Raw genomic sequence first — 144,179 nt, 5'->3', positions numbered from 1 at the left:
ATTCAAATCATTTTCCTTTATTATTGAAGTTTGCTTTTGGATATCCATAGGAAAATGATATAGGCACAACCATGATTTAATAATTGCACAAACTCAGTTTGTGTTTCTTTTTAAATTGCCTGGTCAGAGTGTTATGGGAACGCTAATATCCTTTGGCAGCCCCTTTACATAAAAAGACAAGATGAGTTAGTGCAATTAATAAAACATGATTGCGATGAATCATTTCCTTATCCATATCATTATATATGTTATTACAAATATAATGTGGTCATGCTAATTTAATCACAAGAGTGAAGAATTGAAAGAAAAGTCCTCAACGTTGAGGAGTTAGACTTAGAGAAGTTTTTGGTCGTTTCTTTTCGTACTTCTAGTCGAACTTGGAAACCCAAGTTGAGTAGGTTTAGAAATTGCCAAAGTCTACATTATAGACAACAAGATGTAAACGATTGAGGCTTTGAATAATAGAAATTTGATTTGGGTTTTGGTGGAGAAAATCTCCTCTTTTATCTATCTTTTAGGTAGAAAAAGAAGTAAGTTTTCTCATTGAAAATCATGTTTTTCTTATTTATCAAATCTGTTTTATGCAGGTTTTTTTTACTTGTTTTAATGCCCACCCCCCCACCCCCTTATGCTTTTTACTTGTTTTAATGCCCCACCTTATTTATCAAACCTTCCCTTATCCCAAAGCTTCCGCACTGTCATTTCTGAGCATTAGTTGTATTAGAGATTCCGCAATCCACAACCTGTGTCATTTGGCTAAGCTTAATTGTGCTTTCTACAATTTGGATTGTGGCCATGTGCTGAAGAAACTTACTTCTAACTATTCATTTTAATTGGATTAGTCACAATTCTAGGTTTCGAGAATGATTTTTATGGGACTCAAAATTGTTGTTGACAATGATGCATGTTTATTTGGGGGATTTCCTAGGGACTATGGCACTAACGGTTGGGTTGTTGCATCTGAGGGCAGGGACAGGCTCGTGGGATGGTCCCTAGGAAATCCCTTACTTGGGTTAGAGAATCTATGGAGTCCAAAGTCATTTCTTAACCAAATGTCACTACTGGTGCTTTTCCTTTAGTTCGCATGCTATGCCTTTAGTTTACTGGAGAATATTTGAATAGCGAAAAATCAGTGTATTGTCGTACTCTCCCCCTAATATCGAACCTCACAAATTTAATCTTTAAAACGATTTGATTTTCAACTTTAGCCTAATAGGTTTTAAACCTATTCAGGGCCCCACTGCCTAGCTACTATTCTCCACTGCCCACTCCAATTTTCAAATCAGAGAAATCAAATCCTCACAAAGTCTCTGTGCATTAAGATGATTCAACGATAAAAACCTTCAAAAAGAATGCTCCAAAGTTTTGACCCCGTACAAAACCCCCAAAAAGGGCAAAAGAAACCTTAGGACATGTTCGGCAGCACTTCTCATTCTCACCTAAAGAATCGGGCAGAGTGATGAGAAATTTTAGAAACAGTTATTTATCGCTCCGTGGAATCCTATTTTTCAGTCGACGAAGTAGCAGAAATTTTGGAAACGGACCTTAGCGGGTCACGCAGCCAAACATGATTTTTGAGGATTTTTTGGGTTTCGTCATTCTCCGCCCTAAAAAGGGGGGAAATCCCGTAAAAGAATACTTAACGAACACACCCTTAGTTTCTCTCTTTTTGTTTCTTAATTTTAAGATTATCGTGTTCAACTAAGTTCTAGATTCTATTTTTAAATTTAAAAAATAGGAGAAATATCATGTTCTATTCCAAAAGCAACTAAACAAAAAAATAAGGGCAGCCAGTGCAGAGGCTCCCATCATTGCGGGGTCTAGGGAGTGCTAGATGTATGCAGCCTTACTCCTGCTTTGCAGAGAGGCTGTTTCCGTGACTCGAACCCGTGACCACCATGTCATTCTGGAGCAACCTTACCATTAGGCCAAGGCTCGCCCTCTAAATAAAACAAAACAAAAAAAGTTGTCTACAGTGGAAAGAAATCACATAAAGTTGATTTTTTGAAGCATAACTTTTAAGAGAAATGTGACATGGAATCAGTAGACAAGCAGCATTGATAAGAGCCGTTCATCTGTGGATCCATGCCTACGGTTGTCTGGCCGCTGCCGTTCTAATAAATTAAAAGAAACGGCTTTTACTTTCTGCATTGTTGTTCAAGAAAGGCCCATATCACACAGGGACCTCCTTTTATCACACCAACAAATGCAAATACATGTACAAAAAGAACTTAAAAATAATAATAATAACGGCGCATGTTAGATTTCAAATACCAACTACTCTATCATGCGCACATGTGGTTAAGGCCACACAAAAACAGAAAATAAGATGAAGCTCATATCAAGTGTAGGTTTGGGAGCTCTGTCACTGTGGGAAGACCCATCGAGAATAGAATAAGGGGAATATGAAGAAGACACCAAAAACCCCCTTAAGAAAAACAAAAGAGAGGTGGCACCTTGGTCTTCCCCTAAATCTCAAATGGGTCTGAAAACCCAACTCAAGTCCTCTCTCTTTCTAATCACAGCCCATCTCTATACACTACTAGAATAGCAAAACAAAAACCAGAAAGAAAGAAAAAATAAGCATAATCAAAAGCAAGAAGAACCAAAACCAGAGAAGAATCGGAAATCTTAGACAAGATATAGAACCCAGAGGTAGAGGCAGCTTAAGATTTTCTTTCGGGCTTGGGCTTATATGCTTTTCAATTTTAGGGTTAGGGGTGAAAAGTTTCTTATATATTGGAAAAGGTAAGAGATGTATTCGCTCCCTTTTCTTCCCCGGACCACCTCTCTTTGTGTAATATTATATAGTCACAAATAAAGGGTGCCCAGGAAGAAAATGGGACCAATATATCACTTCCTTATATTGGAAAATGTTCGCCTGATGATGTTCTACAAAATCAACGGTCTTGATTTTACAAACGTGACCCTTGTGGGACCTCAAAAATGCTTATCTCCCATTCATAATGAGGATTTTATATGATGTGTGATTAGTATTTTTCAAACAGGACAGTGGGGCCCACTTCTTCCGATGATCCAAACTGTTCATTTGAAGGCCACAACTAAATAAGCCATACCTCTCAAAACATCTCCACAGATATCCTAACTCCCATATCTGTAGAGGTTTCGATAATGTGTAGACCCTGTTCAGATCGGAAGGTTAGGATCATCCTAGAGATGATTTATTGGGTATGTCCTATTTATGTTGTGGCCCATCAAATGAACGGTTTGGATCATCTTAAGAAGTGGCCCCACTGTACTTTCTGAAAAATATTCTACTTCAAATAAAATCTCTTCGTACTGATACTCTGATAGTAACTTTGTGAGTTTGGGTTCTGCCTTCTAGGCTTGATGTGGTCTAAGTCCATGATCTAAAACAAAGAGGTTGTTTCACCTCTATTGAGGCTAAGTGCGTGTCAGTATTCTATGAGGTAACTAGTTTTTCCTAGAGATTTCATTTTTTTCAAAGGCTAGTTACTGGGGATCTTCCAAACCCCTTTCATCCTCCCACTGAATGTCTTATCTTTACCAAGCATTGAAAGCAAAGTCCAATTCCAATAGAAAGAGAACTGGATCGCTGCTTTTCTTTTGCTCAGGTTTGATGGCTAATTCACAAACAACTCAAGATGATTCGACTAGGCAAGTCACAACTCATGACCGGTGTCACATAGCTTAAAAGGAATGATGCAAACATTGCTTGGGACTATTTTATTTTTTTCTGAAGGTAATCTGTTATTTATTATGGGTGGACCATGTCTTCTCATAACTAAATAAAAGGGCCATTTATCATAAAATGATCTCTCCAATTCCATTTCCAATTTTGCAAATTTTTGTCAGTAAAATTTAAGGATTTCTATTCTTATAATATAAGCTCACTTTATAAGTGGCTTGGAAGAATTACTAACCAAAGTTCCAATATGAAATATTGGTTATTTAAATTGGTAAGACGATCAAGAAAGAACTTGAATGAGGAAACTCAGAATATATCAACAGGTTTGCGTCTGCATATAGATAAAAATATTCACACTATATGTTCTTTCCCATACATTATAAATAGTATGACAATATAATTAGAGGAAATGAAGTATGTGCAACTGAACAGATAAGTTATCTGTGCAAGACTGCACAAACCATAGTGGGGGGACACATTTTTTGGGAGATCCAATGCATTCATTTGGAAGGCCCTTCCATGGATAGGGTGTGTACCAAAAATCAACCCTTTAGGATCATCCTAACCCTGCCATTTGTGGAGGGAAAAAATGGGCAGAAACAGTGTCTGTCCATTTTCCCCTCCAACTTTGATTAGGTTAGGATGATCATAAATGGCTGATTTTTGGTACACATGCTATCCATGGAAGGGCCTTCCAAATGAATGCTTTGGATCCCCCAAAAAATGTGGCCCCCACTATGGTTTGTGCAGCCATGCACAGATAGCTTATCTGTGCAGCTGCACATACTTCATTTTCTCATATAATTAATGAAATAAAATCGTGATTATTTAATATCTATATCATTGCAGAATTGATGAACGTACATAATCTAAGACAAGATGTCCATTGTTCTTATTGTAAAGCCAAGCACTTTGAAGGTGAGCCTCCAAGACTATGCTGTCAGAATGGACAGGTTTCCTTACATGTTAATGAAATACCAGAAGAATTATATCAATTATATACCGGAGAAGGAAGCGACTGCACAAATTTCCAACAACTTGTTCGTGGATATGATACTGTTTTTGCCTTCATTTCAATGCGTGTAGAAGTAGATACAAATTTTACAAATTTAAAGAAAGGTCCTTACACATTCAAAGTTCACGGACAATTGCACCACTACATTCCATCATTGATGCCAACCGACAACTGTCCTAAATTGCTGCAAGTATATTTCTATGACACTGAGCATGGAAGTAATGACTGCTTGCATCACATACCTGATCTTCGTCGAGAAATTATTGATAAACTGATTACAAATTTTGGAAATAAAACCTTATTCTCAATTCCTAAAGAGCTTAAGACATCATAAGTCCCTACAAGATTGTGCGATCATTATTAACAAAGATTGTAGATTGGATCAACAGGTATATAATGCTCTTACAGCATCACAAGTCGCTGTAATTTGGATTGAAGGAGTCAACGATGAAAGCTTACGTACAAGGGATATTATTCTTCAATCTCATTCTGGTCATACCTCCAGAATTCAATCTCACTTTGGCTGTTATGATCCATTGCAATATCCTTTATTATTTCCACGTGGAGAAACAAGTTTGCACAAAGGCATAAGAAGATCCAGTCAATTGAATACCAACAGTCGCACATCAATTGTCTCTTGTAATAATTTCACTGAATTTGAAACATTATAATGCCATGAAAATGGTAAAAAACTATATTTAAGTTTCTTTTGAAATTTATAATATTATTCTTTACAAAATTATGCATTATAATTACATGTTATAAATTGTTCTACAGCAACAACTTGCAAAACAGACAACAAAAAAGATGTTTCTTGCCGAGAATACTATGCTTTTATGTTCTAGATGAGAGATAACAGTAAATGGAATGTTATCCACAGTAGCCGATTATTTCAACAATATGCAGTTGATATGTATGTGAAAATTGAGATATGCCGACTAAACTTTTTCTATGAACATCAAAGTACCATTTGTGCAAAATTGTATCAAGGTATTTTGGACAATAACGTTGCTGGGAAGACGCATGGGTGCAAAATGGGTAATAAAAGAATAGTACTACCAGCATTGTTTATTGGAGGTCCTCAAGATATGAGACGCAGATATTTGGATTCATTGGCTTTGATACAACATTATGGTAAACCCAATCTTTTCGTGACAATGACATGTAATTCAAAATGGGAAGAGATGGTGTTGCAACTAAAACCAGGAGAAAAGCATACAATAGGCCTGATCTAACAATAAGGGTATTTAAAGGGAAGTTCGAAGATATGAAAGAAAAAGTTGTTCGAAAAGCATGCTCTCGGTCGTATAATAGCTCATACACATGTTAATAAATTCCAAAAAAGAGGATTACCGCATGTTCATTTGTTACTTGTGATGGAAAAAGAAAACAAGATGTTAAATCCAAATGAATATGATAAGATTGTATGTTCTGAACTCCCAAATGAAAAGAATAAACATGTATTGTTTGAAAGGATTGTCAAACACATGATGCATGGCCTGTGTGGAAATATGAGAACATCTTCACCGTGTATGGTTAATGGCCAATGCAAATTTCATTATCGAAGAGCATTTTGCGAGATGACCAAACAAGAAAAAGACAACTAAGCAACATATCGCAGAAGGTGTAATGGCTGACAAATATATATACGAAACCAATATTTGGATAATAGATGGGTTGTTCCATATAATCCTTACCTTCTTGAGCAATATAATTGTCATATAAATGTTGAGATGTGTTCGAGTATCAAGGCAGTTAAGTATTTGTATAAATACATATACGAAGAGCACAATATGGTGGCAATGCAAATCGTATAGAATGAAGCAAAAGTTGTAGTTGATGAAACTCAATGGGTATCTCCGCCTGAAACTATTTGGAGAATTTACGCAGAAGTTGTAGTTGATGAAACACGATGGGTATCCCCGCATGAAGCTATTTGGAGAATTTACACATTTGATTTGTATAAGATCCATCAGTCAGTTATAGATTTACAGCTTCATTTACCTAACTAACAGCTGGTTACTTATTGGAAAAATCAAAAGCTACCACAACTTCTGAACAAGAACATCTTATTCGTACTATGCTGACGGAGTATTTTAATATGAATATTGTGGATACATACGCAAAAAAATAGCTTTATCGTGAATTCCCTAAACATTATGTTTGGGATGAGAGAGGTCATCTCTGGACCAAAAGAAAGAAGCAAAAGGTGATTGGTAGAATAAGAGCGATAAATCCGTCCGAAGGTGATAGATATTACCTACGATTGCTTTAATCACATTCTAGGGGCTACATCCTTTACCAGTTTATTAATAGTAAATGACCATTCTTGCTCAACATTTAGGGAGGCAGCGCAGAAAAATGGGCATCTTGAAGACGACAATGGCATCTTCCGTTGTCTAACAGAGGCATAGGGTTGGCAATTTCACCCATGAAAGCGGGGATCCACCCAGCATGGGACGGGGATTCCCCGATTTGAGCCGAGTTGGGGACGGGGAGGGAGTTGGCCCTACCCCATTTCATTATACAAGCCGTTAATCATTTTAGTGTTGTTTTTAAGTGTGTGTTTTTTTTAATTTGAGGAAGCTAGAAACATTAAACATTTGCCGTTCTTTTAGGCTAGTAATATTAGCACAACCATATTTTGATAAGTGCACGACACGAATACAGCCTGTCTTTTCTTCTTATTTTGGTATTAAGTTTTGACAGCTGTATAAAAATTAAAAGACAAGATGAGTTAGCCGAAATTATAAAAATGTGAGTGCCAACATCAATAGCCTTCGGGTCTTTTTACTTTTTTAACCTAACGAAAGGGAATTTGGGGTTTGCCGATTTGTCGAGCTCTCTTTTTTTTAACGATAGAAAACAAAGGGAGAGGGAATGGATTTTGGAGTTTTCGTCTATTAAGGTTTGCAGGTTTGGACGTTTGGGGGAGAGACAGAGAGAGGAAGAGGACGTTTGGGGGAGAGACAGAGAGAGGAAGAGGAGAAAGAAGAAAGAAGAAAGGGCTGCCTCATCTCTTACGGTTTAGTAAAGAGACCAAGAGAAGAAGAAAGGTTTGAAGAAAAAGAAGAAAGAGGGTCTTTGGCTCATCTCTCTCTCAACCTCACCTCTCTCCATCTTCAATCTCTTTGTGGATCAGAAATTGTACTTATAGTCACCAGTATTTTCTTGCACTTTCATTTTAGGCCAAGCATCCATTTCATTGTTTCTACTTTTTAGGTAGCAGAATCTTTTTTAATTATTTGAGTCCTATAATCTTTTTTGGACACACAATCAGTTCTCAAAATGACAAAAACAAAAATAAACAGAGCCTTGTTAAAGATGTAGATCAAAAATCTGTTTGCGAGGATGGGGCAGGATTTTGTCCCTGTAGGGTTCGGGGCTGGATGGGGATTAGATATTCCTCGCGGGGAGGGGATGGGGATTCCCTGCCAACCCCGGAGTGGGACGGGGCGGGGACGAGGAACATTCCCTGGAGCGGGGACAGGGATGGGGAATGCAACATCCGGCCTCGACCTGCCCCGTTGCAAGCTCTACAGACGCATCAACCTTTGAATTGCCATCATCTCTACGGAGATTATTTACTACAATATTTGTTTTTTGTGAACCAAACAATGTCAGATTATTATGGAATGCAATGTTACCTCATTTGGCTGAAGATCTAAGAACCATTTTGGAGACTCATATCGAATGAAGGTTAATTATGTGTTAAAAGAATTGGGTGACATCGTCAAAAGCATAGGAAAGAAATTATCAAATTATGATTTGCTGAAGCTATCGAAAGAATGTATATCAAACGTCGAATTGCTGAAAGAAGTCCTTGAAGAAAAATCTATTGTCACTCCTGCTGAAGATATAGAGGCAATTTTACAATTGAACGTCGATCAAAGGTGTGCTTTTGAAATAATAATGAAACGTATAAGTGAAGGTAAGCATGGGACTTTTTTTTATTGATGGACCTAATGGAACTGGAAAGACATTTTTATACAGAGCATTGCTTGCTAAAATTAGAGCATCAAATGGTATTGCTATTGCAACAACCATTTCTGGTGTTGCAGCTGCCATTATTCCAGGTGACCGTACCGCACATTCACAATTCCAAATCCCAATTGATGCTAAAAAGAATATTGTATGTACAATTACCAAACAGAATAGTACGGCAAAATTATTGATAGCAGCTACATTAATTATACGGGATGAAGCACCAATGTCCAAAATTATGCAATAGAGGCATTAGGCATTAGATCGCACACTTCAAGATATTATGGAATCATCTCCACCATTTGGTGATAAAGTTATTGTCTTTGGAGGCGATTTTAGACAAGTCCTTCCAGTTGTACCGCGCAACACACAAGAAGAAACAATTCATTCAAGTTTGGTAACATCATATTTATGGAAGAAAATGGAAATTTTGATGCCAAAAAAATTTGCCCGCAAAAAATGATCCTGAATTCAATGATTACTTATTACAAATAGGTAATGGCGATGAAGAGACAGTTCCTGATAATCTTGTTCAGATCCCAGTTGACATGTTGATTGAATACAAAGATGATAGAGATAATAAAAAGAAATTAATTGATATGATTTTTCTGGATTTGGATAAACAAGTATTGCGTAGTGATTTCCTTGTAGAAAGAGGAATATTAACTACTAAGAATGAATATGCTAATGATTTAAATAAATGTATCAACGATAATTGTAGAGGTGATGGAGTTACATACTACAGTTACAACACTGCTACAGATGATAAGAATAGTAGTTTTCGAGTGGAATTTCTTAACTCCCTCACTCCAGATGGATTGCCTCAACACATATTGGAGCTAAAAGTATATTGTCCAATCATGTTACTTCGAAACTTAGACACAATTAATGGACTATACAATGGAACAAAATTAACATGCTTAGACTTTAGATCCAATGTTATAATTGCATAAATTTCTTTCGGGTAACATAAAGGAAGAAAGGTGTTAATACTGAGAATAGCTCTATGTTCTGCCGAAAATTAAACTTATCCATTTCCGTTTAAACGAAAACAATTTCCAATACAGCTCACATTTGCAATGACAATCTACAAAGCTTAAGGTCAAACAATTCAGCACGTCGGAGTATACTTACCGGAGCCAATATTTTCCCATGGCCAACTCTATGTAGCCCTATCGAGAGGTGTATCAAGGCATACCACAAAGTGCTAATAAAGCCGACAACAAGCATGTCGAGAGTATAGACATATACAAAAAATATTATTTATAAAGTGATATTTTTTTCATGCTTAATACATCAGCTACTACGAGATAATTTTCGGCCGGCAATGTATAATTGACTTCTTCCATATACTTTGTAATTTTTTTTATATGTGACGATTTCTCGGATTCAATATTTAGCATGACTCTTGTTTCTTCTTACATTATCATGTACAATTGAAAGGTGCATTTGTTTTTACATTACATTTTAATTTTAGTGCATATGTCATAATCATAATTTTATTTTTCCCTCGATCTTATTTACAATGTGGTTATATCGCACGTGGTGTCTCAATTTGATTTCTTTAGTATTTTATCATATTTACTATTTTATTTTATTTTTTTACATGCTAACATCCAATTTTTCGTTGCTGAGATTTGCCTATTTGAATTGTGATTTCTCATTTACAGAGAGAAAGAGAGAGAGAGAGAGAGAGAGAGAGAGAGAGTTTCTAATGACACAACTGTATACTATCAGGCACCGAATTATTTGCAATCTTTATCAATCTTGCCATGGAGAATTTCGCTAGCTGAAAGCTTGCTGCATCTTTTTCTATCATACGACACTCATACGTTGCAGGTTTCATGGTGTACATAGTGATAAACTTCTCATTGGTGTCTTCTTATGTATTTATAGTCACACAATTTGCTCCACTGCGGCAGGATCTAGTATTCCCTAATGAAGGGTTATTTGAACAGTAACATGTTGTTATTGATTTAATTCACTTAAGTGTCCATGTTAATTTAATTTATCATTTAATTACCTACTTCTAAATACTTGAGAGAGAGAGAGAGAGAGAGAGTTTGCAATTGAATGTCAAAAAATTTGCAGGAATTAATGAACCTAATATCATTTTTTTTCAGAATTTTGATTGGAAAGGTCTGTTCTTTTTTCTCCTATATCGGTGTTCTATTCACATTTAACCCTGTTTGGATTGCAAAAGATATATTTCTGCTGGATTTTTTTTTTCGTTCACAATTTAGAGGAAAACGAGAACATTATCGTAAATTCAGAGGGTTAATATCATAAATTGAAGTTCCCTCTACGTAAAAATTAAAGGGAGATGAATTTTTCACCCCCTGTAGGATGGATACACCCCCTTGTAACGTGATTTGCCATCATAAAGCGTTAAAGCCTGCCCACAATTCACGTAAGAGGGGTGTACCATCCTACATGGGAAGAGAGGGGGGATGGGGGGGGGGTGTTTGAAAAAATCATCTCCCAAATTAAATAGCCATGTCTCAATTTTATCCTGATGCAGTTACTGAAGCTGTGTAGACACTAAAAAAGATTTCTTGATTTGTTTTTATTTGCACTGTTGACAGTAAAGTAGGCCTCCTAGATGCAGTAAGAGGTTTACCAATTCATTCTTTTTTAATGAGAGGTGGTGCTAATATTTCTCTTCCAATTGATATCCATTTAGGCAAGAAATGGGTACGGGCACCAATAACTTTGATTGAGCTTGGATCATTCCACGTTCAAATTAGTAATCTTCTAAACTGATTGAGCTTGGATCATTCCATGTTCAAATTAGTAATCTTCTAAACTGATTCAGCCTTTCTGTTCAATTGATTGGAAAGGAAGTAACCCATCTCTGAAAGACAGGTAGAGTCATTTAATAGCCTCAATACCTTATGTAAAAAATGTTAGTGTATTAGGGTTTAAGCAAGGATGCTTAAAGCATTACACCCAAGGTATCTAATTTGGAATACCAAGTTTGTTGCCTCCAGCCCCTATATATAGAGATACACTAGGGTTATGAGAGGTTAATGGGCTCCAGCCCAAATGGGCCCACTACACCTGGTCCATTACCTATTGGGCTTATATTAGAACATACATGGGTTATATTATATATACCCAACAATCTCCTCCTATGTTCTACATATAGCACAATCCAATAGATAGATAATGTGATGTCCAAACAAAATTATTGAAGCACCCATATCACCATATCAATAAAGATTTGTAATCCAATTGAAAACAAAATACTTTAAAGAATAACCAAAAGTTTTAGAAATAATCTAAACTCAAACATAAGCAGTTTCATATGTAGGTGAACTATTTAATCAACGGAAAAGAAAATAATAGTTCCCACTGCGCTATAAGGATTCACTCATCAAGTAAGTCATCCTCATCAAGATCCAAATTGAGGCAATCTCCTCCATTTTCGCCAATTCCTGTAAATTATCAAATATGAATTTCATTAAAAAATGAATCCAATCATTTGTGTATTTTACTAAAAGTATCTAGTTCTACCAGAAGAACTTAGTACAATTTCATAATGGCTGAAAAACAAATATTAATATCAATAAGCATCAATGTCAAGTTTCAATCAAGAACAAGACCTAAATAGTTTCTTTTACAAAGAACCATTCCATGTTTCCATTTGGAATGTTACAGGCATCATATCCAAATTGAGTTAAGCTGTATCATCAAGTTTGGAATGAAACAACCTTTCCCAAGAAGGACATGTCATCAAATGTGGAATGACATAAAGATAACTGTAAACATCATTGAAACATATCAAGTGCTTATCTTGGCCAAGATAGGGAGATTCGAAAAATTCAAAATAATAGGAATGTATATTAAGACACGTCTACACAGTCTTTAACCCCATCTCCCCTACAGTTTTGAATATTCGATCTTTGTTCAGTCCCTTCGTAAGAGCATCGGCCATATTATCCTTCGATCGCACATCAACCAAAGTGATAATACCTTGTTCTAGAAGATAATTCAGCGTGGCATGTTTCAGCCTGACATGTCTCCTCTTACCATTAAAGAGTGAGTTTTTCACAATCGTAATTGTAGCTTGATTATCACAGAACAAACTTAAAGAGTTAATCTTTAAATGGGTCAATGGAATGTCCAGGATCAGATCTCTTATCCACTCTGCTTCATCTCCTGTAGAACCTAAAGCATAAAGTTCCGATTCCATAGATGACAGAGCAATACAAGTCTGTCTCTTTGACTTCCATGCAACAGCGGCTCCACCCAGTGTAAAAACATAACCACTGGTAGATTTACTGTCTCCTAATTCTGAGCCCCATGATGCATCAGAATACCCTTCCAGGCTAAGAGGATGGCCAGTATAACATAGAGCATATCCTTGAGTACCCTTAAGGTATCTCATCAGCCTCAGAAGGGCATCCCAGTGCTCATGGCCAGGATTACTAGTGAAACGACTCAGCATGCCAACTGTAAAGGCTATGTTTGGTCTAGTGCAACTCATAGCATACATGAGACTACCAATCAGTTTAGAATAATCTAACTGATTCACACTGTCTCCTTCATTAGAGATCAGCTTCTTGGTATAATCAAATGGTGTCTCAATCAGTTTACACTCACTGTATCCCCATGTAGAAAGTAGTTTTTCAATATAATGGGCTTGGCTAAGAGTAATCCCTTGCCTTTCAAAACTTACTTTCATACCAAGAATGGTGTCAACCACACCAAGATCTTTCATGTCAAATTCTTGAGCCAAAGTGGTTTTCACGTCACTAACTACAGAGAGATCGGAACCAAGAATCAACATATCGTCTACAAACAAACAAATAATCGCAACCTTATTCGACACAGAACGATAGTAAAGGCATTTATCTGAGTAACTGGTCTGAAAACCAAAGCTCTTTACTACCTTGTCAAATTTTTGATGCCACAATTTAGGTGCTTGTTTAAGACCATACAAAGATTTGTGTAACTTACAAACTCTGTTCTCGAAACCTTCCATGACAAACCCTTCAGGTTGGTTCATGTAGATTTCTTCTGTGAGGTCTCCATTAAGGAAAGCCGTATTTACATCCATTTGATGCACAACATACTTCTCAATAGAAGCCAAAGCAAGAAGAATTCTTATCGTTGCCAAATGACAGACCGGTGAGTAAACATCAAAGTAGTCTATCCCACTGACTTGAGTATAGCCCTTAGCTACTAAACGTGCTTTATATCGAGCTATGGATCCGTCAGGATTAAGTTTCTTCTTCAAAATCCACTTACAGCCCACAGTCTTAGCCCCTTTTGGCAAATCGACTAGCTGCCAAGTTTGATTTTGTAGCAGAGAGCTCATTTCATCATCAATGGCTTCTGCCCACAACAAAGAGTCCCTAGATCTCATCGCTTCCTTATAGGTTGATGGATCATTCTCTACATGGTAGGTCACAAAGTCCTCACCAAAGTTCTTGGGTACTCTATCTCTTGTAGAAACTCTTAAAGGTTCTGATGTAGAAATAAGTGTAGGACAGGTGTCAGAAGTATTCTGTTCAAACTCTACATGCGATTCTGTAACCATTTCAGTATCGCCAGGTAGGTTCAAACCATGATCTCTGAGAAATTTATTCTCAAAGAATACTGCATCTCTAGATTCTATAACCAAATTGGTAGATAGATCCAAAAACCGATCAGCAGCACTATTTTCTGCACCACCTAGATAAACACAAGTGTTTGTTCTAGGTTCTACCTTAGGTCTCCTAGGGTCTTGTATCCTCACATAAGCAATACAGCCCCAAGTCTTAAGAGTGTCATATCTACAAGGATGTTTATGCCATAACTCATAAGGAGTAGTGGTCAACTTAGAGTGGTGTACTCTATTCAGGATGTGATTTGCAGTTAAAACTGCTTCTCCCCAATAGCTAGTAGGCATGCCAGCTGTCAATAACATAGAGTTTAACATTTCAGTTAACGTCCGGTTCTTACGTTCAGCTATGCCATTAGATTGAAGTGAGTAAGGAGCAGTAGTTTCAAGTATTATGCCCTGAGAGGCACAGAATTCCTTGAACTCTGTCAAAGTGTATTCTCCTCATCGATCACTCCTAAATCGCTTAATTTTCAAGTTCAATTGATTTTCAACACGATTCTTAAAAATTTTAAATTTATCAAAAGCTTCATCTTTCGATTTTAGGAGATAAATATGACAATATCTAGAAAAATCGTCTATAAAAGTGATTAAATACTTCCAACCACCTCGAGTAATGAAACTTTTAAAATCACAGAGGTCAGAATGTATTAACTCAAGAAGTTGTGTGCTCCTAGAAACCGAACGAAAAGGTTTTCTAGTGATCTTAGTTTTTGCACACACTTCACATCTGTCAAATCTAATCGATGTATCTAAAGGTATATTATAAGTTTTAGCAAGTTTAACCAGTTTTCTATAGTTCACATGTCCCAATCTAGTGTGTAACAACTTAGGATCAATCAAAGTGGAACTAACCTGACTAACGGTTTCATTTGCTAAACTCAGTCTATACATACCATCGATTAAGAAAGCACAGCCAAAATAATAAGAGTTAACAGTTAAAGTTACTCTTCCACCCAAAAAAGATGAACATATGCCAGCATTGTCTAAAAGACTAATAGAAATTAAATTCTTTTGAATAGCAGGAACTACTTTAACATTTTTTAAAGTTAGTATTTTACCTGAAGAAAGGACCAGGTTCGCAGTTCCAGTGTGAGTCACCTTTGCCTCAGCTCCACTAGCCACTGTAACGGTCTCTCTCACGCCAACAACATCCGTAAGTAGTTTCTTCGAGTTGCAAACATGGCAGGTGGCTCCTGTATCTAACCACCAGTCTGAAGAAGTACTGGCCTTACCATTGCCTAACATGGCAATAAAAAATTTAGGCGCAACACTGCCCACCATCATATGAGCTTCCTTTTGTGGTGTGTCAGATTTAGCCTTCTTTGGTTGTTTACACTCTGCAGCAAAGTGACCCCATTTCCCACAGTTGTGGCACTTGCCCTTCTTTTTCTGAAAGATAGTCTTTTTGGCCTCCAACTTGGGATGTTCACTTTTAGGTGACTTGGATTTCTGAGAAAATTTCTTGGGATATATTACCGCGTTAGCAGCAGATTGTTGCTGTCTAACCATCTCCAAGTTATTCCTAGCTCGATTCTCATCTTCGATTCGAATGAATCGTTTGAGATCATCCAGTCCCACTTGCACCTTTTTCCGATACATCTCGGTTTTGAAAGAGTGCCATGCAGATGGTAACTTGTATATAATTGCACCCACAAGAAATAAATCACAGACAACTATTTTTTCATTATTCAACTTAGATCTCAGATTCTCTAGATCAGTAACTTGAGGAGTGATTTCCTTGTCTTCTTGAAACTTGAAATCCATGAATTTGTCCACAAGATGGGTCTTGGACAATTCCTCCTCCTTCTTGAATTGAGCATCTAAGTTGTCTCATATTGCTTTAGCAGTGTTAAATTTACTATAGGTTTCTGCAAGATGATCTGAAAGACAATTCAACAAGTAGTCTTTGCAGAAATCCTCATCTCTAAGCCATTGAGATTCATCAACTTCTTCATCCGTCTCAACAAAGGTACTCAAAACAGTGTAAAAGCAATTCATATATTTTAGACTGAATTGAGTCTTTCGCTTCCATGAGTTAAACTCAGATCCACCAAATGAGTGAAGTTTGACCATCTCAAAAGGCATAGAAATCTTTTCCATTTGATATTTCAGATGAAATTAAAAGTGGAAAGAGTGCACCTGATTCGCGAGTCGCAAGAACCCAATCCTTAGAACCGAAACAGACTCCACCAGCAAGAGTCGGATCCAAGAAACGACGGCTCACCAACCAACCGGCGGCAAGAGAGTAGGCCGACGACAAGTTTAAGAACCGAGGTTGCAGAGGAACAAGCCAAACCAAGTAAAAGAAAAGAGCACTCCCAAATCTGTTGCTATATGGGAATAAACCCACGCCCAAAATCTGCCTCTCTTCTTGCTCGAGCAGATAGACAGAAACACAGGACAAATTTCTGCAACTCCCCAAAAGGACCGGCAGCAACAGGGGAGACCAACGGGAAAAAAATCCGACGGCACTAGGTGGAGATACCCAATTTGAAGAGAGGGTTGCTGGTCAGACAGGAGGATGGGTATCTGCAAGATGGGTTCAACGAGAAACCCTTGATTCAATCAATCCAAGGATGGGTTTCAGCAATGGATGGTTACTCGTTATTAGCCAACAATCACAGACGATTTCGGTTTGAGGAGTGGCCTTCAAACCAACCTCTGTAAATCCGACAAAGAAGAAAACCCAACAAAAACCAAAATCTGTTTTCCCTTCGTCCTCCTTCGAGTAACAGAGCTCTCTCCGTGAATCAGAAAATCGAGGCTTGGGTATCTCCTCGTAAAACCCAAGCGATCTCCGTGAAACAGTAACGATTTAGGTTGGACGTTCCTCCTTTTCTGTGAAAAACCCCAAACGAGAGTTTGATTTTGACACAAAACTCGTTTCAAACAAACGAGAGAGAAGAAATCAAGAAAACGATAAACGCCCAAATCAATTTTGTTTTTCCGTTTCAAAGGCCGACAGATGGGAAAGTTGCAGACGATCCCTCCGTGAGATGGGTTTCACCGGCGGCAGAGATGGGTTTCACCGAGCGATGGTCAATCTCAAGAGGAGCAGACGTCGAAAAAAAAAATTAGGTTTTTTTGTGATGCTTTAAGATTGTTAGTGTATTAGGGTTTAAGCAAGGATGCTTAAAGCATTACACCCAAGGTATCTAATTTGGAATACCAAGTTTGTTGCCTCCAGCCCCTATATATAGAGATACACTAGGGTTATGAGAGGTTAATGGGCTCCAGCCCAAACGGGCCCACTACACCTGGTCCATTACCTATTGGGCTTATATTAGAACATACATGGGTTATATTATATATACCCAACAAAAAAAACCATTAGTTGATTGGGCCTTTGCAGGAAAAGATTTTTGAAGCCTAACTATTTCACATTTCTTTAGGAATTAGAAGGAAATTCCTAAAGAGGTTCTTCATTGTTACATACAGGTTACACTCCAAATTCTTCTCGGCAGAGAATAGCCTGCAATTAACTCAAATCAGTACTTTTTGGCTTTCAGATTTTTTCTTTATCCATTCAAAGGTTATCCCACCTCAAACAAGTCTGCACTACTTTATTAAGCCCCTATTTGTTATGTATTTTCGGAATCAATTTTCAGTTCATAACTGATCGTCCATCAATTGTGTAATTCTTATGCAGGTGGTGCTTTTGGATTCTACTGGCAGATTGATAAGATGGAATACACAAGGATTCAAAAATTCTAGCATTTTGGCTGAACTTTGTGTTATTTAGGCACCATTTTCATCTTTCACAAAGAGAAAACTTTTTTTGGTCCCTATATTCTTGTGTATTTTCTGTCTTCTTTTCATTTAGATTTTGTCATCTTTCAAAAAAATGGAAAAAACAGGTAAACAAGATACAGAAATATCACAATATGGGTTTGCTAATATCATTTCCTTATTTTTATTATTTTTATTATGTAAATGTTTTGTATGTGCATTTTTACTAGTAATAAAAAGTCGGGGATGTCCATTCTGAAGACATTGATTGAATGATCAAAGCTCCTAAGGGGTTTTGCCGAGAAATGCTAAACCGTTGATTTTTAGTCTTTTTTCGGAATGTTTTGAATGGCCAATACCACTGAGATTTGCCGATCAATATAATATGATTCTAAGGGTTTATTCGAGGGAAACCAACCTCCTAAGCCAAAGCTTGAAGAAAATCTGTCATGCCTTATTCAATCAACTAGTCTCTCCTAAATAGAGAGATTTACAATAGGAAATAATCTCTTATAAATGGAGAGATTTACAGGAAAGAAATCAGTAATATAGAAGTTCCCAAAAGCAATAAAATCTAGAGACGAAACCCACCAAACTAGGGAACTAATTAAACATGACGTGAAATAAAAGCTAAACATGGCCTGAAATAAAAGCATATCAAGAAGATCTTCTAGATCGTCTAGCTGGTCTACGATTGCAATCATTCCCTTCCCCTTCAAGATGAACCTTGTCCTCAAGGTAGAAGTGAGGAAACTGGTTCCTAAGATCGTCACAGTCAAGCCAAGTAGCCTCATGGGTAGGTAGTCCTACCCATTGCACCAGTGCCTCTGTGATGACTCTCCCTCCTTGACGATTCCAACGAAAGTTAAGAACTGCAATTGGCTCAGGCTGAAATACTCCGTCGGAAGAAATAGGCGGTAAATTACTTGACGTAGGCACAACGATTCCGACATTTTTTTTAACACCGACACGTGAAACACCAAGTGTATACGCGAACCTTCCGGTAACTCCAACTGAAATGCTACCTTGCCAATGAATGCAACGACCTTGAAGGCCCATGATAACGCTGAGCCAACTTCTGATTAACACGTCGACCAATAGTAGATTGGCGATAGAGCTGTAGCTTGAGGTATACCATAACGTCAACCTAAAACTCTCGCTCGGTACAATGTTATCATGTTGGACCTTCACGCGATTTTGAGCCATCACTAAATTATCCTTGAGGTCACGGAGTAACTGGTCTCTGTCACATAAAGCCTGGTCGACATGGTCGACATCAGACCTACCGGCAATATATCGTTGTAGGACCGGTGGAGGAAGACCGTATAACATCTCAAAAGGTGTCATCTTCGCTGTCGTTTGATAAGAGGTATTATACCAATATTCTACGCAAGGAAGACATCTCGTCCAATGTTTTGGCCGATCAGCAATGAAGCACCTCAAATATGTCTCCACGCTCCGGTTGAGGTACTCCGTTTGGCCATCCGTTTGAGGATAGTAGGCAAAACTCATCTTCAGTTGGGTCCCCTGTAACTGAAAATATTCCTTCCAAAAATTGTTGATAAATATGGGATCTCGATCGATCACTCACAATGGAGTGTGGCGTGCCATGAAGCTTTGAAACCTCGTGAACAAAAACTTCAGCGACAACAAGTGCGGTATATGGATGACCGGGAGCACTAAAATGAGCATATTTAGACAAACGATCAACAACCACCATAATCACCGTCTTACCCGCTGACACCGGCAGTCCATCAATGAAATCCATCGATATGTCCTCCCAAACTCTATCTGGAATCGGTAGTGGCAGCAACAACCCCTCCGGAGCCAACATTTCACTTTTTTTTTTTGACAAACAACACGTCCCGCAACTAGGGGTGGACATGGTTCGGTTCAGTTCGGTTTTGGGGTATACCCAGAACCGAACCATATATAATCGGTTCCTGAAATTGGAACCAGAACCGGACCATATATGTTTGGAACCAAACTGAACCAGAACCATATATAATCGGTTCGGTTCGGTTCTGGGTTTACTCAACCTTTATCAAATGTAGATATTTTGCATAATCGTGTTTATAATCGGTTTGGTTCGGTTCGGTCCTGTTTCTATATGAACTACAAACACTAACACGCACAGATTTGGGATAATCAACCACAAATTTGAGCAATGCAAAAATTATATATGAACTACAAATAAGCATAAATTTGGGATAATCAGGCACAAATTTGGGGAGGGGGGGTGAATTAAAATTTTAAGGCAAAGCAACACGTTAAAGAGGGGTGAATTAGAAGGGGGTGGGGTGATTTTATCAAATGAGGAGGCATTGGGTTTTAAGGTGATGGTCGGTTCTCAGTTCGGTTTTCGGTTCCGAGATCCCAAACCCATAACCGAACCGAATTTCCACCGGTTCTAAGATATCAAAACCGGAACCGAACCATATAGATATGGAACCGAACCGAACCATATGTGCCGGTTCGGTTCGGTTCCTCGGTTCGAACCGGAACCATGTCCACCCCTACCCGCAACAAAGCACTTAATATCGCCTTTGAGTCCCTTCCAAAACCAGTTCTGAGAAATACACTTGTAAGTGAGCAAATATCCCGCATGACCTCCTGTAGGCGACGAGTGAAACTCCGAAAGCAAAACCTCGTGCAATGGTGAGTCAGATGCTACATCAACTGCCCTTTATAGTATAAAACCCCTTCCTTCTCATAGATGTGCAGAAACAACGATAGATCAAGCTGCAAGTGTTCCCTGATTTTTTTGAGTTCCTTATTATGGAGGTTTTCTTAGCGAAGATGGATAGACATTGAGCATGTATAGCTCTCCCTTTGTAAAGGACTCATACAGTGTATGAATCCAAAGGGCTGTCCAACTACAGAGACACCAAGGTATTTAAAGGTGAATGATTTTCAAACCATCCTTGGGCCACTAATGCATGATTTGCTAGGGTTATTAAAGTATCAACCTAGCATACCATGCTCCCCCTAAATATGTGCATATAAAATATATATATATATATATATATGTATATATACATATATATACATATATATATATATAACACAAGGCACATATGGCTTATCATGGTTAAGATGTTGGCTAAAAGCCAAAAAATTAGTATTTTAATTAAAGGTGAGTGTACACTCTCCATATTACTAGGTAAGAGGCCTAAGAGTGCCAATTGAGTGATTTTTAAATTTAAGTTTACCATCTGTAAGCCCAATGGTTCACACCTTGGCATTCCCATCTTATTTTGATGGTTCCAATACACAAGTGATTTTAGATCACTAATGTGTTTAATTGTCTAAGTTGTAGATTATAATTGTGCTTAGACAAGATTGCTTGGATTGAGGCCAAGAAGCTCTCATTGGACCACATTCGGAAGGCCAAAGACATCGGAGATCCAAGACGAAATGAAGACTTGAAGAATCGCATTGAAGATCGAAGTCAATTTAGATTGTATAAGATCCAATCTTAATTTAGATTTTAAGAGGCATAAATTAAGTTAATCTCACACACCCTAAATGTATAAGAGACTGTCCTTGTGGTGTTCCAACAATGTGGAACCCTCATAACAATCCCAACTTGGTGTAAAGTTGGAAGCCCAAGAAACAGAATTAAAAATCTGCTGCTGATAGGCTTCTCGGAACTCCGAGAGAACTATCGGAGCTCCGAGATTTAGTCCAGTAAAATTTTTCCAACTTTTGTTTGTATTCCCGGAACTCCGAGAGAAATTCTCGGAACTCCGAGACCACTATAACGGTAAGAATTATAGCCGTTGGGAATTTTCGCAGGAATTACCACTATGCCCTTGAACGATCATATTTGGGTTTTTCTATAAATATGGGCATTCCAAATTTTCCAATTATCAATTCTAACACTCTAAAAACTTATTGGAATATCCGAAGAGTGATCCAAGCTTGTTTATGCCTCTCATCCTCTAAGATTAGGATTTGGATCATAGGCTCAATTTGTACATCTTCTTCAAACATTGTAAACCCTTGTGAGGGATTTTTTGTTTCCTTCTTTCTTATTCAAGAACATTGTATTGAGCGAGTGTTCGGAGAAGCGGAGCCCACTCTCCGTGGTGAAGATTGCCACCAAGGTTAAAAGCGATCGGAATTGTAATCAGCATTGATCTTCGCCGAAGTTAAGAAGATCATATAGTGAAGCCATAAACGGGTTTGGTTGGTGGAGTGGAGTAGGCCTCGCGTTTGGAGGACCGAACCACCTTAAATCTCGGGTGCACTCTCTCTTAATCTCTTGCTTTACATTTGCATTGCACCTTTAGATTAAACTTGTGTGCTTGAATTTCATCTTGATCTCTTAATCTTCTAAATTGGGTTTGAGTTTTTCAAAAGATTAAAACTTGTTAGCAACCTAATTTTTCACTCCTCATTAGTTGCCAATTCGGGACCACCCTTGGATTTTCACCATCTTTACCATGTACCTAGTAGCATACAAGGAGAAATAACTATAGATTATATAGATTATCAATTAAGCTTAAATCTATAGAACTTAGACATTATAAGAGGGATCAATAGAATCCCATGTCAAAGAGAGACATCCATGGCTCATGCAATGAGAACATTCATGGATAGTCTACCATGTTTGGACACAAGAATCATGGTCGAAACATCTATGCCTACATCCATAAACCACTATATATAAGATAGGGCATTTAAGCACAGAGTTGTAGACACCCCATTTTGATTGTGCCCTATACCTTCATTTTTTGTGCATAACTTTTTCAAATCAGTGTGTTAGGACCCCAAATTACACCCTATGCTAGCTTAGGGTCCTGCCAAGGTCCCTGTCAAATTTCGTCAAGATTCGAGCACGTTTGCCTAATGAACGAGTTAAGACAGTGTCATGGTGCAAGTTCAAAAGGGAGGGGTGGAATACGTAATTTCCCATGTAAAAGAGGGCACTCTTGGCAATTTTATGTTGCTTCCTTCACAAGCAATCTTTGGTGGCCATTAGATCAGATCAGAGGGTTAGGAATCATGTATAGGTGAGTGAATTTTTGCCCTGTTTTCTACTTAGGCCACCCATGTTAATACAAAAAAAATAGTGAGAAATGCCTTGGAGGGGGCTGTCCGGGGGAGAAAAGGGTCGAATATATCACTCCTTTTTTTTCATATAAACCCAGCGAATTAGGGTTTGGAAAGGAGGGGGGTTTCATTTTCTAGAAGAGGGAGAGAGGGGAGAAAACAGAGAGGAGGAGGTTGAGGGCTGCAACTCCATCACACGAACCCCATCTCCGGCCGAAACTCCACCGTCACCCATCACCACCACCAACAGCCCTACCATCCAAACCCATTTTCATTAGAAACAGGAGGGAGATCCCATTTTGTGGGGAGGAGAGGAAGAAAGGGGAGTCGCCATCTCCGGACCCATTCCCGGCCACAATCCGGCACCATCATCTTCAACCTCCAGCCACCCTTCCATTTTTGTCTCCACCATAACCCTATTTCAACACCCCTTGAAACCCATATTTGTAAACCCATCCTCCCATCTCTTCTATCATCCCCTCCATCTTCCATTACCACCGCCCACTCCAAACCCTCTTCCACCTCCATCTTCCATTTCCCATCTCCATAGATTCTGGCAATTTTGCCGGAATCCGACCGAACCCCTTCTCTGCAATTCGCAACCTCCTATACCACCATCTCCTTCTACCCATCCTCGCAGCCACCATCCAACACCTTAATCTCCACCATCTTCCTCAACCCCCATTGAAACCCACTTCAAAGTCCATTTTAACCCCAATCCCATCATCCCTTTTCAGCCATTATCGTCAAGACCCAAACCCTCTTCCATTTTTCGTTTAGAAAATTCAGCAGAGAGAGTTGAGAATGGCTGAGATTCAGAGAGAGAAAGACAGTAAAGGAGAAAGGCATTAGAGAAAAGGGAGCTTTGCAAAGAAGCAATAGGAGGCAGTCAAGTTGGCCTCTGTCCGTTTGTGATTTTAGGGAATCATTCTTCCGAGCTATGACCATCACCAATTGTACTGACCTAAGTGGAAATTAAGATAGAGGAGATCGATTGGGGCTGATTTGCAGAGGTGAAGAAAAAGAGGGAATTGTGAGCCGCCCATTACAAGCTTCATTTTATTTTCTTCATGAGCACAGAGCTGCTGCTAGTAAAAAAAAAAAAAAAACAAGGTATATCTCATTGTCACTATCTTTGTGTTTGAGTTTATGATTGTCTTCTCGCAATTCGTTTGTGTAATCTGTTTTATATAGCATGTCTTTGTTGCAATTTCTTTTATGTTGCTGTGGTCTGTGTTTGATCTATTTTCCATTTTGTTAAAATAAAAAAAAATAAAAAGAAGACAAAACTAATTTTTTCTTTTTATTCAAGGATGCTAGGTAGAAAAGTTTCTTGTAGAGGTGTTCATTTATATTCTAATTCTTTGACAGCTTACAAGATCATTTTGGGAATTGTAATGATATCAGGTTATAGTTCAATCATATTTTGATAGGCATATGGTTCATTGAGTAATAAAAGACAAGGTGAACAAGGTAGGATTACAATTGGATGCTTGGGTGAATATATTTTTGTGAAATTTGGGATGTTTGCAAAACAACATAAATTTCCTGTTCTTTTTATCTATGCCTGGGTATATGGTATGGTGAGTATTTCCTTGTAGCATCTGTTAGCTCAAGTTATCTTAGATACTTGCAAGGTAGCTGAGATTCTCTCCATTATTGCACATAAGACATGTGAGTTGGGGATCATTTCTTTATGATGTATGTGTCGACTGTTTACGACAGATTTATAGGGAGCAGAAATTATTTGGGCATCATTTTATCCCCTATTTGTATTAACCCATAGTTCAGCCCCAGTTTGTGCATGATTCAACCCATGAATCAGCCCCTGTTTTTGCAGATTCAACCCATGAATCAATCCCTGTTTTGAACACAATTTGTTCATAGTTTACCCCTGTTTCAGCACAATACTAGTCCATTTCAGCCCCATTTTAAGCACATTGCTGCCCCTGTTTCAGCACAGTACCAGTCCATGTTGCTGCCCATGTTTTGTCATGATGCTAGTCCTTTTTGCTGCCCCCATTTCAGCATAGATTCACCCCCATTTCAGCCCCATTGCTGCCCCTGTTTCAGCACAGTGTCAGTCCATGTTGCTGCCCTGTTTAGCACATAAATTCAGTCACAGTTTTATACAAGACTTAGTCCATGTTTCAACCCAGTTTGGCACTAGGTTCGATCCATGTTTCAGCCCTTGTCTTGGCAATAACAATTCAATTCTGTATTTTGGGTTCTCATTGATTTTATGAGTCAATGTGCTTATGAATAGCAAATGCATATTTGCAAGATTCAATGGTATGATTTTGGTCTTCAATGCTAATCTCAACCACTCTGTCAGTGTGTTATTCCAGTTGGAGTAATGGATGCTATTCCTAGGAAATGAGAAGAGTAATGGGACGGGGAAGATAAGTTTCTATATTGGGTCGCTATGTCTCAGTTTTGGAATTCCCCGCTTTTATTTTCTTTACCCTTGGCGACTTTGCCCTTTTTATATGCATTTCTTTTAATGGTAGGGGTATGTGACAAAAGTCTTCCATTCTGTTCTTTTCCATGTACTGATGATCTCAAAATTTACCTTTGTCTCATTCTCTCTAAAGATATGAAAGCTGAGCAGGTAGCGCTTGTACAAAAGCCATGATTTTGTTGAAGTTTTAACCTTGGTTTTGTTATTCTAGAAGATGGAGCGGGCAATGATGAGGCTACTCGGAGCCCCTCCTTTTTCTTTTTATCTTTACCCCTATGGGTTTTGGTATCGATATTCGGGTTTATTTGGTATTTCTTGAGCAAACCCTTGTCATCTTGATTTTCCATTAGAGCTTAAGTTTTTCGCAAGTGTTTGGCATTTCCATCGATTTTTGGGAATTTTCCTCTTGGGTTCGGGCTATGACGGAATGTTTCTTGAGCCAATCTCTTCCCTTCCTGCCTTAGAGTTTTCGCAGGTTAAGAGATTCCCTCCTCTTATAGTGTTTTAACTAGTTAGGACCCTTCATGAGTGATTAATCGTTTAGTAGACCTTCTTATAGAGTTTTTATCTATCCTTTTTTTTGTATAGAAGTTTACCCTTGGGGTTAGAGGCTTTTCATCTCTCGTTTGTTTAGGGTTTTCCCTCACGGGTTAGATATCGTCTCCTTTGGAGATTGATTAGGGTTCGTTGGTTTTGTTTTCGTCTCTTCGAGATTGTTCTTTTCCTTGGGACTTTAGTTCTCCCGTTTTGATTTCTTCCCTCTTAGGCTTTAGGGATCTCGTTTTCCTCTGTAATACTCTACCGCGATATGGTGGGTATAGAGGCTCTTCTATCGGTTCCCCTTTAGCTGAAAGGGTGTTAACTCTTTTTTTTTAAATTCCAAAAACATTAACAACATTTGAAAGTTTAAAGCATTTTGTGAGTAGTTAGGAAAGTTTGCTTTCGAACTACGTTGGCTTGATCCTCTTCCACGAGGTACGTAGTGCAGCTTGGGATCTTCATCCCAAATCCAGCCAAACTTTATAAATAAATGCTTTAACCCTTCTTCTTCAAAACCTTGTTTTCAACAAGATCTTCCTCTAGAGTTAGGAGTTTGTCCTAGATAGAGAGTTTTAGAATTAGGAGTTTGTCTTTGATTTGCTGTGTGCTTGTTTGTGCTTGTTTTAGAGTTAGGGGTTTGTCCTAGAGTTATAGGAGCGCCTCCGTCCGGTCAGTTGGTGTGGGACATGATCCCGCGAGAGGGGCGTGGGGCGCGAGCCGCCGCGCGCTCTCCTTTGGTCTCTCGTACCCACGCGATTGGCGTGTGCATTTTATTTGTTGATTTGAATTCGTCTTTCCTGTGGACTTGGGATCACTAAGGCAATCCGAATTCCACACGAAAGAGACTGACAGAGTCGCCACCTAGATGTGGGATCTAGGACCCGTAATTAACCAGAAATCTAGACTCGCTACCTGGTTACGAGAATGGAAGGTATGGGGAGTTATCCGCCACATGCACCATTCCTGCCCGATAATCGGTCTTCGATTCCAAAAGTTAACTCTTTTAAATTTATTTTAAATGGCTCATTCAACTCTATGTTAATGTGCGAACTAAGTGACATGCATCCTAGAATCTAATTTCAATGTGAATCCTAGATGTGTATCTTGATTTATTAATTTGTCTGGATTCATTCTAAGTGAAAGTTCTCCTAGAATTCTAATTTCATGGAAAATCCTAAGTGTTTTAATTAAGCATTTACAAGAAAATTAATATATAAAACACTACAATTTGTTGTAGTGCCGACTCGCGGGTGGTATGCCGTCAGACATCCAAGCTGCCTACGTACCCAAGCCTCACTGGGATCAGAGTCGACGTAGTTCGGTGCACCTAAGCTAAGCTACATATGCCTAACTCAACTAGGACACCGACTTAGACGGATTTGACTGTTTCAACAGTTTTAAGAGGAATTATTTAATTCAAGTTGAGGATTTTATTATCTTAGGATTTCATCTAAGATGCTATATGATTCTTATCTGAATGCAAGTTGTCCCTTAGACTAATGCAGGTTTGCCTACATCCTAGTTTACTAGGCTTGTCTTAAGGAAAGATTGGGTGACTAGTGTAACTAGACCTATGGTACGGTTGCTATTCATAGCAAGCGTCCGTGATGAGGCTGGACTCCTAACTCTAGGACTCCCTAAAACCTAGGACACGGCACGACACCAGTGTTCCTAAATTGGGCTCTAATGGTTCTTAGATTGGAAACCATAATCCAATGGTTCCGAAAGACACAAGATAAATCGATTTAAGTTCTCGAAGTTAATGAGTTTCAGATTTCGAAGATTTTCAGTTTCTAGACATTTAAGGATTACCAATGGTTCTAGGGTTCACCAATTTCGGCCTTGAATGGCATCCAAAGGAGGGAATCGTGCGCTCTTTCCTTGTGCAATTTAATACTTAGGTTATAGCATCTTATTGCCTGGCAGAATCTCAGGATTTCCGTGGACACTAACCTCGGAGCCAACAACATGCTATAACTTAAATATTCAAATTGTCAAAGATCAAGTTGCAATTGGGATACGATTATGGATGCACGAGCCATTTTTCCAGGAAAATCTAAAGATCCTAAAATTTCTGTTTCAATGGATTAAGGAGTGAACATGTGACAGAATTTTAAAGTTCTTTAGGAATTTTTATATGATTTTCAATTAATTTCGAATTTTCCATGGATTTTATCAATTTTAAGCATATGAGCGGTTTTACAAGTGAAATTGTTGCAAATAAATTCGAAATGATTTGAAATTTCTACAACAGCAAGATGAAAATGTATGTAGCTTACAGGATGAGTTTTGCATATTTTTACATTAAATTCACATTTAATCTTGATTAAACCATTAAATGTCCAGATTGCACAATTAACACATAAACTAGTAGAAATATAACTCTAAATTCTATGAAATTTCTACAGAAATACTATATGAATCAAAATAGCATGCAGTGAGATTTTAATGAATTTTAGAAATTATTTACTACCAATTTCGGATTTTACAATTTCCAGACCAGATTATAAATTAACACTACATCCCATATTAAAACAGATCAAAATCACACGAAAAGTTTACAGTAACAAGTAATATGGAAGATAAGACTACTGTAAAAATTTTATGAATTTTAATGATGATCTGATGTTAGTAAAAATTCTCCTAAAACCTGATAAGTTTCAAAGAAAATATTAAATAATATACCAAATAAACTCCAAAAATCTTTACAAATTCATGGTAACATGAATCAGTAACATATTATTTTCCCACGAAATTTCATTAATTTTAGAATCTGTTTGGTATATAATTTAATTTTTCTTCGTCAAAAGATGTTTTTTGAAGAGTTTTCCATTTTTAAAACACAATTTGCGGAAAAAATCAGAAAAATTCGGAAAAATACAGAAATATTTTGAGAACAATGCACCTACCTGTGGTGAAGATCTCCGCCCAATCCAAAAAAATATAAAAAATCCTGCCGCCGCCGATCCGCTCCGCCGTCTTTCGCTTTCTCTGGAGTGTTTAGAGGGAGTGATTGAGGGAGTGAAGAGATAATGGAAGAAGAATATTAGGGAGAGGGATGGAAGAATATATTGAGGAAAGGGATTGGAGGGAGTGATTAGAAGAGATAATGGAAGAGAAAGAGATAATGGAAGATAAATTTCTTTTTTTTTTTTTTCTTTCCTCTTCTTATGGATGGGAAGGGAGATATATATAGGGAGAGAAAGAGAGAGAGAGATATGTTGGTGGAGAGCTCATCATGTTGTCCCTCTTAGTGGAGAATCCATCATTATTGTTCTTAGTGGAGGGCCCATCATGTTTCTTAGTGGAGAGTCCATCATTATTGCTCTTAGTGGAGGGCCCATCATGTTTCTTAGTGGAGAGTCCATCATTATTGCTCTTAGTGGAGGGCCCATCATGTTTCTTAGTGGAGAATCCATCATTATTGTTCTTAGTGGAGGGCCCATCATGTTTCTTAGTGGAGAGTCCATCATTATTGCTCTTAGTGGAGGGCCCATCATGTTTCTTAGTGGAGAGTCCATCATTATTGCTCTTAGTGGAGGGCCCATCATGTTGTCTTAGTGGAGAGCTACCATCATTGCTCTTCATAAGAGGCCTCACAAGAGGCCCCACTGAGGCCCCACAACGCGGGCCCCACAATGTGGGCCCTCGGTTGATTCGATTTAAACAAATGTTCAATGCGGGCCCACCAAACGAGTCCAAATTTAATCAAAATGCATCATGCGGCCCCACCAAATGGGTCCAACTTTCTCGATCCAAATTTAATCGAAGCACCCAATGCGGGCCCACCAAACGGGTCCCAATTCTCTCTGGTTTAGATTTTTCTGAATAATCCTTCTCAACATTTAGCGGGAAAATACGAAACACGACGGAAACGACCAAAAATATTTAGAAATGTAACAAACGGATGCGGGAAAGAAAGACATTGGAAAACCGACGGAAAACAAACCCTAATTTCTTTATCGATTAAGGTAGAGCAAAATGGGGTGTCTACAGATGCCCCTCTTTGGTAGAGATGACGTAGTCATCGAATACCAAAGTCAAAATGACAGAGCCATTTTGCGTAGCTTTAATCGACAAAAGACTCTACACAAACGGAACTTAGACGCAAACATTTACTACCTAATGCAAGGCCCTAAATGAAATCCTAGAATTAGAACATAATAAGAAATCCTGATGCGGTGCCGTTCACAAACGGGCAACGAGAGAATGAGATACCACTTTCGAATGGATTCCGAACAGAAAGAACAAAGATCGTTCTCAAGCGGTTTTTTTTTTTTTTTTTTTTTTTTTTTTTTTTTTTTTTTTTTTTTTTTTTTTAAAGAAAATGAGACATCTTTCACAAGCGGGCTCAAGGAGGATAAGAGACCATTCACAAATGGATTCAGAAAATGAGGTACCGTTCACAAACGGGCTCAAGGAGAAGACGAGACCATTCACAAATGGACTCGAAAATGAGGTACCGTTTACAAACGGGCTTAAAGAGAACACATGACCATTCACAAATGGACTCGAGAAACGAGGCACCGTTCACAAACGGGCTCAAGGAAAACATGAGACCATTCACAAATAGACTCAGAAAATGAGGTACCGTTCACAAACGGGCTCAAGGAGAATAAAAAGACCATTCACAAATGGGCTCAGAAAATGAGGTACCGTTCACCAACGGGCTCAAGGAGAAGACGAGACCATTCACAAATGGATTCGAGAAACGAGGCACCGTTCACAAACGGGCTCAAGGAAAACATGAGACCATTCACAAATAGACTCAGAAAATGAGGTACCGTTCACAAACGGGCTCAAGGAGAATAAAAAGACCATTCACAAATGGGCTCAGAAAATGAGGTACCGTTCACCAACGGGCTCAAGGAGAAGACGAGACCATTCACAAATGGATTCGAGAAACGAGGCACCGTTCACAAACGGGCTCAAGGAAAACATGAGACAATTTACAAATGAACTTCAGAAAATGAGACACCGTTCACAAACGGGATCAAGGGGAACATGAGACCATTCACAAATGGACTCGAGAAATGAGGCACCGTTCACAAACGGGCTCAAGGAGGACATGAGATTATTCACAAATGGACTCAGAAAATGAGACACCACTCACGAATGGGCTCAAGGAGAAGACGAGACCATTCACAAATTGATTCGGACCATGAGGTACCGTTCACAAACAGCCTCAAGGAGGATAAGAGACCATTCACAAATGGACTCGGAAAATGAGGCACCGTTCACAAACGGGCTCAAGGAAACAAGATAGCTTTGATTGATGAATTCAACAACGAAGAATTTAGAGATTTTTCATGAATTTGAATTTGACGTAGAATTGGATTTGATGAATTACGGAGTTCCAAGGAAATGAGGTATCATATTTGTATGATGCTCAAAGAGAACATTTTTGAATGGACTTAGAAGGGAATGAAATACCGTATTTTTACACAGTTCCAAGGAAATGAGGTATCATATTTGTATGATGCTCAAAGAGAATAAGAGAACATTTTTGAATGGACTCAGAAGAGAATGGAATACCGTATTTTTACGGAGTTCCAAAGAAATGAGGTATCATATTTGTATGATGCTCAAAGAGAATAAGAGAACATTTTTGAATGGACTCAGAAGAGAATGGAATACCGTATTTTTATGGATTCCAAGGAAATGAGGTATCATATTTGTATGATGCTCAAAGAGAATAAGAGAACATTTTTTAATGTACTCAGAAGAGAATGGAATACTGTATTTTTACGGCTTCCAAGGAAATGAGACATCACATTTGTATGATGCTCAAAGAGAATAAGAGAACATTTTTGAATGGACTCAGAAGAGAATGGAATACCGTATTTTTACGGAGTTCCAAGGAAATGAGGTATCATATTTGTATGATGCTCAAAGGGATTAAGAGAACATTTTGAATGGACTCGGAAGAGAATGGAATACCGTATTTTTACGGAGTTCCAAGGAAATGAGGTATCATATTTGTATGGTGTTCAAAGAGAATAAGACAACATTTTTGAATGAACTCAGAATGAAATACCGTATTTGTACGGCTTCCAAGGAAATGAGACATCATATTTGTATGATGCTCAAAGAGAATAAGAGACCGTAGTTGTATGGACTCGAAGAGAATGGAACACCATATTTTTACGGAGTTCCAAGGAAATGAGACATCACATTTGTATGATGCTCAAAGAGAATAAGAGAACATTTTTGAATGAACTCAGAATGAAATACCGTATTTGTACGGCTTCCAAGGAAATGAGACATCATATTTGTATGATGCTCAAAGAGAATAAGAGACCATAGTTGTATGGACTCGAAATGAAATACCGTATTTGTACGGCTTCCAAGGAAATGAGGTATCATATTTGTATGATGCTCAAAGAGAATAAGAGAACATTTTTGAATGGACTCAGAACAGAATGGAATACCGTATTTTTACGGAGTTCCAAGGAAATGAGGTATCATATTTGTATGATGCTCAAAGAGAAAAAGAGGACATTTTTGAATGAACTCAGAATGAAATACCGTATTTGTACGGCTTCCAAGGAAATGAGACATCATATTTGTATGATGATCAAAGAGAATAAGACACCGTAGTTGTATGTACTCGAAGAGAATGGAACACCATATTTTTACGGAGTTCCAAGGAAATGAGACATCACATTTGTATGATGCTCAAAGAGAATAAGAGAACATTTTTTAATGAACTCAGAATGAAATACCGTATTTGTACGGCTTCCAAGGAAATGAGACATCATATTTGTATGATGCTCAAAGAGAATAAGAGACCATAGTTGTATGGACTCGAAATGAAATACCGTATTTGTACGGCTTCCAAGAAAATGAGGTATCATATTTGTATGATGCTCAAAGAGAATAAGAGAACATTTTTGAATGGACTCAGAACAGAATGGAATACCGTATTTTTACGGAGTTCCAAGGAAATGAGGTATCATATTTGTATGATGCTCAAAGAGAATAAGAGAACATTTTTGAATGGACTCAGAATGAAATACCGTATTTTTACGGCTTCAACTTCGGTTGAGATGAATTAATGAATTTGACAATGAAGAATTTGTAGATTTTTCATGAATTTGAATTTGACGTAGAATTGGATTTGATGAATTTGGGGAATTTGAATTTGACGTAGAATTAGATTTGATGAATTTTGGGAATTTGAATTTGACGTAGAATTGGATTTGATGAATTTTGGATTTTATATATATATATATATATATATATATATAATTTTTTGGATTTGATGAATTTGGGGAATTTGAATTTGACGTAGAATTAGATTTGATGAATTTGGATTTTTTTTTTTTAAACTCAATGAAATCGGGGATATTATAGATCGTGCCTGACAAAGATATCGGAAACTAGGACTTTGACGAATAATGAAATGGCAAACCTTAGGAACGAAGAACCATTACTAACAAGAATGGATTAGAAACACTTTTATGAAACTTCAACAAGATTTTTCTCAAAGAGACTGCTGGTCTTGTCTTCTGGGGATTTTGATAACTGAAACCTTGAACAAGATATTTGAGATTGGTAATCTAGAACAACGGCTCTCTTGGATATAATCATGGAAAAGTGGACTTGCCTCTTGATAGGTGTTTAGATAAACATTTCTTGACCAGGATAGTATTTAACTAACTGGAAGGAAATTCTGAATTTTAACGGTTCATCTTTCTGAGAAATTAGCTCGACCATCATTGCATTTGAGGCTCTTCCAAGTTTAAGGTGTTTTCCTGGGGTATGATCTTTTTACGTAAGCTGGGCTTTCTGATGTTTCTACTTCCGAATTCTTCTGGGTTGATCATCTTTGAAATGTAGCTGTTTGACTAGATTCTCGAACTCTTTCAGGTACAATCGCAGGGAGCTGACGAGGTCGGGCCTCCTTTACCGAGACAGTTGCATCATTTTGGACACAAGGACGACGATTGACTCTTTTTAAAGAGAAAACTTAGATAAAAGGCATTACTCAAAGGATTGAGCAACTCTGAAGGAGTGAACATAGAATGACAAAGATTGACTAACTATACTGACAGACACAGTAATGCTTCTGACTTAGTTAACGTTTTATTTGGTAAGTCTATCCTTTCGAGGAATGGTTTTTCAATTGGTAAACACTGGACTCTTTCCTTAAAATAGTAATGCTTCAAGGATTTAATTACGACCCCTAAAATTGCTTAGCTTCAATGCCCCCAGTTTTGAGGATGTCATTTGAATTTGCTTGAACTTCGGTTGATCCTCAGTCTTGATACCGGCTGTAGCCTTCTTATAAATTTGCTTGAACTTCAGTTGATCTTCAGTCTTGATACCGGCTGTAGCCTTCTTATAATGATTCTCTTACCGTGACCAAGTCACCTCTTCAGGGTTTTTAACTTGGCGGACCGTGCTAGCCTTAACTTTTGCCTGAACCGCCATTTTAGGTTTTCGATTCAGCAGGCTATCCCCTTAGCTTTTGCCTAAGCCGCCCTTTCGGGTTTTCAACTTAACAGGGGAATGATCTTAAATTTTGCCTAAACCGCCCTTTCAGGTTTTCAGTCTAGCAGATCTTCAAACTCCATTTTGTTTTTCTTCATCATCATTTTTTTTCACTTATTATGTCTCGGGACCTAGCTCGTTAGTTCTGAACATCGGAAGGACTTTATAGGTAGGATAGGGCTTTTCAAAGAATGGCTTAAGGCTCAACAAAGATTTCGACCGAACCTGTGAACAGGTTGCCTACATATCCAAAGGTAGGAATCAGGTCGTGTGTAGTTCAGGGCGAATGCCCCTAGTTTGAAGATAAATTGTTCGAAGGTTTATTGATTTTTTTTTTCTTTCTGGAATAATTGACTTCTCTTCTTTAAGAACTTGTCCCTCTTTTTTCTGAAAGGATTGAATTTCTTTTCTTTTCCTTTTTTTTTGGATTGATTGAATTGCTTTTCTTTTTTGAATCGACCGAACTCAGTTTAACCGAGATGCCTACGTACCCCAGTGTAGGGATCAGGTCTCGCGTAGTTCGGGGCAGATGCCCCTAGTTTGACGGGTTTTCAAGAAAATTTCATTCAGGCTCGAAGGGTTTGCAAACCGGTATTCTTTTGACGTTGGGTTCTGATTTTGGGATTTGTTCGGCCAAAGGAGGCCTTCCGATGTTCAGATTGGGAGTCGATCTAGTTTACTAGAGTCCCTCTGGTACTGATTATTTATTTTTTTTATTTTCTTTTCTTTTTTTTACGGAGTTTGACGGCATTTCCAGGTAAGAGATAATAAATCTTCTTCTTTCAAGATTCTAATACGTGTCTTCGACATCCTCCATCTATGGATTTGTAACTCTTGATATCTGATGATCACTTTTCAATGCTTGCTCTTGAACTTCTTATCTCGAATTTGATGGCTTCATGTTATGAATTTGAGAACCAAGGTCATTGATTGGAAATATGAAAGTTGTTTCCACTCCATGCCCCTTGCATAGCATATGATATTCACTTCATTCTTTCTTGAACCTTCTATCTGGGTCTTTCTCTTGGCATTAATGGTAACGCTTACCAGACCATCTTTTTATCCTCAAAATGGGTTTACCAATTCTTCACACTCTTCAGAGGGTAATGTATTTTCAATCGGCATTTACTGGATCAAGGTTTCAGTGCCAGTGTTTACCACTTTAATTTCATCTTTGAAAGGCTGAGATTGGCGCTCCTCCTCTTGTTCAAGTAATCGTTGTGACTCAAGTGGAGTTTCGTCAATTTTGTCCTCATTTGATGAGGGAGTCTTATTTTAAGATCAGAAGCACACTTAAGAAATAGACACAAGTGAACTCTTGGAACTTGAAATTTTATTTAAAGAAAAAGATACTACATCTCACAACCTATCCTGAACATGTTCATGATTCACAACTCTAAAAGAAAAGCAAAAGATAACTTGCCTGGACTAGGCATTAACCTTGAACTGTAGAACCGGACTCAACAATTGTACTGACCATGATGGCTGACTCAAAATAAAATAATAAACGACTAAAACTTTAACTGCCGCAACTGTCTAGCTTCGGAGGCTCGGCGAAAGCTGGCTCATAAATGGTACTTTCAACTTCTGATTCTTTTCATTGCAACCGGACCTGTGCCCCTTTGAACCTTCAGTTATTTAAGCATTGCGAACGGCTGGCGGCAGTACTGTATGATTTGATAATGGGTTATTGGTAGCAATGGGACTTGGCTCAAACACAAGGCTTTTATTGTCGAGCAACCTCTGGATTCTGAATTTTAGGGCAATGCAATTATCAGTGAGATGGCCAGAATTTCTATGGTATTCGCAGTGTTGATCTGTTCGCCAATTTGCTGGTAAAGGATTAGGAAGAGCCCTAATGTCGGGCAGGATTATGCGACCTGAGGCTAGACACTCCTTGAGTATCACAGATGGTGGAAGAGGGAGAGGGGTAAATTCTGTCTGGGCCTGTGGCCGAGGTGCGACAGCAGGTTGGGTATAATCCATCACCATGGGGTTCTGAGGTTTTGAAGGCTGAGGCTTGGAGCGGGAAAGGTTATTAATTTCAGCTGATGGAGGCTTCCTGAATTCTTTGGTATTCGGGTTACTTCGGTTGAACACACCTTGAGCCATAGCCTCCTCTATTTGGGTGCCTGCCACGATAAAGTGTTTGAAGTCCGGATAATACTGCAACGACATGTGATACTGGAGCTGGGGGGAAATATTTTTCATGATTATTTGGACCTGCTCTTCCTCAGAAGGGCGCTCCATCATCTGAGCTGCTATTCTCCTCCATCTTTTCACAAAAATCAGAAAAGATTCCCTTGAATCTTGCTTGGTTCTTTCTAAATCCTTTCTGGTGATTTCTGTCCCATCATCATATGTGAATTGCCTGATGAATTGTTCACCGATATCCCTCCATGTCCTATAACGAGTCTTGTCTAGGACCATGAACCATCTCCTAGCAACCTTGGTTAGGGAAACCGGGAACAATTGAGCCATTTGCTCAGGAGATAAGCCTTGAGGCTGACACATGATGGTGAACATCTGCAAATGAGTGATTGGACAACCCACACCATCATATTTGTCGAAATCTGGCATTTGAAAATTGGCAGGGAGACGGATTTCGGGAAACAGTGTGAGGTCACTTGGATTGAAACCCCCCTGGTCCTGAAACTGAATGTCCTGAACCTTCCTGGTAAGACTTTCTAATTTCTCCATAACTACTTTATCAACCATGGACTGAGAAGGCCTGCTGCGATCTTCGCTGTACTGCTCTTTTTCAAAATCTTCTTCAGTTTTGTCAGGGATAGGAATGAACACTGGCTGGGCAGGTGCGGCTGAAGTAACTGTATGGTGCATGGACCCTTTATCTTTGGACAACGATGGCCCCAACTTTTCAGAAAGCTGGGCCTTGATAACTTGGTTCTCTTCTTTGAGTTCTTGAAGCTGCCGGAGAATCAAGGTGAGAGTATCGGTAATAGCAGCGGGTGGAAGACTACTGTTCTGGTTTTCTGCCATTGGGGAGGATGAGGATGGGAAAGAAGGAGATGCTGGGGTCCTCAGAGAAGGTGGCGGGGAGACAGATTTCCTCTGCAATCGAGAAGAGATCCGAACCCAAGGAATAGTAGGGTTAGCTATGGTGTTTAGTGCCCTGTCATGGAAATAATGAACACGAGGTATATGAGCTTGGCATTCATGGAGTGTTTCTTCTCAATGACTGAAAAATATTACACATTTAAGCAAGTAATTGGGACAATAGAATGAATCCAAATGATGAGGGGAATGCCCTTAGTTCAAGGATTATGAGAGTAAACTCTGAAGGATTTAGCAGAAATATTCTTGAAAAAGGTAGCCCCTAGAGGAGGAAGAGATCAAGGGTACAGGCAAGATTGGATCATCAAGATTGCACGATCAAATGATTGAGACACAATTTCCGCCAATGAAGACACAATCGAATCCCACAAGAGACGAATGATAGACACATGATCAAAATGTGAGATTGCATAGGATTACTTTCAACGGGTAGATCAAGAATAACTAATCCTATGAGATCTTTGGAAATGATGGGATTTATATCCTAACCCCAAAGGAAAAGTTTTTAGTCTTCGCACATTTTAACAGTGTTACCTGAAGGCATCAACCCTAATCCTAATCTAGCGGAGTGGAGAGAGGATCTCGACTCATGACTTTGTTTGTGTACCTAGGACCGATCGTAGCCATTGGAAGATGGACTACGGCCTAATCTAGACACAAATGGGTAAGATATCCTAAACTAGGCTCACACATGTGGTGCACATGTGTTCGTATACTGCATGCATGTGTGGGTTAATCTAGGGGTAAGGCCAAGAGTCCCCTTAGCGCGAATCCATGTTCGATATACTGTACCAGTGTCCGGCGTATCAGTACGTGAACAAGAGATCCGTTTACGCACCATAAAGGTACTAGGCTAAGGGTGGAATGCTTCTCTAGCACAGAGGCACCAGGTGATGAAATCCCAGTCAACCATGCTAGATAACACTCCGGGTTCCTAAAATAGGACGTGTGTGCATGTGAAATGCAAGGGTTTAGATGCAAGTGATGTAAGTGTGTGCAATAAGTTCGCGCAATCTATGATGCCTTCAGGTTTTGTTAAATTAAGTTCGAGTAAAATGTGATGAGAAAATAAAACGAGACAAACTAATCTAACAAGTATAGAGTTTTTATGAGCCAGTTAAATTAAATTCAAATGAATTATCTTTTGAAATTTTAATGAAGTTAGGTGGTCCCCAGCAGAGTCGCCAGACTGTGGGACATGATCCCGCGAGAGGGGCGTGGGGCGCGAGCCGCCGCGCGCTCTCCTTTGGTCTCTCGTACCCACGCGATTGGCGTGTGCATTTTATTTGTTGATTTGAATTCGTCTTTCCTGTGGACTTGGGATCACTAAGGCAATCCGAATTCCACACGAAAGAGACTGACAGAGTCGCCACCTAGATGTGGGATCTAGGACCCGTAATTAACCAGAAATCTAGACTCGCTACCTGGTTACGAGAATGGAAGGTATGGGGAGTTATCCGCCACATGCACCATTCCTGCCCGATAATCGGTCTTCGATTCCAAAAGTTAACTCTTTTAAATTTATTTTAAATGGCTCATTCAACTCTATGTTAATGTGCGAACTAAGTGACATGCATCCTAGAATCTAATTTCAATGTGAATCCTAGATGTGTATCTTGATTTATTAATTTGTCTGGATTCATTCTAAGTGAAAGTTCTCCTAGAATTCTAATTTCATGGAAAATCCTAAGTGTTTTAATTAAGCATTTACAAGAAAATTAATATATAAAACACTACAATTTGTTGTAGTGCCGACTCGCGGGTGGTATGCCGTCAGACATCCAAGCTGCCTACGTACCCAAGCCTCACTGGGATCAGAGTCGACGTAGTTCGGTGCACCTAAGCTAAGCTACATATGCCTAACTCAACTAGGACACCGACTTAGACGGATTTGACTGTTTCAACAGTTTTAAGAGGAATTATTTAATTCAAGTTGAGGATTTTATTATCTTAGGATTTCATCTAAGATGCTATATGATTCTTATCTGAATGCAAGTTGTCCCTTAGACTAATGCAGGTTTGCCTACATCCTAGTTTACTAGGCTTGTCTTAAGGAAAGATTGGGTGACTAGTGTAACTAGACCTATGGTACGGTTGCTATTCATAGCAAGCGTCCGTGATGAGGCTGGACTCCTAACTCTAGGACTCCCTAAAACCTAGGACACGGCACGACACCAGTGTTCCTAAATTGGGCTCTAATGGTTCTTAGATTGGAAACCATAATCCAATGGTTCCGAAAGACACAAGATAAATCGATTTAAGTTCTCGAAGTTAATGAGTTTCAGATTTCGAAGATTTTCAGTTTCTAGACATTTAAGGATTACCAATGGTTCTAGGGTTCACCAATTTCGGCCTTGAATGGCATCCAAAGGAGGGAATCGTGCGCTCTTTCCTTGTGCAATTTAATACTTAGGTTATAGCATCTTATTGCCTGGCAGAATCTCAGGATTTCCGTGGACACTAACCTCGGAGCCAACAACATGCTATAACTTAAATATTCAAATTGTCAAAGATCAAGTTGCAATTTGGATACGATTATGGATGCACGAGCCATTTTTCCAGGAAAATCTAAAGATCCTAAAATTTCTGTTTCAATGGATTAAGGAGTGAACATGTGACAGAATTTTAAAGTTCTTTAGGAATTTTTATATGATTTTCAATTAATTTCGAATTTTCCATGGATTTTATCAATTTTAAGCATATGAGCGGTTTTACAAGTGAAATTGTTGCAAATAAATTCGAAATGATTTGAAATTTCTACAACAGCAAGATGAAAATGTATGTAGCTTACAGGATGAGTTTTGCATATTTTTACATTAAATTCACATTTAATCTTGATTAAACCATTAAATGTCCAGATTGCACAATTAACACATAAACTAGTAGAAATATAACTCTAAATTCTATGACATTTCTACAGAAATACTATATGAATCAAAATAGCATGCAGTGAGATTTTAATGAATTTTAGAAATTATTTACTACCAATTTCGGATTTTACAATTTCCAGACCAGATTATAAATTAACACTACATCCCATATTAAAACAGATCAAAATCACACGAAAAGTTTACAGTAACAAGTAATATGGAAGATAAGACTACTGTAAAAATTTTATGAATTTTAATGATGATCTGATGTTAGTAAAAATTCTCCTAAAACCTGATAAGTTTCAAAGAAAATATTAAATAATATACCAAATAAACTCCAAAAATCTTTACAAATTCATGGTAACATGAATCAGTAACATATTATTTTCCCACGAAATTTCATTAATTTTAGAATCTGTTTGGTATATAATTTAATTTTTCTTCGTCAAAAGATGTTTTTTGAAGAGTTTTCCATTTTTAAAACACAATTTGCGGAAAAAATCAGAAAAATTCGGAAAAATACAGAAATATTTTGAGAACAATGCACCTACCTGTGGTGAAGATCTCCGCCCAATCCAAAAAAATATAAAAAATCCTGCCGCCGCCGATCCGCTCCGCCGTCTTTCGCTTTCTCTGGAGTGTTTAGAGGGAGTGATTGAGGGAGTGAAGAGATAATGGAAGAAGAATATTAGGGAGAGGGATGGAAGAATATATTGAGGAAAGGGATTGGAGGGAGTGATTAGAAGAGATAATGGAAGAGAAAGAGATAATGGAAGATAAATTTCTTTTTTTTTTTTTTCTTTCCTCTTCTTATGGATGGGAAGGGAGATATATATAGGGAGAGAAAGAGAGAGAGAGATATGTTGGTGGAGAGCTCATCATGTTGTCCCTCTTAGTGGAGAATCCATCATTATTGTTCTTAGTGGAGGGCCCATCATGTTTCTTAGTGGAGAGTCCATCATTATTGCTCTTAGTGGAGGGCCCATCATGTTTCTTAGTGGAGAGTCCATCATTATTGCTCTTAGTGGAGGGCCCATCATGTTTCTTAGTGGAGAATCCATCATTATTGTTCTTAGTGGAGGGCCCATCATGTTTCTTAGTGGAGAGTCCATCATTATTGCTCTTAGTGGAGGGCCCATCATGTTTCTTAGTGGAGAGTCCATCATTATTGCTCTTAGTGGAGGGCCCATCATGTTGTCTTAGTGGAGAGCTACCATCATTGCTCTTCATAAGAGGCCTCACAAGAGGCCCCACTGAGGCCCCACAACGCGGGCCCCACAATGTGGGCCCTCGGTTGATTCGATTTAAACAAATGTTCAATGCGGGCCCACCAAACGAGTCCAAATTTAATCAAAATGCATCATGCGGCCCCACCAAATGGGTCCAACTTTCTCGATCCAAATTTAATCGAAGCACCCAATGCGGGCCCACCAAACGGGTCCCAATTCTCTCTGGTTTAGATTTTTCTGAATAATCCTTCTCAACATTTAGCGGGAAAATACGAAACACGACGGAAACGACCAAAAATATTTAGAAATGTAACAAACGGATGCGGGAAAGAAAGACATTGGAAAACCGACGGAAAACAAACCCTAATTTCTTTATCGATTAAGGTAGAGCAAAATGGGGTGTCTACAGTTGGCGATCCACATCGCCGACTGATTACTAGAATAAGATGCATTAGTGATCCCATTATTTTTCTTAGGAAACACAGCCTAGTTACACATAGGTTGTAGGAACCACCTGCATTAGCTTAAGGCTAACCTGCATTTAGTTAGGGCATATAGAGTGTCCTAAAATTCACAATTCATTGAAATCTAAATGATCGCACAAGAAGCTTTAATAACTAGTCCAGTTTTTTAGGTCGAGTCTAGGATAGAGGTCTAGATGTCCTAGGCAACATAGCTTAGAATAGGTGCGAAGAACTATGTTGCCTTGATTTTCGTGGAGGCGGGGATACGTAGGCTTCTTTGGATGAACATCAGATCATCTAAAGGCTCGGGCTTAAACATTAGAGTCTTAGGGTCTGTTGTTAGCACTTAGGGCTTTTGTTTGTATATCGATTTTTACATAATATCATGATAGTGTGTTCATTTCTTGGCTTACTCACATGCTTATTCTTTCATCTACCAGTATTTCTATTTATTCTTTATTTCGTTTATTGTATCTTAATTCTTTTTCATGATTAATTGCTAATTTTAGATTTCTCATCTTGTGCAGACCTTATACTTTTAGCGGTAGCATGCATGTGTTCGTCCACCAGAACTTAGACACCTATTAGGCATGTCATTCATAACCTAGTTATTCTTAGGTGACATTTATTTCGGTTCTTTTGTGTGTGCTTATTTTCATCTCTGAGACATGCATGATTAGATAGACATTTTCTCGAAGATGCGTGTTCCCATTTCACTTGATTTTCACCTAAAACTCTTCAAGGTTAATAATAAATGGCATAAGAGACCAAGTGTTCGCACTGGGGCGAATTGGGGGTGCTCTTCGGACCTTCTCCATTCGTCATCAGGCACGGACCTTCTGTATCTCTGGTTATCTGTTGCAAGCAGAGCATTTGTTTTGGTTCCATGGCGTATCCATGGATGGCGACTCTGAGTTATTTTAGGTGCGTCTTGGTTTCGAGCCTTGGCTCCGGATCAAGAGGTATCTCTTTCTTTTTATATCGCCACTCGTCCTATGCTATGAGGGTGGCACCGTTTCGAGAGTTCCCTGGTAGAGCTCTCCTTCATGTTGTGGAGATCTTAGAGGATTGCAGGAGGGATCTCGCGTCCCTCGGCACTGGTCCTCTCAGATCGGGGTCCACAGGTTGGCGACTCTGCTGGGGAGTTCTTGAAACATTGCCTAACTCTGTTAAACTGCATTTTTTACTAACTTTGGAAGAATTTGGGTTAAAATCAGTTTAAATGGGAACCTTTTCGCTTAGAATCCAGGGGCACCATATAGGTGCTTAATTAAAACAAAGGATTCACACACTACACATCATGCATTATCATATTTATTTTTTTATTTATTTTATTTATTTCTTTCATTGTTTTTTATTATTTTTCATTATTGGTTCCATGGGATAGATTCAATGCGTGCCCGACTGGGATGTCATTACCCTGATGGTACTGTTGAATCTATTTCCAAGCTATGCGCCAGAGTTGCAACCGTAGGCACTGGGTGTGCTGGTGTTCTACAGCAGCCGATGAGCGGTGAACATACTCTGTATAATGCTGGGTGTGCTGGCGTTATACATCAAGGGTATGGTCATATGCATAGTACCCTGCAGATATGCATGGGCCCTACTTTTATTTCATTATATTATGTATATATATATATTAAGTTGCTCCCTTTAGAACCAAAATTAGGGAACCCTTGCTAGGACACTATATATATGTACTCATATAGGACGAACATGTGCGACCAGCATATGTGAGCCTAGGATAGAAGTCAGCCTACCCATGTAGTGTAGAAGGGTAAGTCATACCGTGATTACCCGTCGCGTTATCTAGTACACTCACAGACGCTTTTGAGTCGAGATTTTCTTGGCTCCGCTAGATCAGGTTAGGGCTGGTGCCCCTGGTTAGGGTGTATATATATATATATGTGTGTGTGTGTGTGTGTGTGTGTGTGTGTGTGTGTATGGTGTATTATTCTTAGATTAGGGCTTATCCTTTCGAATAAGGTTTCTTTATCTATTTGAGTCATACCATTCTTTCAGACCCGGTCGATGACTCTTGCTCTTGCTTGGTCATCATCCAGATCGCAGTCTACCATATCATCTTTATCATATGATTATTCCTGTATCTCGGATTTATATCCATTTTGTCGGCTGTCAAATCAGGGCCTGCTTTCTACAGAGATTTTCTGATCTATTATCGCCGATTAGAGTTTGCTCACTATTTCAGTCTTGGATCAGACCGATGGTTCTTGTTCACCACCTTTTATGACCATGATCCATTTCTCGATTCCTCATTATCCGTTTCATTTAAAATTTGTGAAACTAATCATTCCTTGCTAGCTGTTAGACCAGGGCATGTCTATCAATGAAGTTTTCTGGTCTAACCATTAGCCACATTGTTTCATTCCCCAACCTTCGGACCTGGTCAGTAATTTTCCTCGATTTGTAGTTACCTTCTTGTACCTACACCATTTGTTTAGTTGATTGTCTAGATTAGGACCCATTTTCAGTGGGTATTCCTGGTCTAATTCATCCTATCTATATTCTCTTGATTTGGTTGGTGTCATTTCCCTTGCCATTGTTGAAACCATAATCTGTCATCTCGTCCTCAGATTGTACATATCTCTTGTGTGTATATGATTCTGTCGGTTGATTAGATTAGGACCCATTTCTAGTGGGGGATTCCTAGTTTAATCAATTATATTTACATTCTTTTAGATTCACCTGACGGGTGGCCTGCACTTGTCACTCTCATGGCCACAGTCTATTTGCTACCCTTTGATTGTATATCCATTCTTTTGTTGTGTCATATATTCATGTTGTGTATAATTTACTCATTAGGTTAGATTCTTGCCCGTTTACTTGTTTTGTCTTAGATCTGGTCGATGGCTTGTCCGCTGTCTCTATAGCCATGATTTATCTTTTGGTCTTTTCGTCGCAAAATCTGACCCATGACCAAGCGTCGTCATTCATGGTCAGTCCTTCATGTGATTACATCTCCGTGGTGCCCATATTCTGCTTACTGATTGTGTGCTTATCTTGCCATCATTATTTGAGTGCAAGTATCCTTGCAGAGAGTCCTACATTACTGAGTTTCTATTCATTTACCCTTATGTTGAGTTTTGGGGATCACCCTATATAGCCGTCATGCTGCCAAATTTATATAAACACCTTGAGCGTGATCTCTATCTTTTCAGAGTTATTGATAAGCCATGAGTTTACTTTACCACGATCCTTTTTAAGGCCGTCATGCTGCCGGATTTTACTCAACTCATTTTCAGTGTGATCGCTATCCTTTAGGATTATTGATAAGTCATGTGCTTACCCTACCATGATCCTTCTTACAGTTCTGCTGTTATTTTTATCCAAGAGAGAGATGCGTTTGTATTATCTCTCGTTTCAACTTGTGTATATCATTTTCATGAGATTGCCTCATACTAAAATCAGTTTTGTCAATTCCATGACAGGAGTCTGACCTAATGGACCTCACCCATTTGTTGAACCAGTTTCCTTTCATTTCACCTAATCAAGTCAACATAACTTGTATCAGGGTTGAACCCCAAGTCATTGACATCATGGAAGAAGGTGTACTAATATATTTTCAGTGCCAATTCATCATTATCGAAAAAAAAAATGTCATGTGTTGTTAATGTTTGTCTTTCATTGAGTTTGTACCAACTTTCTTCTCTCAGACTTGGTAAGTCTTACTATGTTAATGTCAAAAAAAAAGAAAAAAGAAAAAAAAAGGATGTGTGTCATGTTTGTCAGTCGTGTTCATTCAGAGTCTGTAGTTTACATCCTTTGTCAAGTTCAATGTAGAGCCCATTGAGGTGCGTAAAAAAAAAGAGTTACTGATGTACTTAAGAGTCTTCAATTCAATAAAGTTGTTGGTTTCAAATCTTTGATGTTCTATGATTCACTCTTAGATCTAATGTTTAAATAACTAAAGACACCCTCTTGGATGAGATTGCAGACGAAATTCCCCTCGAGATCTGAAAAGGTCAAACGAGAGGAAGAGCGTCGCATAGCCACTTGAAGAAGAAATCGAAGCTATCGATAGTGGTATCGAAATCCGAAACTCGGGAAAGATGGATTGGCAAAACTTTATCTCCCGAGGAGCGTGAAGAATTGATAAACCTATTTAGAGGGGTTCAAGGAAGTCTTGTTTGATCCTACAAGGATAAACCGGGTGAATGCTCTGGTGTGATGCAAGACAGGGCTCCACCATCTTTAGGCACCAAGTTGAAAGTGAAAATTTTAGAGAGGGAAGCATCAGACATCCAGTGGAGCTGATAAGATATTGAGAGAAGACTTTCATAAAATGAAGTCACAGATTTGAGCCCTCAAGAAAAGAAACACTTGGTCTACGTGTATTCAATGGGATTCTGAGTCGCAACATCTCAAGCGTATGGACATTTCTAATGTATAAAAAAAAAGTGTGAGAGAAAGATAAAAAAAGAGAGGTGAATGAGTCTCTAAGACAACTCCTTAGAAATATCAAGAACCCAGATGATGGAGTCAGTGAGATAAACTGAATATGATAATTGTCTTCAACATTTGTTGACTCATGAGAGTTGTGGAATCCTAGACATGGATTCAAGATTTTCAAGACAAGAGATGGAGCATTAGGGCTGAAGTCTTGCCTGAAAAACCGCCAGACTCTTCGAAAAACATTTTCATAGTCTTTGAACCTTAGCATGTAAGAGCTTGCAAGTCAAAACACTAGGAGGCCATCCTTGGGCTTTTGAACCTTTATAGCCAAGATCCTAACGTCATAAAATCCATTTGTAAACCCTTTGGGCCAAAAGTCAAATCAAACTCTTTCCTTCTAACCATATTATATACCAGGGGCATTTTTTTTATAGAGTTTGAACTACGCGGACCTGATCCCCACCTCTTCAGGGGTACGTAGGCAGTCTGATTAATTCAGATTCGGTAAACCTTTGGGATAATAGCAAAATTATTCATTTTCAATCTTTTTGAAGCTAAAAGCTAAACCATTCTTTGCTAAACCCTAAAAGGGCGAATTACGCGGACCTGATCCTCCATTTTTTGGGTACGTAGGAAGTCGGGCTAGACCAGATTCGGTCCAAATCGTTTGAACTTTTGATATCTAATCTTTTTTAACCCAAGCCCACCTAGAAAGTCCTTCTGGTGAAACAAGCAAAGGTTCAAGGCAATTGAAAACAAAAATAGAAAGAAAAGAAAAGAACAAGAGTCTGAAGACCCACTAGGTTGAAAATCCGAAAGGGCGGCTTAGATAAAGTCATTTTCTTGCTAAGTCAACAACCAAAGGGATTAGCTTATCAGAAAGTAAAGGTAGTAGTCTGCTGGATTGAAAACTTGAAGAAGTAATTCAGTCAGGGGCAAAGACTTCCCATGAAGGGAGAGTTTGCGAGATACAGAAGGAGTTTCTCAGTTACGAAGAATTCCAAAGTTTAAATGCAAGTAGTGCAATCAAAAGCTCAAACAAGTGGTCTTTTAGACTGAAAACTTGGAAAGCAAAAGCTGTGACTTCTTTCGAAGAGAGAAATCAAGGAAACGGAGAAGCATTCTCAAACAGGGCAGGATCCCAGAATTCGAGTAGTGTCAGCAAGACTTGCTTTGATACTTTTCTAAACTAGGGGCAATAAGACTGAACAATCCGAAGGGGGTAATAACCATGACGGAAATCCTGATGGAAGATATTAGATCCTTTTGACATGGTTTTCGAGGTTACTCCGAAGGTGGCTGACCTTACCATTTAAAAAATAACCCATTTTATCTAAAAGTGAATCAAAAGTGAGTTGAGTTCCTTGATTAATGTACATCTTCTTTGATAGAGTCCTTGGAAGTCTGTTCCCCATTTGTATGTGTTTTCTTTCAAGGTCCACATTGTACGACACTGAAAGGAAGGGGTGTGTACCTTCCAAAATGAAAGATCCTGGTTTAGGTATCCTGTTCGGACAGGTTGAATATGTCAAGTTTCAAGTAGTGGATGGTGGAAAGAGCAAACCTCAAATAGTGGTTAATGAAAGGAGAAGTCTTTGAACTTAGCCATTATCCCATCTTTATTCCAAAGAAAGAACCTATGCAAATCCAAAAATTTCCTTATCTATCCTTGTTCTACTTTCCTTGAGACTCTTGTCATGGAAGTACAATATACTAGGGGCATCTTTTATGACTCGCGTCATAAAAGATGTCAAACGCACAAAGGCAATCAATGCCAATGTTTACAAGTTGAAGTAAGAGAGATGCGAGCACGTCTTGAGCCAAATCTCCGAACTCTTCAAGTGAGCCCTCTTTTTAAAAGAGTCAATTTCCAAAGAAAATCAATTTCCCCAGCGGAGTTTAGAATTTGCTCCCGCAACTTCAAACCTCAGCAGAATGCTTTTCATCTGTTAAAGAAGGGTCAATATCCAAATCCCTGCAAGTTACTTGAGTCCGATCCTCAGGAAGGAACTCGTACTCCCATTTTTCTCGGCAAGTGACATTTAATCCCAGAAAAATCAATTCTCTGATCAGTAAGTCCTCTGTGTAAGTCTTATACATTCTTGGCTCTTCGTGGTCTACCATTCAAGTATACCATGGACCCTTGCTTCCCACGTGGTTCTTCGAGATCTGCCTTTCAAGTTGTATCATGGACCCACTATCCATACTCATTCTATTCATCACCAGTGCTTATCATTATCCTTGTTCATTCTTGGCTCTTCTTGGTCTACCAGTCAAGTACACCATGGACCCTTGCTCTATGAGTGGCTCTTTGTTATATATCCTTTAAGGTATATCATGGACCCACTATCCATGATCATTCCATTGCTTTTCTTTGTTCCTATTGGGCTCTTTGTCGCTTATCGCTGCGGACCCCGGATTTAATGCTTGGCTATTCACGGTTTATTGTCGTGAACCCTCGATTCCTTTTCAGCTGGGCTCTTCGTATCTAATTACCATGGACCGTCCATTTCTGTTTTCTTGGCTCTTCGCGGCATAATGCCACGGACCTTTGATTCCCTGCGTGGCTCTTCATGATTATTACTATGGACCCTCGATTTCCAGTTTCCTTTCAAAAAAAAAATCCAATCCTCATTGAAATTTGGAATTCAGTTTTGCAATTTTCAAAATATAGGCAGAGTTTTTTTGGTTTACTTGTTTAAAGGGGCTAGCGCCCGCAAGATTTCATCAAATTTCTTTGAGTTGCACTTTTAGTAAAAGTCATGTTTTCCTAACCGCTTCTGGCTATGCTATGTTTTAACTCTTTTTCCTCCTCTCTGACCTCTAGGAGGTTATGTTAGGAGCGATCTGACTATCGCTTCCAGAATAAAAACACGAGATATCATCATCCCATTCGGTATTGAAAATTTGAGTCTGCTCAAACATTCTTTACCCGTTTTGAAATCCGGTATTGAAAATTTGAGTCTTCTCAAACATTCTTTACCCGTTTTGTAATCCGGTATTGAAAGTTTGAGTCTTCTCAAACGTTCTTTACCCGTTTTGTAATCCGGTATTGAAAGTTTGAGTCTTCTCAAACGTTCTCTACCCGTTTTGTAATCTGGTATTGATAGTTTGAGTCTTCTCAAACATTCTCTACCCGTTTTGTAATCCGGTATCGAAAGTTTGAGTCTTCTCAAATATTCTTTACCCGTTTTGAACGATCTGGCTCTTGATTCGAGGATAAAAACTTGATGTATCATCATCCTATCCGGTATTGAAAGTTTGAGTCTTCTCAAACATTCTCTTCTCGTTTTGTAATCCGGTATTGAAAGTTTGAGTCTTCTCGAACATTCTCTACCCATTTTGTAATCCGGTATTGAAAGTTTGAGTCTTCTCAAACAGTCTCTACCCGTTTTGTAATCCGGTATTGAAAATTTGAGTCTTCTCAAATATTCTTTACCCGTTTTGAATGATCTGGCTCTCGATTCCAGGATAAAAACTCAATGTATCATCATCCTATCCGGTATTGAAAGTTTGAGTCTTCTCAAACATTCTCTACCCGTTTTGTAATCCGGTATTGAAAGTTTAAGTCTTCTCGAACATTCTCTACCCGTTTTGTAATCCGGTATTGAAAGTTTGAGTCTTCTCAAATATTCTTTACCCGTTTTGAATGATCTGGCTCTCGATTCCAGGATAAAAACTCGATGTATCATCATCCTATCCGGTATTGAAAGTTTGAGTCTTCTCAAACATTCTCTACCCGTTTTGTAATCCGGTATTGAAAGTTTGAGTCTTCTCAAACATTCTATACCCGCTTTGTAATCCGGTATTGAAAGTTTGAGTGTTCTCAAACATTCTCTACTCGTTTTGTAATCCGGTATTGATAGTTTGAGTCTTCTCAAACATTCTCTACCCGTTTTGTAATCCGGTATCGAAAGTTTGAGTCTTCTCAAATATTCTTTACCCGTTTTGAACGATTTGGCTCTCGATTCCAGGATAAAAACTCGATGTATCATCATCCTATCCGGTATTGAAAGTTTGAGTCTTCTCAAACATTCTCTACCCGTCTTGTATTCCAGTATTGATAGTTTGAGTCTCCTCAAATATTCTCTACACGTCTTCTATTCCGGTATTGATAGTTTGAGTTTCCTCAAACGTTCTCTACCCGTTTTGTAATCCGGTATTGAAAGTTTGAGTCTTCTCAAACATTCTCTACCCGTCTTGTATTCCGGTATTGATAGTTTGAGTCTCCTCAAATGTTCTCTACCCGTCTTGTATTCCGGTATTGATAGTTTGAGTCTCCTCAAACATTCTCTACCCGTTTTGTAATCCGGTATTGAAAGTTTGAGTTTTTTCAAATACTTCCTTACCCGTTTTGGTAATTTCATAATCCGGTTTTGAGTCTTCTCAAGTATTCTTTACCCGTTTTAGCTCCCGATAATTAGCCAAGTGATTCTTGGTTTAAATTGTCAATCAAAATCTTCATTCTTCAATGCAAGCGCCAAGTTAAGAGTCGGTGAGAGGTTATCTCCCATTTGCTTTCAGTCTTTGAGTCTCATAGTGTTACTTTGTTATTTTACCTTTGTCAATACTATTTTAGAATCAAAACCCAAAAATTTGTTTTGTTTTGACAATCAGGTCGGCCAAAATGTGTTGTCTTGTCAGCTATGCCATTCGTGTGACAAGCACACTCTGCCAAAGAGGGGCATCTGTAGACACCCCATTTTGACCGTGCGCTATACCTTCATTTTTTGTGCATAACTTTTTCAAATCAGTGTGTTAGGACCCCAAATTACACCCTATGCTAGCTTAGGGTCCTGCCAAGCTCCCTGTCAAATTTCATCAAGATTCGAGCACGTTTGCCTAATGAATGAGTTAAGACAGTGTCATGGTGCAAGTTCAAAAGGGAGGGCCATGTAAAAGAGGGCACTCTTGGCAATTTTATGTTGCTTCCTTCACAAGCAATCTTTGGTGGCCATTAGATCAGATCAGAGGGTTAGGAATCATGTATAGGTGAGTGAGTTTTTGCCCTGTTTTCTACTTAGACCACCCATGTTAATATCTAAAAAATAGTGAGAAATGCCTTGAAGGGGGCTGTCCGGGGGAGAAAAGGGGACGAATATATCACTCCCTTTTTTTCATATAAACCCAGCGAATTAGGGTTTGGAAAGGAGGGGGGTTACATTTTCTAGAAGAGGGAGAGAGGGAGAAAACAGAGAGGAGGAGGTTGGGGGCTACAACTCCATCACCACGAACCCCATCTCCGGCCGAAACTCCACCCTCATCCCATCACCACCACCAAGAGCCCTACCATCCAAACCCATTTTCATTAGAAACAGGAGGGAGATCCCATTTCAAGGGGAAGTGAGGAAGAAAGGGGAGTCGCCATCTCCGGCCCCATTCTCGGCCACAATCCGGCACCATCATCTTCAACCTCCAGCCACCCTTCCATTTTTGTCTCTACCATAACCCTATTTCAACACCCCTTGAAACCCATCTTTGTAAACCCATCCTCCCATCTCTTCTATCATCCCCTCCATCTTCCATCACCACCGCCCACTCCAAACCCTCTTCCACCTCCATCTTCCATTTCCCATCTCCATAGATTCCGACAATTTTGCCGGAATCCGACCGAACCCCTTCTCTGCAATTCGCAACCTCCTATACCACCATCTCCTTCTACCCATCCTCGCAGCCACCATCCAACACCTTAATCTCCACCATCTTCCTCAACCACCATTGAAACCCACTTCAAAGTCCATTTTAACCCCAATCCCATCATCCCTTTTTCAGCCATTATCGTCAAGACCCAAACCCTCTTCCATTTTTCGTTTAGAAAATTCAGCAGAGAGAGTTGAGAATGGCTGAGATTCAGAGAGAGAAAGACAGTAGAGGAGAAAGGCATTAGAGAAAAGGGAGCTTTGCAAAGAAGCAATAGGAGGCAGTCAAGTTGGCCTCTGTCCGTTTGTGATTTTAGGGAATCATTCTTCCGAGCTATGACCATCACCAATTGTACTGACCTAAGTGGAAATTAAGATAGAGGAGATCGATTGGGGCTGATTTGCAGAGGTGAAGAAAAAGAGGGATTTGTGAGCCGCCCATTACAAGCTTCATTTTATTTTCTTCATGAGCACAGAGCTGCTGCAGGTAAAAAAAAAAAAACAAGGTATATCTCATTGTCACTATCTTTGTGTTTGAGTTTATGATTGTCTTCTCGCAATTCGTTTGTGTAATCTGTTTTATATAGCATGTCTCTGTTGCAATTTCTTTTATGTTGCTGTGGTCTGTGTTTGATCTATTTTCCATTTTGTTAAAAAAAAAAGAAAAAAAGGAGAAGACAAAACTAATTTTTTCTTTTTATTCAAGGATGCTAGGTAGAAAAGTTTCTTGTAGAGGTATTCATTTATATTCTAATTCTTTGACAGCTTGCAAGATCATTTTGGGAATTGTGATGATATCAGGTTATAGTTCAATCATATTTTGAAAGGCATATGCTTCATTGAGTAATAAAAGACAAGGTGAATAAGGTGGGATTACAATTGGATGCTTGGGTGAATATCTTTTTGTGAAATTTGGGATGTTTGCAAAACAACATAAATTTCCTGTTCTTTTTATATATGCCTGGGTATATGGTATGGTGAGTATTTGCTTGTAGCATCTGTTAGCTCAAGTTATCTTAGATACTTGCAAGGTAGCTGAGATTCTCTCCATTATTGCACATAGGACATGTGATTTGGGGATCATTTCTTTATGACGTATGTGTCGATTGTTTACGACAGATTTATAGGGAGCAGAAATTATTTGGGCATCATTTTAGCCCCTATTTGTATTAACCCATAATTCAGCCCCAGTTTGTGCATGATTCAACCCATGAATCAGCCCCTGTTTTGCAGATTCAACCCATGAATCAATCCCTGTTTTGAGCACAATTTGTTCATAGTTTACCCCTGTTTCAGCACAATACTAGTCCATTTCAACACCATTTTAAGCACATTGCTGCCCCTGTTTCAGCACAGTACCAGTCCATGTTGCTGCCCATGTTTTGTTATGATGCTAGTCCTTTTTGCTGCCCCCGTTTCAGCATAGATTCACCCCCATTTCAGCCCCATTGCTGCCCCTGTTTCGGCACAGTGTCAGTCCATGTTGCTGCCCTGTTTAGCACATAAATTCAGTCACAGTTTTATACAAGACTTAGTCCATGTTTCAACCCAGTTTGGCACTAGGTTCGATCCATGTTTCAGCCCTTGTCTTGGCAATAACAATTCAATTCTGTATTTGGGGTTCTCATTGATTTTATAGTTCAATGTACTTATGAATAGCAAATGCATATTTGCAAGATTCAATGGTATGATTTTGGTCTCCAATGCTAATCTCAACCATTCTGTCAGTGTGTTATTCCAGTTGGAGTAATGGATGGTATTCCTAGGAAATGAGAAGAGTAATGGGACGGGGAAGATAAGTTTCTATATTGGGTCCCTATGTCTCAGTTTTGGAATTCCCCGCTCTTATTTTCTTTACCCTTGGCGACTTTGCCCTTTTTATATATATTTCTTTTAATGGCAGGGGTATGTGACTAAAGTCTTCCATTCTGTTCTTTTCCATGTAATGATGATCTCAAAATTTACCTTTTGTCTCATTCTCTCTAAAGATATGAAAGCTGAGCAGGTAGCGCTTGTACAAAAGCCATGATTTTGTTGAAGTTTTAACCTTGGTTTTGTTATTCTAGAAGATGGAGCGGGCAATGATGAGGCTACTCGGAGCCCCTCCTTTTTCTTTTTATCTTTACCCCTGTGGGGTTTGGTATCGATATTCGGGTTTATTTGGGATTTCTTGAGCAAACCCTTATCATCTTGATTTTCCATTAGAGCTTAAGTTTTTCGCAAGTGTTTGGCATTTCCATCGATTTTTGGGAATTTTCCTCTTGGGTTCTGGCTATGACAAAATATTTCTTGAGCCAATATCTTCCCTTCCTGCCTTAGAGTTTTTGCAGGTTAAGGAATTCCCTCCTCTTATAGTGTTTTAACTAGTTAGGACCCTTCATGAGTGATTAATCGTTTAGTAGATCTTCTTATAGAGTTTTTATCTGTACCTTTTTTTTTGTATAGAAGTTTACCCTTGGGGTTAGAAGCTTTTCATCTCTCGTTTGTTTAGGGTTTTCCCTCGCGGGTTAGATATCGTCTCCTTTGGAGATTGATTAGGGTTCGTTGATTTTGTTTTCATCTCTTCGAGATTGTTCTTTTCCTTGGGACTTTAGTTCCCCCGTTTTGATTTCTTCCCTCTGTAATACTCTACCGCGATATGGTGGGTATAGAGGCTCTTCTATCGGTTCCCCTTTAGCTAAAAGGGTGTTAACTCTATTTTTTTAAAACTCCAAAAACATTAACAACATTTGGAAAGTTTAAAGCATTTTGTGAGTAGTTAGGAAAGTTTGCTTTTGAACTACGTTGGCTTGATCCTCTTCCACGAGGTACGTAGTGCAGCTTGGGATCTTCATCCCAAGTCCAGCCAAACTTTGTAAATAAATGCTTTAACCCTTCTTCTTCAAAACCTTATTTTCAACAAGATCTTCCTCTAGAGTTAGGAGTTTGTCCTAGATAGAGAGTTTTAGAGTTAGGAGTTTGTCTTTGATTTGTTGTTTGCTTGTTTGTGCTTGTTTTAGAGTTAGGGGTTTGTCCTAGAGTTATAGGAGCGCCTCCGTTGGTCAGTTGGCGATCCACATCGCCAACTGATGATTAGAATAAGATGCGTTAGTGATCCTATTGTTTTCCTTATGAAACACAGCCTAGTTACACATAGGTTGTAGGAACCACCTGCATTAGCTTAAGGCTAACCTGCATTTAGTTAGGACATATAGAGTGTCCTAAAATCCACAATTCACTGAAATCTAAATTATCGCACAAGAAGCTTTAATAACTAGTCCGATTTTTTAGGTCGAGTCTAGGATAGAGGTCTAGATGTCCTAGAGATCATAGCTTAGAATAGGTGCGAAGAACTACGTTGCCTTGATTCTCGTAGAGGCGAGGATACGTAGGCTTCTTTGGATGAACATCAGATCATCTAAAGGCTCGGGCTTAAACATTAGAGTCTTAGGCTCTGTTGTTAGCACTTAGGGCTTTTGTTTGTATATCGATTTTTACATAATATCATGAGTGTGTTCATTTTTTGGCTTACTCACATGCTTATTCTTTCATCTACCTGTATTTCTATTTATTCTTTATTTCGTTTATTGTATCTTAATTCTTTTTCATGATTAATTGCTAATTTTAGATTTCTCATCTTGTGCAGACCTTATACTTTTAGCGGTAGCATGCATGTGTTCGTCCACCAGAACTTAGACACCTATTAGGCATGTCATTCATAACCTAGTTATTCTTAGGTGACATTTATTTCGATTCTTTTGTGTGTGCTTATTTTCATCTCTGAGACATGCATGATTAGATAAACGTTTTCTCGGAGATGCGTGTTCCCATTTCACTTGATTTTCGCCTAAAACTCTTTAAGGTTAATAATAAATCGCATAAGAGACCAAGTGTTCACACTCGAGTGAATTAGGGGTGCTCTTCGGACCTTCTCCATTCGTCATCAAGCACGGACCTTTTGTATCTCTGGTTATCTGTTGCAAGCAGAGCATTTATTTTGGTTCCATGGCGTATCCATGGATGGCGACGCTGAGTTATTTTAGGTGCGTCTTGGTTTCGAGCCTTGGCTCCGGATCAAGAGGTATCTCTTTCTTTTTATATCGCCACTCGTGCTATGCTATGAGGGTGGCACCGTTTCGAGAGTTCCCTGGTAGAGCTCTCTTTCACGTTGTGGAGATCTTAGAGGATTGCAAGAGGGATCTCGCGTCCCTCGGCACCGATCCTCTCAGATCGGGGTCCACAAGAGTGCAAAAGGCTCATGGAAAACCAAGATGTGTAGGATACAAGTGTTCCCAATATAATGTGTTACATGATAACCACTACAATGAGTAGCTTTCCAACAGAGATATTAGATTCCTATGACATTTTCAATTTCACTCCATTGAGTTTCACACATTAAATCTAGACTCATTTTCAATTCTTTAAAAAAAAATTCATGCAGGACTATAGAAAATAATCCAATGACTTTTAGAAAATGTCAAGTGATGAACACCTTGGACACATGCATTCCAAAATAAACTACTATAACTAGATAGTTTTATCTTAGTCATGAGAAGATATTCATTTTAAGCTTTTTGGAATACATCAATTTAACCCATCAAGATTTTTATGCATTTAATGATAATCATTAAGCACATAAGAATGGGTTTGAAGGACAACTAGGTGCATAGTAATAAACATACTTACTCACCTAGGTCACAAGGGATGTCTAAGAAATGATTTGAGTGGATTTCCTTAGACAATGATTTTAACACATAATCTTGCTAGAGATGATATTCTACCAAAGTTGAATATACCAAGATCTAGCAAATGCCAAAATTGTCCTAAATAGAGTTCAAGAGTGAAAGAAATGAACTTGAAAGATCAATTTGAACTCGAGGGCAAAAAGGGTCGTCAACTTTCATGAAAGCACATATATAGTTTTCACATTAAATTTTCTATTGTGGATTTACTTTGTGGATGCTAAGTGCACAAGTGATATGATTGGCACTTATATAGGCTTTTCAAAAAGGATATTCAATAAAGCACAAAAATATAGTCTAAGATAAGATATATCATTGAATTACTTTTAGACTATACCAAGACAAAGATGTGATCATTTAAGCACATGCGAATATAGATACATTCAAGTTAAGCACATCACATATGAGTATCTATACTCAAGAATGACAAGATATATCAATTAAGCTGATGAAAACTAGATACAAAGAGTATTCAATGAATTAAAGTATCTAGTAAGAATGTGAATGATATAACAATTTAACATAGCTCCTAAACTAATTCATTCACTAAATAGTTTAGAGGGATTCTATGGAACCCAAATCCCTTTAGTTCCATCCAAGTTTGTTTGTGGGAGTGGATATGTTCTTATCCAAACAAATTTGTCTGATTTTACAAATCCAAGTTTGCACTCAAATTTGTAATGTCCAGACCTACCACAATTAGTACAATATAATTCGGTAGATGAGGAACAAATAGAATCACAAGACTTTAAATTTAAGCAAATGTGATTATCTTTTCTTCTTGTAGTCTTTGATTCTTAGTAGAGAGTTTTTCATTTAATTGTTCTTCATTTTCACGAACATGTTTATATTTTTTAACAAGTTCAATGTTTGTGATTTCAAGGCTTTTAATTTCTTTCTCAAAGGCATTGCATCTTTGAAATAAGACAACATTCTTATTTATCAAAAATATGCTCAATTGATTTAATTTCTCATTTCTTTCCAATTTCAGATTTTCAATTTGAATTTCCAAATCGAAAATAGAATGTTTGAAAGAATTTTCTTTTGCAAAAGATTTTTGAGAATTCTCTTTTTGACTAAAAATTTTACCATTTAAAAAGAGACAAATATTCTTCTCATAAATATTTTCTAATGAAGTCAAAATATCTTTTGCATAGATGCAATTTGAAATATTGTCAAAAATATTTGGAGTTAAACCACAACATAATAAAATCATTGCCTTTGAGTTCAAGGAAAATAATTTTAAATCACCTTCAGTGCATTTTCTTGCAAAAGAAATTCCCTCTTTAATGATATCTAAAATGTCAAAGTCTATGGATTTGAGATAGGCAAACATTTTTACTTTCCAAGCCCTATAATTCGTTCCATCAAAGAGTTGAAGAATTAGAGTGGATTGGCCTAACTCAAAATTCATTTGGATTGTCACGTATCTCTCTTGTAGATTTTTGAATTTAAAAATCTCTTTAAGAGCCTTAGCTCTGATACCAAATGAAATGCAAGTGTGACAACCTAAGAATGATGGTGAATTGGTCAATTAGAAATTTTAGGCTTAATTAGGGAAAAATTAAAAGTTAATCCACTAATTAGTCTAACCCTAGTTTGCCCGACCGTAGCGGTAGACCGAGCCACAGTGGTCGCCTGCCCCTATCGGGCGCCCTTTTTTTATTTTCAAATTTCTTACCGTCATGATCGACCGGCCCATAGCAGTCATCCGGCGAGGTCAACATGTTGGTCGACCGGCCCGCTATTTACTTGCAAGTGTTGGATTTCCAGCTACCTTGCCACGGTCGCAAGGGACAATCCGGTGGACCGGCCCTGTGTAAAATTCTATTTTAACTTTAAAAGATCAGGGGCTTTTGGGCCATGGTCTTTGGGGTTAAGTCCTAGGTTTTCAAACACATTTTTGGGTATGTGTATGGTTTTCAAAGATGTAAAAAGTTAAGTATGAAAACCTTTTGAAAGTGCATTTAACATAAAATCAAGAGGACTCTAAATACATTCTAAAAACAAGAACCTTGAGTCTTCTTGGAATGTATCAGCTCCTTTGCACTTCCTTGGACTTCTTCGGCTTGAGAGTGAACTTCTTGACCTTGCTTGGCTCTTGTGACTTCTCCTCCAGTCTTCAATATATGTTGAATGGTACATGAGGTGTCACCAATGGTTGGTTCAACTCGAAGCTCCTTTTTTACACTTGTTGGGAACTTGTGGAATCTTCATGATGAGCTTCTTGATTTGAACATCTTCAAATGAGGATGTCTTCACTGTAGGTGCAAGCTCTTGGTTCATTTGCTCCTTGATCCAAAAGCCATGTGTTGTGAGGAGTTGTGTAATGGCGATTATGACATGAAATTCCTGTATACAACACAACACCTCAAGGAAACACATTAGTCCATAAATGCTAATCAATTTGGTTTGTTATCATCAAAACAAGAAGGTAAGGTGAATGATTAACCCATGGGAACCCTTGGGCTTACAGATTACATATGATAAGTACATTATTTGGAGCCTTGTTGCTCCATATGTGTGTAGCTGGGCTTGTCTTCTGATCTTACCTTTAGATCATCTATCATTTTTCGTATAAGATAAACGCCCATTGCCTAAGCTGCAGTGTCATATCCTTTTAGGCTTCAAACTTATCTCGGATAGACTCATATGGTATCATCTCTGTCAATGATAAGTATCTTGTTCTAGAGCTTTATCTTGAAGATCTCCTAGAATTCTCTTTCATAGGATCATGTGATGCAAGAATTACCTCATCTCCTATGAATTATACACTCTTATAATGTGCTTGTGAAGCTAAGTACATCATTTTGCTGATAAGATCATTTGGCTATGCACTCACTGTCACATCTATAGCCATTATGTATTGGCATGCCTTGCTTTATAGGTTTTACCAAAGGCCAATGACAAATATGTAAGGGGAGAGCCAAAGTGTCTCATCTTTGTGTTTATATGAACCATAGTGATATGCTCACAATGTCCATTGCCCCATTCGTTGTGCTTAAAATGTTAATCTTATAGATCGAACATAAAAAAAAATTGCTTATCATGCACTATACTTACTAAAACTTTATGAAAAGCATTAGGCGAGCTTAAAATGTTATATCATCATTAGTTTCATGAGCCATAGAAGTAGCTTAAAGTATTTTAACATCCTTTACCTATGCCCATCCACATATCAAACATAAGAATGTTTCACACTGTCATCCTGTATCTCTATGTTTGATTGTTCTTATCATGTATGTTTCACTTGAATTATCTCATATTCAAGATAAGTAGATAGGGGGAGTAATGATTGCACTGCTTGGCACTATATATTGAACTTCAACTATTAAAACCTCTCTTTTTGTTGTTGCCAAAAGGGGGAGAATTTTGGAATTGATTATGTAGTCCATGTTCTAAATGCATCTCTACCTTCATATTGTTATATTACACGTGTGCATATAGTGAGGGGGATCAATGCATCATTATTTATATCATTTGAGGATTATCTGTCTATTTTTTTATATCTCCTGCCTCCTAATCAATTTGGTTTGGCATCATAAAAAAGTGGGAAATTATTAGCCCAAGGGTTCCCATGGGTTCAACTAATCACCTTTACCTTGTTGTTTTGATACTAGCAAACCCAGATTGATTAGTATTTATGGACTAATATGTTGCTTTGTAGTATTGTCCCTTAGACAGGAAAGTCAAATGTCAAACCAAAGTTAGCACATCTAGCACAATACAACTCAACGCATGGCTTGCGGATCAACATGCACAATGAACCAAATAAGCTAATACATACATCGGAGACATCATCCTTGGAAAAAGCTCAAGTCAAAAGCTCAAGTTAAAGATCCCACAAGCATGGCTTGCAAAGTGCCAAAAAAAGCTTGGAGATGAACTAGCATTGGTGACCACCTCATGTACCATTGAAGATGTTCAAATGGCCCAAAGCAAGTTGAAGAGTCCACTCTCAAGTTAAAGATGTCCAAGAAAGTACTAAGGAGCCAAGACAATCCAAGAAGACTAACGGTTATACATTTTATAGATTGTATTGGAGTCCTCTTGTCAAAATGTATTTGCACTTTCAAAAGGTTTTCAAATAGTTTCCATAACAAACTTGATATCTTTGAAAGCCATCCACACACCCTAAAAATGTGTTTGAAAACCTTGGACAAAAGCTCAAAGACCATGGCCCAAAGCCCAAAGACCATGGCCCAAAGCCCTAAAGTTTCAATATGTAAAACCAAGTTTTCAAAACAGGGAAGGTCGACCGGGGTCTCCCGGGCGACCGCAGGAAGTGTGCTAGAACTCCAGCACCCACCCAAACTTAGAGGGCCGGTCGACCGTGGATGAGCTTCTGAAAATCCAGAGGCCATCCAGCATGGTTGGGCCGGTCGACTGTCAAAGGATCGGGCGACCATGGATAGGGTTCTGGACCAAAAATAAAATGTCCAGATTGCTCACGGCGGGCGACCGCGAGACCCTCGGTCGACCGCGAAGGTTTAGAAATCAAAATAAAAAAGTGATGGCCCGAAAGGGCAGGCGACCGCGACACCCAGGTCGGCAGCGCCCGTCTGGCAAAGTAGCCGTTGGAGCTTGAGCGACTTGCTTTTTCTTGGCCAGTTATTTACAGTTTTGCCCCCAAAAGGTCATATTAGTACTTAGGCTATTTATACCCTATCCTTGGCCTTCTAAATAACCTTTTGCAAGATTATTTCACATCTTTTTGAGCTTACACTTTCAAATCTAAGGTTGTTTAAAAAATCCTCTTCAATGCTTTGATGTGTGTATTTACATTCAACAAAATGATCTCGATTGGGCTTTATTAGTGTAATCTTTTGGAGAGATTGTGAGCTATTCATTGTTTGTATTAACCTATCAAGAGGCATTGAGTGAGCTTCATCTTCTTCCTTCTTATTGTAATCGGAGTCTACGATTATGCCTAACAACAAAGGTGAATCCGGCGCAAAGAGGAGTGATTCCCTTGGAGGCGGTTTGCGGAAAGGGTTATTCTCCTTGGAGGCGGTTCGCCCAGAGAAGTGATTCCCTTGGAGGCGGTGTGCGAAGAGGGTTGATCTTCTTGAAGGCGTTTTTGCAAAGAAGGTTTGTTCCCTTGGAGGCGGTGTTCATTGTAAAGCTTGGGGATTCGGCGTTTGTGCAATCCCATCATAGTGAAGGAAAGTCCCAAGGAAAGACCAAGTAATTGGGTAGTGGAGTAGGTCTGTTTGTGACCGATCCACTATATTGTGTGGTCTCCTTGCTCTACTTCTTGCCTCCTTTGGGTGTTTGGTAACATCTAACATTTATTTGTGTTTATGCTTAATTGAACAAGGGTTAGATTTAAACTTTAATATTTTCAAAATCTTAATTAAATTTGATTGAAAATTTTAATTACCCAATTCACCCCCCCTCTCGGATTGCCACTTGGGATTTCAACGAAGGAGCCTCAAATTACCTAGAAACAAGCAAGAAACAACTGTCCTTCTACAATTCAGTCATAGAAGGGTCGTGGGTGGAGAAAAGAAACGAACACGATACAAAAAGAGGGGTAAGAGTAGGGGTGGCAATCCAACCGAAACCGAATCGAAAATTCGGTTTCGGTTTGGAAAAACCAAACCGATTCAAATTTCGGTTTGGTAGAACCAAACCGATTCAAATTTCAAACCGAACCGTTGCCCCCGATTTCCAATGATTATGAGTAAGGGATGGCGAAATTGGCCGAACCGAACCGAAAATTCAAATTTCGGTCGGTTTGGTTCGATTTGGGGGTCAAACCAAACCGTTGCCACCCATAGGCAAGACGAGGAAGAGAAGGAACCAATATTCGAGGTTGGGGTTACTAGTTATCACTGAAGGGAAGGAAAACAGGGGGTCATAGCAAGTTGGGGGTTGGGGAGGGGGTTACGGCAAGAGAGAAAGAGGATGGGGCTACGGCGGGGGTTTGGGTAAGGGTTTGCGGGGGGGGGGGGGGGGTACGTATTACGGAAAAGGGGTTGGAGGGGATTACATAGAAAGAGGGCTGGTTGTGGGGTTACTACGGAAAGGGTGGGGGTTGTTTATTACAGAAAAAGGAGTTGGAGGCTAGCAGAACATTAGTGTTGAGGTAGATTAGGGAATAGGGTTAGGGTTGAGGTAGATTAGGGTGTATCTACATGGTATGGCTCTGATACCATGTTGATTTAAGATCTAGGGTTGCAGAGATTGAGAAGAAGAAGAAGAAGAAGAACAAGAGAACGTAGAGAATAATTATTTTCTTCTCTCCCTTCACAATTTATTATTTATATGAATATATACATGGGAAATGTTATCAGCAATACTGCATTTTGATGAGGGCACTCCTCACTTTATTAAAAGTACGGTATGCCCCGCACCATAGGATGATCCAAACCGTCCGTTAGATGAGCCACAGCCTAAATAGGTTGTGCCCTAAAAATAATTTCCATAGGCTGATCCTAGCCCTTTGATCTGAATGTTAGAGGTTTGGAATGTCAGAGGGTTGATCCCAACCCTCTATAGATCAGAGGGTTAGGATCAGCCTATGGAAATAATTTTTGGGGCACAACCTATTTAGGTTGTGACCCATCTAATGGACAGTTTGGATCATCCTATGGTGCGGGCCATACGGTACTTCTAATAAAGTGAGGAGTGCCCTCATCAAAATACAGTAGTGCTGATAACATTTCCCTATATATGTACATATAAATTGATAGTAATAGTAATACCCTTATATGTCTAACAAAGTATAAATGATTAAATAACACCAACTCTAACAACTTAAGCTTTTGGAGTAACTGGTTGTTTCCCAGTGGTATCAGAGCAACTGCCTCACGGCAAGTCCTAGGCTCAGGACCCAACAAGTCCTTCACATTAAAAATCGACGTTTATGGTCAACCCAAAAGAGGGGCCACATGTACAGCCACCTTACAAAAAACAGAAGAAGACGAAGAAGAGGGGCCACGGGAGGGGGAGTGTCTAAGTATAAATGATTAAATAACACCAAACAGCTTAAGCTTTGAAGTAATTTGTTGTTTCACAAAACTCCATGGAATAATAAGCACAAAATGAGAATCAAGAGAATGGTTACGAAACGAAACCTTGATTTTTCTAGAAATTTCACTTTCTCAAAGGCTGGCTATTCAGAAATTATGCAAACATTGCTTCAAACCATCTTTATCACTTTTCTTGATAACCAACCTTGTTTAATTATAACTTTTCAAAAAAAAAGAAAAAACCTTATTTAAGAATAATTGATTAAATAACACCAAATCTAACAGATTAAGCTTTTGGAGTAATGGGTTGTTTCACATGGTATCAGAGATTCAGAGCAATTGCCTCCAAAAACTTTGATATTAAAAATCTCTATGTACGGTCAATCAAAAAGAGGGGCCACGTTTACGGCCACCTCAAAAAAAAAAAAGGGGGGGCCGCACGAGAGGGGGTGTTTAAGTATAAATGATTAAATAATACCAACTCTAACAGCTTAAGCTTTGGAATAATTTGTTGTTTCACAAACCTTTAAATAGAAGATATTGGAGGCTTGAATGCACCCAGAGAGCTGAAGTAACCCAAGACAGCAGCTAGGTGATCTGTGTGTTAGCTGCCTTCTCCCTCAGAGGCCTTTTTACAACACTTATTTGTATATCTGGTACAAAAAGAAGCCATTAAACTTGCCAAGATCTCAAATAGTCTACATGCTAAAGAATTTCAAGAGCTCCTAAATTGACATTACACAAGCAACTCCCAGGCTACAGCAACCTGTACTTTCAAAGTGTCTATTGTATCTGGTATCCATAGGGGTTATGAGAGCTACAATGTACAATAATGTTCATGTGAGAGATTATTCAGTTCCTAAATACCTCAAAGGATACTTCCTGGTTTGGTGTTGTTCCGTAGGTATGCATGTTTTGCCGGTTCATATATCAGTCCTAGATTTACGAGGTTGCCATTTCTTTTTCCCTGCACTCCAATAGCACATTCCATGTCACACACCATGCAGTAATAGAAGCATTGAACAAAAGAGAACTCTATGGCAGGTAGGATCGGAGTGAGACAAATTTATATGAGCAAAAAAAAAAACAATAAGATAACAAAAAAGTGCAAACAGCATAATCTTTCATGGAAACCTATATATTCCAAGAAAATATGTGCGGAATTTTTTGATAGCTCTCGTTTATATAAAGTGCAACAGAGGGAAATTATTTTTCAGTTGCAATAACACAGCCGTTATAGTGAATCACGATATAAATTTCTGAAAAAGTAGGCATGTTTGTTTTGGATTTTGAGAACTAATTGAGTCCAAAACTGATTATTGGACTCAAATTATTAATGCCGTGTTTGTTTTAAGATTATGACAAACGATTGAGTCCAAAACCAATTATTGGACACAAAATTACGTTTGATTTTTAGTCCAATATTGGTTTTGGACTCAATCGGTTGTCATAATCTTAAACAAACAGGGCCTAAATTTCAGTCCAATAGTCAGTTATGGACTCACAATCAGTTCACAAAATCCAAAACAAAAAGGGTCTAAATTTCAGTCCAATAGTCAGTTTTGAACTCACAATCAGTTCACAAAATCCAAAACAAACAGGGCCTAAACCATGCCTAGACCAATTTCAGTTTTCCAGCTACAGCTGTACATGGATATACAAGGTGTCCGAAGGAATATATGGATGGACTTCTTATGCATTTGCATCCTGAAAAGGAATTGAGCTACTAATTATCCCAGTTTAACAGCTATTTATAACAAGTGAAATGCTAGACTCAAGGGCGCTCTTGTAAAAATCAGAGGAAAGGGGGCTCCCATTGGATGCATGTTGGCAAAATGCATTTAATATTCATGGACTTTTACATTCTTTAAATGCACTTTGGTGACGTGCATCCGACGGAGGCACCCTTTCCTCCGATTTTAGCATGGGCGCCCCTGAGTTTAGCATTCCTATTATAACAAATCTCCCATATCTTCAGCACAATATCACTCTTAATGTTTATTGGCTCAAACATCCAAAGCTAACTAGAAATCAAATATAGACATTTGGTCCAAAAAAACCCTACAGTTTGCCATAAAATGTATTTAAAATGTTTGATTTAAATACCAACCATTGCTTTCTCATCTCTTTCGCTTGAGTGTCTTCCATTGCTTTAGTACATATTCGATAACTTCTTTCAAGGTGGCCTTCCTTCCTGCTTTGAAGTTCCATAGTTCTGATACTATGTATCTGCCACTTGGATTATACTCGTTCATTTCCAACAAGGCAGTAGTTACAGCCTTAAACACATCATCACCCCACTCATCCCTCAGCCCTTTCAACCTTTCATCATCCTCATCTATTTTTTCCTGCACCAAAATCCCTTTCCACATCAAATAAAAGATCGTAAACAGAGAGAGAGAAAATAAAAGATACGGAACTCTCTTTGAGAAATGAGACAGAGTAGACCGAGTTAAAAAGAAGTGAGCAAGGATTACTACAACTACAAGCAAGAGGAACTTGTTTTGAGTTTGTGAGCCGTCATTATCTTATTTTACTTGCCTCTAGATAGAGCACTACATGATGAACAAAACAAAATGATCTAGTTATGTGAAAGCTGGACCGAGCGGAAGGAGTGCCTTTTGGCATATGTCAAAGTGCTGACCCAAGAACAATGCTGACTACATTCCTATATTATTGGAGTCAACAGGGTTCTCAAATTGGTCCTCACCATTTAGGTTTGGGAATGCAAGATATGGTGCCTACTGTGGACATATGAGGTAAAGGAGTGGGAGGGATTCGAATGTATGAAAATGCTTGCGAGTAAGCAAAGATGAAGGAGTGGAACAGGAACTGCTTTGAAAATGGTGGGGAGGAAAAATTACTAAAAAACAAAAAGGGCAGTTTATCGGTGGATGAAAAGCTAGAAGTAAAGCTTTTCAAAAGTTCAGAAAGGTGTTTGAACACGCCATTATATGGGATGGGTTTACTTCGAGCCAAAGTAAGTTCAAGGAGGAAAAGGGCAGTTTATCAGTGGTAGGAAAAAAAAAAAAAACTTATGGAATTTGACGAAGGAGTTTGAAAACACCTCTAGATGGGATGAGGCTACTTCAATGTAAAATGCCACTAATTTCCTTTGTCAATTGTGAATCCTGCAAGGAGGAATTGCATCAAAATGGTTTCTGATGGAGGAGGCTCTAAAAGGACAAAGAGGACATAGGAAAACTAAGTAAACTACCAAAAGATTAAAGGAGTGGGAGGGATTCGAATGTATGAAAAAGCTTCCTAGTAAGCAAAGATGAGGGAGTGGAATAGGAACTGGTTTGAAAATGGTGGGGAGGAAAAATTACTAAAAAAACAAAAAGGGCAAAAAGGGCAGTTTATCGGTGGATGAAAAGCTTCTAGCTTTTCAAAAGTTCAGAAAGGAGTTTGAACACGCCATTATATGGGTTGGGTTTACTTCAAGCCAAACTAAGTTCAAGGAGGAAAAGGGCAGTTTATCAGTGGTAGATAAAAAAAAAAGAACTTACATCGAATTTGACGAAGGAGTTTGAAAACACCTCTAGATGGGATGAGGCTGCTTCAATGTAAAATGCCACTGATTTCCTTTGTCAATTGTGAATGCTATAAGGAGGAATTGCATCAAAAGGGTTTATGATGGAGGAGGCTCTAAAAGGACAAAGAAGAAATAGGAAAACTGAGTAAAGTACTAAAAGAACCTCTATTGTGCGAGAGGTACGACAAATTTAGATTCATTTGAAGAAAAGTTAAGGAAGGTCGTCTTTTTAGACAAATGGGAATTAAGTACCATGGCCATTTTTTTTTTTGAGAAAAGGTGACAACCATGGCCATATATTTTATCCTTATCTTTCCAAGAAACTGAGTACTACCAAGCTAAGCGATAGACATTGTTCTCAACATCTTCCCCACTCAGGTATTTCTAGAGATAAATTCAGAATTTTCCACTTTTCTCAAAATGTTATCTAAACAATGGAACATAAAAATAATTAATGTTTAAAATTTTAATAAAATTTAAAATTTCGGTTCAACAATTTAGTAGGTTACTTAACCTATACCCTAAATTGACATAACTAATTAAATATCTATCAAAAACTAATTCTAAAATTTAAAATAAAGAAGATGAGAGTATTGAAAATCATATATTTTTCAAAAATAATAAAATGACCATAATAAACCATTAAAAAAAGGACATAATGAAAGATGAAAGTTGTTGATATTATCTCAGGATAACAAATTAAAACCATTATATATATATATATATATATATATATATATATATGAAAACGGTTTCTACACACAAGTGTAGATAAGTTATCTACACACTAGCTTAAAATACAGTGGAGGGCATATTGTTTGGATGATCCAAACCATTCATTTGATTGGCCCTCACATAGATAGGGTGTCCACAAAACATCAACTCCATAGGATCATCCCAACCCTACAATTTGTGGAGGTAAAATGGACGTGTATAAACCTTCACAAATCTGTACATTTTTTGCATCCACGGTTCGAAGGGTTAGGATGATCCTATGGAGCTGATTTTTTGTGGACACCCTATCTATGTGAAGGCCAATCAAATGAATGGTTTGGATCACCCAAACAATGTGGGCCTCCACTGTATTTTAAGCTAGTGTGTAGATAACTTATCTACACTTGTGTGTAGAAACCACTCTCTCTCTCTCTCTCTCTCTCTCTCTCTCTCTCTCTCTCTATATATATATATATATATATATATATATATATATATATATTGCTTGTGCTAAATTGAATGTGTTGAAACATTAACATTTTGGATAAATACTGAAATAATTTCAATTTATACGAGATGATTGCCATGAAAGAGGAATTGATGAAGGAGCCTATGGATTTATAAAATATAGGTTGCTTCGACAAGGAGACTAATGCTACCTTTATTATGTTGATCCTATAGAAAGGAGCAAAGTAGGTAAAGAATTTTCAACCAATAAGCTTAGGGTGCGTTTGGCAGCAATTTTGATTCTGTTTCATGATTTTGATATTGACTCTTGATTCTGTTGTTTATTCTGATTCTGATTCTAAAAATCAGAATCACGTTTGGCAACTGGATAAGATTTCTGATTCTAAGATTTCTTGTCAACCATGCATGCGGAATTCACTGAACATGTTTCTGCTCTGTTTCATAATTGATATGCTGGCCTAGTCCAGTGTTAGGAAGACACCCTTTCATTGGTCACAAATTGAGGTTGAATACCCTTAGTGACATTTAATTGTGAGGTTCTGATCCTCTAGAACTTGACTTTCTCCAAAACGTTGGTGGTTGCTTCAATTAAAATCATATAGAAACAGTTCACTAACAAGATGTGACAGGATGTAAGGATCTCAATTCATATGCAATAATGGTAATGGAGAAAGCTAGATTCAAACATGCAACCTTGACCGATTATTGATGTGCAAAATTAATAGGAAAACAACATCTATTATGAACAATTCAAAAGCGCAGTTAGTGGTCTTGAAATGATGTGCAAAACCACAAACACTTGGACTGCATATTAAATTTCACATGCAAATAATTCCTTCCATTACTGTTGTCATGACTAACCAAAGCTGCTCATTAATTCTGCCATTCTATTCAATTAAACCTAGCCAAAGGGTCTTGACCTTATAGAGTGTACATGAGAGTTACTGACTTCTGGATTTTTTTAACAAAGAGAAAACTTAACTGAAGTTTACATTGATTACTAAAAAATAGTTATGATCCATCATGTACAGAGAATAAGAGATTTGTGCAATAATTATTACCCAAAAAAAAAAAAAAACAACCTATAAAACAACCTTTAGAAAAAAGAAAAAAAAGACAAAAAAAAAATGCTATAAAGCAAAAAAAAAAAAGAAAGTTGCAGATGATCATCGGGCAAGGGTCCAAATTTGTGTGATTCTGTTTTTCACACAAAAAAAAAAAAAAAAAAACAAAGAAGAGTATCAGAAAACCAGCCATGTTGAAGATGATGTTGTGGGGGGGGGGGGGGGGGGGGGGGGGGGGGGGGGGGGGGGGGCGCTAGCTGGAAGAATCCCCTGGAGCTTGACTTTGGACAAGACGAGCTTTATGCCGAAGAAGGGTCGAGATTGTAAATCGCGACGACAGGGCCCGACTTTTTGATTCGTTTCTTGCAGGAAACAATAAAATTTCGCTCCAAGATTTTCGATTTTGGATCGAAATAGAAACCGATTAAATCAGTTGCCCTAAGCATGCCAAATAGTGTTTCTTTGTTTTGAAAAAACGCAAAACAATAAAAGCATTTTTTTTTTTTAAACGCTGCCAAACACACCTTTAGTAACCAGTAATATATGAGATAGCAGCCACCACACTGTATGTTCCAGATTCTAGCCAGTATATTCACAAACAGAATGTGCATAAACAGAGACTTACTGAGAGGTTTACACCAATTCACTGTTTCACTAATTTGAGCTGAAACCCTCAAGCTCAATGTCTCCTTGTATTGATGAATTATAACAAGTGTCTTGTTCCAAGCAAGAAGAAAACCCTCTCTTGCTAAAACCGATTTTCTTCACCATAAACCATAGTTTCAAATGAAAGTATCTAAAAGCTATCTAAAAGAGGAGGAAATGGGGGTTTATATGTTAGCCCATTACAAGGATGAATTCCTGAAGTACTCCTCGTAAGAAAAGACCAACATGGACATAAGAGAAAATCAAAATGGCCAAATTACCCCAATTGATTAAATCTTGGGGTGTCAATGGATCCAGAAGGTCCGATGGAGCATTCGAATCCGAACTTTAATGAACGGGATATAAGCATACCAAGAGGGTCCATGGGCATATTTCGGATTCCCAATCATATCATCCGAAAATTTTCGGATCGGATCCAGGCATGCTGCCAAAGTCCTTAGGGGCAGTCACGATCCGAAATCATCTTACAGTAATACCCTCAAAATCATTACAACATCAATGTTAAGTGGGGTTATTCTCGTCAAAATAGTCATTCTTTTAGTAGTTACCGGTTTCCATCTTTATTGAATGAAATCTCCTTTTCGAAATAAATCTCCTATTCCTTCCCATGTAGGTAACCCCTCCCCATTTATGGAACGAACATCTCATCTTCCTATTTGTAACCATAACCCATCTACTCCATGTTCTGTCCCTAGTCATTGCTCTCACCCTCGCCATCACTAGTCATTGCTCTCACCCTCACCATCGCGGCAACCTTGCCTTCCCAGCATCCGAGCAGTAAGCACGGAAAACTCCTGCTAAGTTTTTGGTTTCTATTATCTTCTTAGAATACTGGATAGTGGATACATATTTTTCCCTGTTTTTAGTCACTTATTTGAAGTCGATCACTGCTTTTCATTATGGTGGAGTGACATTCTAACTCTTTTTTTAAAAAAAATTAATTGTGTACTAAGCTTAGTAAGACATAATAGGACACTCCGACGGACGGTCCGATTTAAAATGGATCGTGATCGTGACGTGGAAAGTAGGATTCGAAGAACAATCCGAATCCGATCCGACCGATAAGGAATTTGAATGGATCGTGACCGTGACATAGGTGGATCCGATCCGAAGTGGATCCGTTGACACCCTAAATCCAATGAAACAAAAAAAAATTCTACACTAAAGGAGGTTTCAAGGGCTCATGTAAAGACTCCAGGGGATGCTCCTGCACCAAGCAATCTTTTGCCCATATGTTAGAGTGACAGCTAATGGGAAGCACTTTGTAGTCTGCCCGGAGACCACACAATAACAAATTTGCAAAGCCAAGCTAAAAAGAGTGACGAGCTTCTGGAAGCCGATAGGCATACAAGACCAACCCTCCCTCTTCATAAAAGAGTCGTAAGCCACCTTGGCATTAGAGTTGTCATAGGGCTCGCAACCTCGAGGAGGACGGAGGGCGGGTGATGGGGACATCAACAATGGGCGTGGATTCAAGGTTTACAAGCGTAGATGTGGACAAAACTGATGGCGGAGACTCTAGCATAGGCCACAGACATGGGCGAGCATGGGCCACAGACATGGGCGTCTTTTTTTTTATTTATTTACTTTTTTTTTCGTCATTTTATTTGTAGCCTACTTTTTAGGCATCAAATCTCATCCGTTTGGCCATTTTTTTGTATTATTAGAAAGGTTTTTTAATTACCTATCTAATGAGCCTAAGATCACATGATTTGGATGTGTTTTGAGCAAGTTATGAGTGTTTTTAAGAAGTGATATAGGTCTATTACGGGATTATTATTTTTGGTAAGTTTTTAACATTATTTAGTTTACTTTGGATTAGATGAATGGTTGAGATTAGTTGCTACGTTTTGCTAGTTGCTACGTTTTGCTTGAAGCCAGAAATTTGGGCTTTCTTCTTCTCTCTTCTTCTTGTGGTTTGGAACCATCTTCTCTCATCTCCTCTCACATATTCTCTTCTATTTCTTCAATTAAATCAGCAGAAACAAGATCAGTAAATCAGATATTCTATTTTCATTGCTCTTGAAGCCTAAAACTAGAAAAACCAAAAATTTATAGATCTCCCATGTTCTTCAAGATCTTGTTTTGAGATTTTGAGGATTGTTTTAGTGATTAAACCTCACATAAAACTCACAAGAATCTCAACTTTCAAACCTTTTTGAACCCTATTGCAAGTTCTTGCCCTTTTCAAGCCCAAAAACCCTTTTTAAAGATCCATAGCCTAAACTTACCAACAAATCAGAACCTAAACCCTAGAATTACCTTTCCTTTACCTACCTAAACCCTTACATAAGATCTGGATAGCAGTTTTCTTCAATTTCCAAATTTGTAGAAATTACCAAAATACGCCTACGGCCTACTGTTTTCTTCATTGATTATTATTAATTTCTCATGCTTTTGTTACATCTAATTGATACGTCTTACATTATCTTTTAGTTCTTTTAATTGGTTGCATGTGTAAGCTTAGTTTCGGACTAATCCTTCTATTATCAATCATCTTACGAATCCTTATCGCTTTAATTGATTTGTGTAAGGTTTAGTTCATGCTTAATTACAATCTTTACAATTATTTATGCTATTTAAGTCTCATTACTGCTGCTGCCCATAGATTAATTAGGCGTTAATTCAGCCCTAGGTTAGTTGTTAAGTGTTCTTTTAGTTTTCCACGTAAGCCCTAAATTGTCCTAAAGTCTTAATCCCATTAGAAGTGTATGATTTTCCCTAAATTAGGTATTGTCTTGCATCAGCGGCCCTCACAATATTCCATCTAATGGCAAGGCAATAAAGGTGAAATTATTCAAGGCCGTAATGGTCATAACCACACGGGAAGTGGAAGGTGTTGGTAGAGGGACTCCAAAGGGAAGCGACGGCGACCAAGAGTTCTCGATTCAGGGGGATTTCGTGACAACTGGGTTGGATGAGCTCATACATCCCCCAATCCTTCCATTGGATCTCAAGCTTTATCGTCAGACAGGCAACCCAATCTTTTCAGCCTTGCAATATCTACAGCTAGAGCCTTATGGAACGAACCGTAACCAGACCTCCCAGTTCAATTGCAATGGGTCTACCATCAAAGTCTCCTCACCAGGAAGGGGAACGTGGGAAGGAAGCCTGCCTCGGTGTTAACCATGAGATTTTCCAAATGGAAAATGGGGTCAAGGCAAGTATCCTGCATGGAATGTTTTGATGAAATACGACCGAGCAGACATAGCCATGCAAGGACGCCACAATGTCGTCAAAGAGCGAGGTCGTGGCAGGTGTAACTGGAATGTGCTCTGCATATGAGGTGATGGCCATAAAGGAAAGAGAGGATAGAACAAGAAATAAAGAGAGGGAGACTACTTATAAAAGAGAAGGAACAAGGAACAAAGGTCGCGCCGGCGTTTATAGGGAAGCGAAGGGGGCATTGCAGAGAGGGTGAAACGGTAGAAGGACGAAGAGGCAACACGTACCCTTGCAATGATGAGAGTTTAACTCTTACTATGGCAGGAAAATCATCGATGATTCAAAGGTCAGGTTGTGTCACGTGTAGGAACAATCCAGATATCGAGGCACGCATAGCGTGAAGAGACTTGGGCAGATTGGCCACAAGGACAGAGTATCGAGAGCTTCCGAATGGAGGCCCGACAGATAAGCCATCGGGAGTGGGTAGCATCGTATGTTGTACGCCGCACGAAACCATCATCCCCAAGTCAACGCACTGAGTACGAAGCGACGGGAGCAAAAGGCGCTTGGTAGCCATCATGCCTCCCCAAGAAACACTATAAATATCTAAACCTTCAATTGGTTTAGGGCCCCCACCACACACTACTTCTTTTACTTTACTTGCACCCCTCGGCAACTATGGGGATTTTAGTTGTAGCATTTACTTTCAACTCTTGTTCGTGATGCAACATTTCCCATGGTACATCGACTTGAGCCTAGTCGTAGTGCTAGTACACCTGTGTGTCATTTCGTAATTTGCACTTCTCCTTAATAGTCATTTTGCCTTGGGGTAATTTAGTTAGTTAATCTTGTTGTAAAATCTAGTTATAAAACGCTTTCCCTCTTTCATTTTTATAGTTTTTTTTTTTTTTTTGTATTGGGACTTAGATCTAGGATTTTCTTGGGAGAATTTTCGGCTAGGTGCAGAAATTTTCTGCTGGAGTTTTATCTTGAAAAGAAGAGAGTTGCCAGAAGATTCGGCTGCTTTTCTCTCAGATTCTTGCATTGTATCCTTGTTTCAAGCAAAATTATCACATGTAATCGCGTTCCTACGTTGCCTTGCAAGAAAATAAGTCCATTGAAGAAAATCAAGAAAGCTCAAAGAAGATTCAGATTTGTACTCTTCACTATTCCCTACTGCATTGTGGAGAACTACTAGGGTGTGTTCATTTGTTTTCCGAGATGCAGAAAGGAAAGTAAAAGTGCCCAAAAGTTTCCATGGAAACACAAATTTGCATATTTTGTTAATTGCTGCAAAAATTGAAATATCATGTGAATTTTGTAAAAAATGACACGTAAATAACCTTTAGTCGACTTTTTCCCGAGTCTTATTTTTGCTGCTGGTAGCGGAAAAGCCACTTTCCTCTACGTTTCTTTGTTTTCAATTGTGCCCTATTTTGTGCGACAGCAAAAAGGCTCCCCTTCTCCGTCATCTTCAACCTTGCTTCCCCTCAAAAACCTCGCAAGAACAACATCAGTCCATTGAAGAAAATCAAGAAAGCTCAAAGAAGATTCAGATCAGTTCTCTTCAGTATTCCTTGCTGTATTGTGGAGAACTCCTATGAATTTGATGATGTCTCCTTCTTGAATTCGTCATTTCTATATGTAAATCATCAGATCTTTCAGTTACATTCCTGATTTGTGGAAAATCCTATGCAAGAAGGTCGAATTTTTGCTAGTGTATCAGGTTTACATTCTCGGTTTGGTTAGAGTAGGTGAAATTCTTTTGAAACCGAGATTCAGATCTGAAGCTCTTAAAAGGTTACTTCAGTTCTGAAATTTCTTAATACTAATTCACATTGTGGAATAGAAATCAAGCTCTTTTACAGCTTGAATTTAGAAAATTCCAGGATCAGAAAGTCTCCTCTTCAGATCTAAAATTGCTAGTACTGTGTTAAAGTATAAAAGATAAAATAACGCCTTTCTCCAACAGCTTAAGCCTTTGAAGAAGTTGGTAAGTTAACATGGTATCAGAGCCAAAGGTCTCGAGTTCGAACCTCCCGGATAGCAAAAATCCACATGCGATGGTCGGCCCAAAGTGGGACCACATGTGCCACGTGTTTGCCAAGTAGGCCACACATGCCGGGGAGTGTTAAGTATAAAAGATAAATAACGCCTTTCTCCAACAGCTTAAGCTTTTGGAGAAATTGGTAAGTTAACATACAGAATTTAGTGAAATCTGATAATATGTGTGTTTCGGCTGAGACCTTTCCATAGATGACCGGCAACAAGCAATTTCCTCCAGATCTGAAACCTATTTGTCACTATATTTCCAAATGGAATTCAAGGAGTTCCTTCCAATTTCATAAGGAAGTTAGTTCTTTTAAGGAAACCAAGTAGTAGTGAACACAATTACACAGAACTCTACTACAGAATTCTTATCAGTTTCCTTAATGCTGGCTGTCTCCAAGCTCAACACATTCTTGGTAAGATCTGATGTTTATGCAAGGCATAAAGTCAGATCTGCAAGTTTCTGACATGGTTTTAAATTTCAAAATTTCCAAAATTTCGGAAACAAAATTCGGGTTCGGTAGGATTCGAAACAGAAATTTGAATCCATTGTTTCTGATAGTTCATCATATTTCTCCATTAAATTTGGACAGAAAGTTCAGAATTGTGACACATTGATTCAAAATTTATCTCTCAGCCGAACACTATTATCAGATCTGAGAATCGGTCATACCGATCTCACCTCCATTAAATTCCATCAACCGAGAAATATATATCAGCTTTTATAACCTGAATGTTTGATCTTCAACAAGGAATAAGGAGTAGTGAACCAGCAGCTCAGTTTGTCACAAGATTTGGACAAACGAAGAGTTATAAGAGGCCTGAGTGTTTTGTACAAGTTCAACTCATTTGCTGAGTTTTAAGGCTCATCAAATTCAATGATTAGAGGTTGATCTTCACCAGCAATCGAAGAAATGTGAGTGTAGGTTCATTTTATAACAGGAACTAGCGTAACCCAGAGTACGAACCTGAAAATGGCGATAATTCAGCTTGTCAGTACTTGTTTCTTCAAATCTCAGCTGAGGGCCTTCTTGCAGTTCTAAAACCTGAGGCCTTCAGTCAAATTGTGAACAATTTTTGTCTCATTAGAGAGCCTTCACTGAATTGGGAAATTGTTATCCATTGATTCACAGTTATAGTTGTTTGTGATTGATTCACTATCAGTGTCTCAGCTGAATTTTGGTTTATAATTTTGTCTCCATTATTCTCTAGTATAAATACACTTCTCCACTAGATTAATCTTGGGGAGCTCACCTACGTCAGTTCGTCATTTGTCATTTAGGCTCCGTTTCTTTCGATGTAAAATGGGTGTAAAAACAAATTTTACGCCCATTTTTGTTTTTACGCCCATTTTGACCCATTTTACGTCAAAAGAAACGGAGCCTTAATGCAATTCATTTCCATTGCATGAAGCCTCTTTCCTCATTGTAGTCTTCGCTCTGCCTAGCAGACTCGCATTTGGCCACCAACCGAATTGGCTCACTGCTCTTTTCCTATTCACTCCCTTTATTTAAAGGATTATTCTGGCAGCCGTACTCTAGAGGGGGGCCATAGGAGGGGAACCCAGACCTCCATAATCACTTGATTTGGACAAGTGACGAAACCAGCGGGCAACAATCCTCGGTTGTCAGCAATCACACGATCGGTCTGGTGCTTTGGTCAAGATTGGCTGAAAGCATTGAATCGTGACTGGTTGTGGCACAACCCCGCACGCACACCGTCGGCCAAAGTAGTTGGGACTTGGGAGACACATCCCACACACCAACAGCAAGGGAGAGAGAACTTTTAAGTTAAGACACCACAATTCAGGCACACCAAAACAAGGGTGCTCCTCAAGTTAATATCCACATATTATAATGCATTTATACAACAAAATTACTAAAATGGTTATGCATATAGAGGCATCAGTGTCAACACGTAGCAATACTATAAATTAATGTGAAACCCACATATGAATCCAAAAAAGTAGGCAACTATAAAAGCATAGAACATTAGGACCAAACTTATGAAATCCATACCTCACATTTCCCATTGGTAGTGATGACTTTATAAGGATGCCATTCGGGTTGTCTAATATAATCCTCCCACAAGGAGCATAACTCACTAGCTCTAGATGCGACTTCTTTAGCCGGATATCTGTGTGCACATGCTGTGTGGAATGGCTTTTCATCAAGATCTCCCATTCTCTTGATTTCAATTGAAGAACGACCACCCAGCATGTCTTTCAACCCCTACAAAACAAAGAAAATCGTATTCATCATCAATCAATTTTGAGCTCATAGTCCTTCGGAAGAAAATCTCGTAAGATACAAATAGAAGGCTGCCTTATTATTAGTGTTGCTGCCTCAAAATTTCTACTAAAGAGGTATTGACAAAAGAAGGGATTTGGGAGAGGGGGTGTAAATTTCCATACTTCAATCAATGCTTTACGAGCTTCCTGCAGCTCGTCATTGCTCAAGCGCTCTTTGATGATAAGATGTTGATTTAATTCTTCCAAGTCTTCCATTTCTCCGACTTTCTCTTCCAATTCGTTGCTCATTTCCAGTATCTTCTTTTTAACTAAATCATCATCGTCTCCCATAAGTTCCATCACCTGCAACCTCCCTTTCAACTGTTGAATTTCCAATTCCAATGCTTGCTTAGCGTCTAGTTGCTTTTCTAGGTGAAGAATTGTGTTGAGAGCGTTCTCTTTCTCCCTCTGCACATGTATATTCACAGTAAACAATGATAAATAAAATCAATTCCAAAATTGGAAAAGAAATATTATCACTTTCAAGAGAACCTTCATTCCAGCATTTAGAAACTAGGGCTTCAGCAAGAACTCAACCACGATAACAAAAATGTCAGCTTGGGCGAGTCAATGATTGGTGTGGTCATTTTTCATTAATTCACACAAATCAAAGTAGTTTTTGGTTGGCTTGTCAGGGTGGACTTGGACAAGAACTAAACCAAGATAAAACTGAGTCAACTCGGACGAGTCGAGGACTGACTCGGGTAGTTTCTAAACAGTGCATTATTCAACGCTTGATACCAAGAAACACACCTTTTGTTTTTCAACCAGCTTCAACACATTTTCATCAGCCTTTCTCTGTTCCTCAGCTGCCTTTTCAAGAGATTTGTTTTTCATTGCATTCTGAGAAAAACAACAAAACAAATTTGCATCAGACATCATTTAAACCATTCCTACGAGCTTCCACTGATGGGGCGTATACTTATGAAAAGTGTATAATACTAAAACCAAATACAAATATCAAATAATGTCAGTTTCATTACTGATTATCAAGCTGACAGGTGCTAGAGACATGGCACTCGTTTCAAAATTAATTTGGTGTAATTATTCAATACAAATTAAAGCAATGCTTAATAACTGTCTCCCAGATTAAACAGAATTTGTTGAGGTCTTTTGCAATCCTAATATTCCAAGTAATCAGTATTAGGTTGCAAGAGTCAGCATTACCTCAAATCTCAAATACAGTATATATCTCAAATCTCAAATACAGTCTAAACTTCAACAATAAGGCCCTGTTTGGATTGCAGGAATTTTCAGGAGAAGTTCGGAAAGGAAAAATATGACCAAAATTGAAGTCCTTTTTTTAGACACAAAAAAGATAACTTGAAGCAACCATATTCAATTTTTATTTAGTGGGGCTTTAATTTATGACGATATCCCTCTAAAATCTAAATTAACCATAATCATATCATTTTTTTTCTTTTAAATCATGGAAAGAAAAAATTTCCCAAGAAGAAATTCTGTGAGAAATGATTTTCTTGCAATACAAACAGAGCACAAAGTATCATTACCTTTTCCTTCTCATCAATAAATCTCCTGTCATTGTCATTCTGGGCCTCACGCTTCTCCAATTCTCTGCATCGCCATTCAAGAGCTCTCTGCTGAGATTCCAGCTCTGACTTCAGCATTGCATTCTCCCTGAGTATCCTATTAGAGTGATCACATGCCGCATCCTGCAACTTTTTCATTTCTAGCACAAGGAAAACAAATATGAAATAAATATGTGGGAATAAACATTGTGATGGTGCCTAAGTAAAAAGGCGGGTAAAATAAGAGAACTTTTCTAAGCAAAAGCTTATGCCAAAAAGGTAATACGTACAATAGCACAGAGAATCCTGAACACACAAATATTAAGCATATTCAATACTAATTACTCAAAAGCATTTTCTATGCAGGAGCCGAAGGAATCTCTTGAAGGGGAGACAATTCCAAAAGTTATCACTTAAATGATATATTCAAAAAACATTGTCAATGTAAGCAATACCAGATCAAATTGCACAACTCGTAAATTAAAAAAAAAAAAAAAGCAAAAAAGCAAAAAAGAAGAAGAAAAAGAAAATGATCACAGGCACAACGTTAAGGTTAGCCTTCAAGTGTGGATGAAAGACCAGTCAAAAAAGTGGCAGATTCTTTGGCTGTAAAACATAAGAGGCAATAGTTGAGATCAAAATATGTTACGTTGGCCACAAGCATGACTTATCTGGGAAAAACAACAGTCGAATAAGGACCCTTGCACAGTTCATTTGATTATTTGAATTTGATTTACGTCTTTCAAGGAAATTAGTATCTGGAGCAAAACAAATGCAGATGAGTAGTTATATTTGCATAAAAACTGATCTATCAACCTGAACCTGCAGATGCATTCACTAAGCTTTTAGTATTATATAGATGTACCCCAATGACATTGTTTGTGAAATGATTACAAAACCTTATACTGTATATTGTTTCGAATAACCATGGAAAGAACACCCTAGATGTGTTAAAAAAGGAGAAAAAAAAACTTGTTCAGCCATATCAATCAAAGTACGGTAAATACTAAATAATACAAGGACCAACATATGAAACATTTTCCAAGATACAATAATATACAAAAACATGTGGAAATTTTTTAAAAGGCATACCTTCATTATAACGATTATGTAGCTTCTCTTTCTCTTCAACCAACCTACTAAGAGATGAGCTAGTCTCGTTATATTTGCATTCGAGCTCTCTCAAGTGATTATTCTTCAAATCAATTTCATTTGTTAAATTTGCAACAAGTATGTCTTTTTTCCTACTTTCTTCATTCTCAAGGTCAGCAACTGTCTTCAGATCCCCATTCTCGCGCAAATGCTCTCCTATAGGACCATCTAGGTTGTAATCGTCAGAGCGCGCAACCCAACCATAGATATTAGATCCATGGTGCTTACGTTCATTCCAGTTCTTCTTACCAAACTGGTGTGCTTCGAAAGATTTCTCAAACGCCATTGCGTCTTTAAATCCGGGCCACCCCTTCATGAAGTCTATTATAGCATTTCCTGTATGACCTTGGAAGTTCCATAGAGGATGAGCTTTTACAGGATTAAATTCAGAGAACTGCCTTTTTAAACTAGATGCACTGTCTCCAACATATTTTCCATCTTTGCGCTCAATGGGAACGTTCACAATTATGCCCATCCAAGGCCAAACAAACCGTTCATCAGTCATAAGCTCACTAGGAGATTTTGAATGGAGAGTAGATTGTGATGGACCTCCGGCATTTCCTAGGTCTGTTTTCAAGAACATCGCGAGTGCAAGGTGGTTTGCCTTTTCTTTGAACCGGCTTCTATTTGACGAACCAACTCCAGTGGCATGTTGAAGAATGTCGATGTAACGATAATCTTGTTTCTTCTTCCCGAGGCAGAAAGGGCATCTAAAAGAGGCGTCTGAAACTTTGACTTTGAGTTTCCCAGTCTTCAGTTGCAAATAGGTTTTGCCTTTGTAGTCTTCTAACTCAGACTCACTCATTTCTTCATCATCCTCTGAACTGCAGTCCATCATACTAACCGAACTGTGGTCCATACTAGCAAAAAGGTATACTAACAAAGATTCAAATAACGGCCAGCATGATAAAATCATATTGTGCCAAATAAAAACTGAAAAGTTTCAACATAATGTACACTTACAAGTAAAGGAAGAAGTGAGGAAGCTTAGGAAGATCCTGTAAAATAAGATGACATGTGGAAGTAAAAAGTAAACCATAGTGTCTCAGTATGCAAAATTAGTCGAACATGAGAACCATTCCATTCAGATTCAGAGAGGAAATGTGAGATTTAAACTGTATCTACTGTTAACTAGTATGTACACAAACACTAGAATTATGACACCATCTTTAAAACTAATAGGAAGGCCGAATAATTGGAATCAGAAAGTTGGATTAAAATTTGTAATATTCACTTCAAATATACACAAAACCAATGACAATTGAAGAGACAAAGTGAGGAAAGAAAGCATGAAAGGGATTGGATCTGGAGCTCTGGTACTGATCACCGCAGTCACGGGACAGAGAAAGATAACTTGAAATATATACAAAACCAATCGATCGAAATCTGATTTCCAATCAAAGGAATTCAATATTACACGAACGTCTAACCATTTAAATTGCTGTTATGAGAAATCTTCTTTTTTTTTACAAAATCTGCTCCCATAGGCCCTGTTTGGATTGCAGGAATTGTCTGGAAAAATTTTGGAAAAGAAAAATATTTCTAAAAGTTACTACATTTTTTATACACATAGAAAGATAACTTGAACAAATCCTATTCAATTTTTACTTCAGAGTGACTGTTGAAGTAATAATGATTAAATAGCACCAACTCTAACAGCTTAACCTTTTGGAGCGATTGGTTTGTTCACATGGTATCAGACATATTGCCTCACGGCAGGTCCTGGGTTCAAAACCCAACAACTCCTTGATATTAAAAATTCACGTGTGGGGCCAACCCAAAAAAAGAGGGGCCACACGTGAGGGGGAGTGTTGAAGTATAAATGATTAAATAACACCAACTATAACAGCTTAACTAAAATCATATCATTTCCCTCTAAATCATGGAAATCAAGAAAAAAATTTCCATAAAAAATGTTTTTCTTGGAATCCAAACAGGGCCATAATGTATACATACATGATACATAATCAAAGAGAATCTACAAATTATAGCCTTGAATTCCAAAAATCCTTCAACATACAGATACTAAGCAGAAAAGGACACAAATGCATGAACAATTTTACAAAACAGTAGTAGACCTAATCAAGCGAGGGCGTGCAAGAAAATGCAAAGATGATAAAAGTGGTCTCATTGGTCGAGGCCTGCAATGCATGTACTGGAGTCTCTTCGGATAGCGACTTGTCAACACAAGCTAGAATCCTGAGTGTGCCTTCTTCGGATAATCAGCCTGCCCTTGCATCTTCTAATATGTTACCGGCAATAGCAAGTCTTGAAGGAATCCCAAAGGACAGTTGTCTTGGTCTGGATAAGTTTAGAGCTGATAGCGCTCGTGTTAATATGGGACCTCTTTGTTCACCCATTCCTCTAGTTGGAAGTGGTCTTATCCAAGGAAGTAGGATTATTCCCTGGGAGTGGGGAACCTCGATTCCCACTTTTGGGAATCGCGGTTTATGATTCCCCGAAAACCCGTTTCCTACTTTTGGGAACCGCAGTTTAATGTTATGTGAAACGCGATTCCCCGGCGACTCTCCGGCTACTCTCCGGCGACTTCACGATTCCCGCTTCCGATCATCCCGAGAGCCTTCGATTCCCGCTTTCGATTTCCATTTCGATTCCCGCTCTGGCAACCTTGGTCTTATCCCTCTCTTTGGTCCATTACAGAATGTGATAAGCCAGTTATTGGGCTTAATAAAGGGTCTATCTAATGCTTTGGTCGGATCATGCCCGCTCCACAATTTGGGCCCAAATTTTCCATCGACGGAGTCTCATCTTTCTCCTCTGGTTCATTTTCCGCTAGCCTCTCGGAGTCCATCCTATCCTCCTGATTCCAGCGGAATGTCTCTACCCTTGAACTAGTCTCGTCCGGAGTTCTCTATCCTCATAAGGTACGTCGATCTTCCGCGGTCTCATAGCAGCTTATGTTTGAGTTCGATTTTGTTGGAGCGGAGGAAGAGGAGCCGCGGGATTCTGTGTCTCAGAAGGATCAGAGGATTATCTCTGACGCTTTGGTCGGTTCGCCACCTGTGGATCCTGCAAGAGGGTCCTTAGCACATCAGGGAGAGGTGATCGTTGACGTATCGACCAAAGGGAGTTACACTGGTGCCTCCTCTTCGCAGGATAAAGGTACGAAGGATATTTCCCCTAACAAAATAAGTAGTTTGTCTCCACATGCTGATGCCTTGCAGGAGTCGTGGCAAGATCCACCAAATTCCTCATATCCCCAAAATTATCCCATCTCTGAGTTTCCAGACCCATATCTTAGTGAAGCCAGATATCAGATAAATCAGAAGCCATGTATGAATTCAAGGGGGTATAATAGTGTTTCTGGGGAACAGAGGGAAGGGTTGGAGTTGGCAGTATCTATCAGAGATGAAGAAGAAGTTCTTCCCATCGAATGACAAGCATCTGATAAGGTGGTAATTGAGTCCTTTGTTAACCATGTTATGGAAACAAGTAAGGTGTTGGGTTTAACTTATTCTGATCTCATGGCGAGACTCAGAAAGATGTACAAAGAAGCTGAGGTAAGAGAACTCAAATTGCATTCGTGTGAGGAGGCCTATTCTGGGGAATTATCTAGAAAAGTGTTGAGAGAACTAGCCACAGGCTGAAGTCAGATATAAATTATGAAGGGGCAGATCAGAGTTCGAGAAATGGAAAATTGAAAGGTGTGCATAGCAGAAGCACACCTAAGGGGAAGTCCAAAGATATCCATTTGGGATAATGAAGATCCTATCCTGGAACATAAATGGGTTGAGCGCCCTTAACAAGAAAGCTCAAGTGAAGGAGTTAGTCCGCAAATATGTTCCAGATATCTTATGCTTACAAGAAACGAAGTGGTCTTCAGTAAATAGGGCAGCAGTTAAAGGATTGGGTTTCCGTGGGATTTGGGATTTCGTATTGTTTGATGTGATTGGTGCCTCGGGTGGTATTTTGATTGTGTGGGATGAAGCTAAATGGGAACTTTCTGATTCCTGGAGAGGGAGATTCTTTTTCTTTTCTTTTTTGAAATGGCAATATATTAATAGAAAAGGAGGACTGAGAAAGACCTCATGGGAACAACAGAGAAATAAAAGAAAAAGACATCCAACATATAGAGGAAGGAAGTCAAACCAATCCAAATCCTCCCTCTGCACCCTAGACCTAGCTAGAGAGTCTGCTTCAGAATTAGCAGATCTCCTTACATGATTAAAAACAATAGAAGATCTGAATGTTAAATCAGCAATCTCCTCAAAATAAGACCAAAACCTCCATGGGGGGGCCGCCAAACCCGACAATCTGATCACATTTTTAGAATCCCCCTCCACTATGGTCTTGTTATAGAGATCCTTATCAATTCCTTTTAACCCTATATACATCGCTCTAACCTCCGCCTCGTTAGAATTGCAAACCCCAATAGGCCCAGAAAAGGACCACAAGACCGCTCCAAGAGAATCCGGGCAAAGACCTCCAATACCAACCAGCCCCAGATTCCCCAAACTCGACCTGTCAAAAATTGACTTTGAGTAAATCCAAGGGGAGGGGGGGGGGGGGGGGGGGGGGGCTTAGATTGCACTTCCTTTTCCATACACACTATTTGCCACCCCTCCCATAAATCGAAGACTGAAACAAATCTGAACATAGGAAGGCATTTTTCTCAAGCTATGGTTAAAGAAACTACTTTAATATAGAGCTAATATGGAATTTTAGACTCCCCATCAAAGACTCTAGAGTTCCTCTCATTCCAAATAACCCACCAAGTGGCTAGCAAACACATACTCCATAACAACTGGGCTTAGATTGCACTTCCTTTTCCATACACACTATTTGCCACCCCTCCCATAAATCGAAGACTGAAACAAATCTGAACATAGGAAGGCATTTTTCCCAAGCTATGGTTAAAGAAACTACTTTAATATAGAGCCAATAGGAATTTTAGACTCCCCATCAAAGACTCTAGAGTTCCTCTCATTCCAAATAACCCACCAAGTGGCTAACAAACACATACTCCATAACAACTTTCCTTTCTTTTTCCAAGGCACTAGCTCCCAACTATAGATTAACTCCCGAATTGATTGCGGAATAAAATCCCAGGGGTGATGGCAACCCAAGACGGGGGTGAATTGGGTTTCAAAAACTTTTGCCAAAAATGAATACGTAAGCTAAAAGACAATGGCAAATATAAACATTCAAGCACATGGAAGATAAAAATACAATTCACAAAGAATAGAGAAGAGATAGAAAGAGTGCACCGGATTTTCAAGTGGTTCAGTCGAAGGATCCACACCAAAGGCCTACATCCACTCCACCAAGAATCTTGATGGCTTCACTGATCTGATTCCCTTAACGAAGGGGAATCAACCCAATTACAACAATGAAAGCTCAGCCTCGCAAGACTCGCTAACTAGGAGAAAGCTACGCGTCTCCAACACTTGCTCTTGAGATGGCTCCGCGTCTCTTCGCACTCGCCCAAATACAATTATAATCAAAAGAAAATGAAAACACAAATTCCTCTTCAAAGGCAAGATCAATCTCTCAAGTACTCACAAAACAACTCTCAAAGATATACAATGAAGCCAATCCTTTACAAATGACTAAGTAGAGGCTCAAGGAGGGTTCTCCACACTTAGATATGTTCCATTTAGATTTAGGAGTGTTAGAGATGAGTTTAGAAAGGTTAGAGACCTTTATATAGGCAAGGGAGACCAAAACTAGCCGTTATAGGGGCAAAACTGTAATTATGTGCAACTTTTAGAGCTCCAACGGCTATTTCCAGCGCGCCAGGGTCCATCAACGAACGTCCGCCAGTTTCCCGGACGTCCAGCGTCGGCTAGGCCATTTTTCCCACTTTACAGACGGACGAAGTCCGAACGTCCGCTGTTGCAAAAACTGGATTTTCAGTTTTGTAAAATTCATTTCTCACTCGTTTCTTATAAAATTTCGACGTTCTTTTACTCAATATGAATGGAAACGATAAGATCTTTCTGTTAAAAATATTTGAAAATATTTTGGACCAATTATTGTCAAATTAAGGTCTGTGGTCACTAAGTGAACTACTAAGCAAGTGCCAATAATGTCTATATTTTGGGTGTGTTCTCTAATCCTTATCCCAAGATATTTGTCATGTTTTTGGACCCTATTTAATATCTCTTTGACCCTCTAATAGATCCTAAGCTAAGGATTGGGCTTAACATTCTAAAGACTTGAGACACACTTAAATCTTCAACAATGATCTTCCTCTTCAAGTCTTCATTGTCTCTATGGATCATTTCTTCATTCCTTTGACTTCACATGGTCTACATGGTTGGTTCAAGCCTTCTTCTATTCTTTGTCTCATTTGATCTTCAAGATAATTCAAGACTTGATCCATGCTTCCTTGACTTTAGTGTTTGATAGCTTGATTTCCAATACATGTACTTGAAACATCAAACATATTAGAAATACCACACAAATCAACTTGTGCTTAGAATCATCAAAACATAGAAGATTGTCAAGGTAAGAACCATTGGGCTTACACGAAACACCCAACAAATCCCAAACCGCACAAGAATAAGACCTCATACTTCTCTTGAAAACTTGCAATGAATGAAGAGATGTTTCATAGATTCCCCATCTTCCAAACACAAGGGACAATGGTCCACTAGCGACATGCCCCGCCTCCATAGAAAATCAATAGTCTGGATCTGGGCCATGACTCACTGCCCAACCAAAGAAGCTACCCCTCGGAGGACAATCAAAATTCCATACCTTGGATGAAACGGAAGTTACACCGTAGGGCACTAGATGACGGTAGAAAGATTTAACAGAGAAGGAGCCTGATGAATCCCGAATCCATACTATTTTATCTGACCCGGATCTTTATATGTAACACCCCTCAAGTAACTTCAGGAGCTGGGCCAATGAGTCCAACTCTCTATCAAAGAAATTCCTTCTAAACCTCGGAAACCATGACACCTTGAGGCCTTTTCGTTCATAACATTCACTTACTAAAGCCTCCTTTTGGGAGCCCACCGCAAACAAATCGGGGAACAATCCCATGAGAGGCTCACTCGAACACCACACATCAACTCAAAATCTGATATGATCCCCGAAATATACTTTTATCTTATGCCACCATCGAAAGAGTGAGACAACCTTCTGATATCCCGCCACACAGTTAAAGATTTTTTACGGTACAAATCCTCTGAGCCCTAATTTCCCGCCAAGAAACCATACTTGCTTCCTATCACTTTAACCCATAATGAGATTCTTCGACTCCAAACCTCCATAGCCACTTGCCAAGAGGGCATGGTTAAATTATCTTACTCTTCTAATACCCAACCCTCCATTCATGAAGGGAAGACAGACTTTCTCCCAATTTACCAGCGGAATTCCTTTCTTTTCCCAGAGCCCCCCATAGAAACCTTCGCTAAATTTGTTCAATCCTTAAGACCACACTAATGGGACATTTAAATAATGAAAGGAAATAGATAGGGGTATTGGCCAACACCGCCTTAACAAGGGTTAATCCCCCCTTAAGATATTAAGTTCATTTTCCACGTTTCTAATCTTCTCTCAATTTTCCCTACAATCGGCTCCCACAAAGCTTTGCTAGGTCTACCAACTCCCAAAGGAAGGCCGAGATGGGACAAGGGCAGGACCTCCAACTGACAACTAAGAATTTTTGCAAAGCCACAAGCATCACTCTGAGAAGTATTCACAGAATACAACCTAGATTTATAAAAATTAAATCTTTAACCAGTAATCATTTCATAGCACCTGAGAGTAGCTTTCAAATTCAAAATCTGATTCGCTTCAGGAGCACAAAAAAGGAGTGTCATCTGCGAACTGTAGCATCGATACTTCCACACGGTCCCTACCAATCATAAAGCCTTCAAAAAGCCCAGAACGGATCCCTTTTTCATTAATCTACTCAAGGTCTCAACAATAATAACAAACAGGAAGGGAGATAGAGGGTCTCCCTGCCTCAACCCTCTAGATCATAGTTGCCAGTTTGGGAAACGGAAACGGAAACGGGAAACGGTACGTGAAACGCATGAAAAAAATCAAAGGGGAAACGAGAAACAGGAAATGATAGAGAAACGCATGTGAAACGCATTGGGAAAGGTTTGGGAAACGCAAGGGAAACGTTTGGGAAACCTAAAGGAAACGCTAGTGAAACGTAAGTGAAACCTAAAGGAAACGCTAGTGAAACACATAAGGACAGCCCTCTTTAGTATATTTATCTTTAAACTAGATAGGGTTGTTCACAGAAAACTAAAGGGGGTTTAAATATACCCTTTAAAAGTATTAAAATTCCAAGAAACGCGTTTCCATGGAAGTGAAACTCGTTTCCAAGACGTGAAACGCGTTAAGTGAAACTCGTTTCCCATTTCTTGGAAACGCATCTCACATACGTTTCACAGGCGTTTCACCATTTTCCAAAAAGCGTTTTGTACCCGTTTCAGAAACGCGTTTCCCACCTACCCTAGGCATTTCCTGCTTCTATGCTCTAGATGATTGAAAGAGCCTTCTTGGAGAGCCATTAATTAGAATAGAGAACCAAGCCGAGGAGACACAATTTCTAACCCAACCTCTCCAACGATCCCCAAAACCCATCCTCCCAAGAAGGCAGTCTAGGCAATCCCATTACCCTATCGTACGCTTTCTCCATATCCTATTTGCACAAAACTCTTCCTTCTCCTAACTTTAGATAGGAGTCAATGGCCTCATTAGCAATAAGAGAACAGTCCAAGATTTGCCTTTAGCTAACAAACGCACTTTGGCTATCCGAAATGGAGAGGGAGATTCTCTCTCTATTGTTGTGAAGAACATTAGTAACAATTCATTGTGGAAGAACATTAGTAACAACTCATTGTGGACCTTTTCTGGTGTCTATGGTCCGGTTCAAAGAGAGGAAGGAGCTAGAGGAGGTCAGTTCGAGATGGGGACCGCCCATGGTGCATTGGAGGAGATTTTAACGAAATCAGATTCGTAGAGGAGACTGGGATGTGATCATTTCAGCCAGAATATGGAGAGGTTTGCAGAATTCATTGCCTCAAAAGAGCTCAATGACTTCCCTCTTCTTGGGGCCAAATTCACTTGGGCAAGGAATGAAAATCGTAGTAGGCTGGACCGATTTCTAATTTGCCCTGGATGGCTAGAGGGCTTCTAGGATTTTTGTCAATTGGTTATCCCCCATTTTGTTTTTTATCGTTGTCCGATCCCCGGGTTGGGATCATGGGGCCATATCCCGTTCAAATTCAATTTAGCATGGTTGGAGGTCCCTAAAATGGATGAAAAGATGGGAGCTTGGTGGGTGGAACTCAAGGTTGATGGCCCGGCGAATGTAGTGATTGGTGTTGAGCTTCGTTATGTGAAGAATAATCTTAGAAAATGGAATAGGGAAAGGGAAAAGGAGTCAGCTTCAAGAAAGGTATGCTTGTTAGAGCAGATCGGCAGTTTAGTAAAGGAGGAGGCTATTGCAATCGTTGAAGAAATTGAGGAGGTGGGTCACTTAAAGGAATAGCACAATCTCTTTATCTGTCAAGAGGAAATTTTTTGGAGACAGAAATCAAGGGTGAAATCGGCCTATTTCCATGCTATGGCTAGTGTGCGAAGAAGGGGGAACCGTATTGAAGTGTTGAAAGTGAATGATTAGGTGGTTGATGATAAGGAGAGAGAATCATGAAAGAAATTACTGACCTCTATCAGGGCTTAACTCTTCAGAAAATCGCATGCGCCCGGTTCTTGAGGGAGTGTCTTTTGACTGCTTATCTCAGTTAGACAGTCGATCCTTAGAGCGTCCCTTTGTAGAGGAAGAAATAGAGAAAGGGGTTTTCTCGCTGGGTAGAGACAAGGCCCAGGCCCATATGGCTTCTGCATTGCTTTCTTTCAAGAATGTTGGGAGTATGTAAAAGAGGACATTATAAGATTCTTTGCGGAATTTCACAAGTGGATGGAGTTGGACAGAGGAACTGGGGCCATTTTCATCACTTTGGGCCATTTTCATCATTTTAAAAGTGCCTGATTTCAGGCCAATCAGCTTGATTGGGTGCTTATACAAGGTGCTGCTAAGGCTCTAGTAGAGAGAATTAAATTGGTGCTACCTTCGATTGTATCTCAATCAATGCGCTTTAATACACAAGAGGCATATTGTGGATTGCTCTTTAATTGTGAATGAGTCAATTGACTTCTACTCTAACGTGGGAAAGGAAGGAAAAGTTTGCAAGTTAGATATGGAAAAAGACTACGATAGAGTGGAGTGGGACTATCTTGACTATCTGCTGGGGTGTATGGGCTTTGTTTTGAAGAGGAGATCGTGGATTAGGAGTTGTGTCTCCTTGGCATGGTTTTTCGTGATTATCAATGGTTCACCAAAAGGTATCTTCAAGTATTCCAGAGGTCTGAGACAAAGTGAGCCTCTCTCCCCATTCCTGTTTGTCCTTGTAGCAGAAACTTTTAGTAGATTATTAGACAAAGGGAACCATTCAAAAAAAAAATTATTAGACAAAGGGAAAGATCTTGGTCTTATCAAGGGTTTTGAGATTGGTAAAGGTCGATTAGAGGTTACCCATCTTCAATTCGCTGATGATACTCTGTTATTTAGTTCCCTGCATGCCCTCAAAGTAGTGAACCTGAAAGCTATATGAGGTGTTATGAAATAATTACAGGCCAAAGAACAAATTTCCATAAATCAAAACTCTTTGGTGTTAATCTTCAGGTTGAGAAGATTAGGGAATTGGCCGGGGTAATGGGGTGCTCGGTATATTCCCTTCCTTTTACCTATCTTGGATTTCCCCTAGGGGTTGGTTCTCCAAGAAAAGAAAGTTGGTGGCCAATTGTAGACAGGGTGGAGAAGAGGTTCCAAACTTTGCAAAGGAATCTGGTAAAAAAATTCAAAGGCGGTTTCTGCTTGGGCGTAAGGGCTTTGGTTTGAAGTGGAGATCGTGGATTAGGAGTTGTGTCTCCTCGGCATGGTTTTCCGTGATTATCAATGGTTCACCAAAAGGTATCTTCAAGTCTTCCGGAGGTCTAAGACAAAGTGAGCCTCTCTCCCATTCCTTTTTGTCCTTGTTACAGAAACTTTGAGTAGATTATTAGACAAAGGGAAAGATCTTGGTCTTATCAAGGGTTTTGAGATTGGTCAACGTCGATTAGAGGCTACTCATCTTCAGTTCGGTGATGATGCTCTGTTATTTAGTTCCCCGCACCTCCTCAAAGTAGTGAACCTGAAAGCTATCATGAGGTGTTATGAAATAATTATAGGCCAAAGAACAAATTTCCATAAATCAAAACTCTTTGGTGTTAATCTTCAGGTTGAGAAGATTAGGGAATTGGCATGGGTAATGGGGTGCTCGATAGATTCCCTTCCTTCTACCTATCTTGGATTGCCCCTCGGGGTTGGTTCTCGAAGAAAAGAAAGGTGGGAGCCAATTGTAGACAAGGTGGAGAAGAGGCTCCAAACTTTGCAAAGGAATCTGGTCTCTAAAGGGGATAGGCTCACTCTAATTACGGTTGTTTTGGCTAATATCCCCATTTATCAACTCTCTGTGTTTAAGTGCCCAATGAGCATCATTCTTAGATTGGAAAAAAAAATCAAATGCGGTATTTAAAAGAGGGGAGGGCAAAGGATAAGAAAGGCATCTCCTTAGTAAGTTAGCAAGAAGTTTGTGAGCCCATTAAGGCGGGTGGCCTTGGCATCAGAAGAATAAAGGAAACAAATCAAGCTCTCTTAGGAAAGTTGTTGTCGAGATTTGGGGAGGAGGGTTCTCAATTGTGGGCTCGTGTTATTGAAGCCTAATATGGAGCGTGTAGAGGTCACTAGAAGTCGAAGGATAAGTTTAAAAAGCCTGGAAAAACGTTATGGAGAGATGTTAATTGCTTCAAAGCGAAGTTTTTAGAAGGTGTCAGATTCAGAGTTTATGTTGGGGACAAAATTCGTTTTTGGTGGCATAAATGGTGTTCTGATTCATCGATGAAAGATGTCTTCCAACAGTTGTATGCCTTGGCATTATATAAGGATGTGCTGATAGAGGAGTGTTTCAGCTGTTCTGATAACACGGTGATTTGGTCTCTGTCCTTTGGAAGAAATTTCTTCGATAGGGAGCTTGATTTAGCATATAGGTTTACGCAAATGTTGGAGAGTTGCTATATCAAGTCGGATGGGGCTGATAAAAGAAAATGGGTCTGGAACTCAGATGGGGAATTCTCGGTAAAATCATTTTATCAGAACCTTCTACCTTGCCTCAATTCCTTCAAAGTAAGCTTTGTCGAGGGTTTGTCTTTGGTTGGGCCACTATCCGTGAGAGGATCCAAACTATTGACTTTCTTTGGAAAAGGAAAATGTGGCTCATTGATTATTGTGCATTGTGTATTGATTCTGATGACTCTGCCGAGGGTTTGTGTCTTTGGTTGGGCCGCTATCCGTGAGAGGATCCAGACTATTGACTTTCTTTGGAAAAGGAAAATGTGGCTCATTGATTATTGTGCATTGTGTATTTATTCTGGTGAGTCTGGAGACCACCTCTTAGTCCATTGTCGGATGGCTAGAGAGGTCTGGACCAGTCTCCTTTCCAGATTTGGGATTGCATATGGGTGTTTCTGGCAAATTTCTTGAAGATCCTAGATGTTTGGGCTTTGGTGCCATGGAGAGATAAAGGAAAAATTCTTTGGCAGGTTTCCTTCATGGCTACTATTTGGATTCTTTGAAAGGAACAAAATGCTAGAATCTTCAAGGGTGCCTTCAAAGGAGCCTAGTTCTTATTCAACAATGTGATTGCTCATTGCATTAACTATTTAATGGGTGAAATCCTTAGAGAGTTTCATATTTGTATCAACCTATGATATGTGGCATGGTTGGAAAGAGATATGTTCTGATTCAAGTTTTGAGCCCGAGATAATTCAAGCCTGGTCTCCCCCGGCTCATGGAACATTAAAAAAACTGAATTTTGATGGTTCTAATCTGGGAAATCCTAGCCCCTAGGGTATTGGAGGGTTGTTGAGGGATGAAGAAGGGAGGGTAATTTGGGCCTTCAGTGGTTTGATTGGGGTGGCAGATTCAAACGAGGCGGAAGTCGGGGCTACTCATCATGGTATCAAAATGCTTCATATCGTGGATTTGAACAAGGTAGTGATTGAAGGAGATTCTATAAATGTAATTATGTGGCTTACGGGCTCACATGTGGCTCCTAGGAGATTCGCAGCCCTCTTTGATGAGATGCATGATAGATTGGGTCCGGCTACGATTTCCTTCGTACATGTTAGAAGGTCTACTAATGGGGAGGCGGACAGGTTGGCTAGAGAAGGGGTATCCAAGGAGTGTATCGAACTCTTTGATTTTCTCCCTCCCTAACTAGCGATCTGTGGTCCCTTTGTATTTTCCTTTTCCTGTAACCGTTTGCTCATCTTTGTATTCTTGGGACCCTCTCGGTCTCATTCTTTATTAATGAAATTTCTTTGCCATTAAAAAAAAAAATGACCAACGTGCTGCAAAAGTAGCATGCATGAATTCCTATTGCCATGGAGATGACGACAAGTCATAAGTATTTGGGGAGCAGTCCATGAACCAAAGTGAATATATAATGGCAGAGAATAGTATAAAGAATAATAAATGCACTTTGGTGAGATGGTCCAATGGGGGCACCCTTTAGGTGTTTGTAGGCAAGGGCATCCTTTACTTTAGAATTCCATACAAACATGCATACATACACACGCATGCATGCATACATACTCATATGAAATGATATATTCACCCCCTTTTTTTACTTCGGAGCATATATATCATTCCCTTTTCTAATATGATGTCATTCAACCCACTTGCAGAAATTTTGGATGGAAACCATGTCTCTAGTCCTAACTTCGTGTACTGGAAGAGAAACCTTATGATTTTGCCTACAGTGCAAAGATAGCCTATGTCCTAACCCAAGAAGCGCCTGACATGGCAGGTCCTAATGACTTTAAAGAGGACCAAAGGGCCCAAAGTAAATGGTTTGAGGACGATTCCATGGCCAAGTGATATATGTTGGCATCAATGACCTACGTGCTGCAAAAATTGGCATGCATGAATGCCTATTGCAATGGAGATGATGGCAAGTCATAAGGAAGTATTTGGGGAGCAGTCTATGAACCAAAGTGCATATATAAGGACAGAGAATAGTACAAAGGAATAATAAATGCACTTTGGCGAGATGGTACAATGGGAACGTCCTAAAGTTGTTTTTTGGCACAGACGCCCTTTAGTTTAGCATTTCATACATAGATACATATACATATATGTAGGAAGTGATATATTCACCCCCTTTTTTTACTGGGGACAGCCTCTTCTATTGTATTTATGACCTACTCTTTTACACTAGAGGTGGCTGTCCCAAGTAAAAAAAAGGGGTGAATATATCATTTCCGTATATATTTAGGGAAATGATATCAGCACAACCATCTTTTGATAGTTGCATTAACTCATCTTGTCCTTTATTATCTAAATAGCTATCAAAGGTTATTACAGTTCCCAAAAAAGTCTCACAAGCCAATTAACAACTAAAAGACAAGCTGAGTCTGTGCAATCAACAAAAGAAAAGGAAAAAGAAAAAGAAACAGCTTCAATTTCTTCATTGCAAGATGAACTGTAGTCCATCATACTATCCAAATTGTGGTCCATCATACTAGCAAAAAAGAATACTCAACTCAACTCAACTAAGCCTTTGTCCCAAACTAGTTGGGGTCGGCTAATGAATCCTTTAGAAAATTTCATGAAGAAGATGAAAGAATCTACCCGGCTCAAATTGACTAAGTCTAATCCCGACACTAGTTGGGTTCATCTACATGAATCATTTTCTTCCATTCTCTCCTAAGGTCATGTTCTCTGTTATGTTCCTAGCCCTCAAGTCTTTCCTCACTGTTTCTACCCAAGTTGTTTTCGGTCTGACCCTACCTCTTTTTACTCCATCAACTTGGCACGAGTCACTTCTTCTCATTGGAGCATCCAAAGGCCTACATTGGATATGCCCAAACCATCTTGAGCGGTGCTCTCTCGTCTCCTCCTCAATTGGTGCCACCCCCTTCTTTTTACAGATGTCTTCATTTTTAATTCGATCTAACCTTTTATGGCCACACATCCATCTAAGCATTCGCATCTCCGCTACACTCATCTTATGCACATGCTGCTTCTTGATGGCACACCATTCTGAGCCGTACAGCATGGCTTGCCTAACAGCTGTCTTATAAAACTTTCCCTTCAACTTGGTAAGTATTATACGGTCGCACAGAACCCCTGAAGCATGCCTCTAATTCAACCGACCTGCTCTTATTATGTGGTTAACATCCTCTTCAATCTCTCCTTCCTTATGTAGGATTGAACCAAGATAGCAAAAGATATCCCTCTTAGGTACCTCCTGTCCAGTCATATTTACTGCATCCTCGCCAGGCCTCCTTACATTACTAAAGTTGCACTCCATATACTTTGTCTTAGTCCTGCTCAGTCTAAAACCTTTGGATTCCAAAGTAGTTCTCCATAACTCTAACTTAGCATTAACTTCTGCTTTGGTTTCGTCAATTAGTACTACGTCATCTGCAAATAACATACACCACGGCACCTCGTCCAGGATACCCTCCATAAGTTTATCCATAACCAAGATAGCAAAAAAGAATACTAGCATAAAATCAAATAATGGCAAGCATGATAATCAAAATGTGCTAAATAAAAAGGAAAAAATGAAAAGTTTCAACATAATGTACACTTACCAAGTAATGGAATAAGTGCCGAAGCTTATGAAGATCCTGTAAAATAAGATGACACACTGCAGTAAAAAGAAAACACAGGTGCCTCAGCATGCAACATTAGCCAAATATGAAAAGTACTCCACTCATATTCAGAAAGAATATATGAGAATTAGCCTGTATCTAGTGCTAATTAGCATATGCACAAACACTCAAAATATGACACCATCTTTGAAACCAATAGGAAGGCCAGTCAGATGGAATCAGGAAGTTTGAACAAAAATAATAATATTCACCTAAAATATCTATAAAACCAATGACAGTTGAAAAGAGAGACAGAAATAGATAAGAAAGCATGAAAGGATTGGATATGAAGCTCTGGTACTGACCACCTCAGTCATGGGGCAACCCGTTTTTTCTTCTTATCAATATAATTGTTTGCCATTCTTGAAGAAAAAAAAGCATGAAAGAAATGTGATCCGACCAATTTCAGTAGATATATTCCGGTATGGAATGGCATTTTTTTAATCGTATTTCCTTGTAGTAATAGGCTATTTGGAGCATGCAAAAGTTGCAGTTAGGAAAGGACGTCCACTACTGTTAAATGCAGTTACTTTTAATTTCAAGATACAAACGAGGTTAAAATCAAGATCAAATGATGTTACAGAAGGTTGGTCCAAAGGAATGTTGGTTAAGACTTTAAAATAAATAAATAATGGTTAAGACTTTAAAATAAATAAATAAATATATATATATATATATACCTAGAAAGAGAGAGAGAGAGAGAGAGAGCATTGTTTCAAAGAAATCCATGCAAAATTCCACCTTTTTTTGTGGATTTTGACATGGATTTCATGAGAGAACAAGGGTGACACATCAGCCGATATGCAATGATTAACCAGGAGACATCCTTGGTAATCTCCTAGGATGTCAATGTTATATCGGCAACCGAACAAGGGGTTTTGCTGACGTGGCACCCAAATGCTAGGCAATAGCCCTAAGCTATCCAGGATTTTGTGCAACCAAACACAGCCCCGCCATTCAAATGGATCGAAATCTGATTCTCCAACCAAAGGAATTCAATATTACGAGAACTTCTAACTATTTCAATTGTCATTACATGATATCTTTTTTTTTCTGCAAAATAAGCTCTTATAGAGTATACATACATATTCCAAGAGAATCTACTGATCATAGCCTTGCATTCCACAAATCCTTCAACATACAGACACTAAGGGGCCGTTTGGATACGTGGATTTTAGAAACCAGGTTTTTAGTTTGAAAACAGTGTAAAAGAGGGTTAGAGACAAGAGAAGAAGCGGATCAGCCGTCATTTTTTACTCATTTTGACTTCTCTCCCTTCTTTCCATCAGCAAGATAATAGAAGATCCTCCCGGTTTTAGAAATCTCAGGTTGCAGGAGAGATTTTTAAAACCTGAATTTCTTGCTTAAAATCCAAGAAACACTGCCAGGACAGCACACAGCAGCCTGATTATGAACTCTCTTTTACACTAATTTCAAACTAAAAACCTGTTTTCTAAAGTCCGGTGTTTCTTCAAAATTGTAGCTAAGAGACAAGAGAAGAAGCAGACCAGCCGTCGCTTTTGACTTCTCGCCCTTCTTTCCGTCCGCAAGAGAGTAGTAGATCCTCCCATATTTCCAGGGTTTAGAAATCTCAAGATGCAGGAGAGATTTTTAAAACCTGAATTTCTCACTTAAAATCCAAGAAACGATGTCAGGACAGCATACAGCAGCTAGATCATGAACCCTCGTTTACACTCTTTTCAAACTAAAAACTTGGATTCTAAAATCCGCATATCCAAACGGCCCCTAACCCCTGAGGGGCCATTTGGATACGGGGATTTTAGAATCCGGGATTTCTTCAAAATTGTAGCTAAGAGACAAGAGAAGAAGCGGAACAGCCGTCGTTTTTTTACTCGTTTTTTTACTTCTCGCTCTTCTTTCCATCGGCAAAAGAGTATCAGAGCCTCCCATATTTCCAGGTTTTAGAAATCTGAGGATGCAGGAGAGATTTTTAAAACCTGAATTTCTCACTTAAAATCCAAGAAACGCTGTCAGGACAGCATACAGCGGCTTGATTATGAACCCTCTTTTACACTGCTTTCAAACTAGAAACCTAGATTCTAAAATCCGCGTATCCAAACGGCCCTAAGGCTTGTTTGAATTCCCAAAAATAAATCCTGATGGAAATTTTTTACTTTCAAAAAAATTTTCTTTCTGCACTCAAGAGGGACATAATATTATTATAATTAATTTAGAGAGATATTATCATAAATTGAAGGCCCCTCTAAATAAAAATTGAATTGAGTAAGTTCCAGTCATCTTTATTTATGTGTAAAAAGGTAAGAAAATTTAGAAACATTTTTCCATCCCTAACTTTTCCAAAAAAATTCCTGCAATCCAAACATAGCCTAAGCAGAGAAAGACATAAATGCATGAGCAATTTTACAAAACAATAGACCGATTCAAGAGGAAACAAGCAAGAAAAGGCAAAGATGATGAAAGTTTCGGAGGCTGAGTTTAAGATCTCTAACAAAATCTACTTTGAAGAAACTTTACTTTCAAAAATAGGGCAAAATGATGAAATGCAGAGAGGGAAAACGAGAGAAATTGAAGTGGAAAAAGGGTTACACCAAGAAATTATACGAGAAAAAGTAGAGAAATGGAGAGAAAATGACAGAATTTAGGGTTTGGGTAGGGTTTTACCTGATAAATAAATAAGCCTGGTAAAGCAAGAAGGAAGAGAGTGTAGAAATATGCCAAAAGCTCCAGGACTGATTAAAAAGGTTAGTTTAAGTCAGGCCCTTAGATGGCATGCTGGATTCCACCTACCTTCTTAAAAGATCTAAACAATTCACTTGTCAGACCTCTAGAGTTTGCTCGTGAGAACTTTTTTGGGAAATGTGTAGTGACCTCTTCACGTGATTTTATAAGGTGTAACCTCGTGGTCACTTATTTTTCAAAAAATTTCCATATGATGATCCTAGCCTTCCGATATGTAGAGCTTTCCATAATATGCAATACCACTGTAGATCGGAGGGTTGGGATCATCCTATAGAGATGATATTTTGGGCAAAACATATTCTGGCCCATCAGATGGACGGTTTGAATCATCCTATGATGTGATCCGTACACTATGATGTGGAAACCTCTATAGATCGGAGGGCTACGATTATCCTATGGAAATGATTTTGGGGGAACAACCTATTTAAGTTGTGTTCGACCATACAGTACTTTTAAAAAAATAAGCAACTATAAGGGCTTGTGCCGTATAAATACTCTTCACGAGATTTTATATCGTGTAAACCCTTAGTCCCTTATTTTTTTTAAAAAATATTGTACGGACCACATCATAAGATGATCCAAACCATCCATGCGATGGAACACAACCTAAATAGGTTGTTCCCCCAAAATCATTTCCATAGGATGATCGTAGCCCTCTGATCTATAGAGGTTTCCATAATATGCAGTTCCACTATAAATCGGAGGGTGGGGATAATCCTATAGAAATGTTTTTTTGGGCACTACCTATTTACGTTGTGGCCCATAAGATGGACAGTTTAGATCAACTAATGATGTGGTCCGTACAATGCTTTTTTGAAAAATAAGGGTTTACACCATATAAAAACTCCCTTTTTACAACTCTTTAAAATGCTAAAAGACAAGATGGGTCAGTGAAAATATCAAAATACGGTCGTGCTGATATCATTTCCCTACTAAATCCTACTTTTTTAGGGAGGTTAAGACACGTTTGGTATTGGCTCACAAGGGACTGTGGGAGGGATAGGTAAGAGAGGGAGAGAGTGAGGAGAGAGTTAGAAAAGCCTTAAAACCAGTAAAAACAAAAAAACCTCTGCTATTAAATTTTCCCCCATTTTTCATCCACTTCTCACCTTCAAGCTTCGTCTCGAGTCTGCTTCTTCCACCCGCCTACCGACGCTCCCCACTTGATTCATGGGTGCTAGACATGGCCTAAAATTGTCTTCAAGATTGATTATGTTAGTAGATGTCAACTAATGAGAAGCCAACTTTCCATTGTGAAGGGGCCACATGCAAAATTACCAAAATATAACTAAGTCAGTTCTCGTGAGATTTTACATAATTTAGTGGAAGCTTTACAACAAATATAATTAATTGACATTTTTAGGATTTTTTTTGTTGTCCATGTGATGAATGGAAGTGAATCATTGATGATTTAAGAATAATCCCCCCATCTTTCACTTGGAAAAAATATAATAAGATGACAATATTTATGAGATAAATGACTAATACAATTGACACATGATGTCAAATTAATTTCAAAAACCATTCTATTAAATATCAAGGCCCTCTTCGTTTAAGATTATGACAACCAATTGTAAGTGCCAAACTGATTATTGGACTCAAATTTAAACATAATTTTGAGTCCAACAATAAGTAACAGCCTGTTGTCATAATCTTAACAGAACAGGGCCTAAGTGGTATGCAAGATTAATTCCATGGAATAGGCCTTGTTGCTTTTCATCACCCATTGGTCAGGGGATTCGATTGTTGAATTGGATGAGCGGACTGCACTTGGGGCTCTACAATTACTTTGGTCACTGTGATTTGACCAGTTATCGATAGATAGGTGCTAATACGATCGACGGTTCCATAAAATTTGGCAAACGTGAGCATTACCATAGAAATATAAATAAAACTCCAATTGAATAGTTATGTCCTAACCCAAGAAGCACCTGACATGCCAGGTCCAAATGACTCTAAAGAGGACTTAAGGGCCCAGAGTAAATGGTTTGAGGACGATTCCATAGCCAAGTGAGATAGGCTGGCATCAATGACCAAACATGCAACAAAAGTAGCATGCAGGAATTTCTATTGTCATGGACTTGATGGCAAGTCATAAGGAAGTATTTGGGGAGCAGTCTATGAACCAAAGTGCATATATAATGGCACAGAATAGTATAAAGGAATAATAAATGCAATGTGGTGAGATGAGATGGTCCAATGGGGGCACACTTTAGCTGCTTTCCGGCAGGGCGCCCTTTACTTGGGCATTTCATACATACATACATACATATATAAAAGTGATATATTTGCCCCCTTTTTTTAAATTGGGACAGCCCCATCTTATATATTTAGGGAAATGATATCAGCCAACCATGTTTGTTAATTCGCCTAACTCATCTTGTCCTTTATCATCTAAAGAGTTGTAAAAGGTTATTACGGTTCCCAAAAAACTCTCACAACCCAATTAACATCTAAAAGACAGGCTGAGTTTGTACAATTATTAAAACATGGTAGTGCCAATATCAGTAGCCTTACTTGTATCAGAATCCAAGGAGCACTGCTAGGAAAACAGGATTCCGTTTTGGGAAAAAAGGGCTTCAACCATTAGAGCCGCGTCCACTAAAAGACAAATGGAGGGAGCTCAAATCCCCATAAAAGCAATAAATACACATTTAAAAGTGTCAAATCAACAGCCATTTCAGTCCCATCTTTATTTTCCAAACTGAATCCCGTTTTCAAAGTGTTTTCCAAATCCAAGAAACTCTTATTTTATGAAAAATTAAGGTAAAAGGAAAACAAACAGCTTCAATTTCTACATTGCAAGATGAACATTTTTTCTTTCATTATTATTTGATGATACCATCTCATTTTAACACACACGCACATATATACAATTTAACATTCATACAACTTACATGGAAATCAAGAAAGAAAAGTCTTCATTTGCAATGATTTGGTCACAAACCAGTTTCCTAGTTCATGGCTGTGATGGTGATGATTTGGATTTGGTTAAGAATTTCTTGGGAAAATTTATTTTTTATATGGTCAACAAGTAACGGAATTCGGATTCGTAAGGTTGAATATCCACCGTCTTTGCAATTGGCAACTTGGTTTCCCCATTTAGAAACTCCATTATCAGTCTCTTGAGTGATGCTGAAACTGGCAATTGGCTGTAGATCCATTCTAGTAGAGACTCATAGTCTTCTGCAAAATCTCTCATGTGCCAGTGTAGAAGCTTGGGTACCACAATTTTTTTCTTGCATGTAAATCCTATTGAAGCCTCTAAATACTCCACTTTGGCTCTTTCCAACTCACTCATCACATTCTCTGCAGTGTAAATCCTCAACTGCAAGCATCACAGACACCTTAACACTATTTTCAAAACTGCAAGAGCTGTTATTAGCTGTATGCCAAATGATTACTAACTAGAGTTTTGAATCTTTTGATATACATTTTGTCGGATTTTCTCCAAAAATTTTGACAGCTTTATATGGACAGGTAATCAGAACCAAGTTTGAGGATCATCGAGAAAAAAAATCCGTATTTTCATATAGGTAAATAAACTAAATAAATAAACAAGAATTTCTACTAGGTAGAGGAAACCAGGTAAAGATAACGTTACAAGACTAAATGCATCAGAACCAAACAAAATGGAACTTTTGAAAAAACTTAAGGCTATTTTTGGCAACCATGAATTTTTTTAAGGGGATATTAGCATACCAAGTGTTGAGAGAGGGGCAGGGAGAGTGGGAGAGGGAGAGAATTGAGAGGGCATGAGTAAGAGATGATGCAAAGCAGCTGAAAGATAAGGAAACATAAAAATCTATTCTGAATAGAGATTTTCTTTTCCCTATTTTTCAGCCACTTCTCATCCTCTCCTCACTCATGCCCTCTCAATTCTCTTCCTCTCCCACCCTCCTTGCCCCTCTCCCTCCACTTGATAAACCATTATTCCATTCTATAAGTCCATGTTTCGCAGCTATGAAATTTTTCTATGGAATATTAGTTTATAATGTAGGAGAGAGAGAGAGAGAGAGAGAGAGAGAGAGAGAGAGAGAGAGAGAGAGAGAGAGAGAAGGTGACGAAATGCTTAAAAACAGGAAAAAATGAATCATAATTTGAATAGAGCTTTTTCCCTTGTTTTTCAGCCTTTCCTCTCCCTTTCCTCATTGTGTCTTGGGTCCGTCTGTCTAGCCCTCCCTCACCATTGAGTAAACTAACATTCCATGAAAAAAAAAATCATGTTAGCATGGCCTAAAGTTTTAGGAGAAATTCAAAATGTAATGGAAGCTACTAACTGTATCTTAGAGTTAGTTTGGGTGTGAAATCTAATTGGGTTTTAGGTGCAATTATCATATTGCAAGTTTACCCACAAATTGCTACCAAAGTCCAACTAGACTGTACACCAGAACAAGCCCTTGATCCTTGAAACATATTTCATTTTTGCATTGCACTTGTCTTAATGTTAAGTAGAATGTTCTGATTTTGAAAATATGTTTTGTATTTCACACAATCCTTTTAATTTTATATTCTCTCTGCGATTCAATCAAGCAAATCTTTCTTAAAACAGAAGAAAATATGGATTTACAGGATTATAATGCAATCAGTGAGGAGTGTTTCACTTACTGCGGGTGAAGACCAACTTCCTCTACAAAGAGCAAATGTGATGTTGGGTTCAGGATACCCGAGACCGTATGCATGGCGCAAGAGTGCTTCTTTTTCGTCCATGACACCCTTAAGAATTAGTGAGCAGAGCAACACAAAATTAGAAAGACATGAGATTTAACAGTGTATAGATACATAGTTTACTCACATTTCGAGAAGCTCAGATATGTATAATCATAGTTTACTCACATTTTTAGAGTCAAAAGGGTGCCTGAGTATGAAGTGTTCGATGGCTAGTGCGTTCAGTACAATGCCTCCGACATTCAATGCAGCCTGAGTCACCATTACACTTGTCTATGTTATCAGTAATGTGCTTGGGATTAAAGACCAGGAGATTAATCACCACAAACAGGAATTACCAGATTGAAATGGAAGATTTCATAATAGGACCTCAGTATAAATTTGATTTTTTGGTAGGTAAGCTGGATATAAATTTGATTTGACTGCTAATAAATCTAATAAATTTTGATGTAGAATTATCAATTAAGAAGGATAATTATTTAAACGCTTTTGGTACATATATAGATACTGCTAAATAGTATAAATGTCTGCAACTAAATAGTCAGGCCCTTTAGGCTCTATTTGGATTGCAGGGTTTTTTTTTTTTTTTTTTTGGAAAGTTAGGAAAGGAGAAATATTTCTAAAATTTCCTAGTTTTTTGCACAGGAAAAAAAAAAAAGATAACTTGAACCTATTCAATTTTAATTAGCAGGGCCTTCAATTTATGATGATATCCATCTACATTAACTCGAATTATACAATTCCCTCTAAATCGTGGAAAGAAAAAATTTCCCAAGAAAAAATATCTCCATCAATTTATTTTTTTGCAATCCAAATAGGGTCTTCGTGTTTTAAGGACATGATCCTTGGGTTTGAAACCTATGGGCATCATCTTGGTTCTCTCTTCCTTAACATAGCTCACCTACAAAATGTGGCTATTGTTGGTATTTTAATACAAAACGTGGCATTCTTTTGTATTTCTAAAAGTTTATTTTATCTACAAAAAAGCCAAATTGGTTTGAAACATGAGTTTTCTCTCTTCCTTCACAAAAGAGAATAGTCCCGTATTGGAAAGTGGAGGAAAGGTTCATGGGCTTATATAGCTTACCACTTCTCTAGCCTTGTGAATGAAGAGGAGAAAGGGGGGCCTATGCGCATGAGCCACCAAGTGGACCCGGTGGGCTTTTGGCTATACCACACACGCGCGCTGCCTGGCTCGGCCGGCCGCGCGTGTGATCCAAAGTTTTTCCCTATCCTAATTTTGTTTTTGCCCTTATCTTCGCCATTCTCAGTTATTTGACGCATAACTTCGAAGTTACTCGGTAAATAACTTCGCCGTTCCTAATGAATAACTTTGCCGTTCTACCAAGAACTTCGAAGTTCCCGGTGAAGAACTTCGCCGTTCTTCCGCGCCATGACTTTTGGAATGCGACCTTTCGCATCTAAAACGTCTTTTAAACAGCTGTATTCTTAAAGGGTACCTTTACTACATTAAGGGGTGCATTGAACGGAAACTTTAGGCTTATTAAAACAGAGACCAGTCTGCATTTCATATAACACAGAACAACCTAACAGAGACTTTCCTATTTTCCTTTTATTCTCTGATTTCTCTTCTCTACAAACAGTGTTGTTCACCTTCTTCTTTATTCTTCTACTTTACCTATTTTGTTGGGAAATCAGAGTTTTCGTGCGGTTCGAATCTCTTGGATCGTGCAGTTCTTAGAGATCGACGGTGCGTCGGGCTGTTGTATCCTGGGGGTGATTGTGGCCAGTAATCTGTTGCATCGGAATGAGTTTCAACAGAGGCGCAAATTCACCTTAAAGACAGCGACATGGTCTGTGTCCCATCTTGCCAAGTCGAAAGGTTTATCTAACTCATCCATTTTCTGTTTTAACAGAAATCAGGTACACCATATTTTGGTTTTGGAGGAAAAATCAACAATAGTTATATCATTAACATGCCCCTTTGGTGTACATGATGAGAACAATAGCTTTTCTTATTTATAAGGTTCCTCGACCTAATGGTGAAGAGGCGGCCTTGGTGTTTTAAGGACATGGTCCTTGGGTTTGAAACCTATGAGCATCATCTTGGTTCTCTCTTCCTTAGCATAGCTCGCCTACAAAATGGGGTTATATCATTACCAAACCCCTTCGGTGTACAAGATAAGGACAATAGCCTTCTTCTTATTTATAAAGTTCCCCGTGACCTAATGGTGAATAGTTACATCATTTTCAGATATGGGTTACTAAAAAAATATGAAGGAAAAATATGAGGAAAAATACCTTATTCATTAATGCAAGCAATTTATCAGGTGTGGAGGGCAGCCCATGCTGGAGAAATGCCTGAAATAATCACAAGCATTCATATAAGATTTTGTACTGGATTTATTGTATACATTTGGCGTTGCAAAGATGGCTTACTATACATGCATTATGCAGGAATTGTAAGTATTGATCCAAAATGCTAGCTTCTGTTTGTGTGTCAATAAGGTCAAGTCCACATAACAGAGTTTATGCATCAAAACCCTGAAAGAGATAATCAAATATACATTTAGGTCCCAAAAAATCTGACATACCTTGCAAAACAATAATGTTGATTGTTGGAACAGTGGAATTCATTTATTTAAAATGCACTTCTTTGTTGATTCTCTCACGTTACTTATTCATTAAGCTTTTCTTCTCATTTTTCCTACCTTTCTATGTTTTTTATTTGAAAATTATATGTATATTTGCACGTTCACCTTTATATTTTCATGGAAATTGAAGAACATACACATCTGCATTCGAATGGCTGCATGGACATGCACATAAGCAAATGAACTAGTACAGATATAAGCATGGGAAATGAGATTTCCATGCCCTTCTGTTTGCCATTTCCGGAAAATGATTTCCACCCATTTTTGTTCATCTTCCTAAAAATGACTTTATTTTCAGGAAAAGTTAAAAAAAATGGGAATGGCTCAATGCAGTCATTTTCATGAGAAGATAAACAAAAGGGGGTGGATATGCGATGAAAGGGTGGAAATAACATTTCTCTATAAATACCTATCTATCATATATCATCTTGTGCATTTATTGTGAATGTTCTTATGTATTAGCCTATGTAATCACTATAAAAACATGGAGATGTGAAAATTACCTCAATTTTCCAATTACAGAAAAGCATTGTGAGACCTGGGTCATGTCCAAAGAGCTTCTTGTGAAATGCATGAAATTCTTATAAGGACCGACATCTCCAAATGTGCCCTCAAGATCAGAAAATACACTGTAAGGATCAAGTAGTGTTCTATTATCATCTGAGTAAAACACGGGTGTTCTACAGTTGAGTGGTGTCTTGGTCATGAAGCCTTTTGAGCTCATGCAAGAAAGAGTAAGCTTAGGAACCACGGACGATGATTCAAAATCAGTTTGAGTAGGCGTCCGGTTCAGTTTGACAAAGATGCTAATCAAGCATTTGAGCAATTTTTCCGAGAGTTTATTTGGCATCTCGATACTACTTTCCTCATCTAGAGTGCTCTGGTTTTGCTTTCTTTCATCTCTTCTGCTTGATCTTTCAGCTTCCTCATCTGTTCAACAAAGCCATTACTAAGTATAAAGCTAATCATTAGAAAAGAAAGCCTCTCAATCTCTTGAAATGACGAAATATTTTAGGACTTTGAATATTTAGGCTAGTGCTTCAGTGAATGACGAATGAGGAGGTACTCCCATCTAAGGTTGAAACTTGGGTCGGGTTTAGAAATCATGGGTCTTGGGTTTGGTTGCTTTTCATGTTTAACAAACCGACCCTCGGGTTAAAAAAAGCCTGAAACCCGAAACACAACCCTACTCTTATAGGTGTACTTTGAATTTCTTAATTATCAGCACTACCATGTTTTGATATTTCCACTAAAACATCTTTTCTTTTAGTACTTAAAGATCTGTCAAAAGGATATTATAGTTCCCAAAAAGCTCTCACAATCCAATTAAAAAAGAAAAAACAAACTGGGACCAAGCAACTATCAAAACATGGTTGTGCTGATATCATTTCCCGAAATTCATTCCCAACAAATTGATATTTGATACAATTGCTTTCATTGAGGAGGTCAGGTTTGTGATGTGAAAAAGTAGTTTTCTTTTTAAATTTATGCATTTGATGACTTGGATTTAGAGATTTTTGGTGTGAAGATTTGTAGTTTTGTACAATCTTTTAAATTAGTCACTATCCTAAACTAAACATTAGAAACCCATTGTAAACTGTGAAAAGGATCAGTTAATTAGGCAGGGAAAACTAATAAACATTCTTGTGTTTCTTATTGTTCTGATGATTTTACCATTCAACCTTGTGGAAAACAAGGTTCTCATTTCTGAAGCTGAGCCCAGAGAAGATTTTCTTTCTCTAATCAACCTTTGATTTCTGAAATCTGGGTTGAATAGTCTTGAAGATTGTGCAAAATCTCCGAGCTCTCTTCGGCTTCCTAATCCACACAGGAAGTTCTTTTGGTGCCGCTGATGTGGATGTTGCTGCTGCTGTAATTTCCATTCTTTTGTTAGCTGTTTCTCTTGATAAAGATGCAGTTTCAGCTCTTCCACTTTTCTCTCTAGGCAAATAATCTCTTCCTCCACCATTGCCACTTCTGCAAGAATCACCTGTACCTACACCAAATAATTCAAAATTCTATTGGAAAGAAAATTTTGGAATAGAATTAATAGGTGTTTTTTATTTATATTTTTTTCTAAAAGATTAAATAACGCCATCTCCAAAAGCTTAAGCTTTTGGAGTAACTAGTCATTTGACATGGTATCACAGCCATGTGAAACAAGCAGTTACTCCAAAAGCTTAAGCCGTTGGCGAAGGCGTTATTTAATCTTTTATACTTTGAGACTCCCCTCACGTGCGGCCCCTCTTTTTTATGGTTGGCCTACAAGTGGCACATGTGGCCCCTCTTTTGGGTTGGACATTACATGTGGATTTTTAATATCAAGTAGTTTTGAGCCCAGAAACTAGGCTTTGATACCATGTGAAACAACTAATTACTCCAAAAACTTAAGCCGTTAGAGATGGCGTTGTCTAATCTTTTATACTTTAAACATTAATATTCTCATGTATGTACTTCAACTAGCGTTTACTAAGATGGCACTCTCTTATTTCTTATATCAATGGATTTTTGCATTAAGTATTAGAAATAAGAGAGTATAAAGTATCAGCATAGGAACAATTCTGGTTCTTAGTCTGAGCAATAAGATATAAGAGATTATAAATTTATGGAGCATTAATTATAAGAACTCTAACTGTACTTCAAGGAGCAAAGTGTTATTCTCTATTGATTGAATGAATCGGAATTTCAAAGAAACGTGGAAAACATAAATCACGTAAGAATATATCTGCAACAAGGTGATCATAAACGACCAATGTAAAACCAATAAAATTTTAGAATTCAAATATCAGGAACTCAAAATCAGCAAGTCTCACTTGAGTCCAAATGTGATCAAGTAGCAACTGATTACAATAATTTGGTTAAACTTTGATTTGATCAGAACAATTTATATTGAACTGGATCCATGTCAGTTGATACAAAGCCATCTCTATGACCTTCTAAAACTAAAATCTCCCATTAAACCATTCCTAAAACAAAGGGCTAAATCACCCACTTCAAGGGTTACTTTCAGTCTAGCGGAGCAGATCAAACAGAAAATCGCCGCCGAAGTGTACAATCCAAAATATGCTCTAGAATCCACTAGGGAAGAAGAAGAATACTAGAATCCAATTGGAAAAAGAGAGAGAAGAAGAAAGAGATAGAGAAATAGAGTGAGATAGAGAGAAAAACGTAGAGATAATATTCTAATATTCTTGATTGATGATAACTCACGATTTACAATCTCTTATATAAAAGAAAGACAATCCCTAACTAAGTAAACTTTTCTTTTTTAGAAGTGTGTACGTGTAAGGGCATAGTTATCATTGTACCTTTCTCTCTTTTACATAAATACAAAAGTGAGGGGGAGAAATCCTTGACTCACTCTTCTCCTCTATTTTCTTCTTCTCTTTTCCCTTCAACATGGTATCAGAGCCCTATGGGTTGTGGTGCCCTATGGACCACCATTGAAGGCCCCATAAACCCTTAGCCTCCTCCCACCACCTCCCGCCACTCTCACCACCCTCGCCCTTTCTTCCACCACCTCTGACCACTCCCGCCCCTCGGTGCCTCTCGCTCCACCCCTCCCAGCCCTCGCCCCTTCATCCCACCACCTCCCACCCCTCTCGCCCCTCCCTCCTTGCCTCTTCCACCACTCCCACCTCTCTCTATCTATCGCATCGCCTTCTCCCCCGCCTTCCCTCTCCGAGAACTCCCGCCTCTATTTCTCTCTCTTTTCACCCCCCCCCCCCCCCCCCCCCCCCCGGGTTTTTCCCTCCTTCCACCCCCTCTTTTCTCCAACTTGGACTCCTAAAACCTACACTTTCTAACTCAATTCCCTTTTTTTCTATTTTTTTATCTTCTCGAATCTTTAAACTCTTCTTAGTGCCTCTTTACTTCCCTCCCGCAGCTCCGATTTTGTCCCTAGCCTCTCATCCCTTCTTTTTTTGCTAGTACTTATCGCCCTTATTATCCTATGTTTCCATCTCAAGGCCGTGGTATCTTCACTGGATCATTCCTGTGACTTCTTGTGTGATATTTCATCTTTGTAGTCCCTTCTTCACCAGTGTGGTCGAGAGCCTCTCTCTATTTCTATTCTCATGTATCCTCCAATCCTTACGGATCCTCCTGTCAGTCCATCTCTGGCTGACAACGTCTCTGCTCTACCCACGGCTCCCTCTTCTAGCTACACCCCTTCTACTTATTCTCCCTCTGTGGAGCATTCTTTTCCCCATATGAAATAGGAGAAATTAGATGGCACCAATTATCTCAGCTGACACCAGGTCGTTGAGACCTATCTCCTTGCCAAGGTTAGGGTGTCTCTTATTGAGCGAGATCCTCCTTCCTCCATGGATCCGTCAAATGACAGTTGGCGACAGGATGATGCCTTGATCCGCACTCTTCTCTGGCAGAGCATGATTCCTTCTGTGGCATGACCGATGATGAGCCTGACCACTGCCAAGGCCATCTGGGATCCTACTGCTCTTCTTTACTCTAGGATCATGCTGCTATTCTTTACTTTGGGATTGATTATCTCACCCGCATTTGCGCCACATATTCTGAGTGGATTCGCCTTGAGCGTGGGGATGCCCCTATCTCCACCCATTACAGTCGCTTTGTTTCTCTCTGCCAGTAGCTAGACACCTTTATGCCTCTCACCTATGATCTGATGGTCCTCGCTCGTCAGCAGGACCAGCTTCGGGCTGTTCATTTCCTCGAGTCCCTGGGCCTGGATTTTTTGCCTTTCTGACAGTAGCTGATTGGCTCTGGTTCTCTTCCATCTCTCATAGATAATTATTCCTGGGCCCAGCAGTGCCTCCTCGGTGGTCACCTATGACTATTACTGTCGAGGACTTTGCCCTTGCTGCGTATGTGGGGGTGATCGTTCTATCCGTGGTGGTGCTTCTTTTAGCAGTGGACGGGGTAGCCGCGGTCGTGGAGGTGGCCAGGGTATAGGCAGCCGTGGCCGCTTTTTTTGCACTCATTGTCAGCGACAGGGCCATTGTGTTGATACTTGTTTTGCGCTCCATCCAGAGCTTCGCCTATCGCGTTCTGCACATATCTCTGTTGCTGGCCCTGCTGATGCCACATCCTTTGCTATTGCTCCAGTGCCTCCCATGTCTCCAGATGATACTTTTCAGCTCTCCCAGGCAGATTTGAGGAGTTCTAGCGCCTTCGTTTGAGCAGCCAACCACCCACTGCGGGCTTTTTGCAGCCAGGTAGTTCACCTGCCACTCTTCTCACTCGCTCTAATCCCTGGATTATTGATTCCAGGCCTCCAACTACTTGACTGGTAACGCTTCGTCCCTTAGTTCATTTTGACCGTTTCATTATCTATCTTAGTCAATTTCTCTTGCTGATGGGACTACGGCCCCCATCTCTGGTGTTGGCACTCTTTCTCTCCATTTGGACTTTACTTTATCTTCTGTACTTTGTGTTCCAAAGTCTCCTTTTAACTTGCTTTATGTTAGTCAGATTACCAACGCCCTTCACTGCTTTGTCTTATTTTTTCCTTCTTACTGTCTTTTTCAGGATCTCTCGACTGGGAAGACGATTGGCTCGGGATGTGAGGGGGACGCCCTTTATCATCTTCAGTGCACACCGTCGCGCACCATTTTGCATAGTTCAATAGATACTTACCAGTGGCATCGCCGCCTTAGTCACCCTTCTCTTCAGGAACTTCAACAGACCTTTATCGTCTCTTCCCCACTTCAGTCCTTTCAGTGCGAGTCATGTGAACTCGGAAAACACCATCGTTTGTCCTTCCCCCCTCTGGTTGTTATTCGGGTCTCGAGACCTTTTGCATTGATTCATTCTGATGTATGGGGTCCCTCGAGGACCAAGTCGCTTGTCGGCTATAGATACTTTATGGTTTTTGTGGGTGACTTTTCTCGAATGAAATGCTTGTTTTTACTTAAGGATCGATATGAGGTCTTTACTGCTTTTCACACTTTCTATGTTGAAATTACAACTCCATATAATTTTTCTCTTAAATGTTTGCATAATGATAATGTTATGGAGTGTTTCTCTACCTCATGGTTTTCAGGATTTCTTAGCATCCCATGGCAACATCCATCAATCCTCTTGTGCTTACACCTCCCAGCAGAATGGTGTGGCTGAGAGGAAGTTGAGGTACTTTCTTGATATGGCTCTCACCGTGCTCTTTCAGATACAGGTTCCCAAACTGTATTAGAGTGATGCTATTCTTACGGCTTGTCTCCTAGCTAACCGCCTTCCTTCTCCAGCTCTAGACAATCATTCTCCCTTCTCTATATTTCATCCTCATGGTGATCCCTTCCCTCTTACCCCACGGGTCTTTGGTTGTATTTGGTTTGTTCACAACTTTGCCAGGGGTTTAGATAAATTAGACCCCCAAGCTGAGCGCTGTGTTTTTCTCGGCTACTCTCGTACCTTGAAAGGCTATAAGTGTTACAGCCCTAGCCTTCATCAGCTCTTTGTCTCCGCCGATGTTACCTTTTTCAAGTCTCTTTCCTTCTTTTCTGCACCTAGTGAGCATGGATCTACTATTCCTACCTCTCGTGTGCCTCTTCCTCTTCCGGTCCTTCCCGACCCAGTTACACCATCTCCTTCTCCTTTAGAAGTGTCAGTGGCTCCTCTCATATCTGATTCTGCCCCTTTATAGGGTTCGGCGGTCCCTCCTCCTCCTGCTAGTACGAAGGTCTATCAGTGGCGTCGGCATGCAGATCCTCCTCCACCTCCTCTCGAGGCATCGTCTCTTCAGCCGGAGATCTCGGCTTCTACCTCTCAGGTATCTCCTCCCACTTCTGATGATTATTTAGATGCTCCTATTGCCTCACGCACTACTGCTCATCCTTTTTCATCTTATGTTTCTTATGATCATCTCACCCTGTCGTTTCGTAGTTTTGTATCCTCTTTGTCGTCTGTTTCCTTGCTTAAGTTTGTGTAGGAAGCTCTTGCTCACCCTGGGTGGCGTGTTGCGATGGACAGTGAGATGACTGCTCTTAAGGCAGTTGCTCCTCCTCCCAATGTTCATCTTGTTGGCTGTCGATGGGTCTATGCCATCAAATATTTTTTGGATGGGACAGTTGAGTGCCTTAAGGCGCGCTTGGCTGCCAAAGGGTACACTCAGACTTATGGGATTGACTACACCGAGACCTTCTCTTATGTTACCAAAATTCCCTCTGTGCGTGTTCTTATTTCTCTTGTCGTCAATCATGGGTGGCCATTGTATCAGCTAAACATAAAAAATGCCTTCCTCCATGGAGACTTGGCTGAGGAGCTGTATATGGAGCAAACTCCTAGGTATGTTGCTCAGAGGGAGATGTCCCCCTCAGTATGTCGGCTTCGCAAATCATTGTATGGTGTCAAACAATCCCCTCGAGCTTAGTTTAGGAAATTTAGTGATGCTCTCATGAGATATGGCATGAAGCAATGTGCAGTTGACCATTCAGTGTTTAGTCATCAGTCAGATTCTGGCCATGTCCTTCTCATAGTGTATGTGGATGACATTATTATCACAGAAAGTGACACAGTTGGCATACAAAGGTTGAAGGTATTTCTGCAAAAAGAATTCTCCACAAATGACCTTGGACGCCTTCGATATTTGAAATCCCAATAGGCAACACAAGAGGGGGGCGAATTGTATTATTAAAAAAAATTGCCCTAGTTAAGTACACTTTTGAGGTCAATAGTTAAATATTCACAATTATCAATTATAAATCTAACCCTTGTTCAATTAACAACAATAATAGAAAATAGGGTTTAGATTATACCATTCACCACAAGGAGGAAGAGAATAGGAGACGACGCAATCATTTATAGTGGTTCGGTCACAAAACGGACCTACTCCACTACCCAAGTACTTGGTCTTTTCCTTGGGATTTACCTTTTCTAAAATGAGATTCCACACGCCGAATCTCCGGGCTTTACAATAAACTCCTTCAAGGGACAAACCTCTTTTGTACAAACCGCCTCCAAGGAACACCATCTCTTTGCAAACTGCCTCCAAGGTGATTGCTCCTCTTTACAAGAACGCCTCCAAGAAGATGAACCATTTTCGCAAGCCGCCTCAAAGGAACCGCTTCTCTTTGCGAATACAATGAATGATAGAAGAAGGTTTTAGCTCACAAAAGCCTCTAAGTAGGCAAATAGCAAAATAAAGCTCACTACAAACTCTCTCTCAAAGGTAAACAAGAAATTCCTAAATCTAACACTTTGAATGAAATCAATATCAAGGCACAAGTGTTTAAGAAGAGGTTTGAAACCCAAAAATGATAACAAAATAGATTTGTGGGTGTTAGGCTATTTCAAAATGTTTTCATCAAGTTAAAACGGAGCTTAAAACTCCTTTTTATAGCCTTTGAATGGATATAGCCGTTGGAGGGCAAAACCGTAAAAACTGGGTCCTTTTTAAAACAGTGCAGAAAGCCCAACGGCTATTTTTGCAGAGAGGGGCGGTCGACCGGGGTGTCGCGGTCGCCAGCGCCTTATCGGGCGCTATTTGTAAAATTCAAAATTTTTATTGCCGCGGTCGCCTGAGGGCCATGTTCTGATCAGATGTTGAAAACCGAATTTTCATCATCGCGGTCGACCGAGCTTGTCGCGGTCAACCGGGCCTTTCACGGTCGCCCGCCGAATGGTTTCTGACCAGTTTATATTTCACCTTTTAAAAGGGTCGGTCGACCGGGGTATAGGGTCGGTCGACCGTCGATTGCAAAAACTGAGTTTTTCAAATCTTTTTCGGGATTTTTTTTGCAATCCTTTTGGGTTCTCTCTTGGACATAAAAAATACATTTTTGGGGGTCCAAGAGAGTGTGCCTTGATAGAAAAAACATCAAGAGTGTTAGAGATACAACCTATAATTGGATTTTCCAACTCTTGAGTCTTCTCTTGAACATGATCTTCAATATGCTCCGTTCGATGCTTGACTTGGTTGATATCTTCAAAATTCCACCTCATCTTGTAGGATTTTTCATCAAATGTCCTTTTGAGCTTGCTCCCATCAAGATTGAGTTGCATCAAGTGGTGTCCTACATGGATCTCCAAGTCATGCAATGTGTTGTGTTATGTAATGTACTGTCATTTTCCTGTTTCAACACAACACTCAAGGCAATTTATTAGTCCTATTAACCTAATCAATTTGTGTTTGTTAATCATCAAAGCTGTTGAGAGAGATAGAGAAAAGAGAGAAAGTAAAGGGTGAGAGAAAAGATTGAGTTAGGGTTCTCCCCCTCACTCATGTAATATAAATAATAAAGAGTGAAGTACAAAGACAAGTATGCCCTTGGGCATTACAATAAAGACCTAAAGACCCGTTAACACTCCCCCTCAAGCTGGAATGTAGATATCTAACATTCCTAGCTTGTTACAATTATCAACTAACTTAGCTCTACTTAGAGGCTTCGTGAACATGTCTGCTAATTGATCTGTAGATCTGGTAAACACAGGAGATATGTAGCCTCGCTGAATCAAATCTCTAATGAAATGACAATCCACTTCAATATGTTTGGTCCTCTCATGGAAGACTGGATTCTTGGCAATGTAAATGGCGGATTTGTTGTCACAGTATAACTGAGCTGGAGAAGAAGAAGAAAGAGGAAATCCAATCTCTGAAAGTAAGGAACGTAGCCACATGAGTTCGTTACTTGTATGAGACATAGCTTTATATTCTGCCTCGGCACTGGATTTAGACATGACATCTTGTTTCTTACTTCTCCATGAAACAAGATTACCTCCAATAAAGGTGCAATATCCTGTAGTAGACCGCCTATCAGCAGGAGACCCTGCCCAGTCTGCATCATTGTATCCTTCAATTCTCTGGTGCCCATGCCTCTGAAATAACAACCCTTTACCTGGTGAACTCTTCAGATATCTCAATATCTGAAGTACAGCAGCCCAGTGTGAAGTGCGAGGTGAGCTCATATGCTGGCTAACAGCGCTAACTGCAACGGTAATATCTGGACGTGTAACGGTAAGATAAATGAGCTTACCAACTAAGCGTCTGTATCGCCCTGGATCTTCTAGCAGGACTTCCTCCTCAAGGAGTAATTTCATATTCTAGTCCGTAGGAGTTGAGGCAGGCTTGACTCCCAAACAACCTGTCTCATCAAGAAGATCCAGAACATACTTCCTCTGTGAGAGGTAGATACCCCTAGTCGAATAGGCAACCTCAATGCCCAGGAAATACCGAAGACGACCCAAAGCCTTAGTAGAGAACTCTGTCTGAAGGAAGGATTTGAGCCTCTGAATGCCACTTGTATCGCTACCAGTGATAATAATATCATTGACATATACTATCAACAGAACACAACCAGCCTGAGACTGAAAACTGAAGACGGAGTGATCAACTGCGCACTGCTTCATGCCAAAGCGAATAAGTGTAGCACTGAACTTCCCAAACCAGGCTCTCGGAGATTGTTTGAGACCATAAATGGATTTCCTCAAACGGCAAACAAGAGAAGATCTCTCCCCCTGAGCAACATATCCAGGAGGTTGCTCCATATAGACCTCTTCCTCCAAATCACCATGAAGAAAGGCATTCTTTACATCCAACTGATGAAGATGCCAGCCATGATTCACAGCAAGGGATAGCAGGACACGGACAGAAGGAATTTTCGCAACTGGTGAAAAAGTCTCGCCATAATCAATCCCATATGTCTGCGTGTACCCTTTGGCAACAAGCCGAGCCTTAAGGCGCTCAACTGTGCCATCAGGAAGGTGCTTGACTGCATAAACCCAACGACAACCAACGGGGCGAGCACCATATGGTAGAGGGACCAAATCCCATGTCTGATTGGCCTGAAGGGCCTGCATCTCAAGATCCATAGCCGCCCGCCAGCCTTGATGATCAAGTGCCTCCTGTAGAGTCTTAGGTAGAGAAATTGAGGACAAAGACGAAACAAAACTGCGAAATACATGGGTGAGAAAGTCATAAGACACAAAAGAGGAAATGGGATGAGCAGTACTACGAAACCGAGTGCGAGAGGCAATGGGAGAATCAAAATGTACCTCAGAAGTGGGGATCTCCGGCTGAGATGATGATGGCTCGGGCGGGGCTGAATGAGCAGCAGATTTGGCCCGACGCTGATACTGCTTCAATGGTGGAGATAGAGGAGCTACACAAGGTGCTGACGTCGGCATAACAGTAGAATCAATTGTAGGGGAGGAATTGGACACCGGAGGTGTAGAAACAGGGATGGGATCAGGAAGAAAATGAAGAGGAAGAACAGGGGTATGCGAGGAATCCTCCTGAAGTGTAGAGGGGGAGGGATCCAACGAGATGGACGGACTAAAAAATGACTGAGTCTCAAAGAATGTAACATCCGCAGAGACAAAAGATCGCCGCAGGCGAGGGCTGCAGCAACGATAACCCTTTTGGGTCCGAGAGTAACCTAGAAAGATGCATCGTTCGGCTCGAGGATCCAACTTATCTAATCCTGACCCAAGAACGTGGACAAAACAAAGACAACCAAAAATTCGAGGAGTAAGAGGGAAAGAGTCAGAGGTAGGACGGAGAATCGAGAACGGAGAGGTGCCACCAAGGACCGAAGAGGGAAGCCTATTCGCCAGGTAGCATGCTGTGAGGACAGCATCAGCCCAATAGGTCTTAGGGACCCGCATCTGAAAGAGTAGTGTTCGGGCCCCATCTAACAAGGAGCGAAGCTTCCTCTCAGCCACTCTATTCTGCTGAGAGGTATGAGCACATGAGGACTGATGAAGAATGCCTCGCGAAGAGAGGAATTCCTGAAAACCATTTGAGTAAGAGAAATATTCCTTTGCATTGTCAGTGCAAAGACATTGGATAACACATGAGAATTGATTACTAACTTCGGCATAGAAATCACGAAACACAGAAAAAACTTCAGAACAATCTTTTATTAAATAAGTCCATGTCATACGTGAATAGTCATCAATAAAGACCACAAAATAGCGAAACCCAAATAAAGAGGTAGTCCTCGCAAGACCCCTTACATCAGAATGAACAAGAGCAAAAGGGTGTGAAGCCCGTCCTAGAGGGAAATGGCACATGATGATGCTTCCCAAGTTCACAAGCCTCACACTGAAAAGACCTAACAGATGAAGAAACGAAGGGAATCCTGCGGAAACGCTCCATAGACGGGTGACCTAGACGGCAGTGCCACTGGTATGCATCGACCGAGCCATGTAGAATCGGATGGGACGGAGTGCAGTCGAGACGATAAAGGCCATCCACCTCACGGCCCAAGCCAATCGTCCTCCCAGTCGAGAGATCCTGAAAAAGACAAAATGAAGGAAAAAATGAGATAGAACAATGAAGATGCTTTGTTAATTGAGTAACAGAAAGTAAACTGAAAGGTGACTTGGGGACACAGAGCACAGATGATAATGTAATGCCTGGTGAAGGGGAACAGCTGCCAACACCAGTGATAGGAGCGGTACTCCTATCAGCAAGAGTAATAGAATGTGAAACAACATGATGAAAATCATGTAAGGATGACTGGGAACCTGTCATGTGATGAGATGCTCCCGAATCAATAATCCAGGAGCTAGAACTAGAGAGGAACGAAGCAGGAGAACTACCTGGCTGAACAAGACCAGCAGTAGGAGGGCGGCTGGCAGAGCTGAAACGTTGTAGCTCATCATAGTCGGCAAGAGAGATGACCATCTGATCGGGCGTAGTAGCCAGTGGTGTCTGTGAGGGGCTGTCAATAGGAGTAGGCGAATCTGGAAGGGCAAGATGTGCAGTACGGCCTTGACGAGGATCTGGAGTGTGACGCAGCTCAGGATGGAGATCAAAGCATGTCTCGTGATAGTGACCCTCACGCCTACAATGAGTACATTAGGGCCGAGCTCGACCTCCACGGCCACCCTCTCGGTCGCCGCCACGTCCACCTCGGCTAGTATCGCGACCATGTCCACGACCAAAAGTGCCTCCTCCTCGGGAAGGGTGGTCAGCGGCTCCATAAGCAGCAGTAGTCGAGACATCCACAGGAGTAGGAACAGTAATGCCAAGTGCACACTGCTGAGCTCGTAAAAATATCTCTTGAAGAGTGGGTACAGTACCAAACCCAAGGATGTGTTGTCAAAGATGAGTGAACTCTGGTCCAAGACCCTCAAGGAAATGAACAACACGGAGCTGATCCCGCTGTCTGGCTGCCGTGGTAAGATCAGTGGTGAGAGGTATAAGAGCATCCAGCTGCTGGCAATAGGAGACAAACTGTCTGTAGTAATCATGGACTGTAGAATCACTGCGCCTGTGACCCATCCAGCACGAGTAAGTATCGCAGAGACGGGCGACATTTCCCTCACCAGAATATAATGCCGCAGTGTGCTCCCATACCTTTTTGGCATTAGGGAGATCCATCATGGTGCTAGCAATGGCAGGTGTCATACTCTGCCATAGAAGTGTATGAACAAGGGCATCATCTACATCATAATCATCAAAGGTAGGGTCAGTCTCAGGGAGGGGATCACGACGAATAATAGAAATCTTTCGTCGGGCCTTCAGATATGTCTCCACAGCAATCTTCCAAGTCAAATAGTTGGATCCATCAAGCCGGGAAGTGGTAATCGGTGGGAATGACGCATCCACCGAAGACAAAGATGACGACGCAGTCTGACGCGGCTGGGAACTAGTAGCCATAGCCGGAGTACGAATAGTAGGGTCCTCAATACTAGGGGTATCTTCCATAAGAGACCGGGAAGAAGACTAAAGAGGACCAACAACGAGCAAGTAGAGACAAGGATGAAGGCTATAAGCAAGCTAATAGACCGCGGCTTCGTGAGGACAACATATGCATAAGGGAGGCATGAGACAACCTCACGACATAAAGACAAAGTCGAGACAACTCCGAGCCACAAACATCGCAATGATGTAAGTACAAATCCAGAACAACACCATGAAGATAGTGATCAAGCCGAACAAGAAAATCTAGGGCATAACTATGACCCAAAAGAGGAAGAAGAGATTATGATGGATCAGATTAGGGCAAGAGTGAAAAAAGAGGGTACTGTAGCAGGTACTGTAGCGATTTATTGTAGCAGTACTGTAGCAAAGAATGGAGGGGTTATGGTTAGGGTTAGGGATGGAGAAGATGGAGGTGGAGGTTAAGGTTAGGGTTAGGGAAGAAAGAAGGAAAGAGAACAAAAGAAAAGAAAAGAAAAAAAATGGCCCTAGGCATCCATGCCCTAGAGCTTTGATACCATATTGAGAGAGGTAGAGAAAGAGACAAAGTAAAGGGTGAGAGAAAAGATTGAGTTAGGGTTCTCCCCCTCACTCATGCAATATAAATAATAAAGAGTGAAGTACAAAGACAAGTATACCCTTGGGCATTACAATAAAGACCTAAAGACCTGTTAGTTGGGAAGCTTATTTAGAGAAAGGATGTAAATAATTCAGAGAAAGTATGCGCTAGATCTGTTGGATGAGACTGGTTCTATAGGGATGAAGCCAGTTAGTTGGGAAGCTTATTTATCTTACTGTTACTCCTCCATATATCTCATATGCAATTGGGGTAGTTAGCCAGTTTATGAGTGCTCCACGTACATCATATTGGGCAGCTATAATCTAGATTCTTCGATATTTGAAAAGAGCTCTAAGGAAAGGACTGTTTTTCAAAAGACATGGTCATCGGAGGGTAGAAGGCTTCAGTGATGCTGACTATGCAGGTTCTCCAGCAGATAGAAGCTCCACGACCGGCTATTGTACCTTTGTGGGAGGTAATTTAGTGTCTTGGCAAAGTAAGAATCAAAATGTTGTAGCTAAGTCGAGTGCTGAAGCCGAATATCGAGCCATGTCACATACTAGCAGTGAGCTTATCTGGCTACGTTCACTTTTATCTGAGATAGGATTCTCATATTCATCACCAGCTCGATTATATTGTGACAACAAGGCAACTATTCACATTGCTTCCAATTCAGTCTTCCATGAGCATACCAAGCACATAGAGGTGAACTGCCACTTCATACAACACAGAATCCAACATGGCGAGTTATGCACTACCTTCACACGATCAACAGATCTGTTAGCTGATACCTTCACCAAACCCTTGAGTAAATCCAAATTAAATGATGTCTGTAACAAGCTAGGAATGCATAATATATACATTCTGGCTTGAGGGGGAGTATTAGAAGTGTGTATGTTTGTGTAAGTGCCTAAGGGCATAGTTGTCATTGTACGTTTCTCTCTTTTATATAAATACAAAAGTGAAGGGGAGAAATCCTTAACTCACTCTTCTCCTCTATTCTCTTCTCTTTTCCCTTCAACATTCTTATAACAAAGGCCATAAATCCTACCACATAAAGAAAGTAACTATAATTAGAATAGTAATCTTGCTACCTAAAAATCCTCTACCAAAAGAAAGAAAGAAATCCTTAACTCACACTTCTCTATTTTCTTCTTCTCTTTTCCCTTCAACATTCTTAAAACAAAGGCCATAAATCCTACCACATAAAGAAAGTAACTATAATTAGAATAGTGATCTTGCTACCTAAAAACCCTCTACCAAACGAAAGAAAGATAGATACTACTCCTAGTGAAAAAATAAAAGAATGAAAGTTACTAATCCTAGTGTCCTACGTCACAATCAAACAAAAACTGCTGTAAGGGTTTTACTTAAATGGTTTTAAAAAGCTGACTTCCAAAGGACTAACATAAATACAGTTTACAATTATAGAAAAGCTCAATGGTACATGTTGTGCATATGCCTTGTATTCTGGCATTATACAGGACCTGACGGACTAATATGCACAATGCACATCCAAGGCATTGATATATAAGCCAAATTTTAGGGTTTCAAGAGGTTAAGGTTTTCTTTGAATTTTCTTGGCCAGGAAGAAGAAGAGTTTGTAACCCTAAACTGAAATAGGGAAAACTCTTCTCCCGTAGACATAGGCACACTGTCGAACCATGTAAATCTTGTGCAGGTTCTTGTGTGATTGTCTCTTCCCATTTTTTTGATGTTTTGATGCACATCATACTGATCCTTGTTGAGAAGGTATTTCTCGGTTATCCGCTGAAAGGATTACCTGAAGTGGGAGCGACAAAGAATGGCATGGACAGGAAACAAGAGGCCTGTGCAATGCACATTGCAGAACTCTGTTTAAATTTTGCTCTTCATTTAATACTCCTTGTAACTTTATCACCTACATAGACAATCCCAACACCGGTGTTAAGCCATTCTTCTCTGTTTGGATTGCAAGAAAAACATTTTTGATGGAAAAAAATTTCTTGGGAAATATTTTTCTTTCCACCATTTAGCGGTAAATGATATGATTATGGTTAATTTGGACAGATAATATCATAAATTGCAAGTCCCTCTAAATAAAATTTGAATAGGATTGGTTCCAATTATCTTTTTCAAGTGTAAAAAGTAGGAAATTTTAGAGATATCTTTCCTTTCCAAACGTTTCCAAGGAAAATAAATTACAAAATAGTATAAACCCAGAAAAATAGACAGGCTTTCAACCATAAAATCTCACCTCCTCCTCGAGATCGAGTCTTATCTTCTGCTCTTCACTTCTCTGCATTAAGAAATCTTCAAATTTCATTATACCCACGTAGAACAGCAAGCGTCTAATTTAAAATCTGAGAACAGTTATGAAGTTCAGAAGGCAGAGTTCTTATTAAAGCCTAGAAAGATGGGCTTATTTAAGTTTTACGGTGTTAGCATTAAAGGCAGGGGAGCAGAGAAGCTGAAAGAAGGGAAAGTAGAGAGGAAAGAAATTAAGAGAAGAACCTGGAGAATCCATTGCATGGTGGTAGCGGTGGTGGTGAAGGATGCAACTCCGTGTTGTTCACATGAACCCACCTAAATTCATTCAGCCACAGTTTCTTATGACATGAAACTCATGAACATTTTAAAATCCAACCGTCAGGAGAGAGAAAGTCTCTCTCTCTCTCTACACACACACATTAAATTGCACTTACGAATACAATATTCCCTTTTGCCGGAAATTTTTTGGTTCTCGGGATTTTTGTGGAATTTCCTCGGAAAACCCACGGTTGGTTGCTGGGCCCAAAATAATCCCAGGAACCAAATAACTCCACATGAAACCCTACCCTGCAAAAAAATAAAAAAAAAATAAAAAAAAATACTGCTAAGAACTAAAATAATCCCAGGAACCAAAAATAAGCTCGTAGAAGAATTTTTTCTTCTTCTTCCCAACAGTTCAAGCAACCAAACAACCATAGTCCCGTCAACCAAAAATAGGATTTTTATTTTACCGGTATACTTCCGGGGAGTTTTTTTTTCCACCAATCTCCCAGGGAGTTTTTTGTTCCACAAAAATCCCAAGAACTAAAAAAATTCCGGCAACTAAACGGAGGAGGGGCATGTTTAGTACCCATGAAAAATTCATGGAATAGATGTGGCCCCAATTATGAGAGAGGGACTTGAGAGAGAGACTGTAACAGCCAAAAGAAAATATACTACTTCAAATTGGAGTTTTTTTTTTTCTTGTTTTTCCGGGGATTTTCATGCTTCCCTTCATTCCTACGAGGGTGCAACTTGGGTCGGGCTCAACCCGAACCCAACAGGTTCCACCCGATTTTGGCTTAGGTTGGGTTGGCATTTCCTCGGGTTGAGTTGGGTTGGGTTGGGGTTGGGAAAGCCAACCCGATTTAATTTCGAGTTGGGTTGGGCTTGAGGCCTTCTGCAACCAGACCGGAACCGGACCTCTGTCCTCTAATTTGCCATCATTTTTTAGGGGTTTCTAAAATACACTTAGACCCCCTGTGGTTTCTGACACATTCAACTTAACCCCTAATGTTTAAAAAGTTACAAGTAGACCCCCTGTGGTTTCTCACACATTCAACTTAACCCCTAATGTTTAAAAAGTTACAAGTAGACCCCCTGCGGTTTCAATTTGTGTAAGGTACCCTCTTAGTTGACGGTTCGTCCACAGATTGAGTGGTTAGGATGATCCTATGGAGCTGATTTTTTGGGCACACCCTATCTATGTCAGGGACCATCAAATGAACGCTTTGGATCATCAAAACAATGTGGGCCCACTGTGTTTTTGGTAATGTTTGGATTCGGTTGGGTTGAGTTTGGGTTGGGTTTGGGTTGAGTTTGGGTTGAGTTGACCATCCTCGACCCAAGGCTCGAGTTTGGGCTGAGGGAATGCTATCTCGGTTTGGGCTAAGGTTGGCCTCAACCCGATCTAACCCGACCTGAGTTGCACCCCTAACTCCCATCCTCTCCACCCATCTCTCATAACTGGCCCCCCTAATATTCCATGGAATATTGTTCCATGGTTATGAAGTATACCATAGGCCATGTCTGGCTGCAAGGATTTTTTTTCCCATGATAAACTAGTGTCTCCAAGTGGTAAGAGAGGGGTGAGACTTGTGAGATGAGAGATTTGAAAGGGAACCAATGAGTTGAGGGTGAGATGTGGCTAAAAAATCAGGAAAAAATCGATCAGATTTTGAGTAGAGTTTTTTATTTCCTAGTTTTTCAGGCTTTTCTTGCCCTCTCCTCACTCAGTCCCTCTCGTTGTTAGTTACATGGCCTTAGCAATCTCTACTTCCTTATTGGTTATTATTATTTGACAATTATCTTTACCTCATATGCTTTTAGCTCATCCAATTAGATAGAAACAAAACAACAATACAGGGATTTATTATTATCTTCACGTTAATCTCTAATGGGAGAGATTTAACGTGAAGCAAGTCTAGAAAAGGAGGATCACGCCCCTGGCTTTGGCATGGTAACACAGTTGCGATTTGCCCATTAGATATTGCCATTTAGCCAAGGTGTTCTCCCCAGGTGAGTTTTATTTAATTTATTTAATATCTTTTATTTTAGATATAAAGAAAAATTTAACACTTGTATCTATCCCTCTCCCAGTGTCCCTCACCATTCAATAAGCTAATATTCCATGAAAAAAATCCAAACGTGCCCTAAATTGTGGCACATAATGGTATGATTGCTAAATACCTCCCCCCCCCCCCCCCCCCCCCCCCCCCCGCGGCATGTAACACTGTTACGATCTGCCCATTAGATATTGCCATGTAGCCAAGGTGTTCTACTACTTAAGTTGAGTTTTACTTAATTTTGTTTTTTTATTTAATATCTTTTATTTTAGATATAAAGAAAAATTCAACATTAGTATCTATCCCTCTCCCACTGTCCCTCACCATTCAATAAGCTAATATTCTAGGAAAAAAAAATCCATGGTAGCCAAACCGTGGCACTAAATTGTGACACATAATGGTATGATTGCTGACGCGAGTAGAATTGAATGGAATTGAAATAAATGCATACCATGAAGTTTGCTCTCTTTTTATAGACCAGAGTCCAAGCCTCTCAACGTGTCTTTCCTCGTTAGGCTTAAGCAATTTCATATTAGATTTCCTAGAATACCTGCTAAGGTGGTTTGAGGTTTTTGGAAGGGTCCGAAGAGTGAAATTACCCTTTGCCATAATTGTCTTTGAGTCCCTTCAAGTGACACGTGTCATCTTCTCATTGAGCGACGATTTTTACCTCCATCATTATGTAATCAAGGCGGACAACAACTGCTCTTTCCCAATCAAGCACTAAAAAGAAAACAAGGCCTCTCTCAAGGAACATGACGGGGCACTCAGAGTCATGTTAGCACCAGAATCAAGATTTTGATGGGCCCTTGGGCCCATGAGCATAAATCTCACTATTGGAAGCCAAATAAGGGAAATAAAGGAAATGATAAATGTGCCCCTTATCTTCACTTTGGACACCCAGCAGCAGTGTAGGTGGCAATCAAATCCGTTCAATACTTCTGACGTGAAGTACATCAGTCCCTCTGTAGTCATTGATACACTGCTGTTGGGTGTCCCAAGTGATGAAAAGGGGCCCATTTATCATTTCCCCCAAATAAACATAAAATCACTAAAAATTAGATAATTTAATCACATAGGGGTTTGTCTTACCATGATATCATCTATTAGCACTTATGACTACCATAGTTAGCCAAAAAATACATATGATAGAACCAGCTGCTGACACATGGCATTAATCAATCATAAATCATAAGCAAGACCCAATTTCACCTATAATCACTCAGCAAGTGGAAAATCCAACCATCAAGATGAACCCAGAGCAATGCAATTATCCCAAGACACATTCGGATAAATCCAAATCCAGCGTATGATACCTCAACCAAGCACTGAAGAATGAAAGAATGGAATTGGTAGGGAGTTGCATAAAAATAATGCCTACAAGAAGCGATTCCTGAACTCACACTACAATTAGAGCAATCCAAAGGTACTGAACTACTTTGATTGCAAAGGGCTTCTAGAATTGCACCATGCACTGAAAATTGTTTGGTTAGAACTGTGATTAGTTAGGCACCTACAATAGTGAATTCTCTCTTTCAACACATAGATAGATGATGCTATTTAGTAAAGTGATACAAACAAATCATAGTCACTAATTGGCAAATGAAATCATTTAATTGCCACTCAAAAACCTTACTAATTAGAATAATCATCAGTCAAAGCCCCCTTAGGGGTAGGGCCTTGCAAAAGAACGAGGAGAGCTTGGTCACTTGGAGTGTGGATAAGACTACGTTTTCATCCTCCTATAGGAGGGTCGAGGTCCACAGCCCTTTATCGATCAAAGATCCATATTCAGTTCATGCAAATGTACACCCTTTTTTTTTTTTTGATGGGTACTTTGGTTTGATTGAATGCTGAAAGCGTGTTTGCCGCAATTAAGGGCTGCCAAATCAGGTTTCTTTGGATCACCATGCCTCCAACCCCTGAAGGCCGAGAACTGGTTCAAAAGTAGGTAGTCCAAAATGAGCTAAGGCTAGTTTTTTAACTGCTTTTTTCTCATTCTGCCCTTCTACTATATTGCTCAACTTAGAGCTTTAGAGCCCACTAGGGCTAAGAAGGCAGTAGAGTCTTATGGGTTGTTTTTGGGTTAAAGAGGAAGGATAATTGAATGAATTATAGGTCAGCAGGGGTTAATTTTTATTATTACCCGGATTGGAACATCAACAAAATTAGGCTCAAGGGTAAACAAATGTTACATGGCAAATTCAAGCTGACTGGAATGCACTTTAAGGAAAATGATATCAAGACAAACTTGTGTCAAGGCCTTCCCAAACATCTCTCACAATTTTGCCATGCGTACCGAAGGGTATATTTGTCTTTTTATAAAAAGTCTTAATAGTAATAAACTTTGTTTTATATTTTGCCATGGGGATTTGCTAGGGACCATCGCAGAAGGAAATTCACAGCCGGGCTGTTGCACTAGAGAGTAGCCACCTCATATGAATTAAATGAATGAGACAAAAAGTGAGCCCGTGTGGCTGCTCTCTCATGCAACAGCCCGGCCGCAAACTGCCTTATGGGAAGGTCCCTAGCAAATCCCTTTGTCATGTGTACCAAAAGGTATATTTCATTTTATAAAAAGAAAACCCTAGTCTTTCGCACACATGCATTAATAATTGTTTCTTTTTTTTTCTTTTTTTCCCCCTTTTTAACAACATAACAGTTTTATAATTAGGGATTTGCTATGGTCCATCGCAAATGGCATTTCGCAGATGGTCTGTCGCATGTCAGACCAGCCACACAGGCTCACTTTTCAACAGTTTTTGTCTTCATTCATGAGGTGGCTGGTCTGACATGCGACAGACCATCTGAGAAATGCCTTTTACGATGGATGCTAGCAAATCCCTTATAACTAATGTTTGCTTTGGCACATGGCACAACTTTATTTCTCTAATAAACAACGAAGTTATTTAAAAAAGAAGACAAAAGAAAGGTGTTTTGTCTTCAATAAGTTTAAGGTTTCTTATTTAGACTGACAAATTTAGGAGATTTTCACTAAACTTGGATTTCTTAGATGCTTTACAAAGAGCCCTAATGTGTGTTTATATAAAACACCCATAGGGATAAACATAGAAAGAGATCATGATAAGAAGGGAAAGAGATAAACTTAATCTAATTCACTAGCCTAAGCTAACCCAACTACTCTGTTAGATCTACATGATGGTTAATAGAAGGAAGACGAAGTATGAGAGAGAGAGAGAGAGAGAGAGAGAGAGAGAGAGAGAGAGAGAGAGTATGGAGGAAGGGAGTTACATCTGTTGAGAGAGAGAATGCATTAAGCAATCTCTCCTCAACACTCATAATATGTATATATATATATATATATATATATGTGGAAATGTCACAAATGCCCTTACTAGGGAGACAATACATTTAACACTCCCCCTCAAGCTGGAATGTATATATCATACATTCCAAGCTTGTTACACAAGTATTTCAATTTGGCACCTCCCCATGGTTTGGTAAACATATCTGCAAGTTGATCTGCAGATCGGGTAAACACTGTGCAGATTTCACCACACTAAATTCAATGACGAATAAAGTGACAATCAACTTCAATATGCTTGGTTCGTTCATGAAACACTGGATTCGTTGCAATATGAATTGCCGCTCTATTATCACAATACAATTGAGCTGGAGATGTCGATGCGAACTCATATTAGCTCCCCACTCGTATATGACATAGCTCTATACTCGGCTTCTGCACTTGACTTGGACACAACATCTTGCTTTTTACTTCTCTACGACACCAGATTACCTCCGACAAATGTACAGTATCCTGTCGTTGATCTCCTATCAGCAGGAGATCCTGCCCAATCTGCATCACCGAATCCTTCTACCTTTTCATGTCCATATTTTCTGAAGCATAGACCTTTGCCTGGTGTACCCTTTAAATATTTGATGATCTGGATGACAACGGCCTAGTGGGAGGTACGTGGAGCACTCATAAAGCAACTAACCATACCAACTGCAAATGATATGTCTGGACGAGTCACAGTCAAATAGATTAGTTTTCCAACCAATCTTCTATATCAACCAGGATCATTCAGCAACTCTCCTTGATCAGGAAGAAGTTTAACATTTGGATCCATAGCGATAGCTACAGGTTTCACCCCCATTGAGCTTGTCTCTTCTAAAATGTCCAACACATATTTCCTTTGTGACAATGAGAGACTATGACAAGAGCGAGCAACCTCAATACCAAGAAAGTACCTGAGCTGACCCAGATCTTTAGTAGAAAATTCACCTTGGAGAAAGGACTTCAGATTGTGTATGCCAGACTTGTCATCTCACGTAATTACAATGTCATCAACATACACTATTAGGAGAATATATCCAGAACTAAATTTGTGGCTGAACACAGAATGATCAACAGCACACTGCTTCAATCCAAAATGCAAAACTGCAGCACTAAATCATCCAAACCACGCCCTGGGTGATTGCTTGGTCCATAAATCGCCTTATGAAGACGGCATACTGATGAGAACATCTCCCCCTGAGCAACATACCCAGGAGGTTGCTTCATATAAACTTCTCCAAACAGATTGCCGTGAAAAAAGGCATTTTTGACATGAAGCTGATACAGAGGCCAACCACAATTTACTGCCAGAGAGATCAATACATGAACCGATGGAATCTTAGCAGCTAGCGAAAATGTCTCTTGATAATTGACTCCGAATGTTTGAGTGTACCCTTTAGCGACAAGGCGGGTTTTAGACGTTCAATAGACCCATCTGGAAGATACTTAATGGCAAATACCCAACGAAACCCAACAGTCTGTGGACCAGAAGGAAAGGAAACAAGGCGCCACGTTTTATTTAAGTGAAGGGCAGCCATCTTAGCATCCATAGCAACCCTCCAACCTGGATGATTCAAGGCATCTGTGACAGACTTAGGCAAACTAATCGATGACATGCTAGAAACAAATGACTGAAAGGAATGTGAGAGATGGGCATAAAAAACAAAATTAGATATAGGATGAGCAACAGTACGAGATCGAGTACGAGATGCAATTGGTGAATCATGAATAGGAGAACAAGTACCTGAAGGTTGACAATCCGACTGCGGCAGATGATCAGTGGGCGGAGATAGCGCTTCTTCAATCGTAGAATGAACCACCTGGAGAGGTCCCCGAGTATAAGTTTGAAGGTCAGAACCCTTAGAAGCCCCAGGAGGACCCATTGGAAGATCAGGAACAGCCACAGGGACTGGCAGAGGAGGATCCATCAGAATAGAAACAGGCAGGCTAGAGATGTCAGCATGTAATGGAGAGCCTGTGGAAGGCAAATAAGGCTGGTCCTCAGAGAACGTGACATCCGCAGAGACATAAGTCTTTCTAAGACGAGGACTATAACATTTATAGCCTTTTTGGGTACGAGAGTAACCTAAGAAGAAACTTTTTTGCCCTTGGTTCCAACTTGTCAAGTCCTGGAGATAGGTTATGAACGAAGCATGCACATCCAAAGACATGTGGTACTAAGGGAAATGGATCACCGAGAGGGTACAAGACCGAAAAAGGCATTTTGCTAGATAAAGTTGATGAACGGAGACGGTTACCTAGGAAGCATTCCGTGAGGACTACATCACCCCAATGAATTTTAGGAACCTTCATTTGAAACATAAGTGTACGAGTCATATCCAGTAAATAACGAAGTTTTCTTTCAGCCACACCATTTTGTTGTGATGTGTGAGCACAAGATGACTGATGAATAATACCACAGGTGGAAAGAAAATCATGAAAGCCATTAGATATAGAGAAATATTCCTTAGCATTATCAGTACGTAAACAATTAATGGAACATTTAAACTGGTTAACTACTTCAAAATAAAAATAACGAAATACATTAAACATTTGAGATCTATCTTAAGTAAAAATAACCACGTGGCTCTCGAATAATCATCAACAAAGATAATGAAATATTTATGTCCATTTAATGATGTAGCTGGACCCCAAACATCAGAATGAATAAGTTCAAATGGACGAGACACTCTACTACTAAGACGAGAAGGGAAGGACACACGATGGTGTTTCCCTAACTCACACGACTCGCAATGAAAGGATGGAACAGATTCCGAAACAAAAGAAGACTTCTGAAGCGTATCCGCAGGCGGATGTCCCAAACGATAATGCCATTGATAAGCATCCATCGAGGAACGAAGAGCTACACCAGCACCGGCCTGGTCAAGGTAGTAAAGACCATCAATCTCACGGCCCTCCCCAATCCTTGTCCTAGTCTTCATGTCCTGAAAAACCCAATAAGAAGAAAAAAAAGGAAACAGTACAATTCAATGATTTCGTTAACTGGCGAACAGATAATAAGTTAATAGGAAAGGACGAAACATAAAGAACAGAAGACAATTGAAGTCCTGTCGAGATGGAGACAACACCCATCCCAGAAACATGGGATGTAGTCCCATCTGCCAATGTAGCAGTACGAGGTCCCATAGAAGGGAGGAGAGAAGAAATAATTGTAGGATTACCAGTCATATGGTGGGATGCTCCTGAATCAATGAGCCATGTCCTAGAAGAAGTACCAGAGAGAAAATAGGAGGGACTACCTTTATGGGCAAACGTGGCAACTGGCTCTTTTCCCTTATCCTGAAGACGGATAAGCTCCTCATATTCTTCCTAAGGGATAACAAGGACTCAGATGTAGATGGAGCCGCAAGAGAACAAATACCATCAGAAGCAGCAACAAAGGCATTTGTAGGATTGTATGGATGAAGCTCAGGATGCAAATCATAGCAATAATCAACAGTATGGCCATCAAACCTACAATGAGTGCAATGGCGGCCCCCACGAGAATAGCTAGACTGAGCAGTATACGATGAAGAACGGCCTTCATCAACCTTGAGAGTAGTAAGTTGCTGAGCGAAGGTCTCCACAGATTCCATAACCAAAGCCGACAAACAAAACAACCAACAGGAACATCCCAATCACCACTGAAAAATAATAAAGAACCTCCACAAAGCACTCAACAACCTACTGCAATGTCAGGGTAATAATAGCAACAACACCACGAGGCCACAACAACCACAAGAAGACAATCGCGAATAGTAACCACCACAGCACTCCCAAGAAGAAACAACCAACACGAGGCTATAACACACACAACCAACCATCCACAAATAAATCACCACATCTGCGCCAACACAACCATCACCAACAGATGCAATAGATGTACCATCCGACCTCATCAAATCACCAACAATAATACTAGGGTGCTGATTTAGATCATAGATAACATCCTGAACCACGGATACCGCAACCACAAGTTTCGTAATAAGAGATAAAATATGGTTTAGATCATTGATAAAAGAGGTATAAGGATTGGAATCACAAACGAAGGGACAACACAAGGAAAAAAGGATTTAGGGCTTGGAGAAGGGAGGCCAAAATTGCTGATTTGTGAATAGGAAAATTTTGGGAAATGGTTGGTCGAAAATGAAGAGTATATAGGGTATGGAAGATTTTGGTAATTTTTGGGTTGAAAATTCCAAATGGTTAGGGCTGAAATAAAAAACCCAATAAAGGTTGAAAAAAAAAAGGCACGAAGGATAGTACCGAATCTTTATTGTTGATTGGATCTCTCACACAAGGTAGAGTTAGAGTTTAGGGTGGAGGGAAGGGGACGTGAGTGGATTAGGGTTAGGTTTTTGGTGTGAATAGGGGGTGCAAGTGGGCTAGGAATAGGTTTAAGGGTTGTGTTTACAGTTAGAGTTGAAAGAGAAGGGATTGTGTTCGTCTCATCTCGTCGTGTCTTCAGGGTTAGAGATTTGGGATTGTGTTAGCCTCGTCTCGTCGCGTCTTCAGGGTTAGGGTTTTAGAAGTTCTAGGTTTTGGGTTTATTTAAGGATGGGTGGTCCAATCTTCAATCTTGAAGCTCTGATACCATGTTAGATCTACATGATGGTTAATAGAAGGAAGAAGAAGTATAAGAGATTAAGAGAGAGAGAGAGAGAGAGAGAGAGAGAGAGAGATAGAGAGCGAGAGAAAATGTGGAGGAAGAGAGTTATGTCTGTTGGGAGAGAGAATGCATTAAGTAATCTCTCCTCAACATGCATAATATGTATATATGTGAAAATGTCACAAATGCCCTTACTAGGGGGACAATACATTTAACATACTCAATATAGCCCAATCAAATCAATTCTGGGGAGATTTGATCGTAATCTGATTTAATTCTTTAACACTATAACTCTCAGAAAAAGAACCGATTTCTTCTAGAAAGAGGTGAAATTCACTTGAACAGTGAGAAACATCAAGGAAGAATCTCTCTCCATCATCTGATTCTTATGTAACAATACGAGTCAAAACTGGCAACTAAGAGAGGCTGCTAGTCATCTCTATTCACTAAGGGGCCGTTTGGGTACGCGGATTTTAGAATCTAGGTTTTTAGTTTCAAAACAGTGTAAAAGAGGGTTCATGATCAAGTTGTTGCCGCTGTCCTAGTAGCATTTCTAGGATTTTAAGTAAGAAAACAGGTTTTAGAAATCTCTCCTACATCCTGAGATTTCTAAAACCTGGATAATATGGGAGGATCTGCCACTTTCTTGCTGACGGAAAGAAGGGTGAGATGTCAAAAAATGAGTGAAAAACGACGGCTGGTTTGCTTCTTCTCTTATCTCTTAGCTACAATTTTGAAGAAACCCTGGATTCTAAAATCCACGTATCCAAACGGCCTCTAAATGTTTCGAGGCATAAAATTCACTTTGAACAAACAATCTAAACTGTTCAACATTGACTGGTAAGTCAATTACGAAAACTGAACGTTGGATTGAAATCAATTATATATTAGGCAATGTTTGGATTGCAAGTTTGAAAAAGAAAAAGAAATCTAAAATATACTACCTTTTTACACACAAAATAAGATAATGAGAACCGACCCCATACAATTTTTACTTAGAAAGACTTTGATATCCCACTAAGTTAACCACAATCATACCATTTTACTGTAAATTAAGGGAAGAAAAAATTTCCAAGAAACAAATTTCCACCAGAAATGTTTTTCTTGCAATCCAATACATGTTAGGGTTCCACGCTAAAGCAAGAAAGATCCCACATCAGAAAAGTTAATGAATGCGGATGGGCTTAAAAGGACTTGGGCCCCCTCCCCTTAACAGCTAACTTTTAAGGGTGAGTTCTACCTGTGTCCCAACAAAATAAGGCTTGAATGAATAGGGTTGCCTAAATAATGTCATTCTGGCCTATGACCATCTATGGTTAGGCAGATCACTTGATCTGTACCTATATTTATTGATTTTTTCGTATTATATATACTAAGGAATGTTTAGGCACTATGGTGCAAGGCATTTTGCCACCCCTTTTTTAATCAAAAGTGAAGAGTCACATCAGCGCAGAATCTATCTTATTCATTTAATTCATAGATGAGGTGGCACTTCTCTCTTGAATGAGAGGCTGGAAAAGTGCTTTTAAATACCTTATAAATTTACAATTCTCTAGAAAAATTAACTATTGTATAAATATTTTTTTATAGCTACAAGGAAATGGACAAGCTATGCGTCAAACAATTATGCAACGAACATGATTCAGGCAAATTATATTCTTTTATGACTAATATCTTAAAAACATTCAAATTCAAGGACTTTAAGGCCTCTTTGGATACCTCTAAAATTTATTCACATATATATGTTAGACATTGGTGTTAGTCAATTTTACTTGGATATGGTGAATGCTAGCTATTTTAAGAATGATAATAATTGTGATTATTTTTGCTTAATCTGTGGAAGCTTGTTTTTTATTATTATTGCATTATTGTGGAGATGCATGTTAAGTAACTTGATGGATTTAATTAATGGTTGGGATTGATTAATGATCGTCAATAGATACGGTCTGCTATTCACAAGGCATAGACTGGCCCCGGCATCTGGGATGTGTGGGATGAGGCCAATTGTGAGGAGGTGATTCACCGCCCCGACATTTGGGATGTGCGGGATGAGGCCGATCACGAGGAGTTGATTGGCCGCCTCGACATCTGGGATGTGCGAGGAGGTAATTGGCCGTCCTGATTCCACATGAGATCGGGATGATTGACCTGTTTCAAAGCCAGGATGAGCTATTCCCGAGATGAGTCGGATGAGCCTTATAGTCGCTGATGATTGATCCTGCATCGTGTAACCGCATGACGGTATATCTAGTTTTGGATAGCCGTGTGTTTTCCAGATTTACACCATGGCGTGTGCACTGGGTGTGACACGTGCTTGAGACCACTACCTTCAGGTGTAGGATCAATCCCTTTTACCTAGCACCATATGTGAGGAGCTGGTTCCCTAGGTAATCCTAGTGCCCTTAGACCCTTCGATTTGCTATGAAGTTGAGGTCCAATGCTCGCTACTGTTGGCATGATAACCTGCTGTTGTGATCGATTTCGCCTACTGGCACATTACTGGGAAAGCAGCTGGACTAATACAGAATAACATTGTGGTTGGGGAAGATTCCGTAATATTTACACTGGCTAGACTATGGCATGCACTTGTTTCTCTTTATCAACCGTGGCATTTTTATCGGGTTTTATCGATCATTTTGCAAATTGTTTTCTAACTATATTTATATAATTAGATATGGTTATTTTGGAAAATGATTTTACAAAGCATCAGTTTACTCGACAAATGAATAAGTGCATGCTGAGGTGGATGTGGGTTCTTTGGGATTAGAGTAGCTCATCTCGGTGAATCTCATGTAGGTCTTGGGTAGGCTAAATAATATTGTGATTTTGCCGTGCTGCTCAGACGGAGATTTGTTATGATGCTCTCGTTGAGGAGATGATTGGTCGCTAAGGTCTCACCTGATAGGTTTCAGTATTTGAGGTCAGGCATGAATAGTTATGATTGCTAGATGGTTGGTTTTGTGCCGTTGGTTTGACTGCCTCTATGGTTTGGCAAGTTGGTAATTATCATTGAGCCTGGGGGGCTTTTTGGTGATTTGAGTTACTGGTGGTACAACTGTAATAAAGTCGAAGAGGGAGGACTGTTTGTTTGCCCTTGAGAGAGTGTAGTGATTTTTAGGGTAATTTGGAATTACCAAGTTTTCTCTCTCTATATAAGTGAGCTTAGGGCCCATTCTACAGACACACATTGGAGTTCTCTCCTCTCTCTTCTTCTTCTTCTTCTTCCCCTAGCATCTTTCCATTTGTCATGTTCCTTTCTCGGATGGGAAACCAAAGATAAGACTTCTATGTAGAGGCCACTTGGTGGTCCGATCTTTTTTTGCCAAGTTTTGGGAGCCGAAGAATGTTGATAAGAGAAATGGGCTCCTTATAGTAATCTTCACTTGGGTCATTGGAATGATATTGGCACCCATGTGTGGGTGAATTAAGGAGTTTTTGTTACAATGGGGCATGGAGTGACGATCATGCAAGGGCTCCTTTAGGTGGTGAAATGATATTGGCACTAACATGGAAGTTTGGGTGGGCATCTTGCAACTATTATAAGAAAGGGCTAAGTGAGAAAGAAAAAAAAATGTTTTTATGCCATCTCTTGTTTCTGTTCGTGGGCTATTTTGGGGCTAGTGAAGCAAGCCAAGCTACAAAGTTGCAGGTTCTCTATCACCTACTTAGAGGTAAATGCAGTGAGCATTTTCCACAATCCATCTTCCATTTCTCTCCCATAACTGGAAAAAGCTTGAGCCCTCATTCTGTCAACATTCCTAGGGCATCAATTTCAGTTTGGGGTATTGTCCATGCTACACCAACAATTCCATTTTCAGTTTTTATGAAGCTTATGAATGTAAATCATGCATTTCCCTTTTGAAAGTGAAGTGATTATCCATCTGACTTTCTTGGAATGCTCTAGTTCATCTCAGAAACTATATAGATTTTGGTGATTAAAGTGCAATGAATATATATTGTTCATGTATGTTTTTTCCGTCTATGTGGCTGTGATGTGATTTTAGATGGTTGGGTTTCCAAAAATTTAGAAGCAAGAGGACAACAAGGCACATTACACCATCCACCCTCGATCTCACCCGTCAATTTTCATCGGATTGAGATCAAACGGGTGTACAGTTACAAATTCCCTAGTGGTGTACGTACAAACCTCATTTCACGATCATCTTCCATCCCATCATCGTTCGTGGTCTCCTTCCGCGGCGTTCTATGTGATTACGCACCTAGTTTAAGGATCCTGGAGAGAAATTTTTTTAAGTTCGCTCCTGCATAATCGAACAATATACATAAGGACATAGACATAGATTAGGTTATTCAACACTCCATCTTGAGGGGGGGTGTTGAATAACATGTAAGGGTAGATTAGGCATTAGACATAGATTATAGGGTATTATTGTCGCACTTATACTGCCCTAGATGGGCTTGTATATACATCATATTCATGAGCAGCTCCCTAGTGGAGACTTCCCATCTTTTCTACTCTTCTTGTTCCTCTCTTCTTACTCTAGCTCCATTTCTAACATGTAGAAATCTATATATTATTAGCTATTATATTATAATGCACATAGATATATACAAATATTATATGTATGAAAAGAGAGTCTTCCAAAAAGAAAAGAGCTTTGTTATTATATAAATAGAAAAAATGAAAACCTAACTACCCAGCTGTTAGAGTTGGTACCCTAAAAACCAGTGTAATTTGCTTATTAATCAATAAAAGTTTCATTTCATGACATTCTTGGGTGTTATGTAGATAAATATGTGAGATGTGCTTACTTGTTTTACACAAATTCGTCCTTAGGGAGCAAAGTAGAAATCCAATGCTCAAGGATTCACAGATCCTAGGGAGCAAGGACATATGGAATTCCGATTTTTTGTAGACCTTAAAAGGTACCCAGTTGGGGTCGAGATTGGACATCTCCTCCTATGCTCAACTAGCATCAATCTTGCCTACATGCAAGTGTCGTGGAGTGGCTTATCTCAGTCACTTGGGAAGTGGACCCTAAACAAGAAGAGCAGGTGTGGCAGTGGGATTGCGCATTGAATATGATCATACTATAATAGCCTATGAACATGAGTTGGTAAAGTTATTCTACCAGAGAGGACCCTTTACATGTCCTTTGACCTGAGGGATAATGTTGGTCAATGGGCCTGTCTTTCATTCTTGATCTATCTAACAGTGATTCTCGTTAGGATCACCAGAGGGTAGTACTGGAGTGTTGGACAAACCTACGAGGCTAATAGAGATACCCGACATGGAATTCAATTGTTGGACAACACCTACAGTTTTGGTCAGAGCAGTAGGCTGACTTACTATTAGCCCATGCATTTAATACCTAGGTTCATTAGTTAATTAGAGTCCCAAAATTCCTTTAAAAATTGCATTTACAAAATAAGATATTATATATATATATATTATATTGGAAAGTTAATTGATAATTTTTTTAATTCAATTCTACTAGTGACAATTTTTTCAGTCCAACACATAAAAAAGTCAATTGAATTATTCTCCTTTTGAAGTGGTGCATTTCTTGTTGAGTAGTGGCATTCTCCATGTATTAGGTGTAAGACCCACCATACTCATATATAAACCCTTATTGAGCATTATTGTTTGGTAAATGGTAATATCTAAGATATTTATAATATATAAAATGATATGGACTCCTCGGGTTTAGAGAGACAATTTCTTGGAGATAGAATTACCTCTAACATTATAAAATATTAAATTCAATGGGTATTTTGCAGAGTCAATGATCCCATTCAATGTATAAATTTACGTTATAAACTCACATGTCATCTTACAACCTCTACCCCCATCATTGAGATATCACTCTTACACTCTCTCTAGACATAAAATGTGTCCGTGATGCGGCCAAGACCCACATCCAATAACATCTGCCAATCTACCACCGACAAACACACGAAAATACGCAAGATCTTGCACTACAAGATGGAGAAAATATGTGCCAACAAACTACAACCACAAAGGGAGCAAATCACAAGCAACCACGAGAAGACAAGAATATACGTAGTTCACCACAATGGGCTACTCCACGGACGAGGCATTACACAATCCACTATTTAGAACCAAAATAGTACAATGTTACATCCACTGGTAAAATCCATCGATAAACCCTTCTCTCCAACCTTCTACGTAGCCACAAGACAACCTCCAAGTCTCTACACCGAGTACATGAAAAAACCCTCCTTCGAGAAGTAGTTGGAAAATCCTCCAACAATGCTTGTGCTAAAATAGACAAAATCCAATGGTGAAGAAGAATGGAAGAAGAAGAATACACCTTAAATAAACAAGAAGATGAGGAAAAATCCTTTTTGCTTCACCACAAAAAGCCTTCCGAGAGCCCAAGAGAAAACACCTCTTTTTGTCCTAAACTTTCCCCTCAACTTTGAGTAAATGAACCTTGCGGTTGTTTCACCACAAAAAGCCCTCCTAGAGCCCAAAGAGAAAACCCCTCTTGCCTTGCCCTAGCTTTCTCCTCAAGAAGAAGAACCTTACTTTTGCTCCACCACAAAAGCCCTCCTATGGCCCCAAAGAGAAAACCCTCTTGCATTGCCCTTGCCTTTTCTCCTCTCCCCTCTATATTTTCCCTTCTTCTTCAAACCCTCTCTTTCATATACAAACCCAATATATAGAGAGAAAACACATCCCACTTAAAAAGGCCAAGTGGGACCCACTCCAAGAATGAAATAGAACTGCTATTTTTGTATCACCAACTCAACAGTTAGCTATGTACACTAGAATGAGATGACCATTCATTGTCTCAACTACAAATAATTTTAGGTCGAGAAGGAACGAAAACCCCATATCTCCTACATTTATTCATAGGTATGATGTTTCTACGTTGTTACCCAATATCCTTCTTGTCAACGTCATATATGACATTTAAATTATAGCACCTGTTGGGGGTAAAATTGGCACTCATCGTGGATGAACGACACGTGGCATTTCTGACTATATAGAAACCGACTAAGTGGTTTTAGTATGAATTGTCACGGACCTTATCTCATCTGAATAATTAGCAACGTCCATAGTTGGGAAACCGCCCCTCAAAGAGGCAATGTACTCTAAGGGGGTAACTTTCTACATATAAGAAGTTCATTGAATGGTACTTGCTCGTTAAAGGGAGATAAGATACCTATTAAATGTAGATATAAACTTATCTCCCGGGGAAGTCGATCAATCAGGCAAGACTGCTTAAATAGTAAGATTCTAATCATTGAGGACTTTATCCTCTATAAAAAGGGACCCTTACTTCATAATGGAACTACGTCTTACTTGATCCTCAATAAAGGGGTATGTAGGTAACTTGGGAAGACTAAGTTCAGTCGCATCTTCCCCCACCCCATAAACGCTCTCCTTTTTCATGGATTAGTATTGGTTAGATACTGTTGATGCTGATTCCTGACTTGATCGTCGGAGGGTGCGCCCGGAGTCCCCCTCCGGGGCCCTTCTAACATTGTTTTCTGTGAGCGTGGGCACCCATAGATCAGAGCTCTACCAATCCAAACGGTCTGATTCACCTACAACGCTCGCTCGATTCTCAGGTACGAATTTTGGCATCATCAGATTGGCGCCAGCCGTGGGACTCGAAATAAAAAATCCAAGCATGATACTAATTCCGAAGAAGAACGTGTTGGGGAAGAGATCGGACTTCCCTCTCGGATCCTCATCCGGAAAAGCGCCGGGGGGCAAGAGATCCGCAACTCTTTGGGTTTCTTGTAGTGGTCCCTGATCAACGACGTTTTCATGGAGATCACAACGCCCACACATTCTGGATCGTTTATGAAATGATCGGAAAAAGCGGTTGGATGTACCAAGCCGGGCTCTACTATTCTCGAAAATCAGTTCTTTTCTTTTCTTGCTCCTTTTTATTTTCGGCGGAGGATAAAGAAACTCTGTGTCAAGGCATTGAGGGTAGTTAATAATAAACCAAAATAAATATCCTCTCCCTTACCACTTTAAAAGAGAAGAAAGGAAAGTCCTTACGTTGACGGAAATAATTCAACAAAAGTCCCTTCCATACACTGGAGCAACAAGCATTAAAATATGACTTGTTGACACATTGGGAAGAGACAAGAATTATTGTGTTGGCGGAAAGGAGAGTAAAAGTTAATAATTTAACTATGTCAGCAAAAGCAAGAGTGAGCATATCAAACCAATTTTTTTTATAATGGCACTCACGGTTTTGGTAATGGTTCCCTATCTATTTTTTACATGGGACTCCGTCCGCGAGTTAAAAATAAGCTTTTTACAAACGCACACCCCTATAGTTTCGGTAGTGATAGCCATCCTCATGGCAAACCAAAATTCCTAAAAAGCTATTCATACGCGACATATGAAAGTTGTCGTTTTGATGATTGTTAAAGAGTTTGCTTATTGATAAATATCATGTATCCATTAGTTGGTGTTGGGAGCCTCTTCTGATCATGTATGTTGAAAGGGATAGGTGTTTTATAAAATCGACCCAGATCCGACCTTTCCGTGTTCGGTTAGTATTAGTCAAATTTTGTTAAAATAGGTCTCCGTCGGCCCGTTCTCCCAGAAGGTGATAATGAGAGTGAAGTTTCTTTTTTTTCCTTAGGAAACCACTATCTCTTTTGATATTTCCACCCTCCTCTAAATAAAGTGAAATTCCAAAGCCATGTCATATAAGGCATGTGAAATTTCCTATTTTGGCAAACAACCAACCTTTCCTGGAAACTAGATCCCTGTTTCCAATATATATAAAAAAAGAATTTGCTTAACTTGGAAGTCAATTGTTCCGGAAAACCGGTGAGGTCGACATTCATAAGGGCGTGGCCACAGATGCGGCCTCTACACAGTGCAATGTTTAAGGCGTGATAGTGGCTGCCCAATCTCATCAAAGTACGAGGAGATCTTAACACCCCGGTTTTAATAAATTGAACTTCGAAGGGTAGCCCCGAGTACTATTCTAATGACAACTAATGAAGAGGGAAAATTAGGTTCCTAACAAGTTTTAAGCTTTTGAAAACTGTAACCCAATTTTGAAGATTTAAGAGATCAAAAAGGCAATTAAGCACACGAGTTAAATCCTAAGTGTAATGCAAATGTAAAGCAAGAGATAAGAGAGAGTGCACTAGAGATTTAAAGTGGTTCGGTCCTCAAAACGCGAGGCCTACTCCACTCCACCAACCAAACCCGTTGATGGCTTCACTATGTTGATCTTCTTAACTTCGGCCAAGATCGGTGCCAATTACAATTCCAATTGCCCTTAACCTTGGTGGCAATCCTCACTACGGAGAGTGGGCTTCGCTTCTCAGAACACTCGCCCGAATACAATCGTTTGAACAAGAAAGAAAGAAAAAAAAATCCCTCACAAGGGTTTACAAGGTTTGTAGAAGATGTACAAATTGAAGCCTATGATCCAAATCCTAATTCTAGAGGATGAGAGGCATAAACAAGCTTAATACACTCTTAGGATATTCCAATAGGTTTTTAGAGTGTTAGGATTGATAGTTGGGAAGTTTAGAATACTCATATATATAGAAAACCCAAAATATGACCGTTTGGGGGCATAGTGGTAATTCTGGCAAAAACCCCAACGGCTATAATTTGTTCCCGAACTAGTGGTCTCGGAGTTTCGAGAATTTCTCTCGGAGTTCCGGGAATTGAAACAGAAGATTGAAAATGTTACTGGACCAAATCTCGGAGCTTCGAGAAGCGTATTTCCAGTAGATTTTCTATTCTTGTTTCTTATTTGTTTTGGGCTTCCAAATCTTCACCAAGTGGGATTGTTATGAGGGTTCCAAATTGTTGGAACACCACAAGGACAACCCGTTAAGCATTTAGGGTGTGTGGATACTTATTTATGCCTCTTAAAATCTAAACTAGGATTGGATCTTTACATTCTAAACATACTTCGATCTTAAATTGCGATGCTTCAAGTCTTCATGCGTCTTCGATCTCCGATGTCTTTGGCCTTCCTAATGCGGTCCAATGAGAGTTTTTTGGCCTTAATCCAAGCAATCTTGTCTCAATACAATCATGATCTACAACTTAGACATACAAACACATTAGTGATATAGAATCACTTGTGTATTGGAATCATCAAAAGAAGATGGGAATGCCAAGGTGGGAACCATTGGGCTTACATAAATACACCCCCTACTTTTACTCTTTGATTCTTGGATAGTTATAGCCCATTAAACACTTAGTACAAAATTACTCCGTGCGTCTCCTGTTAAAAGGGTTAAGACTTGTTCCTGACTCCTTTTAAAGGTTAAGACTTAGAGAATTAAGAGTTATTCCTGTTGAGATGGTGGTTCAGACGAGCACGCCACTAGCGCATCTTTTCTCAAGCTCTCGTGAGCGGACTACGGAAAACAAAATGAATTCCCCCTTTCTCAGGATCATCCCATACATAACTCCTAATCTTTCACCTTCCAGATTTTTGATAATTTTGGTTTGAGCCGAGGGAGGTATTGTGGGCTCCTTATTGTATTAAAATGAAATCCTTACTATTCTAAAAGCCTAGACCAGCTAAAGTTCGTCAACCAAGTTTAGCCAGAATTCCCTCTACATCCTGCCTATCTTTTTGCTGGACTTCCAATTAGGTCCCATATTTCCAGGGCAATCTCGTCATATTTCCTCCTTGTTTGCCCCTCCATATGGGTCCAAGAATCTCACATGATGCAAATTCGTCGGTTGTTTTGCCCCTTCCTATTTCCATCTGTATCCCCGGATGTGTTATCCTAGATCTTCCTTCTATATCCAATTTCAAGAGGGCATTTAGGCCATTTCGCCTTCTGTGGAAATCTGGTGTACTCTCCCATGTCACGCGTGATGTTTTTCAGTGCTTGCCTTTTGGTTTCTCTGCAAAGAGAACACGTGTCCCACTTTCGCCTTTGGTTTCTCCGTGAACAGAATATGTCAAACCAGTCCTATTTTGTAGAGGCATTTTTGTCTTTTTCACCTCCTCCTTTGCCCCTCCGTCCAAAAATACCTGCAAGCGTCTCCATGTTAATCCATTTTGTCCTCTGTTGTGTTACACGTATCATGCCCACCGCGCCAGTTGTCCATCATCTTCTCTTCTCAAGACTAGGCGTATGTCCTGAAACCCTCTCCTCTCATCTGCAACCCAAATTCAATGCCCTCTCTCTCTCTCGATTGAACCCTCTCTGTTTCTCTCAGAGAGGTG

The 144,179-nt window shown here is 39.4% G+C and overlaps 3 protein-coding genes, 1 long non-coding RNA gene and 1 other non-coding gene across 24 annotated transcripts in view; 1 reads left to right on the top strand and 4 right to left on the bottom strand.

The window, feature by feature from the left end:
* Window positions 1–2,025: 2,025 nt before the first annotated feature.
* LOC143845855 (small nucleolar RNA snoR143) lies at window positions 2,026–2,212 on the bottom strand. Its single transcript, XR_013234546.1, has one exon. It is a non-coding gene; the product is annotated as a small nucleolar RNA snoR143 (small nucleolar RNA).
* Window positions 2,213–64,606: 62,394 nt separating this feature from the next.
* LOC143870644 (factor of DNA methylation 1-like) lies at window positions 64,607–99,151 on the bottom strand. Of its 6 annotated transcripts, none has more exons than XM_077376621.1 (10): window positions 98,981–99,151; window positions 96,278–96,333; window positions 81,548–81,582; window positions 80,525–81,460; window positions 79,415–79,593; window positions 78,657–78,746; window positions 78,027–78,311; window positions 77,632–77,844; window positions 66,063–66,300; window positions 64,607–64,919 (listed from the first exon to the last, which is right to left on the bottom strand). In XM_077376621.1, exons 4-9 carry the CDS (start codon window positions 81,441–81,443, stop codon window positions 66,073–66,075), a joined length of 1,914 nt encoding a protein of 637 aa, XP_077232736.1. In that variant the 5' UTR covers window positions 81,444–81,460; window positions 81,548–81,582; window positions 96,278–96,333; window positions 98,981–99,151; the 3' UTR covers window positions 64,607–64,919; window positions 66,063–66,072. The 6 variants fall into 6 exon arrangements, with proteins under 6 accessions (XP_077232736.1, XP_077232735.1, XP_077232734.1 ...); XM_077376620.1 differs by having other exon boundaries at window positions 80,525–81,444; XM_077376619.1 differs by lacking the exon at window positions 98,981–99,151 and adding an exon at window positions 98,834–98,849 and having other exon boundaries at window positions 80,525–81,444.
* On the bottom strand, window positions 74,907–77,620 carry LOC143870711 (uncharacterized). The gene is made up of 2 exons (XR_013245499.1): window positions 76,582–77,620; window positions 74,907–75,202 (listed from the first exon to the last, which is right to left on the bottom strand). It is a non-coding gene; the product is annotated as an uncharacterized LOC143870711 (long non-coding RNA).
* A 2,713-nt stretch (window positions 99,152–101,864) lies between the features above and the next one.
* LOC143884283 (ternary complex factor MIP1 leucine-zipper protein (Protein of unknown function, DUF547)) lies at window positions 101,865–123,146 on the bottom strand. Of its 5 annotated transcripts, XM_077387768.1 has the most exons (10): window positions 123,015–123,146; window positions 122,758–122,799; window positions 122,305–122,421; window positions 108,016–108,337; window positions 106,845–107,271; window positions 106,132–106,231; window positions 105,989–106,048; window positions 103,895–103,978; window positions 103,667–103,774; window positions 101,865–102,386 (listed from the first exon to the last, which is right to left on the bottom strand). In XM_077387768.1, the coding sequence occupies exons 1-10, from the start codon at window positions 123,030–123,032 to the stop codon at window positions 102,078–102,080; spliced, it is 1,587 nt and encodes a 528-aa protein (XP_077243883.1). In that variant the 5' UTR covers window positions 123,033–123,146; the 3' UTR covers window positions 101,865–102,077. The 5 variants fall into 5 exon arrangements, with proteins under 5 accessions (XP_077243883.1, XP_077243903.1, XP_077243875.1 ...); XM_077387788.1 differs by lacking the exon at window positions 122,305–122,421; XM_077387760.1 differs by lacking the exon at window positions 123,015–123,146 and having other exon boundaries at window positions 122,758–122,963.
* A 20,734-nt stretch (window positions 123,147–143,880) lies between these two features.
* The window catches only part of LOC143870578 (uncharacterized), a 7,032-nt gene continuing 6,733 nt past the window's right edge, over window positions 143,881–144,179 (top strand). For 3 of the 11 annotated variants that reach the window (XR_013245392.1, XR_013245398.1, XR_013245374.1), the window contains exon 1: window positions 143,885–144,179. This exon is cut by the window's right edge and continues 75 nt beyond it. The gene's annotated coding sequence lies outside the window, so the exon portion shown is untranslated. The other 8 variants (XR_013245416.1, XR_013245380.1, XR_013245368.1 and 5 more) reach the window with 6 other exon arrangements.

Source organism: Tasmannia lanceolata, unplaced genomic scaffold (assembly GCF_043159265.1).
Source record: "Tasmannia lanceolata isolate RefF3 unplaced genomic scaffold, GAP_Taslan_0.1 ptg000002l, whole genome shotgun sequence".
NCBI lineage: Eukaryota > Viridiplantae > Streptophyta > Magnoliopsida > Canellales > Winteraceae > Tasmannia > Tasmannia lanceolata.
This window is presented reverse-complemented; position numbering and strand designations above follow the sequence as displayed.

Bases quoted from the DNA above. Each gene is read 5' to 3' on its own strand.
- LOC143870644 (XM_077376619.1), bottom strand. The intron at 81,583-96,277 runs GTAAGTGTACAT...CTTATTTTACAG, and splicing joins GGCACTTATTCCATTACTTG to GATCTTCCTAAGCTTCCTCA. The intron at 77,845-78,026 runs GTATGGAAATTT...TTTGTTTTGTAG, and splicing joins CTCGTAAAGCATTGATTGAA to GGGTTGAAAGACATGCTGGG.
- LOC143884283 (XM_077387760.1), bottom strand. From the start codon at position 122,826: ATGAAATTTGAAGATTTCTTAATGCAGAGAAGTGAAGAGCAGAAGATA. The intron at 122,422-122,757 runs GTGAGATTTTAT...TTGTCTATGTAG, and splicing joins GACTCGATCTCGAGGAGGAG to GTGATAAAGTTACAAGGAGT. The intron at 103,775-103,894 runs GTGAGTAAACTA...CTAATTCTTAAG, and splicing joins ACCCTTTTGACTCTAAAAAT to GGTGTCATGGACGAAAAAGA.